A 144,179-nucleotide genomic window follows, 5' to 3' on the forward strand; every position below is an offset into this window, starting at 1 on the left:
TTGGGGATTGACTGTCCAAATTAGCAAACCACACTGATTGCTTTTAACAACTAATGAATCTACCAGAGAGTAAACTAGTGAATCTGAACAATAAATTACTGCAGACAGAGCATGATTTTGACACTGTACTAGGGGCGAGTTACACTGTAGTACTCTAAATCCTTAAAAAAAAAAACAAAAAAAAACTCTAATACAACCAGGAAACACGTGGCGATTTCACCCCCTCGCTATCTCACTTGTTTCAGCAGTGAGAACTATCAAATGTTTTACTCTAGCATGAACTACTTGTACTGTAACATACGTTTTCAAACCACTGCACGTTAAATACTTAGAAGCTAAACCTCATTTAAAGAGCAAATGAAAATGTTTGTCAGTTGTTTGGCGAGTGCTGTAACTTGCTACATTGTATAATGTTAACAAGCTGTCTGGCCACTTTTTAACGCCTCTAATTTGACTAGCAAATAACTGTGCCACACCAGGTGTTTCTCTTCTTTATGCATTCAGGTCAAACTGATGTCAGTTACTTGATTAATAATATTCCAAAACTTCTAGAAGGCTATTAAGCTGCCAGAATGTAGAGATCAAGTGAAATTTGCTTGCAAGCAACATGTTTCTGTTTATGCCCGGAGATGCTCAAGGGAAAGATTTTGTGGTTGTGGGCCAGCAGGTACTAGGCAAGTCAATGCATTCCAAGTCTTTCAAAAAGCAGATAGACGTGCTTGATGGTGATTACAAATCATGTGCATAACGTGAATTACAAGGCTTGTGATTACATGTATTTTCCATATCAGAATGGGCCTTTTATCTGAACTGTCTTACAATTAAGAGTTTTACAGTACTCCCATTCAAACTTTTTTTCAAATACAACAAAACACAGAAAAGCAACCGTTTTCTACATGCCTTATTTGACTCCCAGGTACAGGACTCCAATGCAGACTCCAGATGCATTTAGTCTGATGGTTGGCAGCTACAGTAGCTGCATGTTTTTGTTACTGCACATTTAACAGCAGACCATCTGCATCACATAAAGTGCAATGATCACTATGCTCCTGTTTTTCAAGTGTACTCGCATTCCAATTTAATCCATTTCATTCAAAATCTTTCCGAATATTTCAATAGCCCTCATCACAAACCAGGTGTCCGGTTTCTTTACATGGACAGACAATATAATTAAGGCTTCTTGCCTCCAGAGACAAGCAACACAAGGGACAGAAGTTACTGGGTCAAAGTACTAGGAAAGCTGCAAGTGGCAAGTTGTATTTCTAGTAGATTTTAATTTACTGTTTATTGAATTTGAGACACCCCAGGGTAGTGTTGTACAGTTTTACCTTGGTTTCTCTCGTTCATTTTTCGTCATGAGAATATTCCTCATTGGTTCCACATAACCGGTATATAAAAATTGCTTTGTACCCAGGCGGATTCTTGGAGCTAAAACATAAAACATAATCCTAATACAACAGGATCATTTTTATTAATATTTAAACGTTATTATGATTTTATTATAAAGCTGCCTAACAAAAGCCACAATAACAAAGTTTTTCTGTTCCCACAACACAACACAACACTAAATTCAATAACAGCACCAGCATCGTTGCAGGACGAAGCATGATACATGGAAATATTTAGAAGAAACAATCTTTCTACTGGTGAAAGTGCCTGGAATAAAAAATAAATAAATTCACTCCCTAGTTGATTTACCTATTATGTGTGGAATATATATATATATATATATATATATATATATATATATATATATATATAATAAATAAACTATTGGGAATATATTGGAAATAGATTCTGAAATATGGACAACACAGGCTACAGCAAAGGTAAAAGTAATGTGTTTCTTGTTAACACTGCACTGGGTTATGTAACAAACAGTCTTTGAAACTCAAATCCTTACAATATGCATTTCTACAGGTAAATTGTATACAGTAGTAAACTGAAGCTAAAAACATGGAGGAAAAAAAATGGAATTGAAGACCATATATCTTTTTGGGAGTTATTTTCATGTTGCGATGATGTCGTTAATCCAAAACATAACTTTAAGCATTCATTCCTAAACTTGAAGATAAAATTATAACAAAAGTCAACTGGAAACTGACACAAAAAAGACCTGCTTCTAGTTCAGTAAATCTGAACTGCCTTGACCACTAATGTCCAATACCCTAACAGCATGGAAGGAAAACACCAATAACAGAACAGCATGAAAGTGATTCGCTAGAGGGTGAAGAAACCCTGCCAGGTCTCCGACCCACAGAACAGGCGTGCAGAGTGACCGTGCATTAACACATGGCGCTTAAGCACATTGTTCCAACCTGCTGACTCAAAGCAAAGGCAACTCATTTTCGGAGATTCATATTTAAATGAAATGCAGCGTGAGCAAGAAGCACAACAGGGCTGCCCTCCATTGTCATTCCAATGCACCTTAAGCTAAACTTGTGTAAAACACAGGACACCAATTTTGAATTCATTAGAAGTCCTGTCACTAATTCTGACAGCAGTTTTCACAGTTTCTTATATTATGAGGCACGAACCCCCATTTGATAGGTCTGGATTTGACAAAAAAAAAGAAACTAGAAAAACAACATCTGTGATGTATCACATGTTTTTGTAAATGAGCACTCCCTTATGACTGATTCTTATTATGTAAAAAACACCCCCAACAGATAATATGTGATACACAAGATCCTACTAAAAGACTAAAAGTACTGTTGTTTCATTGACACGCACTTAGTTTTATTACCAACACTGTACAAATTGTAAATGATCATTTTCTGGGAACAGAGTGATGAAGTGTTGAATCTATGGGCCATCCCTGAAAATATACTTTATGCTAATCTCTGAAAATTCCAGAACACTTTAAACAGAATTCTGCCCTTAACGGACAATATTTTGACAGGATGTTTTTATCTTTCTAAATTCAACCCTAGTACATGGGAAAAACAGCTTGGCAAGAAACCATTCTGGCTTGCCCTAGCAAACTACAGTATACAATTAATTGAAAAAACAGTTACTAAGGAACATCAGTACACAATCACCAAAAACTGTGAGTACTGCTTTGCATATCAAGTGCCAACAACATATGAACTATTTAAGGGTTTTTATTAGGTGTGAGATGTATTGCAATTAGATTCTGCCACGCTCTTAAAGGATAAGCTATTAGTTTGTCACCAAAAACAGATTTTTAATCAAGTTATTATTTTAGCAAATGAATCCAAGTCATTTGTTACAAGGTTCTCCTGCTTGCAGATATACTGAAAAACAAAGATAACAGAAAAATCTGATAAACCACCACAGCACAGCCCAGATCAGAAATCGAGTTGCAGACACCAAAATAAAACACTTCTTGTTTCTATTTCTAACCAATGTGTGGTTTCCCTTCATTTTTTTTCTCACACTGTTTACAAATCCTACTGTCATTCACATCAATACAGTATACCAATTATTTAGGTTCTCTTTGTGGGGAGGATTACAGCCTAGATTGATTACTTAGTTTTAATCTTGTTAGAGGTCTCCTGTAGAAATTGTGAGGGGAAAAAAAAAATATCATGGTGTCTGTCTGATAAAAAGAATACTGCAATAGTATTGAAAATGCTTTGCCTTGTACACTGTTGGAACAACTCAAACATGTACATATAATTTAGCATTGAAGTAAACTACCTTACATTCTGTCGTGCATAAGTGCATATGGCATATAGGCTTTACATTTGCTAACGAACTAAACACAAATAACTACCATGTTTGCAAATAAAACCAAATGAAGGCACAATTTGCTGCAGAAATGGGGAACACACATTTGTTTACAAATATTTATAATTGGTCTTGTATACTATTTGTATTATAGTATTCTCTACACCGCATATTAGGAAAAGAAAAAAAGACAGTATTACCGTAACTTTTGCACATAGAACTACGTTTTAATGTAGCCTGTTCTGATGGGTAGGCAAAGCGACAGAGAGTGCTTCACGGACTCAAAGCTAATATTAAAATAACTTATGTTATTGTAAAATAAGTAAATAACAACTAATCTGATAAACGTAAATACTTATTTTTTTTTTTAGCATTTTTGTTAAAACACGTTCTTCTGTGGCGAATGCGTGTACTGTTGCTTTAACTAACTTAACACACGAATGCTCTCCTTTAACTAAGTTCATACACTTACCCAGCTTCTCGGCAGACGATAGCAGAGGCGCAGAAAGTCCGAAGAAAAAAGAAAGGAATCCGTAAAACTTGTCCCTTCCTATCATTTTGTTTGAGTTTTAATTCAAACATTTGTTGTGCTTCTTCCAATTACTATTCGGAGCTCGCGGTGCTCCTGTCTGTACTGTCTTGCTCCCAGCGACTTCAGACGGGTCCCTGAATGAACTCTTCCGGATTTCACACGAAGGCGGCACCCAGCGGTCACTCAGCTAGTTTGACAGCATCGTTTCAAACTAAGGGGGCTGGGAATCACAAAGCTACTGCCCACACACTGGACGGCAACAGTTGATTCATTTGGTTCAACCCCCCAGCCCCCCTCAACATTTTTGACACCCCCTCTTCCAACCATTGCAGAAATGTGTCCCGTTCAGAATACATACCCTCTTACTCCCTGCCATCCGAAACAAACTCACGCAGACACGTCAAAACAACAACAAAAAAGTTTCTTCATTCATTGATAAAAATAGACTTTTATGTGAGTTAAATGTGCATAAATTACACCACTGCCTTTTCTTTTCTACATTGTGTGTCAACCATAGTGAATATACTGTAACATGAGTTTGGTTAGCTATGAGTTAATAATTATTAGGAGGATATTAGATTCAGGGGCATTCTTCATACCTGAGGCATATTGTCTCTAATATTCAAAATAAATAAGCACGGAAAAAAAGAAATGCTTAGATATTCCTATAGCATTTTTGTTAAACGTGCATGATTATTTTTACAATCTGTATGCCTTACATAGTGCACTAACGTGGCACAAAATGTCGTTTATGAATGAGGCCACATTCAAACACTACCCTTTATGGACCATATTCCTTAACCCCATACCCCCATGGATTTATGAATCTAGCCTCAAGAAAACTGAACAACAAGCACATTTTACTGAAACACTGTTTGAATTATACAATCAATTAATGTTGCTTGTTTTCTAATAAGGTTGGTGGTCTGATTTGAGTATTTGAGTATTTGCAAACAACCTGAAACTAACTCAGGGAAGCCACAACTGAAACCAATTGTAGAACACTCTCTCTAGTTTCACACTGGATTCCATTCTATTGTCTCTGGGAATAGTCAACTGACAGGCTATTCAAGTAGCATTGACCCCACCAAGTCTTCATTAACATATCGTAGTTGAGATATTCAGGTGATAAGATTTCATGCTGGGGCGATACTTGTCACTTCTATGTGAAGTACATTAGAGGTCTTTTATTTGTTAGTAACCCATTTGTCTAGCAAAATACAAAGACCAATGTATAGTTTACCTGCCATAGACTGGAACTGCATTACTTCTGCTTTAAAAAAACGTATAAAATATGTTTCAATACAGTGACGAAAAATGTAATTGATGTCAGATAAACGATGCAGTTTATACAACAACATTGTAAAATATTGTAAATATGTAAATATTTGGTGACTAAGTCGCCCTGGATAAGGGCGTCTGCTAAGAAATAAATAAATAAATAAATAAATAAATAATAATAATAATAATAATAATAATAATAATAATAAACAAATATTACATTTTGGTATATTTTTAAAACAACACTAGCCTCACTAAAGGATCAGAAGAATTTATAGAGCACTGTGATTTCATTCTACAACAAACATACTTCAAATCAAAATCAATTACATTTTACTTGCCAACCTGCACCGAGTCACATGAGGATACTGAAAGATATATTAAAATATCTTGGAATGGTACAAATAGGCTTACTGTTAGGGTAATGTTTGGGGACATACACTACAATTACATCAATGCCAGTGCAATCGTTGCCACTGTATAAAGGCATATGGGAACCACAGATGATTTGATAGAAGTACAGTAGAACATCATGGTGCCACCTACTGACAGCAAAAAGGACTGCAGCTTTACAAAACTTGCCTGGAGAAGAAAATGTTTCACTGGGATTGTGGCTGCAGCATTTACTGAAAACAAAATCTGAAACACTGTTGTATCGTGATTCAGTTACCTGTCAGCACACACATTTGGCGTGGCATGTGTCATGCTCCTATTCTTTTATGTCTCAGATTATCTGTTACAGTTTAAGATTCAAATGAAATTTGAATAGTTTTTATTTATATTATCCCTACCTTTTATAGTGTTTGCATCATTTTGTGGGGCAAGCAGAGTTGAAAAATGTCATTGTCACGTGATTTAAATTGAACAAGGAAGTATGTTCATTAATGGAGTAACAGTGCCCATAACAACTGAGAGCAAACATCAAGTCAGGGAAATGTAAAAAAAATATTTAAAAAAAGAACTGACATTTGAAGCTACTTAATCTTTAATCTACTGGAGTCCCTTTCTCTGAAGCTTCATAAAATACAGATATGTCATGCCTTTAGCTTAGAAAACAGAAATAACCAATTATTGTTCTAATTAGGTAATTTATGGCACAGTTGGAACAAGAACCAGGAGGTACACCGGCCCTACAGTACCAGGATTGGACACCCCTAACAATTGGACCAGCCCCCCCACCCCTCACACCTACTTCACTTTAGGTATTCTGAGGCAAGTGAAGAACGTGGTGGCTGATGATCCTTACAGGAAAATGATTTAATAAACTGAGTGGATCTTGTTTCTAGAAGGCTTTTCACATCAAATGCACTGATGCTACAAGAAAAAAAAAACTACAACAAAAACAAAAACAAACAATGTACACAGGTTTAATTCAGAATTCAGTTGTTGGATCACAATATCTCATAACATAAAAAGGCAATTCAAGGGTTTTTAATATTACATCATTTGCATGTAAATTATGCAGACATTCATCCATGTTAGCGTGTCAGAGTGCTATGTCCTCTACCACCCATTATTAAGAAGGCGCACAATATCTGGATTTCAACATTCCCCCTGTGTGATGTGGGTTCTCCTAAAATCCCAGTCAAAGAAATAACAGCTGCAACATTCCACCACCAGGGGGTGCATGTGGAAAGTAAAAATCACCATAGCATTTAAATAGGCAATAAAACAAAACAACATGCAGTTATCCACACACGGTTACCTGGTATTGGGTTTAATTCCCCAGCCAACACCAAGATACAATATTATTACCCAAACATTTTTCTGATAATAATGCTGATTACAAAACGCTATGACAAGGTATGACTAGTGTTGACTTTAAACACAGAAAGGCTGATCAGTGAAATCAATTCTGAGCGAACAATTTAACACAATGCCCTAACAAATAAAACCAAACAGATGGTATCAATGTAATTATTTACTTACGTTTATCCCCGATTAGCCAGCCCTTGACTCTGCCTCAAATAGAGGCCTTTTGATCAGACTATGCACAGGAATTCAGGAACAAAATGAATTGTAAAACTTCAGATGACACTAAATCGATCTCTGCAGAACTGAAAATGTACATAATTTCTAATGAACTATGGTGGTATATTCTAGGTTTTCCTGTATACATTTTCATAGTTTTTTTTGCTACTGCAGTGAAGGACAAATAACAAATCTTGCAAAGTACTAAAAAATGACATTTTGTTTTAGAATGTTGTTACTTTTAAACTTTTGTAGGTGCTTGTGACAGGCCACCCAATGGTCGGGAAGGGCAATGCAGGCAGTTAAACATGAAAAAACAGACAATAAATAAACATATTGGCTTCAAATAGGTAAACCAGGCTCTGTTGTGGACGATACTGCTGACAGCACACTTTACTGCCAGTCCCCTCTGTCACTAGCTTTCTGCATCCCTTTTATATCCTACTGGTGGAATTATTAATCTCATAATTGATGGGAAACATGAACTTACTAACTTATTCTTTGAGCATGCTTCCATGTCATATTATTTACTGCTATTGAACATATATATTTTACCATGCTTTACCTTTTCTGTGATTTACCATGCTTGCTTGTGCTTTACTACACTTTGCTGTGCTTTTACCACAGTGTACCACAGGCGGTTTTAGGGAGCACTGTGCTGTTGGAGGTGCTGTCCAACAGACGAGACATTAAGTCCTGTCAAACATTAAAGATATCATGAGATTTATTTGAACTAGTTCAAAATCTGCCTGGTGTCTGGCTAAATCCAAGAAAAAAGAAATATAAACACCCACACCATACCACATACACATACTGTGTACTACAGTTTTCATACTTTTAAAACCTATTATATGATATTAAAAAAACATAGATCAAAGAACAAAACTAGGTGATAATCCTTAAACTTGTTTTAAACAACCTGTATCTACAATTGAGAATATAGTTACTCTGATAAAAACAGAATTGATTTGCCGGCTAAAATCAACACTGTCACAGTGACCTATTTCAAAGTTTCATTTGAACAAACTCTGAGTCACATTCTTAAACTACCTGTAATCACAGATTTCTTAGCCTCCTCTGTTTTATATCTACCAGCTTTTTTCCTGAACCCCCTAGCTGTGTGAATTCCCAGTCCCAGATTGTGGGTAATATCTCGTCATAACCTTTGCTTATGTTTAATAAGCAATATTTTTAAAGTAAGAAACTGGACTTTAGGCAGCGGATATTTTCTTTTTTTGGTTCCTAGACTTTTGAACTGAAAGCTGTGCAATTCAGCAACAGGTGTTATGCTGTAAAGATATAACAGGGAGTGGCTGATACTGGAGATCTGGTGGAAACAGTATAGATCAAAGTTTGTTTTATTACTGTTTGTTATTACAAACAGCAAATGTAACACTTTAATGTAGCTGTGCGATGAATTACAAGTGAGTTATCAAAATAAGTAGTGTTGAATGAATTCTAGGACAATGGAGAAGATACAAGCTAGAGTGTGGAATTACAGCAAGCTGCTTTGTCAGGTAGCCCTGCTCTTTGTGTTGCTGTTCAGCACAAAATGCAGTTGTGACGTGAGTGTCTGCCACAGTGTGTGCAGAAACAACCAGGTATGTTTAAGCTGTTTTCTTATTTCATTTGCTGGTTTCTTATTTTAAGCTCGGTTGTATCATTCAGTCCCAGTGAAAATGTAGTGGATGAATGCTACATTTTAAATAGCACAGTGCAGGAGGGTTCCGTTTGCTGGAGCTGCTCAATATTTCAATTGGTAACAAGTTAAATTTCAAGAAATATATTTATATTTGATTTTTTTCCCCTGTAAGTTCAGTAAAAAAAAATGAAACGTACTTATTCATGAAATGATTCATAGAAAAAATATTGCTAACTCTGTGACAGTACAACATATTTAAGTTTTAGTGCTATCTGGAAGGTGCCGGAGCACTTGATGTCCATATTAAGCTGTTAATTCAATACAACTTTAGGAGTCAGCTGCAGACCCTGTATGATCCATAGAATTGTATTGCCTATCACCTGCCATGTTTCACTACTGCATTGAAGTGACCACTGACCTTAGAGCTACCACTTCTTCCAGACACCATCTCATAATTCTTTAAATTAAATTAATTACACAATGCATAATACATCCAAACAATCTATTGTTAGGAATTTTGAAAAGAATCAGGAACATAAAGAATAATGATTTGTTATGCTGAAAAATGATGGATACCACCAAAATATGGAAAGGAAACATGCAAAATATAATAGTCCTTTTGTTATAGACAGTGTTGTGTGTCAAACTGCCTTTAACGATCCTTTGACACCTGGTGAGATAAGGTTCACAGCTCTGTAACTGCCTGTACAAACAATCCTTTGTGCAGGTCAAATGCTCTGTTGCAGTGTGGTCACCGGTTTGTGCACAGCCTTCATTCCACTGTGACTCGAATACTTAACAAATGGCTGCAGTTGTCTGGGGGAGGTTGAGTGTAATGGAGAGTATTGTGTAATGCATTGCCACTACAGATTCTGACTCCTGTTGGTAAAATGAGATTAAAAGCGCCATCATTGCTTGTGCATACAAGCCTGGTGGAGACACCTCAATAATTTATGAACTCCAGTTTTTTAGCATAATAATGTTAATATTAATGTCTAAAGTGCTGGTACTTTACTTTGTAGCATGAATACCTGTGTTTTTCCCCCTTTCTGGTCTTAGGATAAATGCTGGTTACTTAGCTTAGAAAAGGTTGAGATGAAACTGGATGTACATGACTTCATACGAAAGGAATATGACCAATGTCTTGCTCAGTTATTGAATACAAATTATACAAATGTTATGAATCTAACACCAACCTTGTTATATCTCCACATGTCTCCGATAGCCATTAATCTTTCTGAAACACTTTTTTTTTTAATAAGGAAGAGTCTGCTCTAATTAAAACCGTGATTTAGTCTTCATTTTGAATCTGTTGGCCACAGGATTTGGTATTCCAGATACAGGTAAGTTACTTTACTTGATGTAGTGTGTATGTGTGTGTTTGTGTTGGATGGTCCTGGGTGTTTATTTTTTTACCAGGTGACATTTTGAAATCTATTTTGCATTCATTCAAACTCATCGATATGTTATCATGAGACAATCAGACGAAATAATGATTGCATGAGGCAAAGTTTGGTAAATAAACGTGGTTGATAGATCGCGATTACACTTATAGTTAAAATTTTCGTACAAGACCGTACGTGGTCACCTGTCGGTTACCAGAGGCCCTGTCCACACTACATAACCGATCTCGAGAACCGCACTAATTAATCTAGCTCAAAGCATCCACACTAAAGGCCCTGTCCACACTACATAAACGATCTCGAGAACCGTACTCGAAACCGCTCTAATTAATCCAGCTCAAAGCGTCCACACTGAAGTACCGTTTCATGTTTAGTCAGGTTTATTGCGTCCACACACCATTAGAATAGTTCAGTTACAATTCCCAGCAGCGCAACGAACCGTGGAAATGAATACGACAGTGTTATGTGTTATGCCCCATATTAACAGAGGTCCATATTGCATAAATTAAATATTACAAGTATTGCGGAAAGAGTAAATCCGAACACATACACAAGTAGGGCTTGAAGTTTTCAGGTTTTATGTTTAATCAGGTGAAGTCCCTTTAAACAAATTGAGCTGATTCTGTTTTATAATTAAACTCAGAAAAAGCTGTTAATTACAAAACAATCTTTGTTTTTACCTTCATATCTTGCCTGAGCCTAATTCTGGTCCTCTTAATTTTATTTCAAACAGAGCTGACAAATTACGTTATTTGTTCATTCCCGATCCTACTTTTAACTCGCATTTCATTTTTGCAGTCGCCTAATTTAGCGCTGTGTTTCCGTTATTTATCTATCTATTTATTTATTTATTTATTCTTTCTTTCTTAGCAGCAGCCCTTATCCAGGGCGACTTACAGTCGTAAACAAAAATACATTTCAAGGATCACAGTACAAGTAATAATACGGTTAAGCGCAAGATAAATACAATGACTTTGGTTCTAGCAAGCACAAGTACGATTCCAGAAAAATAAGATTTTCTCCACTAGTTTAACAGAGATGTCCTGAAAGATTTTTTGAAGCATAAAAATGAATATCTAGTGCGCAGTGTACATTGATAGCAAATCCTTCGGGCGCCTGCACTGAGTATTTCGCCAAACATACCACAAAGCATTTTGGGATATTGGAGGATACACAAAACATGTAGTTTGGTATTACAGCGTCCACACTTCTGATAAACCGCACTACCTGATGCGATCTAATTAGAACCATTATTTTTACATACAGTTGCCCATTTATACAGTTGGGTTTTTACTGGAGCAATCTAGGTAAAGTACCTTGCTCAAGGGTACAGCAGCAGTGTCCCCCACTTGGGATTGAACCCACAACCCTCCGGTCAAGAGTCCAGAGCCCTAACCACTACTCCACACTGCTTAGCAGGCTTACTGCGTCCACACACTATTAGAATAGTTTGGTTACAATTTCTAGCAGCACATGAACTGGAAATTAATACAATAGTATCCCACTACGCACTGTATTTTATTTTAAAATAATGTGTTATGCTTCATATTAAAAGAGGTGTATTTTCAGGTTTTATTTTTAATCAGGTGAAGTCCCTAAGCAAATTGAGCTGATTCTGTTATAATTAAACTCAGAAAAAGCTGTTAATTACAAAACATTCTTTGTTTTACCTTCATGTCTTGCCTGCGCCTAATTCTGGTGCCCTTAATTTTATTTCAAACAGAGCTGATAAATTACGTGAATTGTACATCCCCAATCCTACTTTTAACATACATTTCATTTTTGCGATCGCTAATTTAACGTTGTGCTTTTGTTATTTTCACCAGTAGTTTAACAGAGATGTCCTAACAGTTTTTTTTAAGCATAAAAATGAATACCCATTGCGGAGTGTACAGTGATAGCACATCCTTCAGGCGCCAGGATTTCGCCAAACATACCACAAACCATTTTGGAATACTGGAGGATACACAAAAAATGTAGTACGGTAGGCCTATTACAGCGTCCACACTTCTCCGCACTACCTGATGCAATCTAATTAGAACCGGACTCGAGACTGTATGGCCCTGTCCACACTATGACTTTAAACCATAGTAGTTGCATTTAAGCTGGCTTAAAAGTGCTAAATACGGTTTGCGTCCACACTACGCAGCGTTTAACACCGTACTCAACAACTGGACTCGAGACCAACTCATGGGGTAGTCTCTTGATTAACGTCACCTGATTAACAATATAAACCGAAAACGTCAAGCCCTGCTTCTCTGTGTGTGTTCGCATTTACTTTCTTTCCAAAATACTTGTTTTATTTCTTTTTAGCAATATGCACCACTGTTAATATGAAGCATAACACGTTATTTTAAAATAAAATACAGTGCGTGGTGGGATAATATCGTATTAATTTCCACTGTTCATTGTGGTACTATGAACTGTAACCGAACTATATGAATAAGTGTGTGGACGCATTATGCCCGACTAAACATGAAAGTGTACTTCTGTGTGGACGCAGTTTGAGCTGAATTTAACCGTTTTTGAGTACGGTACTTGTTCTGTTATGTTGTGTGGACAGGGCCAAAAAAATGTATTGAGGCATGGTACGGTTTAATGGCATAGTGTGGACAGAGCCACAGTCTATATGGGTGTTGTTAACCCTCCTATTAGGTTTCGGGTCTATTTGACCCAACTCTAGTTTCCAATTAGCTTAAATGCTATTTTTCTTTTCATTTTCTGTATAATATTTGATGACTTTTCCTAAGTTGGGGTCATGAACTTATACACAGAAAACAGAACCTTTGAGATGTTTATTTTTTATTTAGAACAGGTCATGTATACAAATAAGATGTTTCGGGTCACTGTGACCCGTGGCATTTATCTATGTAGATTTGTGTGCAGGAATAAAACAAACTTCTTTAATTTGTTCGTTTATTATTATTATTATTATTATTATTATTATATTTGTATCATTATTTCTGGGAATGGCTACACCTGTCTGGAGATAGTTATCATCAAAAAAACAAACTATATATATATATATATATATATATATATATATATATATATATATATATATATATATATATATATATATATATAGAGCCTAATTTTCTCTGTCAGTATTGCAACAGCATCTTACTGGTAAAGACATTCCAAAATGAGGAGCGCCCAGGTTGGCAGTCAAATAAGTTTTATCACAGCTCCTGGACTAAAACAGCATAAAAGAGTAAAACCTTTGCAAATAAAAACATTTAATCAATTTAAAGCGGTTTTAAATCAGTTTGAAATTGCATCGGGTCAATATGACCCAAAACATAACAGATGTAGCTAAATTCTGAACAAAATAGGGGGGTTAAATTCACCCCTGCATGCACCGATGTAAAGCAGATTCACTAAACCGTTGTTAAATTCACCAGGAGTTGCTCAGCTGTTGTTAAATTCACCGGTGCGTCACAGCTGAAGCAGCAGATTCACAGGGGTTGAGAATCGGTGAACTGCAGCAAACCAAAATGGTCGCTCCCACCGTGGAAGTTTGTCTGCTGTACTGAGATACTATTATCAGCAGCAACCTTTCTGTTGTTATTATCAGCTGTGTTGATTCACCAAACTGTTAAATTTCCCGCGCCGATGCGCAAAAAGTGACGTCACTTCCGACTCAGCGATGCAGCGCGCCGATGAATTTTAAAACGCATCCTGTCGCTAGCCAATCACAGTTGTCCCGCAAACCTCGTGGTTGAAAGAACACGTTGGTTACGGTATAGACTGCGGTGGAATGAGACGCTGCAGGCTTGAGCAATAAAAGTCAAACACAGAGCGACGAGATATAAACGAGTATTAATTCTAGGCTTTTGGAATGCAAAAAAAACACGAGAATCAAAACTGGGAAGAAATTTTACTACAGGATTTTTGCATAATGTGTTTACCAACCATGTAAGTGGAATTTTATTAAAAACAATATATTTTCTTTGTAATTGGACAGTGCATTTTATGGTGGAAGTTGGTTTAACTCCTTGATAATATCATTTTTATTAGACTTATTTATGACGGGGATAACAGCATTTGTTTAAAGTAATTTCATTTTTTGTTTGCACGCGTTAGTTCTAAATAAAGTAAAACTCTATGAAACATATACCTCGTCGCGGTACAATGCTTCTGTAGTTAATGAAGTCCAGTTTAAAAGAGAACGCATGTAAAACAGTAAATAAATAGCCCATGCATTGCTATATGATTCTTTCCAAAAAGACCTGACCTAGGGTCTGTTAACACAGGGCAGGGGTGTGCAGTTTTTGAATAGATAAAACTTGTTGTCCAAGGGACAACGTGCCAGAAAGATCCACTTGACCACCTTACAAATCTGCTTGCACCCTCTCCGTCGCACAAAACACACACAAAAAGTAGAATATAACTTGCAGGATTTGGGTTTTATTTAACAGTGAACGCGATCAGTAAATTAGTCATTAACAGTGGCCTAAGCTTGACGGGTTCACTAAATTATTAAAGATAGACATAAGCTTCCCCGTGACCTCACCTCAACAAATATGTACCGTACTTAAGAAAATTATCATTTCAGTGAACACATTTGCTAGTCAATTTAAGTAACATACAGAAAGAGTAGAACGATAATTAGTAATACCTGCGAAATAACTTTTGCCTGTTTTTTTCTTTCTCTGTAAACTGAATCCAACTCCTCATGGACAGGTGTAGTTTGTTTCATTTCACAGACACGAAATCGTTGCCTATTACAACTGTTACTGCAGATGTGGAATTCTGAATTTTCTTCACCTTTCAGTTTTGTAACTGCTGAACCCCAGAGTCTTATTTTATTTTCTTGTGTGCATTTTTACTGTTTTTCTACCGAAATAGGCTCCATCAAATCATCAAGTTCTGCAGACATGTTTTTATTTGTTTACTTTTATTATATATATAGCTTCAATTTTTTTAAACCGCGTGCAACATTTTACAGCTATTCCTTATCTAACATTTTGTCCCATGATGGCTAATTGGAATACTGCTGCAGCAAGAGGGTGATCCTGGTTTCATACCCTGATTGCTTTAAAATAAATTTAAAAAAATAAATAAAATTGGGAGGGCATCATTCTTTCCCTGCACTACTCTCACTGAAATAAATACATCAATGAATTAATACATAAGCACATTGCCCTGTGATTTACAGTCTGTATTTTATTTTAAAATAAGTTATTCTATAGAATCTCGTATATAAGTATTTAAGTCTCTCAAACATATTGGTCAATCTTCATGTTTTAATAGTTTTGTGCATTTCCAATAAATAACTAATAGCGTTTAAAAACAAACAAATTTTAAATATGGTAAATGGCAAACTAGGTTAGCAACACTAAAATCGAAAGGGGAAAAAAAAATCATATTTTTTTGCCAGGGAAAGTTTATCTTGAAATGCTTCTAAACAATAAACTTCAAATTTATTATTATTATTTTTTAAACATCTCAACAAGTGTTAAATTACACAACATGTTTTTTTTTTTTTTCTAAACTAATACCTTGGCGACACTGGTGGTTGTTTTTGATGTAACTTTACTAGATTTGCTGCATTTAAATATCAGGTTCATGTATTAAGAAAGCAGTCTCACCTACTTGCTAATTTACAAAAAATGTAAATAACTTAAGTTTAAAAGATTAGTCTGTGCCTTGCCAGAGGCAGTGCTTACAAAGGTACCACAAAATGTTCCTGTCAGGCTGAGCACCTCCAGTCACTTTTTTCTAAAGTAACAAAAACGCTTATTCACTGCCAAACATGAACTACTTTAGATGTGTAATGGCTGCAGTATAGGATACTGACCTTAGGTTTAGGGGTTTGGTGTTGGGAGAGGATAATTCATTGTTTTATTAACAGGAACATTTGGTGGTACCTTTTGTAAGGACAGCTTGCCAGAGGCTCTCGGGCAGCCATTTCTGGGTTTCTTTGTAAGCAGCGTAAAGGAATATCTGCTAGAAAGTGTCCTGAGGGCATCGGATGATTCTAGGGTATTTGCCAAGCACTCTCACCTTTCACTTCCAGAGCTCAGCAACTCTATGAAACCAACCCATCCTGACCCTAACCCAACCCCAATCCTAACCTTAAGCAACCCCAGCCCTTAAACCTAACCCTAACCATTAAAAATCATCTGATGCCCTCAGGACCCTTTCTAGTGGATATTTCTTTGTGCTGCTGCTCCCTCACACAAATCTTGTTGCATCGGGTGATACGAATTGCACACCCCTGCAGGGGTTCCCAAACTGCATACAATCATAGATTTGATAGTTTCAAGCCATGTTTCTGCACATATACCACAATACGGGACTGCTCAGAAAATAGCAGTTTTACTTCAAATGTTTGATGCATTTTTTTAACATGGTGAAAATCTGCAAAATATGACCGCTCCATTTACTCTCAATACAAACATTTCTCCGGAGCAGGGCTATGGAAGGCCATCTGGGTCAAAACCACGTTTAGTACGCGTTTAAAATATTTAGGACTATTTTAATATGTAACTTTGAAGCTCTGACGGCCAAACAAAATCTTAGGAACTGTTTTGTGTTTTCTGTCACATAGGAAGAAAACAGATGACAGAGTAATGCGTCTTTGGGTTTGAAAGAATGCAAAATAGATTTAAAAAAATAAGTTATTTAACACTGTGAAATATATAGGTCACAGTGATCTACATTTTCATAACACTGAATAGAAGTGGGTCAGTGTATCACAGTATTGCTAATTCTGTATTAAAGGAACACTTGTATACTTATGATGGAACTGCTGGATGTTTGTTGTGAGTATTTTACATTGTGCTCTTTTTAATGCTGTTTTAGATCATTTTCAGGGGATATGTACAGTGACACCACAAATTCAGACAGTTACCATATATAGCAGTATCCATATTTTGCATGCCACGTGCTTAATTGTTAAAAAAAGGTTCAAATAAAGCAAACTGTCTCGTTTTCAGGTTGATTTTATAACTGCTTAGGAAATGTTAATGTCTATTTACTATATTGTAATTTATCACCCTATTTAAAATTATCAAACAAAATATAAACCCCCTTGTATTTTTATTTTTGATGTTAATATTTCTAAACTAAGCAAGAGATACAAAAATGTGATTGTTTTCAGTAGTTATTAAACAATAAAATAATCAATAACTTCAACTCTGAATATTTTATAAACCATATGAGATGACAAGTTCATATTTAAATTAATTGTAGCTAACAAAATAGTTGGATACATTTACTGCCATGCACATCCGTTCATTACGCAAGTCTCAAATTACTTTCAATTGGAGATTTATTTAACCCAGAATATTGCCAAATATCGACTTTTAAAATCAAAATACATATTTGTTAAAACATTTGTTTCTTTCAAAACTTTTGAAACTTTTATTCTGGGTTAAATAAATCTCCAATTGAAAGTCATACTTAGCCTGTCTCACTCCCTGGTTCATTTCATCTGGAGGGTCCTTTGGCCTGGAAGACTGCTGGGGTGAAATGACCAAGGAAGTAACACAGGAACTGAGGCTGAGGCTTAACCTGTCAACAGTGTAAATGGAGAACAATCCTAATCTTTTAATCTAAAACCACAGCTGTGTTTTAAATAGACGTTACTGAAAAGAGTATTGTAAAATTTTCAATTTACAATCGTGTATTTTAGTGTGTGTGTATATATATATATATATATATATATATATATATATATATATATATATATATATATATATATAAAAAAATTCTATATTTCTATTTTTTTTTTTACATCGGACAAGGTATACATGTTAGAATTAAAGTAAGCCTATTCCTGTTACGGTTGTTTAAAAGATACTGTTTATAAAAAAATAAAAAAAAATCTGTTTTGAACAGAAGCATGTTAAAAGAAAACACATTACATGCACACGTTAAATACATTAAATATATGTTTACTTTGCACAAATTCCAGTGCTCCCTCGCTATAACGCGGGTCTCGGGACACTCAATATGAGCGTTATAACCGAAGAGCATTATAAATGGGGGAGGGGGTCGGGGTCGCCGCGGGACACAACACGCATCTGACTAAAGTACAAAATAAAATAACTCCCTCTCTATAATGCATACAGTGAAACAAAAATGTAACTTTCCATGAATTAACCATGCATAAGCACCATGTAATCAATGCTGTGTTTTTTCCAAAAAAAAATAAGATAACCTTGCCATTTGTGGATCATTTTAATTAGCAGATTTTAAAATATAAATAGCCTGGCTAAACGGTGGTTGGGAGTTCAGTTCGAAGCGACAGACAATCAAACCAAGTGCGAGAAGGGAAGAGGGAATGGGCTCACCCCAGGTTCGGCTGCCGGAGCGGGGCTGAAGCGCCTCGTCTCCTGGAAAAAGCCGCAGCTCCTCTCGCAGCAAAAAAGTAAATGCATTAGCGCAGCTTTTCTTCAGTTCAGATACTGTATCAAAAGGGAGAGACAGAAACGGAAGTTAGACTGAGAAGCTTTTTACAGTTTGAACACCGGTACTGTATTTACTGTAGATAATTGCATTAATCACTAGTGTATGAAATTGGGGGTCCTGCTGTAGGAGCGTTATATCCGAGGCACGTTATCATCGAGAGCCTTGTAGCTAGGGAGCACTGTATTAAAATATTACTTTAAAAGGGGCTCCCGTGTGGCGCATCCAGTATAGTCTGGACGTCGTCTGTTCGAGTCCAGGCTATTCCTTTGCCGACAGAGGACAGACGCTCCCAGGGGGCGGCGCACAATTGGCCGAGTGCCGCCCGATGGAGGGAGGGAGGAAGGGAGGGTGGGTTCGGTTGGCCAGAGTGTTCTCGGCTCACTGCACCAGCAGCTCCTGTGGTCTGGCCCGGCACCTTCGGGCTTGCCTCTAAGCTGCCCAGAGCTGCATTGTCCTCTGACACTCTAGCTCTGGGTGGCTACATGGTGAGTCTGCAGTGTGGGGGGAAAAAAGCGGTCGGGTGATGGCACACGCTTCGGAGAACAGCGTGTGCTCGTCTTTGCCGCTCCCAAGTCAGCGCGGGGGTGGTAGCGGTGAGCTGAGCTAAACAAAAATAATTGGACACTACAAAAAAAAAAAAAGCAACAAAAAAGTAGTTGGCGACCTACTAAATTAAAAAAAAAAAAAATACATGAATAATTATATTTGTTCAAATCTTTAGCTGTGACCATTGTGTGATTGACTGCCGTGATTTTTACATATTTTTACTGTGACAATCGCTTTTGAATACTTCTTGGTGCAGCTGTGTTGCTAACATTTTTTTATTTTATTATTTTTTACTTTATTTCAGTAAGCTAACATTTGTATATTTATTTTTCAGAACTTGCAGAGGAAGAACCCCAATTTCTGGCAGCATTCAGCAAGCTTAAACTGTGTCTTTCTACGTTGTGGTGGCAATAAGCTGTTCAAGAGCTAAAGGGCTGTGATAAGTCAAGGAATTGGTAATGGATGTCAAAGTTACACACTCCTTGTCTGAGGACCGCACCACCTCAGGTGGTTCAGACCAGAATCCAACAATTGTAATGAAAGGACTGCTCCATGAAAACCAGAGCTTAAAACCTCGCAGTGGTTTCAGCACTGACTCTCTTAAAAGGAAACATGAAACTGATGATCATTTAGATGTTAAGAGACAGAGAGTCATAGAGCAAGATGAGCTACAGATGTCCAGCGTTGAAACTGAATTTGTAAATACTGTCTCCCAGGATTTGTTAAATTTTCACAGTTCATCTTTTGTCGAGGAATTAACTTGTACTTTTTATAAACAGCACCCTGTACCATCATGGGCCTACACGATTAAGGAAAATATAGATACAGATTTAGAGGGAATTGTTAGTGATGAAGAGGGCAGAGTGAACTTAACTGAACAGAACAGGGCCTCTGTTCCACTCAGTCTGAACTGGAGGCATGAGACACATCTTCCTGCACAGTTGGTGTCAACTGAACAGAAATCTACTCCCCCAAAAACACAAACTAGTAGTCAGGTCAACGAGAATATGTCTGAGGAAGTTAGTAATGTTACAGATGCAGGTTTCCCACATGTTAATGAAAACCTCTCTGGGAAAGGTAGTTCTGCCACAAATTCATCAGACAGTAGGGTTTTTTCTATAAATGCGCCACAAAAGAAACTGACATACAGAGATAAACTCAGCTTAACTGAACAGAACAAAACCTCTGCCGCACTTAATCTGAACAGGGGCCATGAGACACATCTTCCTTCACAGTTGGTGTCAACTGAACAGAAATCGACTCCCCCAAAAACACAAACTAGTAGTCAGGTCAACGAGAATATGTCTGAGGAAGTTAGTAATGTTCCAGATGCAGGTTTCCCACATGTTAATGAAAACCTCTCTGGGAAAGGTAGTTCTGCCACAAATTCATCAGACAGTAGGGTTTTTTCTATAAATGCTTCACAAAAGAAATTGACATATGGAGATGAGCTCACTATTCCCCACATAGAAAAGATTGACAGACCCATCTTTAGGAACTGTGAATTCCGTTGTCATTTTAAGTTTGAACATTTGGAGGATTTCGGTTCGTTTGCCAAAATCTATGACGTTATTCATCGGACACACAAGAGAGTGTTTGATATCATGGTTGAAGAACTGAATCCTGATGACTATGTGCAAATTGAGCTTAGGGCAGATGCACTTAACGAGCCGATTATAGTCAATCAGCGTGTTGATGAAATTGATGCTGATGAGTTTCTCAACAAAGCTGCAGATGCCCTTCAAGGTACAAAAGATATTTTGTCAAGTGATGCTTTATACTTTGTGATGAACACTGTTGGTAATCTAAGGGGAGGGATTCATAAACCAAGAAAGATAGGAACTGTCTATTCTGACGACTTTGTTCGTTCTAAAAGAAGATGTTTATTCATTATACCAAACAAGCACAGCAATCTCTGTTTTGCAGCCACCTTGTTGGGGTTAATGGATTTGGAAAATGCTAGATTTCCACAATTAATACAAGAAGCTGAGGAGCTTCATAGGAGACTTAATTTATCCCCGCAACACATGGTGAGCTTCTCGGACATTGCTACGTTTGAAAAGTTACTGGATGTGAAAGTTAGAGTGTACTACAGAGGAGCAAATCTCCAAGAGTTTGAAACTAGTACATCTTACCATCCCCGCAGTTACTTTATGTATTTACAGGATAACCACTATTATGGTATAACAAACCTGAAAATGTTCCTGGGTGTTCCATTCTTATGTGACCGCTGTCACAAATCGACTGGCACTAGAAACACTCACAAATGTGATACCATTTGCAAAGTTTGCCTCATTCCAGAGTGTCGGTTTGTGGGAAGTGAAAAGGTTGTGTGCAAGGACTGTTACCGAATCTGTAGATCGAGACTTTGCTATACTAATCACAAACTGCCACAAATGGATCCTCGGCTTCAAAAACAAAACCCCTCGCAGTGTGATTCTGTTAAACACTGCAGTGAGTGCTACGGCAGTGTACTCACTCGCTCTGGTAAAGCTCACCAGTGTCAAGGGGTTTCATGTCCAGGTTGTGGGGAGGTAAATAGAGCTGAAAAGCATCGATGCTGTCTTTCTAAACTGGCCTCGGAACCTCTAGCAAAGGAATACATATTTTACGATATTGAATGTTTGACAGATTGCGTTCCTAACTATATTTATTCTCTTGCCCTTGACAGCCAGCTAGAGAAAGAATTTTATGGTGACAATTGTGTGGCAGAGTTCTGCGAGTTCTTTATCAGAGGGCGATTTCAGGGTTATACTTTCCTTGCACACAATTGCAGAAACTACGATAGCGACCTCATTATGAGGTATCTGGCTCGCAAGTTTGTCATTGCTGAGCCCGTAAATCAGGGGAGCAAGGTGATAGGTTTTAACATGAAGGACTTGAAAATTCGGTTTGTTAATTCTTACACCTTTATACCCATTAAGCTGAGAGCTATCCCAAAAGCAATGGGTTTGGAAATGGCCAAAGGATATTTTCCACATTTCTTCAACACTTCCAAAAATCAGAGGTACGCAGGGTTGATGCCCCCTATCCATTACTTTGGAGAGCAAATTGTGACTGCAGTGGACAATAATACATTTTTAGGGTGGTACGAGGCACACAAAGACAGGAAATTTGTGTTAAGTGACGAACTTGAAGTCTACTGTAAAAACAACGTTCACATTCTGAGAGAAGCATTTTCGCAGTTCAGAGACGAGGTCTTTAAAGAAGGAGGGATTGATCCTTTCAAATACGCAACTCCTGGGCAGGCTTGCATGGCTGCATTTAGGACTAATTTTATTCCAAAGAATAAAATTGCTGTTGTGCCAAGGGACAACTACCGTGGAGAGTTTAAACGCAACCAGACAGCCAGCATCCAGTGGTTAGAATACTTATCAGTCTCGGAGGGGGTGATTATTCAACATGCCCTAAATTCTGGAGAAAAGCTTATAGGGCCCTATTTTGTAGATGGGTTTGCTACCAAAAGTGATGGAGATGTATGCTATGTGTTTTGTTGGTGCTCTTCTCATGGCTGTCCACAGTGTTTCCCGGTGGATGTTAAACGCAACAGAGAGGTACCATACAGCAGCAGGTATAAGGATCTGCAGAAGAAACTTTCATATCTAAAAGACCGTAACCTTCAGGTCCAAATAATTTGGGAGCACAAGTGGGCAGACATGAAAAAAGATCCAAAGGTGCGAGCCATCGTAAGAAAGAAGTGCCCTGAGCCCTTTGATCCTTGTCGGGCGTTGTATGGGGGTCAAACAAATGCAATTTGCTTGGCCTACAAAACACAGCCTGAGGAGAAGATCCATTATTATGCCTTAAATGGTCTGTATCCCTCGCTATATAAAACCCAAACATTTCCAGTAGGCCATCCTGTTGTTATTCGTGAAACCATTGCCGATATTAAGGAATACTTTGGTCTAGCTAAAGCCACTGTGTACCCACCAAGAAAGCTTTTGTTTCCGGTGTTGCCACTGCATATAGGTGGTAAGTTAATATTTACTCTTTGTAGAACTTGTGCAGAAACAACACAGCAAGCTACTGCCTGTACTCATGAAGATGAAAGTAGGGCCCTGACAGGCATATGGTGCACAGTTGAAATTGAAAAAGCTCTGGAGCAGGGCTATAGGATTGGGAAAGTGTTTGAGGTATGGCATTTTGCTAAAAGATCTAATGGTATATTCAAAAAGTACATCAACACCCAGTTAAAGCACAAACAAGAGGCTCTAGGTTACCCCAGCTGGTGTGATACTGATGAGAAGCAAGAAAAGTATGTAAGAGACTGTCATGAAAAAGGTGTCATGCTGGACAAAGATAAAATAAAGTTGAATCCAGTCAGGTCCCAGGTCTCAGAATTTTTTCTAAACTCTCTCTGGGGAGAATTTGGAAACAGACCATTAACGTCCAGAAGCACTGCGATTTCCAAACCAGAGGAGTTTGACAAGCTCCTTTTTTCAGAGCACTTCAAAGTGTTGAATTTGAACTTTGTGCAAGACAATCTTGCCTTTGTGAAGTGGTGTTATGACTCAGACCATCGCAAGTCTCCAGGAAATGTGTTCATAGCCGCGTTCGCCTCTGCTTATGCCCGCTTACAGCAGTATGGTCTTTTGAAGAGGCTGCAGGAAAGATGCCTCTATATTGATACAGACTTGGTTGTTTTTGTGAGTCGACCGGGTGATTGGGAACCTCCACTAGGTGATCAATTGGGGGAGTTCACTAGCAGACTATCGGCAGGTGATTATATAGTCGAGTTTGTTTCTGTTGCCCGTAAAACCTATGGTTACAAAACCTTTATGGGGAAAGCATGTATGAAAGTGAAAGGAATTGCCTTGAACGAAGCCAGTGCTGATGAAGTGGACATTGATTCCTTGAAGTACCTAGTTCGTAAAAAAGATGCAACACTGATCAACCAAGAGCCGGTTGTCACTGATTCATCAGCTGTCAAAGAGAATGGGCACGAAAGATTAAAAGACAACACCCCAAACTCCTCTCATTGCATCACTTACAACAGTCGAGTTTTAAATTCCGATTACACCACACTTCCATATGGATTTTGAGTTTTAAATTGCACTACTTGTGCTTTTAATGCTGAAATATTTGTGTATCTGTATATATATATAACCAATATGATTGAGGAAATTCTGTTTATGTGATTCTAATGTGATTCTAATGTGCCTTTGGCAAAGTGTACATGAGTCAAGCAAGTCTACTCATGACAAGTCTGTGTATGTATAAGTGAAGTATATGTTACATTTGTTGTATTGAATATTTGTGTTTTGTGTTGGTACCTCAACTGGAGAGGTCTGCATTTGTCTAGGTTTTTAAACAAATGTACATTCTACTGCATGTTGTGTTCCATGTGTTCTAAATTCCAATATTGTTTTATCTTACTTGTATTGTGTGAGAATAAACTCCTTAACTTTTTTTAAAACACTGTCTCTTGTTTTTATTTTGTAAGGTGACTTCTAGCACACCCACAACTACAAAATAAGCGAGACTGTAGGTGCTAATATTATCTAAGGCCATTCTTTAGCATCATTCGAAAGTACCGGAACTTGGTCTCATGTCTTTTATTTTTACAGGAGCTAGATGTCTCTAATGTTGGTATTTTACAACAGGTTTATTTGCTAAAACTGAATTATTTACACGTGTCGGTTTAGAGTTTAACTTTGGATATTACATTACATGCAATACAGAACAACTACAAGAAGAAACCTGATCAATTCCATTTCAACTGGAATTGTTTTCCATTGGTGGTGGCTATCGCTAAAGACTCCCGCTAATTGAGTTGTTTAGCCGACAATTGTGAACCACAGATTCATATTAAAAAATGCATTTGATCAAATTTCTATGTTGAGTTTTGGAGAAACATATTACTGTTTCAGCAGCTTCAGTGCACAATATAATGCTGATATGCTTCTCCTCTTAATTTCCCCTTAATCAGCAATGTGGAGTCTTTTTGAAGGCTTTTTTATTGGCGTGGTTAGTAACCGTGGCAAATATTGATCTAAGTAGAACAAACAGAATCAAGAGAACATACATAATGATATTAAATAGGTAAGAAATCAAAATTATAAAAATCTAAAGACTCTTAATATGTGTATTATTGCGTGTAAGTAAATCTATAATGGATAAATGACATCAGCCATCTGGATTTGCCTTTTGTCTTTCAGCCAAGCAGACATGGAGTGTATACATTTAAAGAGTACTTTCCAAAACCTTGGATTGTAAGCGCAATGATTCAAACCCCATATAAAGCCAGCACAAATTGACTAATTCAGATTGGTAACTGTTCCTATTTCGAATTAGTGGGTCTTCCTTAAGCAGGCATCTTTTTTATAGATTCATTCCAGGCAATATGTTTTATGCTGCTGCAGTAAGTTTTAGCAGAAAGTTGAAGTTCATATTATTTGTATGCAAACAGCATAATTATAAAACAATAGATTGTATTCCATTTATTTTTAATTTTTCACTATTCAATACAGCAATTACAAAATCACTATTGTGCAATGGTCTATATCCCTACCAGTATGAAACCGAAGTACAGTAGGTGGGCAGCCAGTTATTTTTTTGTAAGAAACATTTTGGTTTTAAAGCTTTTGTCTCTGGTATTGCCAGTGCACGTGGGAGTCGAATTCATATTGAAATAGACACAACAGCTTTGCTAAAGATTATGTAAGTTGCAAGTGTCAGTTTTCTTGTCTTGATTAATTGTATTTGTTCTGCCTGAAACAAAAGGATTAAGTTTGCTCCGTACTCTAACACCAAAATGACAACGTTAACTAAATTAGATTTTTTGAAACATTTTGATTTTTTATAAATGAACAAGTGTCCAGTATACTGGATGAACACACATTAATGTATTAAAAGCAAAAAAAAGAAAAAAATTCAAAGGAGGGATAAGCGATAATTTCTAATCAATAACCACATATTTTGACATTCTTGTTAACTGTGAAATACTAAATATACCCTGTCCATGAATTGCCCACTTTTAGGAAAGTGCAATTTTGATACATTCAATACAATACAGTAATAGAGGCTATTCCGCCTCTGTAGTAGAAAGTGTTTTAAAAGCACCCCTGCACTAAAAAAAAAAAAAAAAAGCAAATAATTTAGAAATATGTTAATTGTTTGAAAGAATTCTAGGTTGCTCCTATTGGAATTTTACAAAGCAACAAGAATGTTTCACAGAATGTGTAGGTTTTCTTTAAAAAAATATACTTTCTCATAATAAGCTGCTCATAGGAAATGCAAACAATATTATAATAACAGAATAATCAGGCTAGGTCAGACAATCCAATTATCAGGCTATTATTATTATTATTATTATTATTATTATTATTATTATTAATAAAGATGAATGTATACACTACCTAACAAGATTATATTTCTAAATAAATGTTATATTTTTTTTCCCCAACAGAACTTTACTCGTGGGAAACCATGTCTGGTAAGTAACTAACATGGAACTACTTGCTGGTTACAGAAACGAGAGCCCTATTTAATAACTGGCCCTTGTACAGTCTGCATATGTAAAATAGAATATACATCAGTTTGCATACAAGCCCAAATGCATCCAATCATAAATTAAGAGGTAAGTCTTCTGAGGTAGGTTCCTGCCATCCCTGGTCTTCTAGTCTGCACTGCTGTTTGTTCAACTGAGTTGAGGGAGATTGTGATTATGAAATTTTACATTTTGCACTACTGTATTCCAGTCATCCCAATAGGGAATAAGTAGTTCAAGAGTAATCTTTGAGAGCTGTCTGTGATATAGTTTTTGTAATCAGTATGAATACCAGTGGCAGTAAATAAGGCAGGATTTCCTGAAAGCAACAAATAAACACAAGAAATAAAAAGAAAAACATATTAGTAATGACATTCACAACTTCCTGTTTACTGCAAGCATTGCTTAGATGGTTATGGTTTTCATTTATTTCATTTATTTTCAGAAGGATTACTGTGATGATTCTGGATGCAGCGATGCAGAGGAAACTTGTGGTGCTGCTATACTTGGTATGTTTTAAGTGATTGCAGCAACTCCCCACAACAACTCAGGAGAAGTGAAAGTCTGTGCACATCCTCTGGCTGATGTGTGTGTGTTTTCAGTTGGTTTTGCAGTAGGTCTTAAACTAATTTAACTTTTTTTTACTTTCTTTTGAGTAAACCTTTTGTCTTTCCAGATGTATTTAATAGCCCTACAGCCCCATTTGCATCGGCTATCAGCAGTCATAATGTGACTCTTAAGTGGGGGCCAGCAAATGTCTCGGTTGTGCAGTATGTTCCTCAGTGGACATACTCAAACCAGCCACGAGCCTGGAGATCAACTGAGGTAAAAAAAACAAAAAAAAACAACAGTTGAAATAAGGACCCATACAGTTAAATGTACTGTCCATGTCATGAAATGTGAACTTAGGTCATTCACATTTCATGATAAAACTGTATGCTTGATGTCAATGTTTATAGGGATTCATCTAAAATACATGAGTTTTAATCTATGCTTTGGCCCACCAGAAATATCAGACTCAATTCTGTTTATTCTCTGGTTTGCTTTTTTTGGTGTTGCAGTGTGTGTGTGGCTTCTCGTACACTGTGAGTAACCTCCTGCCTGGCACAGAGTACCAGTTCAGAGTAGTTTGGATAATAACATCCCAACTAATGCTGTATTCCCCACAAAGCGCCACATACACAACTACTGCTTATGGAGGTAAAATTAATATCAATTATCCTTTTTTTTAATTTGTATGAGCATCGGTGTTCTTTAGAACATTTTCACTTTCTTCTTTTCTCAATTTCTACAGTTTTCATGTACAACAGTATCCAGTGCATTTCAAACCACACTGCTTGCATGCTCCTGACTCGGCAAGTACAGCAGCTCTCTGCTTGTTGCGTTCTCCACAGTACATAAGTAAAATCAAATGATTAACTTTACCATGCTTCAGAGTACAGTTTTAATTTTAGTTTCCCAAATAACATACAGTATCTCACCTGTTTATCCGTGTACATAAACTTAATAATGGTATGTGTTAATTGTGCATATAAAAAAAAAGAGAAAAGCTTAGTGAAGTCACTTGAATGTCTTCTAGAAAGAGAGTCCAGGAATAGATTCATGAATGTATACATTTTTTTTTAAAAGGAAAAATTCAGTGACATTAGTGAGTTTGCTTTCATATGACTAAAATACCAAAATAAAAGAATAAGAATGCTGGAAAGTGATTTCGAGTATGTAACATTTGAAAAATAAATAGAGTAGACCAAATGTAATTGGCTAACAAAAACTAAAACAATTAATTCTTCATTTTTCAACACTGATAATCATATCCTATTGATAAATGTGATATGATATATTCAATTCTTAGCGTGGAAACAAAATAAAACAAATAACTAAATAGAAGTAATTCCTTGATTTATTGTAGACTTTCTGTGCTAACATATTGGGTCTAATTCAATAAAGTGAATGCAATGTGGAAACTCGATGTGTGTCCAGCCTCATGCATGCAGCCATCTCTCACATATTGTGATTTTGACTAAACACTGGCATGATTTATCTAGCACTGGCCAATTCATGGAAAGTGGGAGAGAAAGAGTTAGCAAATCAAGGGAAACAGACTTTAATTTTAATGTGGAATACTTCTAGTGGGCATGAGTTGTCTGTGGTTTTTCAATAATAAAAAAAATATTATTTATTTCCATTATAGGAAACATTCCACCACGGCAGCTTATATTGGGTACAGTGCAGAAACTGTATACAGCAGGGAATGTAATGAACGTTATTGTTGCTGTATAAAAAAATAGATTTATATGAAACAAAAACATATTTTAGAAAAAAAAAACAAAACTTTAATCTGTAATTTGAAATGTACACTGTACTGTAAATGTGTGGAGCACAAGTGTGTGTTGTATCTGAAATATCATTTCAATATAGCAGTGAAGTGTTATACTGCTCATGCTACATTCAACTCTTTAACAAACTGTTTTAACATTGTATCCCTCACTAGCTGCTTTGTGTTGTTCAGTAGCTTCCCTCCAATAGCATTTGTTTGGATCGCAAAGGCAAACTTTGATCCCATCTTCAAAATTGCTTAGGTGAAAACTCCCCAAACTTTTGTCGGACACTTGGCAGTAGGGCAGGTGCAAACATTTAGGGCAACACAGTACCAAAATCACTTAACGTTAGTGCCTTGCCATGTGATCGAAATTGAGCCCATTGTGCTTCTGTTTAACAGTCACCAATTTAATTAAAATGCTAAAATATATAAATACGGAGATTAAAAACAAATATTTACACACATTATATGCAGTCAGAGAGAACAGGAAGCATCTCTCTAAAGAATATTTGCAAACATTATTTTCATAAATTTCATATTTAGAAGAAAGATTGCAAATATTTGCAACAGTTTTTTATGTTTGTTGTAAATATAACAGCAGGTGGTGTTATTGTGTTTTTTTTTTAATGTTACTTTTACAACTAAACATGCAATGCTTGAGTTAACATACTACAGTGTCAAGTTAAAACATCATCTGTTAATACAGTTATTACATTAAAAGTCCCTTATAAAGGGTAATGACAACTTACTCTTCCCTTCTGTTTCATTGCTGTTTGCAATCATTTTTAGTGGCTATGAGTTGTCAGTTGATATTTAATTTAGTGTCCAGATACCTTCAAGTTGGGAGGACGTTTGTGTGCCTGCAGCTGAAACAGCTGTAAGTAATGTAAACAAATTGGTAAGTCAACAGTGTTTTTGAAGATGCACTGTCCATGAACTATGGAAGGCTGTAGTAAACATTCACCCAAAAATAACATTTTAGTGTGAAATGGAGCATGATTGGGAGATGCTGCAACTTAGCAACTTAAATAGTTTAGCACCCTCCTTTTTTACAGTTCCTTCTAGTGCTCCTGTATTCTAGAATGTGGAGAGCTTGACCCCGGAGACTGTGGAAGTCAGCTGGTCTCCCCCTCCTTTCCCTGGAGGATCAATTGTTGGGTATAATTTAAAGCTCATTAGCGTAAAGCAGGAGTTACACCGGGCTGCAGGGAGCAATGAACTCCAAATGCTATTTTTCCCAACAACAGCCAACACCACTTACAGGTAATCTGTTTTAATATTCAATTGCAGATAACTTCCAGTAGAAGCAGATTTTTAAACAGATTTTTTTTATCATTATTTGTAACATTTCAACATCTCAATCTCATAGTATTTTGATGCATTTAAACAGTGTAGCTTGAAGAGCCAATATGTTCATTTAAACCCACTCCCTCTACGTCAACTGCCAATATCTCATAAACCATTTCAGATGCTGACTTCATATTTACAGTATTATGGAAATTCCTCAGTACAATTCACTTTGACCTGTGACCTAAGATGGTAGGAGTACTGACGTCCTATTCGCTGGGTTATATAAATCTTGCTTGCTAATTTACAGTATTTTCTTTGGGTCTCAATCCTCAATTTCTTTCGATCGCAAGAGGATATATCTTTCTTGGGTATGGAGAAAGTACACTCTTGAGTCTTACAATTTGGTACACCGTTGTATTATGATTCCCTCAGTAAAGTTTCAGTACAGGTGGTGTCCAGTAAAAATAACCATTTCACTGCTACAATATCTTAACCTGGACATAGATTTTAGTTAATATTTACAAACCGTTCAATCTGATGTGACATTCCACTTGCATCTCCGGGATCCTGTTCCTAGTTTTTATGCATCTCTACAGAATTGCTTGTGATTAACAGATGCTATTGACATTCTTTAGCAGGTTATTAAGAGTGTTATCGTCAGGACATACTGTTGGATTTTGACCCTAGTTATTTGTTTTCATGATACTGATAGCTATATATTATTTTTTTACAACAGTAGGTTACTGATTTTCTGATAGCCCAATGTCTTCCCATAGTGTTATTGCTTTCTCTCCATTCGACCTATCCGGGGTATCTATCTCTTTTACTCCAGTTATAGCAAAGGAGTCACTCAACATCTTTCATTTCCATTCATTTGATTTCATTAGTTATACTTTTTTTTCATACAATGTTTGCAAGAATGCTGGCTTGTGGCACTGTCAGCCCCCTGTACCTTATCTGTCCACTCCCATTTAGTTTCGGTGTACTTTAATACTGCATGAAGAACTCTAAAAGTTAGTTGGTGGTTGGGTTCCAGTTGGATGTTTTTTTGTAACTAATTAAAAAACAAAAAGTGTTGACCAAGTTAACTTCAGTTGCGCATGCTGTGTTAGTCAGCACATTTGAAGACTTTCTGGCTCATAATAACTGGGCATCTTTAATGTACTACATTTGAAATAAACAAGTTTCTGCTCCAGTTAAAAATATGCATTCACACAAATGGTTCCTAATGTTATTATCATTTTAAAATAAAAAACAAACTGTGCAATAGCTTGGTCAGTGAAACAAGCTCAAAGTCCTGCGGACACAAGCGAAACAGCAGCTTCACACATTTCTTTCTAATCCCAGGTTAACTATTGCGGCTGTGAATACAGAGGGGGAAGGGCCTGGCGCAGAAATGAACATCACAACGCCAGCATTGGAACGTAGGTAGTTCAATACTGGATTTCCCGAATTACTGAAGAAAATAATTGAAACTCTTCATGGGACATTCTAGTGCTAACCAAGCTTTTACAGTCAGAACTTTTTATTAAAGTATGGTACACTGTTGAAACTCTCCATGGGACATTCTAGTGCTAACCAAGCTTTTACAGTCAGAACTTTTTATTAGTTTTATTTACATTATTACTGATCCCCCTTTTTATTGTGCTAACAATATTTTGGTTTCTCACTTGTTTTCTGTATGTTATCAGGGTGCAGATATTTGAACTGCACCACTATAGACAGAATGCTGCATCCTGGTACCTTAGTTGCTATAAACTTCTTGCAGTAGTTTACATGGTCTGACTGTAGCTAGACCATTGGAGTGAATCTGAGTTACAATACATGAAGTGATTACCGAGAAGCTGCAGGAACATTTCATCTACAGCATTGTCTTTTGAAATATCTGCACATTACAAATTAAAGTATAAAATATAAGCAAAGAACTGAAAAAAATTCAACAGAATTGATTTTCAAATTTTAGTTAGATCTCCTTGATTTAAGGTTTCAATATGGTAAAATATGACAAATATAAAACAAAATATGCACAGATACAAGCATAGTAACAAGGGCCGATTGTCATTGGTCAGGAATAGACCACACTGTTTTAACTATTGTGGTTTATGTTGAGTTCAGTGTTATTTTAAAGGTGGAACAGCCAAGAAGCAAACATTTTCTTGCCTCACCCTCATTATTTTTCTGTAGACCCCGGATTTTCACGTTTACACTATTGAAGTCCATTTATCCTGCAACCACACCAGATTAACTTGCCAGGACCCCACCATAAGTCCTACTGTACATGCATCAAGGCGTGTGTGAAGGTCTTTTAAAATGTCTTCATTTAAAGCACTGGTTATACCCACATATTGTTTATATACACGTTTACACACATCTAGTTTTTTTTTTTTGTTCCAGCACAAGTTGAAGCGCAATGGCTGTTTCTGTCCCGAATGGATTCTTTGAGGAGTACGGTTGTAGAAGATTTGGTATCAGCAGCAGATTGCCTTCCAGCTAACTTAGTACAGAGCAATATAACGGGTACGTTAGATTAAAGTTATTGTAGCTAACAAAATAGTTCCATAAATCTTATGTCATTCACTTCCATTCACTATAATAATAATAATAATAATAATAATAATAATAATAATAATAATAATAATAATAATAATAATAATAATCTTTATTTTATAAAGCACCTACTTGAACTGACAAGAGCAGCCATTCGTTGTATTGTGTGTGTCATTTTAGCCACACATAATAAAAATCGATGTTTCACCATAATATCAGTTCACGTTGATCAAATCAATTTTGAACAACAACCACAGCAAAATGAAGTTGATTCAGAACGTGCCAAACATCCACATGCATGTTATCCCTCCCTTTGATTATTTGGAATGATTGATTTTCTTCAGTGCTCTCAAGCATTCTTTTAATATGGTGGTCATGTATAATATACAGTGTACAGTGAGTCTCCCCAAGAACGTGAACGTTTACTGTGCTCTGTTAACTAATCTGTAGTAGTATCAAGTATCAAGTGAGTGCATTTATTTTGTGACCTATTCATAAATATGATTTATTGTGTAAACTGTACCTGATGTTGGTTTACATAGAAATTATAGGCCCAAAAAAATGTCTTTTTACTTTAAATTATTATAGTTTTTTTTTTTTTTTTTTTTTTTTTTTTTTTTATAAAAAGGGTGTTAAGAGGCATCTGTCACAAACTATACCTTGTTGACTTGTATTCCAGGAATAGCTGTGAATTACTACTTCAAGCAAATTTATTTCACTGAGGGGAATCGTATTTGGGTCAAGGGAGCTCTCAAGTTGTCTAACACTGTTGATCTTAAAACGGTGTATGTTGGTTCTGAACAGATCACAGCAATATCAGTGGATTGGCTTTACCAGAAGTTATACTTTGTCATGGATCGAAAGGTACAGCCTTAAAATTCAAATGGCCTTTTGTAATATTGGACCCATTTCACAAAGAAAAAAAAAAAGATCTTAAATGAACTCCTTGGGTTGAAGCTTTCTGAATACGACTCATTACCGGTATTACCTCTGTTGTATGTCATTTTAGAAGAGGCCCGAATAGTCACTGTGTATCTGTGATGTTTCTGAAGTGCATTCAGCAACATTTTCTATTTTTTAATTATATAAATCGTGTATAAGAAAAGAATCATATGTTATCGAAATTCCAGTACATTATTAAGTTAATGTGCTGTGTGTAGGGTTTTTCTTGTTGTATAAGAGATGTTAACTTGAGCAGTTTGGGAGAACTACAAATGATATAGTAGAACATGCTTTTTTATTAAGAAAAAAAAGGTTTCTGACTATTTCTTTTTGTTGGTTTTGTGAATGTAGATGTTCCTCTGTACTTTAAAAAACTGTAGCAGCCCAGAAGATATCACTCCTTATCATAGAGGTTCTCCAAAAAGAATTATTGCAGATCCTTATAATGGGTGAGTATGTCCAATAACATGACATGCAGTAGACACTCAGTCATTCATTGAATATACCCATAATAAATGTATATCAAATCCATTTTATATTGCACTTTGATTGCAATATGACAATGTCTTTTTAGATCCTCATGTATAGTGAAAGTGTTCTACTTTATTATACCTTGCCTTCATTCCATTCTACAGTAGCATTGCTGATGTGACCTTCACTTACCCCAGATTATGTACATTTGGATCATTAATAGTGCTGGCGTCATTTAAGATAATAAATGTATATTGTCTTTCAGCCTTGTAATTGATTTACTTTATCTTTCTAATGGTATTATTAATTATAAACCAGGACGCAAACCTCTTTTATGATAGAAACAAATGTGTCTGTACACCAATAAATATTTGAAACATGAAAATGTCCATATATGGCTGCCTCTGAGTACTGTCATTTTTATGTAGAGCTGATGAAAGTTTTAAACAGTAGATTTTTTATTCACATCCACTTCTGCCTTAATTTCTAAACAAAACTTTTTTTAAAGGTATATCTTCTTACTTATGGATGAAGGGATTTACAAAATGAACCTCCCAGAGTCGTCTGCATTAAGTAAGAATATCACCCTCGTTGTGAGAAGTGACTCCATGCAAGACTTTGTTGTAGGCTACAGGTCAAAGAGATTGATATATTTTAATGACACTGACAGATCCATCTCATCTGTCTTTCTGGACGGGTCCTCGTTCTACACCATCCGACCTCCAGTGGGCAGTATAAACACAGTTGTAAGTCTTGCGTATGAAGCCGACCACTTCATGATCACAAACGCAGAGGAAGTGTTCCACGAGACGCAGTACAGTGGTTGTTTTTTTTATAATACATACATGGTGGGCTGTGATGAAACTCAAATAGAAAAATTTGGGTTTGATAACCTACAGTTTTTTAGTGAATCCAGTCAGCCGTATCCAGTTCCCTTGCGCCCTAAACAACTTAAGTCATTGTTTGGATCTGACATTGCTGCCCTGAACTGGGAAAAACCTGAACCTAGAATAAGAGCAAGTAAGTACAGTGTGCCCATTTTTAAACCATATGCAAAAATAAATATATATATATTTCAAAATTAACTCTTGTAAATTCTTGTTTTGATTTTTCTTGTTTCTATTCATATTTTAATCATACTACCTAGATGCCCTAACCATTTTTCAAAGTGTTTTTTTCTCTAAATGAGGGAAGTCACGTTCCCTATGTTAAGGTTCAGTGACAATCAAATACAATACTACAGTATAGGGTCATACCAAATGAAATAATCCAATGGTGGTTACACATGGAAAGCGGTTGCAATGATACATTTTCCTTCCTTGTTGGACAGTGACTTAAACAGGATGATGGCAGTCAGTTTTGGACGAAGATCTGCTAAATGTCCATACTTTTAATTGTACAGGGAAATCTTTCTTTTTTGACAACCAAAATAACTATGTAAATTACTATTTTATTGAGAGCTGAAGGAGATTATGGGACTAATTTAAAATGGTGAGCTGCTCATTAAATCTATATGGTCACAAGTAGTCTACAGCATATGCATTATTGATCTAGGCATTACGTCTGAAATGGTGTCCTTTCATAATCTTGCCCAAAGACTAAGTTAGTTTAATGTTCTCCAGGTCCTGCTGCTTGGCAGAATTGGACCTATACTGTGAGAGTTTCTGCAGAGCACTTCTCTGTAGACCATGAGTACAAGTCTGTAGTTGACACCATGTTCACAGTCAGGGGACTGAACACGTCCACTAAATACAGCTTTACAGTCCAGGCTGAGTCTCCAGGAGGAAGAAGCCCATGGTCAAAGGCCTTTGAGGGAACTACACTGAGAGAAGGTAGGGTGGATTTACAAAACAAAGTGTGTAAATACTGTATGAGTTCTATTTGATATACTATACATACTCATACTATTTCTCTGTAGAAAGAATGTCCAAGTGACTAAAGCTGAGGATAGAATTACAATTGGTAATGAATTATACTTTGGCCCTTGACCATGCTTTACAGTAAACTTTTATAAGGGGAAAACTACAATTGAAAAGCCAATGTACAGAATTTTAAGATTGAAACATAATAATAATTTAAAAAAACAACTATATGAACATAATTTAGATCTTTATTTAACATCATGTAATCAAAGAAACTATAAAATTATATCAGAAAAGCCTACCGGAAGCCATAATAGTAGTACAGTATTTCATGTTAGATTTAGGAATGTCACACTTTTCGATTTTTGTCAGTTTTTCGTTAAGTATATGGAAAAACTACAAAGAGGTATGTAATTCAATATGTTAATGTAACGTTATTCAGCAGGTTTCATTTGAGTTCTTGAAACTAAATTAGTTAATTCTAAGGGGTGATACAAAACTCTTGGCCATAGCTGTAAAGCGTAGTTTTTTGTGGTAGCCATGAGAGAGATATTTCTACAATTGGAACAATCAGCATTTCCAGTTCTTCACATGGAAAGATGCACTTGAGTAGTGTCTACTATTGAAGGCAGATACTATTGTTTTGACAGTGAAGGAAAAGCCATACATACTTGCTGCAGGGAAGGATGGCATTTGGAAACACCAAGTTGAACATTTTGATCCTGGAATTTTAATATTTCCTGATATTAAACAAGTAACACGTAAGTAAATGAGAACAAGCACACAAGGAAGCAGGGCTGCTCTTACTTGGGTCTGAGTTGACTGCAACACATTCCAACAAGAAAGCTAGTTCTGCCTAGAACCTCAATTCACTTGGGTTTTAATTTACATTTTTATTGTCAATTTTTCATGTAACCATACTGACATCAAGTAACGCATTAGATAATGTTATCCTAATTTATAACAAAATTGAACTGATAAAGTAACTGTAGTATATATAAACTACTAACATTTAAATCTGAATATATTAATCATTTAAAGAAAGTGTTAACTGAACTACAACACCCTCGAAATTCTACAAGCTCAAAATCATACATAGTCAGCCTGAATATTGTCTCTCTTGCATGTTTCAATCTGGACCAGAATTAACTGATCAAACTTTGGTAAAGGACAGTATATCTAACAAATACATTTGACATCTTTTAAAGATATTGACTGGTACAATAGCACCATCTTCTGGAGTAACTCAGCAGGACAAGTCCACATGATGCCACCAGACTTTAATGTTGTTCTGGTATCTGGTATACCTCAAGCCGGCTCTTTGGCTTTCGATTGGTTGGGACAACACTTGTATTGGGCAGGCCTTGCATCAAAAACGGTAGGTAGAAACTTGCAGTTTAAATAATGTTGTAGATTTTAAAAAATGTGACTTTTGAGACTCTCTACATTTTTTAGATCTACAGAACCCCACTAACCTCCATGCAAACAGAAGTGGTTGCTCAAGTCAGCCATCTGGTGATAGATTTGGTTGTTGATTCTGTTAATGCATTTCTATACTGGACTACCGCCCTTACTGTGGAATGTGCAAGAATGAACGGTGAAAAGCACCAAGTCTTCCAAGAACAACATCTTTTTTCCAATAAACAGGTAAACTGTAAAATACGCATTTTTGTTTTCTTCATAAACACTAGTAATTCTTTCTCCAGTGTTTGTGGACTCAGTATATTCATGGCTTCATCAGTGAAAAGTTTGTTTGTAATTTACCACTATGGTGCAGAGCATGTGAAGAATTTGGTTCTCCCTACAGAACATACTATAATAGTAACCTAAAATAAACTAAAACTCACTAAGTATCTGAGAAGTGAGGGCTATTTTAGAAATACAAAAAAGTCTTCAGGAAAAACACAGTTGCAACATCTGACATTGAATTTACAGTACAAGGGTTCTTTTAGTACTTCTAAATGTACCACTATTTAGTGTTTCATAGTTCTGCATCAAACTGAGACCTAAGGTTTCTTTGAATCCAGGCCTCCAGAGTTGATAGGCTAGTGCTTATTCCTGTTGCGACACCAAGCCCTTGTATTTTATAATGCTTTTTTTCTGTCTTATTTTAGATATTTGCGCTTGCATCAGACCTGTATCTAGGCCACTTGTACTGGATAGTGCAGGACGGCATGTATTTACACTTGTACAGAGCCAATCTCCTAAGAGAGGGGTGAGACTCTTTAAATGTTGTTTAAAATGGTTATTTTGAATCATTTACATATTTAAATATCCCACATATCTACCTACGACAAGAACAAACTAAAACTGTCTAAACTGTCAAGGTGACAACCCTAGTATAAGGTCTAATTAAACCATTATTTGAAAACACATTGAAATACAGTACAATTCAATTCTCTATATCAACAGGTTTGTGGACACCAGTGTTACAGAGTTTGCAGCATGGAGTTCTTTGCGAATATCCCATCATGCATTACAATTCTATAGTGGGCGGTTGTTCTGGTTGGATGGAAGCAATGCTCTTACTGTCCAGGAGGTAAACCAGAGCTGTAGTGTGCCTCTTTTTACAGCCACTGAACTGAGAGCATTCACACTTGTTCACGTGTCAGTGAAACCTCTCCCAGGTACTTGTTTGCATGCAGTTCACTTCAATTTGTCTTTAAATCTGAGGGATAAAAATTAAGGAAGAATATAATCCACTCTGTATAAATTGTGTCTGGGGGGTGGTTGGGAGTGGATAGTATCTTGGCAGTAATCCGAACCCTTGTGATGTTTGTTTGTTGAAACTGTATCATGTCCTGTTATCACAGGATACTGGAATCCTATTAAATTACATGTTTTGATCCTGTTTCAGATGGATATGTCTCCACTCCTGTTGTAATTCCACAGTCAGTACCAATGTCATCCATTAGGATTGAAGGGAATTATTCTATTGCAAGGGTAGTATGGAATGCTTCCAGGAATGTTGAATATGGTACTGTCTTCTATTGCGTGGAATCTGAAACTCTGCATCTGCATGAGGTACACATTACTTAATTGATACTGCAAATGTGTGAAATGAAGATTTATTGTCACACAGGCAATACAAGACACAACCATTAACAAGTTACAATCAGTGCATACTATATTGGAATCATTACAGGTTGAATAACACGTTCTGCCATAAAGCAGCTCAATTGATGTAAATTAGTGTGGGGGTTGTCCTCCTGTTAGATCTGTAAAAAGATAAGTTGAAATTTCTTCTTTGTTTTAGATAAATGCAGTCAGCACTCAGATATACAACACTCAGATACACGTCAATCGCATTTTACCATCCTTGTATTAAAAAACAAATCAATTCCCATTATATATATGTAACAAATTAAACTGCATAATTTCCTTGCATGCAAAAACATTGTTTTATACTGTAGATGGGTTTTGGATTTTATTGAATTTAAAAATTATTGTGGTGACCTTCGCGCCCCAGTGTTGTGTCCAGGACATATTTGAAAATGTATGCTTTGATTAACAGTTTTCAATTATTTTTGCTGTAGCTTGAAACCCATGAGGTACTGACATTTACATAATTATTCTTCACTGTATCAGTACATTTAACTTATCCGTTATTTATAATCTCTAGAATCATTCAAAGAAGCATTGTCTGCCTCCTAACGAGTTGTCAACACCAGTATTTGAAGTTATTGGCTTGCAACCTCACACCAAATTTGACATAAGTATTACACCGTATACCTACTGGGGAAAAGGCCAGACAACAATGACAATGTTACAGACACCAGAGGGAGGTAAGACAATTGTTTAAATATATTTTGTAAGTAGGGTTGCCACCTTTTCCACAGACCAAAGCATTAAACTATATATATATATATTATTTAATGTGAAATTAATGTTTTTTTTTTTAATGTTACTAATGGCTACTGCTAAATATGCAATGCATATTACACATACATGCACACATATATATGGTTTAATTACCATTATATATCGTAAGTAAACCATATTTTACTGTAAAGGTTATGTATTTAATCACATGCTGATCAATGTACTGTAAAGCATTATTCAAATGCTGGGGCACAGTAGAATGTACAGATCAGTGTTATGTACCATATAACTGGAAATTCTGGCTGGTATTACATTTGCAGATTTGCTACCTTGGTAGATTTTGACGGTTTTTGAATTGGCATGTGTCACTTATCAGGTTCACAAAGAAAAGTCAGTTTTGACATTCAAATACATGTTTACTTAATTAAATGTGTCTGCTAAAACAGCATCTAATTTACAATAACCAGATAAAGCATCTACAATGTCACTGCAGCAACAACAACAAAGAAGGCCTTCTAAAAATGAGTTACAATATTTATCGTTCTTAATGGCCCTTCAATTTTAAGATATCAGTAATTGGAAAGAGTTACTAACTGCAGTACACTTTAACGATAGCCATTTGCCAACTCTTAGTTTTAAAACTTAGCTATAGTTCATTAACATAACACAGTAGAATGATCACAGTATCATGTAGTAATTGTAGGACAGTATTGCACATGTGAAAACTTTAACAATAAACCCCAAACTAAAATGCTTTAAATTTAAAACTGGTTAATAGATTAGCAAGCACTGGCAAAATCAGACATAGCTACATACACACTAACCCGCTGACCAGACACGTGACACATTATAGCTCCACTTTGTTTTTAAAAATAAGCTTCTTCCATGTGGTGCCTATCAACACCTAGGAGTAAATGTGCCATACTATTTTACAGCGCAATCAAAACTTGAAATATTTTAGCTAAAGCATACTTACTGTGTGCTGTGACATCTTTTAGACCTGTGGTAATGAATCATAAACATCTAATTAGAACAGCTGTTCAAAATCGACGTGGTTAAAGCATGTTATCAATTTGGATCATTGTTACATTAATAATAGTTTTAATTAGTCCATGTAAGTCAAAGACAGACTGTCATGTAGCCATAATGCCTTGATATTCTATCTCTCTTAATACCTGATTTGAGTATTTTCCATTTCATAATTGTATCTATTGTATCTGTGATTTGCTGCTCTTTGAAAGTTCATTCCCTGTTTGTTTATGCACAGTGGCATCAGCCCCCAGAAGGCCCAGAATATTTGTATCTTCCCATGACAGTTTTGGGGATGCCAAGGATGTTCAAGTGGAATTTCGATGGGATGTTCCTCAATATAAAAACGGAGTTATTGTGAAATACAGTGTTCACTATTCTGTATGGAACAACAGTAAAGCCAACAGCACACACGTGCAATGGAAATCAGTTAATACCTCAGTAACATCACACAAACTCAATAGTGTGCCACATGGTTTCATGGTTTTATTTCAGGTATGGAAGGCTTCCGTATTTTATTGAATTTTATATAGATTAGTTATTATTCCTTCAAAAAAGCTTGTTTCCTTTGAATATTTTACATGGAGGCTGCACAATTAGCACAATGTACTTTAGAACCATCACATTAAGAATGTTAAAGGGAAAAAAAACCCCAAAACACTGTCAGTAGGGGGTAGGACCTTCATGCAGTAGGCACCCAGGAAAAAAAAGAACAATTGTAACCTATTGGGCTTTTCAATTGTCCAGGTTCAAGCCTTGACCTCAGTTGGTCCAGGAGAGATGTCAAACACATCTCAAGCTAACACTTCAGGTAGGCATTCCTTCACAATTAATGTGTATTGCCAATGAGAAACGCTTACCCTTTTCAAAAAGGTCTTGTAATTATTGTCATTGTTGATTTTGTTTATAGCTTGTGTATGAAGTCCCAGGCCTTGTTTTGGGCAATGCTTTTATCAATCAATTGAAGACCAGCAGTGTAAAATGATGACACTGGATCCCTACTTTTCCTTCAAAGCTTTTGAAATGCTTACTAATTTGCTTGCTTTGAATTCAATATTATTTGAGCATCAATTTTGAAATATCGTTAAAATTACTTTGTCGTTTTAACATTTCTTTGTTTTTGCTTAGTCCTCATACCTGTGCCAAGGATTGTGATTGCAACAGGACACTATATTTCCATCTTTGATGTTGACCTCAATAAGACTGTCCAGAATGTTCCAGCCAGAGTACACTCAGCACTAATGGCCTATACGGCTGACAGTGGTATGCTGTACTACATACAAGATGACATACTTTTTGCTGCAAAAATAATTGATGGCTCAAAGTTCCAGGTACTACTTTTTGCATTTGATTGTATTGAGACAATACAGTTAATAATAGCAAGCTGTACACTTTGTCAGTATAAGTTGTCACTCAAGGTTAGTAAGGTTTTTTTTTGTTTTTTTTTTAATCATTCCTAACCTTTTATTCTGCAGGCTATTTGTAATGCATATTTGTTTTTAATTCTCTTGTGTGTGTGAAGGTCCTGAAAGATAGCCAGCTCCTTAAAACAACATGTATGACAGTAGACTGGATTGGAAGGCGTATATTTATTGCACAGGACACAACAATGAATACAACCCTGCTGTTTGAAATTGATCTGGAGCTAAAAACTAACGTGCTGAAAAAAGTTGTCAACCTAAACAGTACTGTATTGGCACTTGCAATGTATCCCCTGCTGAGGTATGTAAATGGAATGCAGGTAGCTGCAGTTGTTATTGTGCCTTGTGTTGATTAAGGTAGTAATGGTGGTGGCAGTGAAATTAAATACTAACATACATGGGCTGATATACCATTCAGGCTATTCTAAGTAGTTACATATGTCTTGGATAGATTGATCTTGTGTCTATTTATACAGACTTCATTATTCATTAGAATGCAATTTCACAATCAGATTTTTAATTTATTTTTTTACAAATTGTATTTATTTATTTACTATTTCCCTTACAGTCGTCTTTATTGGATTGACAGTTCTGCTGCAGACACCACAATGGTTTACTATGATTTCACCAACAAAACTGTGCATCATGTTTTTAAAAGTCAGGTGGAAAGCAATGGTACACATTTGTCAATCAAGAAAAATGAGTGCAACTGTACAGAGACCAAAATTGAGTTAGGTGCAACAATGGCTTTAGATACAACAGCCCTACAAAGTGACACCGTTGTTTTCACTACTCAAATGGGTGAAATCTGGGTGACAGACCTGGAAGGTTGTTGGTGCAAAAGAGTTATTAGAGTCCCTTTGCAGTCGGGTAAGTTACAGCTGTATCTATTATTATTACCAATACTATATATTATATGGCTAGCCACTTAGCCAGTGGAATGTGGTACATTTGAAAACCACACCTGCTTTATTAGACTTAATGAACACAAGAATGTGCATTTGCTCATTTTTAGGCACTTTGGTTTTTTTTGCCAAATCTCGAGCCTCACTCTTGTGGTCACTAATGTAATCTGAAGCTACCCTAATGTGACCAAAAAATAGTGATGGTGTTATTTCTCTATATATTTCTCTACATATTTACATGCATAGTACTTTCTTTTGACCGCCGTTTACCATATGTGATAAAATACACACAAAGCAGTATATTGCATTGAAAGATTTAATCTTGGGGAAAATACAGTTGTTGGGGGCTATTATCTATACAATTACAGAAATAGAATACTACAAAATAAACCATTAATATCAGGTTGCCTAACTAAAAGTTGATCCCAGTTCACACAAATGTTTCTTAATCTGTAGACTAAAGAAAATCAAAATACATATTATGTCATTGTTTTCTGTTTCTACTTGTAAGCACAGCCTCACACTTGTATAATGTGTTTATATTTCTATTGGACAGGTGAAATCCTTGGCAGAGTAACTGTTGATAAGCAGTTTATTTATTGGACTACCTCTATTGATGAAAATGTGACAATCTATCAAGCAGAAAAAGAAAATGAAAACCAGATGGCCTTATTTACTGTGACAAAACCTGTTTCTGTTAAGGCCTACAGCCCACTCCTGCAGCCTCTCCCAGGTAACAGTATACGGGCATTTAAGCAATAACAACTGCAGGGTGCATTGAGCGCATGTAGATTATAGTCTTCACACTGCCATTTTTTAGAAATCAGTATGTCCATGTTAAAAACACAACGTATTATTGCCAAATTGGTCTTTGACCCCACCCAATTGCAATTAAAATGTCAAACATTTTGTTTGTTTTGAAAACACCTTGAACCATGACTTTTTCCTTTAATTGCTCTAAAGTACCACAACAAAGATGTGTGATGTGGTTCTGGTTTTATAGTTTAGTGTGCAGTATTTGGTAAATTAGATGAACATGTTCTTCATGAAAACCACTCTCTTCTTTTGCTTTTATTATATATGTGTGTTATTTGCAGATAAGAATTGTCTGATACCAGCTGCATACACAGAAAAACCCAGAATATTGAATGCTACAAACAGCAGTTTTTCTCTTGAGTTGCCCCCGTGCAGACCTCAGCTACACTGTCAGGGTGTCTCTGTTCCAACACCGACCTACCTGTTGCACTACGGGAATCTGGAGGATGGCAACAGCTCATTCAGCTGCTCACAGGGGCTGCAGTGCACAGTGCTGGTAATGTTTTTAATTGTTTGCTTTGGTTTCCATTACTCTTCACACTTGCTCTTTAATCCCTAAGCGCCTAGCCTGTTAACTACAGTGAAAAAACAAGGGTGTGTGAGATGACCCTCTCCTATTCCAGATTATTTCCTAGTAAGGACAGATCTGATTATATTGGCTGAACTGTTGACTCACCTTTTGAAGGGCAGCAGTGTGGAGTAGTGGTTAGGGCTCTGGACTCTTGACCAGAGGGTTGTGGGTTCAATCCCCAGTGGGGGACACTGCTGTTGTACCCTTGAGCAAGGTACTTTACCTAGACTGCTCGAGTAAAAACCCAACTGTATAAATGGCTAATTGTATGTAAGATAATGTAATATCTGTATAATGTGAAATAATGTATAATGTGATATCTTGTAACAATTGTAAGTCACTCTGGATAAGGGCGTCTGCTAAGAAATAAATAAATAATAATTTAGAGCTTCAAACACTGCATCATGAAATCTGAAGTTATATTTTCTAAAAGCAGAAAAAATACTGCTAGAAGTTAAAAAATGTATATTTCTTTCTTTTTTTGTGTGTGTTTAGATTCTAACATTTAGCATTGAATTTATTTTTTTGTAGTTCAGTAGCTGACCCTCTGAGCTTTCCAAAAGGTGGACTATACCACTTTCTGTAGGGGTGTTATCTCTCGGATGAGCTATGCATCAATATCCCTAAAAATTACATTTGCGCTCTGATAAACGGATATATTTTTACTGTGATTGTAGTTAGATACAACTGCCAAAATTCACTATAAATAAAATACAGTAAATGCCGGTGTCTGTTATCAGTGAGAGTGTAATAATGTGTTTGGAATGTCTGTTCCTTTTGATGTCTATTTTGAAGGTTAAATGCAGGGATGTAAAAATAAGCATTTGTGGGGTATCTTTTTTGTGAAAGAGAAAGTTGTGCATGGTTTTTAATAAAGGATATTTTAATTCCAAATTTGAATGATGTCACGTTCAAGAAATCACAATTTTGCTCAGTCTGTGAATTTTAAATGCATCTGTGCTTAGACCCTGCTATGTTAAATGTTTTAGAACCTGTCACTTCTGATCAATTGAAGGTATTTAATTAAAAATGCCATTAAAAGCATTACGTAATATGACAATATATACTATATGATATATTAAACACAAAAGACCTTAATATTGAAACGTACACATTGACCATAGGGTCACAAAGTGTATTTTTAATTTGATATTCTTGAAACATATTGCTCCATAGACATTTTATTTTTCACAATAATATATACATATTCATCTGTAAAATCTAATTTCACAATGAATCCAGTTTAATTATAATTGAATCCCCAAGCCTCACAAACCAGTCGTGGCGACTGAATCAATAATTGTTTGTGACACTGAACATTGTATATCTATCTTGCTTTTTAAACAGGAGTTCCACCAAAATATTGTCCATCTTAAAGGGCTCCAACCTTACTCCTTCTATGTGGTACAAACAGCTGTGAAGAATTACTATGGTGGCTTTCCAGAATTCCTTGGAGAAGCCAATGTTGGCAAAACACTATATGGAAGTAAGATACATATTTTTATATTGGTTTTTAACTCTCCCAGATAATTATCTTGGATAGGTAAGAATATTAATTATTCATATTTTCCAGCACCTGAGGCAGTCACGAACTTTACCATCTCTGTGTTCTCGGACACTGCTGTCAACATATCATGGACTGAACCTTCTCAACCCAATGGTCCTGTTGATAAGATTAGATATCAAGCCATTATTAACATATTGGAGCATTATCCTCCAACACCATTGATGAAAACTGAATTTCCACAACAGAGGCTAGCCTGGTCAGTCAGTTGTCTCAAAGGCGGAACATCTAATAATTTTGTGGTAAGGAAATATATTGCAATATACATTACAAACTTAGTCTTCACAGGTGACTTGATACATGAAAAGTGGGTGGACAGTATGTGTCATGTTCAATTTTAATCTGACAAAGTAGGCAAGTAAAATTGGAATCCTAATTAAAGGTCACAATTTAAGTTAAGATTTGACTGCATCTGTGAGAAACCAGTGTTTGAAGTTTGGAATGAGGCCTAAAGTAATAATGGAATGTAGAAGTAGCCTTTCACATTCTCTGTCTTTAGCAAATACCTAATTGTCAAACATTATCTTAACGAGTGCTGAAAGCGTGCCAACTTGAAATATACCTGCAGCCAAATATGTGTCTTTTGTCTAAAAAGTTCCACAATATAACTTCAAAATTTGATTATAAAACATACTGTTGAACACTCGTACTGCTGAGGGTAATGGAAATACAGTAGCTAGATAGTTTACTTAGCAGATTGATTCACTGAATGTATATTTTATTTATTGTGTACCCTCCAGCCTATCTCTAGTGAGTAGTACAAAGACATGTCTGTGTTTTTGAAAGCAATGCATCTAGCCGCTCTGTTTTAATTTTTCTCAAGGGAGTGTTAACGGGATGGGAAATGTCTGCCTCAGGCTGCTTTTAGGATTGAGTGGCTCTGAAACTGGATAAAGCTCCTGCCTATCAGTATAAAGCACTTCATTAGAAATATGTAACTGATAGCAAATCAAGCAACTTATCTCTCAGTAAATTAATCCTGCATGTCACAAAAATATGGCTTTATTGTGTGTGAAGTGGACCACAACACCTTGAAGCAAATAGTTGTATTAATAAGTCTAATATCAGTTTAGTTTCCTGATTCAGTAGGCAATCAAGGGCTGATACTGTATTGTCCTCAATGATCTTATGACTAGCCCCACAGTTGACCACAGTATTTTAAACACTTTTTTATTTGAACATATTTCATGTATTTATATTTTGAAATTACTGTATATCCAAATGATTTGCATGATACCACACACACACACAGAAACATAACCTGATGATAACACTTTAAGGATGTATTTTCAAATCCTTGAAGGGCTTTCCCTTGTCTTGTGTAATGAAAAGTAATAGAAGAGATGTAAGATAAAATACAGGTACTATATATGTGACTTGCATTCTGTACAGGTACTCTATAGCCCCTTTTACACTGGCACTCCTACTCAGGTCACAATCCTGTGTAGTGTGAAACCTGGGTTGTGCCCGTGTTGACCCGGGTCCCTGCGACCCACCTCAGGATGTGGGTCGACACGCTTTGACCCGGATTGAGCGAGACAAAATGCACGATGGCCGACGAAATAACAAACAGCCATGTCTGGGTGAAGGTTTCACTTTCGCAAGGAATGTTTTCATTTATTCTGTTTAGCCATATTTTTGTTGCTTGAGACACACCATGAGCCAGATTGCAGAAACATCTGCTCTAATCAACATTTGGGCCGACGGTTCAATCCCGAGAAGCTTGGATGGAAGCGTCCGTAACAAACTGCTTCCGGGGCATTGATATGTGCATTGTTTACTTGCGTCTGTTACCCAGGTCAACCCTGCTTTATCAAAAGCAGTGTGAAATCACATAGCCAACCCGCATGACACCAGGTCCTGATCCACGTAGGTTCTGACCCGGGAGAGCATGCCAGTGTGAAAGGGGCTTAAGTGTGACTTACATGTTGTTATGAAATACCTAAAGGTGAGGTCAAATTAAACAGACATTTTGGCTTCTGTGTTTATTATAGCTTTTCCTCCAGATTTATGCTTGAGTGTTGGAAGTTTATTTTTTTTATGTTTTGTGCTTTTTAATATGTACTTCCTTTACTGAACTATATACTGTATGATAATTGTTTTGTCAAATAAAGGTTCTGTCTTTTCACCCTGATGAAGACTGGTTTACTGCTAGTGTTGCTCTCCGTGCTACAACCTTTCAGTCTCCTTTGGGACCATACAATATCATACCTAGGAACACCAGTGTAAAACTGCAGTGGAGAGCCCCCATTGACAACAACACAAGGAGCTTCACATTTGAACTGAGTGAGGTACAGTAATAGAGCAGCCGCAATGGAAGCTGAAGCTCTTAATACAGTACATTGACGTGGTGGGAGGCTGTTGAAAATGTATTGTCCTTTTTCTGAAAATATGTTGTAGCTGTCATCTGAAAATAAGTGGTGTTGTGTTCCTGGTTCAAATTGAGCCTCATGGAGCATCCAGTAAAGGTGCTCCGCGTGGAATGCAGGATGCGCCCTATACCCTGGAGTTCGCAGGTTCGAATCCAGGTTGTGTCATTGCCGACCGTGACCGTGAGTTCCCAGGGGGCGGCGCACAATTGGCCAAGCGCCGCCCAGGTAGGGAGGGATTAGGTCGGCAGGGCAATCCATGGTTCACCGCGCACCAGCGACCCCTGTGGCTGATAGGGCGCCTGCGGATCTGCAGTGGAGCCATTCAGATCTGTGTTGTCCTCCGGCACTATCGGCCTGATGGCTTCGCTCTGGATCCGCAGCGCGAAAAAAGACGGTTTGGCAGGGACACGTTTCGGAGGACGCATGTGTCAGCCGCCATTTCCTGAGTTGCCAGGGGGTTGCAGCGGTGAACCGGGATTAATAATAACACAATTGGCAATTCTAAATTGGGGAGAAAAATTGGGTAAAAATCATTGGCAAATTAATAAAAAAAGAATTGAGACTCATCCATTAAAAATGGGTGTAGAACTTCATACTCTTCATCTCCCTGGTCCTCTGATCCAATCTATGCGTAATAAACAGGACAGCTCAGTTAACTCGATGCCAAGTCTCATTCAGTCTGTAGAGAAACAAAGCTAACAACACAAAGACACAATCTTGGCCGATTTTTAAATGCCACAGAAGAGTCTTATTTCAAAACACCTTTTTTTTTTTTTTTTTTTTTTAAACAATTTTTCAGATACCGTCAAAGGGCAAGTGGTTTCAGCCAAAAACAACCAAATGTAATAATGGATCCAGTAACATCTGTGAACTGCTTGGACTTGATCCAAACAAGAATTACTATGTACGTGTTAAAGTGACTTATAAAACTGATGCAGTTGGATTTTCACCACCAAAAGATTTCACAACAACTGGTAAGAAATGGACGACAGCCTTTTAAAATTGTGTGTGTCTTTATTGGCTCTTGGACAGTCCATAATATATTCTAACGTAAAACAATAAGAAATTTTAAGTAGACACCAAAGCAACTAATCCACATCATTAATTATCTGTGACAGCTGGCGTTCCCGGGAAGCCTGGAGCCCCCAGTCTCTGGATGGATGAGACGATGATAGGATGGGATAAGGCTGCAGACAATGGATGCAACATCACCTATTACATACTGGAGAGCAGGTACATTACATATGTAATCTTAAGTATTGTTATTATCCCTTAGGCTATTGAAGCTAACTGAAACATCAAAATACTTAACTTGTCTCTGAACCCTACTAAACTACTTCAACATATTGATATAGATCATCAGCTTTAAAAAAAAAAAATCTATGTGAATGTGTTATATCAAAACATTTAACATGTAATACGACTTCCATATTTGTCTTTTTGTTCACATCACAAGCAAAGTGGCACAGTTTTCAACTTGGATCAAATGAGCTAGACAGCCTACTTTGGAAAATCATCACACAATTTGAATTGATAAGCACTGGACACCTTTCCTTTCATTGTCTCTAAATTCTGAATACAACCTTACTGAGTAACTGCAGCTATTTTGCAGATAGCTTTTTTCAAAGTACATTTTGCAATATTTGAGCACAGAATTGCATGGAAACGGAAGGGCTGATAATACTTATTTTTTTGCCTTGCCTTGCAGGAAATTGCAAACAGAAAGTCTTTTACTGAACCAGAGTGTCGCCGTGACCTGGGAGGTTGTGCACAATGACTCATGCAGCTCCAATTTTTGCACCTGGAAGGTCAAAAACCTCCTGGGGACATTTCAGTTCCGAGCAGCAGCAGCAAATTTAGTGGGACTTGGGGAGTACAGTGATGTCAGCAGGAGTATAATGTTGAACGGTAAAGCAAAACAGGAATAGTATAGTCTAGTGCAATTCAAGCTCAAGGTTAACACTTCACAGTAAGAGAACAAAGCCAAGAAAGCCATTCTGCTTTAAATATAGTATAACATCATGAACTTAGCAAAGGATGTCTTGTACAAATGAAGCAGTCACAGGAAAAGACTTCATTTGACTAAGTTTTTTGTTTTAACTAATTTAAAAAATATACAAACCAATTATACTTGGTCTTAATACAGTAGTAAGTGTAGAATCTAAGTCTAATTGATTGTATATTCAGGTGCTTTCTATAGAGGCCATAATGAAGTGACTTATTAGTCGTAGTATATTATTTTATGAGTTTTCAGATTTCTTGCAAACATTACAAATATATTAAAATGTTTAAATTGGTTTAAATTTATTAAAATAAATTTAAACCAATTTAAACGAAACCCAACACAGGACAGAAGGTGGTAATCTCAGCCTGATGCGGAAATTTCACATGCAGACTCATATGTTTCACAGTGGTTTCAAGTTCTGTTGTGAAAGAAATTGTTTGCAATAGGAAGGCTTAGAGGACAATCTGTTAAGGCACTCCTACTAGGGACCTGCAGGAGGTCACGAAATTAGTCCTGTCCAGGGATCTAGCACACCAAAAACACTGTCTTCCAACAAAGCAGCATTGCATTTAAAAAAAAATGTTTACTGGACACTGGAGACCCAAGGGTGTTGCTATTGACTGAACTAGATCAAAGGCCCTGATCAACCAACCTGTCGTTTTTGTAGAAATACTGTAGCAGTGCAATATGAAGGACTATCCTATAAGTTAATAAATGTAGTTCAGGGGCTCCCGAGTGGTGCATCCAGTAAAGGTGCTCCGAGTGGAGTGCAGAATGTGCCCTATAGCCTGGAGATCCCAGGTTCGAATCCAGACTATGTAATTGCCAACCATGACCGGGGGTTCCTAGGGTGCAGCGCACAATTGGCCGAGCGCCGCCTGGGTAGGGAGGGATTAGGTCAGCAAGGCAATCCACGGTTCACCGTGCACCAGTGATCCCTGTGGCTGATAGGGCGCCTGCGGGTCTGCAGTGGAGCCATTCAGATCTGTGTTGTCCTCTGGCAGTATAGGTCTGGTGGCTTCGCTGTGGATCTGAAGTGCGAAAAATGACGAATTGTCAGGAGCATGTTTCGGAGGATGCGTGTTTCAGCCTCCATTTCCCGAGTAGACGGGGGGTTGCAGGGGTGAACCAGGATAAAAATAATAACTGGGCATTCCAAATTGGGGAGAAAAACGAGGTAAAAACCATTGGCGACGACTACATTTAAAAAAATAAATAAATAAAGAAAGAAAGAATAAATGTAGTTCACCTGTTTTGTCATGGTATAAGATAAAACGGGTTCCTTCCAGTGTTATGCATTTAGTTGTTTTGTTTTTTGTTTAATTTTAGATCATACACCTAGCAGTGGAGCAGTCTTAGCTGTGACAGTGGTGATTGCAGCGCTTATTGTCCTGATGGGTGTATTTGGCTTTGGTAGGCTGCTTTCAATGGTTGCACATTTACATTTTGCTGCAGATGGATTACCTGATTAACATAAACTTAAATGTAAAATATATTTTATACTGTATATAAAAATTAATCTAGATTCTTCTTTGCGTGTACAAGAAAAGTCTACTTAAAATAACGTACTTAAGTAATCTATTAAAGTCCTGTGACACTTCTTCTGTTAGGCTGGTATCGAAGACGGAAAATAAAGCTGTCCCGATCTGACAGATTGACGGTTTGCTTTAAGCCGGATGCAGAACTCGCTGAAATCAGAGGATTGGCTTCATCAGTTGGACTGGTTAATGCCTGCTATGCTATAAGGTGTGATATAATCTGCATGTTTTTTAATAAGGTGCACATGGAGAAATAAATCAACAGTTCATCTAAAATGTAGTCTTTATATCAATGTATAAAACACCTCGATTATGAAGCTTTGTTAAGATGAACTCTCTTGTATTACGTTTTTATTTACATTTTTGTAGGTGTAGTAAAGACCTATATTACACGCGTTTCACTTCTTGAGCCTTGGGTTCAAATTAGGGTCAATCCATCCCGCAGTTGACACAGGTCCACACCACAAAACCACCACCAACAGGCTCAGGACTGAATGGCAGTATTTAGGTCTGGGTGCTCTGCTCTACCGTTAAAAAGCTTGCATGCAACCTTTTGACCTTCTGCCTGACTGAAGCCTGCCCATTGTCCTTCACGTTGCATGAGAAGGCTTTACGGAAGAATGTATATTATTTATGCTGTTTTTTTTATATATCGGACATCCTGTATATTTATGTAATTTTCATATTACATGCAGCTTCCTTCCAACTGAGAACGAAAGAAATAGTTTGCCAGGGTTTCCACGGGAGAGGCTGAGGCTGTGCTACCTCTTGGGGAGTGGGGCGTTCGGTGAGGTCTATGAGGGGATTGCTGTTGACATTTTGGGAAAAGGAAGTGGTGAAACCAAAGTAGCTGTGAAGGTAAACAAGTGTAATCTAAACTACTTATCAATCTGCAATCTTGTAGAAAGAAATGTTATAATTATTGAACTGTTATGTTATGATCGCCTTCTCTTAACTGGTGGGTGCGATCACTGTTCAAAGACATACAGTATGTCCATCAGTTTGGCCAATAGAGCCTGCTTTTGTCATGGAAGAGGACTACTCAGACAGGAGATGTAAATGAAATAAAGAAGATAATTTATTTGTACAGCAACACAGAACCATGACAGTAATTCATTAAGCAAGACATGTATTGCATGAACATTTTACACACAGTCGAGAATTAAAAGCTCTGAAAAATTGTTCTGAATTGTGGAACACTGTGCTGTAATCAAATAAAAAAGTATGTATATAAAAACATTTGCAGGTATAACCATATTACATTATTAAACATGAAAAAATATAAAGTTCTAAATGCAAACATTTTTTTTTTTTTATATATATGGTTGAATTTGGGATTACAAAACTGAAAAAAGAAGATTAAACAGTTACCTCCTTAAGAAAAAAATAAGAAGTGGCATTGAGTCTTTTTGGTACCTAATGTAACATGACACTCAAATAGTGTTTTCATGTACTGAAGCTGATGGGGATAGCCGACAGCATACAATAGAGCCCATGTCAAAACAACAGGCTAGAAAGCCAGTTTGCATGCTTGTGCCTGGCAGGTCTTAGCCCCTGGCAGCCTCTTGCTTACTGAACCGAGATGTTCTAGCTTCAGGTGCGTGTGTGTGGAAAAGGCCCCTGTTAGATCGGTGTGTCTGTATCGTGCCAGCAGAGGAAACGCTGACAGTGACGAATCTGCGCATAATGTTTATTTTGTCTTTGTTTTGAGCAGACCCTGAAAAATGTTGCTACAGACCATGAAAAAGCTGAATTCCTAAAGGAGGCACACTTGATGAGGTAAGAACAATTCCATTACCAGCAGCTCTGTGTTCTTGACACATGAGGGTTGTGTCCCAGGCAAGCAAGTTTCTGTCCTCTGGGATCTCTTAGTAACTTTTGGCAGCTTTTCTTCTTTATGAATGAGGGTTTACAGAAAATAAAGTTCACATTATTACATGACCTTATTTCAGTTAAAGATTGACATCATTTGTTTGGATGAATGACTATAAAAAAACAGTAAGATACAGTATTCATGCTGTACAAATTCAAGTTATCTGGGTAGACATCAATTATCTTACTGACAACAATACGATTGGCCCTTGCCCCAGCTTTCCTCAACTGTATCCCAATGCCTGCAATGTAAATACCAGCAGTTGCATGGGTACATATTTAATCATGAATAGTAGAATGTGGAGACCATTCCAATAGGCCCATTGGAAAAGCGTAGCTGAGTAAATACTGATTCAGACCTAATGAGTTCCCAGTACTCTACATGTTTGTAACTTTATCACACTATAAGCAGGGTTTTGCCATAAGGGAAGTTTATGTAACAAGCACTTAAGAAAGGGGAAATATTTTCATTTCCACTCAAGTGTTCATAAATGTTTATAATTTGCTGACACATATGAGTTGCAATGAAGATCAGATTAAATAAATTGCTGGATGTTGTTTTGATACGTAATTCAAGTTAATGAAAACTGCTGTGACTAAAGTAGTGATACTCCTTTAGATAACAGGTTTTAATGAACATATAAAACACATGTTAGTAGTGCTTGTCATAGTTTTAAAATCCATGTTCCTACCTAGCACTCCAGTAGGAATATTATTGCTGGTTCCCATTGTATTGACAATCTTTGCTAGTATTTTATACGTAATTTTGGGCTGATATTTCAGACAACGCTATACTGTACGTCATGTGTTGTACTTCATACTTATTACAATGGCCTTGTTGCAATCAGCCCATATTATAGTGTTGTATTTGAAAGATTTGTCTATCTTAAATTAAGATTAAAAAAAAAAAAAGAAGAACCAAAATACTGTATATTTAATACAAATTCAGGATTGTTTCTGTCTTCATCTGACCCTCGTGCCTCCTATTATTTCTTGTATATGTCACATTTTTATACTCTGGATTCTTTTTGTACTAATTTTTGTTGTGGTTTTTTTTTTTTTTTTCCTTCATCACCCATCAACTTGTTTGTTTCTAACTATCTTCATAGCCAGTTTGATCATCCTCACATCCTGAAGTTGCTTGGTGTCTGTCTGATGAATGAACCCCACTTCATCATTCTGGAGTTGATGAAGGGAGGGGATCTGCGCACCTACCTAAGAGAGGCCCGAGCAACCGAGGTAAGTACCCACGCACAAACCCAGGGGCTGAAGCATCGCACTGTGTGTGCTCTGCGGAGCCTAACCAACAGGAGGCTCCTTATCGCTGGTTTAATGGGGCTCAGCAGAAAACCTGAGTATTTTCAATCTTGTGTGTGCTTTCCACATATTGTTTACAGTATATAGCTGGGTATTCCAAAAGTGATGCAATTCGAGAGGGCTGATTGGCTGTTTTTTGTTTACGTATGCACTGTATTGTAATTAGCAACCTGATTCTTGTGGTGATAATTTCGTGTAAAAATCCATACACTCCTTTTAATAAATAGGTTCTTCTTTTCTTTATTTCTTCAGAAGCGAGGGTCTTTGCTCAGTGATTTAGACCTTCTTGATGTATGTGTCGATGTCTCTAAGGGCTGTGCCTACTTGGAGAAAATGCACTTTGTTCACAGGTATGAGAAACTGTTTCACTCGGATGCAGATACTGTAGACAAATATATGGCCTTCTAGTTACTTGAGTTTGATATAAGTTATTTAACATAAACAGTTTTTTTTTACTGTTTAGGATTATGGATTGGTACTAAGGTATACACAAAGAAAATGCAGTAAATTATTCCTCCATTACTTTATTTTTGTCTGTCATTGACAAAGAAGTTTTATATAGTGGGTCAAGTATTTAATTCCAATAAAATGTGTATTTCATGGTGAATTAAAGCAAAATAAATAATTAAAAAAACTTTTTAAAGAAGAATGTATTGTATTAAAACTGTTAATATTTAACAGTACACCACAACGCGTAGTGGTAATAAGCGATTGCAGTGGTATAAAACTTACAAGGTACAACTCAGTTACAGGAAGGAGCTGGCTAGTTTTATACTGTTAAAAATGTTGTATTCCTCTCTGATGTCTAAATGTGTTATTCAAAATGAGGCCATGCAAAATGAAATTCACTAAACAACTTGAAATAATTTAAAATTAGTACTTCTTCGCTTTAAAACATAGGGACTTGGCAGCTAGAAACTGCTTGGTGTCTGTAAAAGAATACGATACTCCTGGAAGGTCAGTGAAGATTGGGGACTTTGGATTGGCAAGAGATGTGTACAAAAATGATTACTACAGGAAAAGAGGGGAGGGGCTCCTTCCTGTCCGTTGGATGGCACCTGAGAGTCTAATTGATGGGGTCTTCACCAAGTACTCTGATGTGTGGTAAGTCACAGACTTCACTGAATAAAGAACTGTGTATGTGTGTCAGCTCTACTTGAAGGGTTTTTATCATCAGTGAATATAACCCCCTTACATTTTCTTCCATTCCTAATAAGTTTTGCCATTGAAATATTTTTTGACAACCTCAGTGTTCTTATAAAAAATATTGAAAACACGATTATGAGAAGCAACCAATTTCAATACATTTTTGAAAAATCACATTAAACACTATCCAGACATTTTTAAAACAGATGACGTTTTACCGCTGAATCCACCAAGGCCTCTAAACACCCTGTCCATTCTAAAATAGGATGCTCAAGAACAGCTGTAATTCCTTTCTTACAAACAACTCTGCGTATTGTACTTTTATATATGAAAGTCATCACGCATTGACGTAGTTGTGTAAGCACCTAACATGTTTTGCTTTGAACAAAATTCTTGCCATTCTCCTGAATTTCTGTGGATTATCTGCAGGGATTGTTTTGTATTGACACATTTTTCCTTGTCACCCAGGAAAAAAACAGGCACTGCTTCTGAATTGCTTTGATGCAGAGAATGACATTCTTGATAGTGAGTCGACTGACATACTGCTGGCATTACCTGAATCTTCAATAAAATCAGTCTGATATTAACCCAGCATTCTTAAAAGTGGGATCTAGATATAAACCCTGTGGAAACACAGAGCCAATTCCACTTCACTGTTAGGACTGTTATAAACTATTGTGCATTATACACAAGTATTTAAAAATGGACACTATTAATTACGTTTTTAAGGAAAATCACTATTTTTTTCGTGAAATCTAATAAGGGCTGTTGATAAAAACCCACCTCACTTAGATTGTGTTGACATTTTAAATGCTTCATTTACACAGATTCCATGTACACAGTAGTACCCGTAAAACCACCATTAGTCATCAAAAAAAAGTTAAGATGAATTTAATAATTTAGAGTGATCTGTCCATTGATTGTAATAAATCAATACATTTTTTTGCCCCAGGTCCTTTGGGGTTCTACTGTGGGAGATTGTAACTTTAGGAAAGCAGCCGTACCCAGCGTATTCAAACCTTGAAGTTTTGCACTTAGTACGGTCTGGAGGGAGACTGCCGTCCCCTACCAACTGCCCAGATGATATGTAAGTATTTGCTATGTATTCAAGTACTTTTGTATTTGAATGCGTAGTTTTATCAGTTTTCCTTTCATTACACTGAAAACCTGAATTGGATAATCAAGACCAAAGCTTTTATCCATACAGACTTCACATTGGTTAATCATCTGTATTGATTTCCTACCTCTAGTGGTGCACCTTGAGGGCTTCAGATGTATTTGAATCTAAACAGATCTAAATACTGCCCCCCTACATTTTCTAAATGTGTTTTTTCTCTGACTCTTGCCCTGTTTTTTTAATGTATTTTTACACATCTCAGACACCATTTGATATGCAGTCTCATATGTACGCTGCTATATAAATACTTTAGCTATGTGACTGTTTTGTTTTAAGATGATAAGAGATCATATGTGTATCAGTGTTCAACATGAATGACATTCACCTTCTGAGAAAAAGTTTAACTTATGTTGAAGTCAGTGGTACGCACATTTCATTAACTCAACATATATACATTTTAGTGCTCATAAGGTTAAGGGTCTGCCGCTGCCTACAGTTTCCAGCACGCTCCATGCAAGCGTCCCTTCATTTGCAACTGCAACTCAGTCCTGACCCGAACTGAATAAAAATTTAGTTGTTGAATTATGAAAGTGAGAATTGAAGAAAGGTTTTCCATTGAAGTCCTTGTGGCATTCTTATAGAGATGCTGCTGCCTTTCTGAAATGACTCCTTACAGTGGTTTATGATGGATTTATATATTGTTTAGAATATGTGGATGCTGTTCTTTTTATGCATATAATCTACATCAACACAATAACTATACACATTTCTTGTCTGCTGGAGTAAATGTTTCCTTCTAGAATCTTTCCCTTGCTTTGTGTTCTTATCCCATTACGCCAAAACTCCACTTCATTCACTCTCTCAGTACACCAAATTATTCTTTATTGCTCTACTCATTTGGTAAAGGAATGCCTGCATGCTTGGCATTCCAAATGTTGTAAACATGCTTCTGAGCCTGCATGGTACAGACAGTTATTAATAGTCTGTGATGATCTACAGTTTTCTTATTGTTGTTAAGCTAAATTACATAGCATTGATGGGAAGGAAGAAGTCAAAGGGGGGAATAGCTGGACTGATTAGTTCTGTGACAGCACACTGCTGCTTTCTTATGGAGGGCTAAAAAGGTGATAATGACATAAAGTTTTAAATCCAAAAGCCTAAGAGATTCCGGCAAATAGATTTCTGCATTTGGACAGACACGTATGTATATTCTATTCTATGTATGTAGAATCTTATATATTATTATTACGTTCTTGCCATGTTTTCTATTTAAAAGTGACCGGAAACGTTCCTGTTAAACTGCTTTAGGATCCAAGGAGATACATTACATGTTATGCAAAATATTTAGCAGTCATCATGTGCCTTTAAATGTTGGCATGTACAGTATTTGTTTTAAAATCCTGTCTTTTTGCATCTTGTTATCGTTTGAAATCCACTTCCATATTCCCACAAGCCAACCACAATGAGCACTGTGTCGTTTCAGAAAACAAACCCCTTTCTGTTTGTTTGCAACATTTTGTCAAAATGGTTTTTATCTCAGAAACCATTTGAGGTAGTCACTTAACATTGCAGGGTTATATTAACCCTTCATACTAGATGTGTGACCTCTGACCTAATATGGCTCCCATATTGAGGTTATGTGAATTGTGAAGTAACAGCAGCATAGAGTACACTTCAATTTATTGTCTTAATGAATCACAGCTGAATCCCTTGATTTTCTTACTTAAGTTCCATTGCCTGTATTGTCCAGGAAAAATGTACTGTTTCAATGCAACATTGTTTTTAACCTCTGGAAATATCAATGACACAATCTTATAAACATGTCCATACCCCATAGATTATGCTACCAGGGGTGCTTTGTTTTTCTTCACAAAAAAAGCAGGTGTTTAAAAAACAACACATAGATACAAAATGCTGGAGCTTCCTGGTACATACATGTAATAATGTCATGTGTTGTAGTTCAAGTCACTCCAGTTGTCTTGCTGCAATCACACCTTGTGACCTACAGCAAAGGTACAACTTAGGTTTGTAAGTCTTGCAGCAAGTGGTTGTTAAGCCCTGTATTTATCTTTTTGAACAAATTCGTGGAACCATTAGTTTTCTTTTTCCTGTTTTCGTTCTTCTAAAACAAATCTTGCTCAATGAATTAGGTTTTAGAAATTTTACTTCAGCTCTATAGGTGGTCGCTCAAGCCTGGTGCTGTCGGTAGCATTAATACAGCTATGCCAATTTTAGCATTTTGGGGTACAAATGTCTTTTTTTGTCTTTGGTAGGTACCCATGATAGATGCTACTTAAGGCTAGTGTACAGTGAATTGCATCTTATTGCTAAGGGACAGAAAAGTCTAGGCTTAAAGCAATCAGCTATCTGATATCCAAACACGAAGATAACAAAAGTGTAAAGGATGAAAATAAATCTTTTTGTGCTTTGCAATGGGCTCCATTATTTATTTATTTATTTATTTATTTATTTATTTATTTATTTATTTATTGCAAAGGTCTACATTTTTTATATTTGTAGTAGCTTTGGTATTTGTTATAACCTTGCTTATAAAACAACTAAACTATAAAGCCAAATGGCAATAATTTGAAACGTTGAGTAAATGGTGTCACATAAAAAAATAATAATGTAGCGGTCTCTAAACCCCTCGTACTGTATGCTTATTTTGTTCCTATTTGGTCAAAGCGCTGTACCAGCCCTTTGACGGCTGAAGCTGGAAAAGATTAAGACACTCCTGTCAAACAAATCACAGTTTTGATTGTTTCTACCAGCTTGGCCTCCCATGAGACTTATCTGAAGAGTAGAGATTTCCTGATTGCAGCTGTCTGTGATGTAAGAGAATAAAGAGCTGTACTATTATTTACATTGACCTTCTCTAAAATAACAGCAGCACATGTTTCCATTTTTTATTTGTTTCTTTTTATTTTTGCTGTGCCAAAAAAAATATTTTAAATATTTAAAAGTATTAAAAAATGTCAAATTAAAAATAAAACAAAATGAAAAAGGGTCATCTTGCACTGTGGTACGATGAACAAATCTAATATTTTACACAATTACTGTCATTGATGTACTTAAAAAAAATAAAAAAAAAATAAAGATGGTTTCCTCTGATCCCCAATGTTTTTTTTAAAGTAAACATGTTTGTTTTCGATCGCAAATATGAACTATAGTCGCTGTACTGGCACCTTTGTTTAAACTTTTCTTTAGCTTTTTGGATTGCTTGAATACTTCTGGTTACTAGGGGGCACTGTTCATCCAGTTTGGCCAAGGCTTTTGAAATCACACAAGAGAATTGTACAATTTCATTTCAATGGAAATATATGTGCATCAATTAGAAAAAAAGTGGTTTGATGTACTTGCCCTTGTTTTTCATTAGGTGTAAAGGAATAGTAATGCTGTTCTATTCTAATTTAACTGTTGATTCTCAATTGGAATTAAATACATTAACGGCATGTGTTAAAAAAACAAACAAACACGAAAAAACAGTATGGGTACATTCAAACATGTTAAAACTGGTTCAGTTTGTGTAGTAAATAAATGGTGTAGAACCATATCAAATGCTGAACAAATGGCAACATTGAATGCATAGCAATATAGCTAGATAGAGCCTGTTAACAAATTGTAATAGATCAGTATTCATTCAAACATTTTATTGAAGGGTTTCAGGCTATGGTGACCTGTAATGCATGAGTTCTAGATTGTGATTGGTGAGTTGAGGAAATGCTACTGTATCTTTGAATAATCCTCCACACTATAAACATTGTTTACAGCAGTCTTGCTTTGCAATTGAATCGTTGAACCTCTGTGGTGCTGTAAGTCCTGGCAGTGCTGTCAATGTTCTATTGTGCTGCAGGTGCAAAACACCAAGCTACCTTTCACTTCGTTTTGACGCCTTTTCAACAAGTGAATGGCCGTTTTTACTTTTTTGACAATTGTTATTATTACTGGAGCCTTTGAAAATGTACAAGAACAGTTATTTAAAAATATTACACCTATTGTAAAAAAATTTTAAAAAAAAATTATTTAATATTACAAATTATTAAATATTAGAAATATAGATGTAGTCAAGTGCAATGCTGGAAAGAGTGACTTTTAATGTAAATAACCATTTATTTAGAAAGTTTAAAGAGTACTAATAATACAAATAAATTATAGTAAAATAAAACGGTAACACTTTAGTTTAGGGATCCGTTATAAGTGGTTATAAACACTAGCAAAAACAAAACAATGGCAAAAGTGTATAATAACTGTATTGCAAAAACAAAGCGAACCCCATGCAATTGGTGAGACAGACATATAAAAACAGACAGAAAGACAGACAAACAGACAGGGCTAGAACAGACCTGAAAAGACTATATCCGTTATAAGCGATTATAAATAATAGCGCAACAAACAATGACACAAGTGTATAATAATACTCATTATTTCTAATCATATTTTAGAATTGTTAATACCATAATCAATAACATGTTTATATATTGTTTATAATCACTTATATCAGATCCCTAAACTAAAGTGTTACCAATAAAGCTAGATATACATTGAAGAATTTGAAAATACATCGTACAAAGAAAGTTGTTTTATAGGCATCACCATATGAAAAAAAAAGTTTTTTAATGGTGCAAAACTTTCAGACCCCATAAAAATGTAACCTTTATTAACAGAACACATAATTAATATGCTACACACACAAGCCATTAATTCCTCATAAAAGAGACTATAAATAGGAGAGTATAAAAACAATTACTAAACAATTTAAACACCCTGGGTTACTTTATCAAATGTACAGCATTTTTTTAGTGTGTTGTTTAAAATACATACCAACATATTTTTTTATGTGCATTGAACCAACCAACACAGGTGTCTAAGCAACTCAAGTATGAGCAGGAGATATATATATATATATACTGTATATATATATTTTTTTTATCAGTGAAATTTAATCTGTCACTTTCCACCATTTACTTAAGCAGAAACGGTGGATCCTTGGCTAAGGCACTCAGCACACCTTAACTTTACACCTCACCAATCAGGCACCTATCATCTCTGTGCTTTCTTCTTCTGGGCTGTTTCCTCTTTTCTCACTGAGTGTGCTTTCTCAGGTAGTTAATGCTGTTCTGCTTCATTAAGCTTCCTCTGAGGGGCCTCTGTAGAGTTGTACAGTCCTTAAGCCTGAGGCTGATCCTTAATGGCAGGGGTGGGTGAGTCTTAGCTCTTCAGTGTCACAGCAGCAGGAAGTGTCAGCATATCAGCTTACTGGCCAGGTAAGATGCTATTTATTTACTAGTTTTAGTATTGATCCTGGGTCTTAGGGCTAAAAAAAAAATTAGGCTGAGTGAGAAGAAAGCTTGACATTTCTAAAATAGCAGACACTTAATCCTGCTATGGTTTCTATTTTGTCAACTAAATGACAGACTTACTAAGATTTGGAACTTTTTAAATTATTTGTTCTACTAAAAGTAAAAACAATCTTCTAACGTTAAGAAATTACACAGGTGCACATAGCAGCTCTTTAATTGGCATTGTGAGTTGTCTGTTGTTAATTTGTTTATTTCTTTAAAGTAGAAATAGGCCTTATCAGTTTTATTGTGTTAAAGTAGTATAGACTTGGCATTGAAACAAATGCTTAATAAATCTGACAGTTGAATTAGAATTGTTTTGTTTGAGTGTAATGGTTCCATTTCTATGTACAGTGGTAAATGATTCAAATTCTGCATTAAAATAAACTTTTTGTCTTGCTGCAGTGTACAGCTATGGCCAAAAGTTTTGCATCACCTAGAATTGTAGGATTGAGATAATTAAAAAAGAAAAACTATGTGAACATAATTTTGATCTTTTATTTAACATCATGTAATCAAAGAAAATACAAAATGATATCACAAAACTTTACCGGAAGCCATAATAGCAGTACTGTACAGTATTTCATAATAGATTTTGAAATGTCACATTTTTCAATTTTTGTCAGTTTTTTCGTAAAGTATACGAAAAACTATAAAATGGTATATAATTCAATATGTTAACGTAACATTATTTAGCAGGTTTCATTCGACTTTATGCAGCAAAATTAGTTAATTTCTATAGGGTGATGTAAAACTATTGGCGATAGCTGTACACTACCTTAATACTGCTAAAACTTGCCTTACAAACAGTAAGATAATGTGATTACCCTTGTGTCATACATAATTAGTCATGTGTAGAAACAAATATTGTAAAATTTAAGAATGTTGACACTATTTTAGGTATGCCATCTCAAGTCAGACACATTTTTCGTTTCTCAAAGCAAATTGTATAGATTGTGTAACATTTTTTTTATCATCCTCATTATTGCCCATAATTGTATGTTTTTTTTTGTTTTTTGTTTTTTTTTCTTACTTTGTTCATGGCTTTACTGGATACTGGATTTTTTTTAATTTTTTTTTTTTACACAATATAACTTTTATATACAGAACAAAAAACGATTTTATATCTACTTTATGTGCATGCTGTTTATGGATGTATTTTTGTCAGTATACAGAACACTCCCTCAAATACACATATCATGTAAACCACTCTGTGAAAATCAGTTGGCTGCAGCCATGGCCAGCTCTTGTTGTATTTGTGTTTGGGATTGACAATGCATTTATGGGTCTGACAATGAAACACAAACAAAGCTCTGTTAAACAAAAAAGGATAACAGCATAATAACTGTTTGTTTATTGGGGACTCTGTCCCAGCCTCTCTCAGATTTTTCATTAAAAGGAGACCATCAGCACTACATTTATCAGCAGCATCCAAGTGTCATTTAAAAACACCCCATAGTTCACTCCATGGTGTTGCGAGTTTTATCTGTTTCAGCCAGAAGACAATACTTGTAGCTACACAATACAGCACATTTTAATACTGATTTTCACCCCCATTTGGAATGTCCAATCATTTTTTCCCCTCACTGCAGGAATTCCACACACAGCTCAGGAGGTCTTCCGATCCCATGACCGAGCTAGCTTACTCTTTTACACCCAGGAACTTGAGAGTGGATGACAGCGAGCTTCCGACCTCTGCAGGACAAAGTCCAGCCCTGCAGGTGTCTGCTTTTGAGCTCGCTGGGCTTCTTGCCAGCAGGGTTTGCTGTAGCGCGATGAGGAGAAACATTCCATGCCGGTTTTGCCTCCCTAACCCATGGGAGTGCCAGAACCAATGTGACTCTCTCTTCGGAATCCCCCACAAAGACTGACTTTGCACAGCCAGGACGCGACCCTATGCTGTACGACTTACCCTGAACCCCACACGGCTGTGCTTTTACTAGGTGAGGCTCTCAGGGAACCCCTCACAATACATAATTTTATAATTCTTGTTTTGTATTCTGTAGATATGATTTGATGCAAAAATGCTGGCACAAAGAGCCCAACATGAGACCAAGCTTTCGGTACATTCAAGACCGCGTGGAACAGCTGAGGAAGTCGCCACTGAGCTGCAGCCACAGTTACGATGACAGCATCTTCCCCAATGGGGTCATAAATCATGCCTTCGAAGGTGGGTGTCTGTCAGGCCATGGAAAAAATGCTGTTCCTTTGTTTATCAGAAATATTGTGATGATTTTCTTCTTTGGTGGTTTTTTTTTTATTTATTCATGAACAAACTGCAACATTTCCTGCGTAGAAATGACCATACAACTTACTGTGGTTTACTGAAATTAAAAATAACATTATTAAATGCCAATAATTTCATGTTTACTAGAATTTACATGCTTTAATGTTAACAGAGTAACTGAGCAGTAGGTTGTATTAAACAGCTTGGTTTGAGCAAGTCTCTAGATGGCTCAGTTCAATAATTAAAGACATGGTTGGCACAAGGTCATGGACTGGAATTGATTGAAAAAGCTACAGGTTAATTCCACTGGTCTAGATTATAGAAAACATATCAATTTTATGTAGCATTGCTACCTTCATGCAGTGCACCACTGTAGAAAGAAAATGACTGTGTCATAGACCCCATTCATACTACAGGGCTGGCCCAGGGCCGCTTCAGATTTAGGTCTGCAACCCCGTTCACATTTGCTGTTTAAGGCGCATTCACATATGTGAGGGAAAAGCAGGCCTAAAATGTGGGGAAGTGTTGTTTTTTTTAATGGAACAATAGCCTACGCTCACAATGGAAGAGCTACCGGGATACAGTCATCCTTGATTTGTAGCAGATGTTTCTTACTAATATATCTTTATGAATATAAGATTGAGAAGAGGGGGAAATGTTCCTGAGCAGCTTCATGCACTGGCAGTACCAGGATGAGCATCCTAATGTTCCTGTACACATCTGCCGGTCTTTACAGCAATTGTTTTTGTGAGAAAGCGATTGACCCTACCCATAAAATTGCACTTACCAAAGGACGTTCTTTTGCTGATGTATTCGCGTGAAAACATCACGCGACCGTAGAGTCGATTATCACGTGCATGTAAACCCAGCCATTGGGATATTTTATTAATGGATTGTAGCTAAGGCCATTACAGTAATAAAGGACGCACCTTTTATTTTATACACTGCTGATTTTAGTGGAATGCTTTCCAGACTATCATCTGTACAATTTTGTGGCAGGTAGAATTGCTTTTAATAGTTGTCAGCATCCCGCACTCTTACTATTTGTCGTCAAATATTACTGATCTAAAGTCAAAATAATACATTTATTTCTAATAATTTAGGTTATCAAAGAATTTACTGACCCTCAAGTTGCACTGACTTGCCTTGTTTGAACAATGTTCATTGTTTGTGTTTCTCTGGAATAATTTGGTATTTTAGAAATTACATGCAGCTCAATGAAAGTCATGACATGTGTTGCATGCCTAACTGGCAGGCAAGTGAACAAAATTATTGCATAGTGATGCAATGATAAAGTGAATTAGCAAATTCACCCGTTTCAGTTTTCTAGGTACAAATATTTAATGCAGTAAACTTTCCATCTGGAAAGCACACTTCACTACAAATATTGGATACTGTTCTTTTATCAACATGTATTTGTTTTACTAGGCAGGCCCTTATGCATCCCCTAATGCCTATCACATAGTTTCTGTCAACAGTTTGTCTTGGTGGGTTTTATAGTACACTACTTAAAGATTCTTCTTTATCCTCTTGTGTTTTTTTGTCAGTCATCCGCAACCACAGGCTTTGTACCTTCCACAATAAAAACTGTAGCAAAGAGGCTCAGTTATGCAGAGTATTCTGAAAACAAAGACACACTCCCTTCACTGACAGATGTGTAAAAAGACAAATTGGGTTAAATTGAGCTGTATTTATATGCTTTAAGGGCATTTTCATTCTCTAAATAACATTAACTGGAAGTCTTCTCACTGTCTTTAACTTGACTTTAAAGCCGACATCATAACTTCATCTTGCTTTCCAGGTCGTCTTTTAAAATTTTTAAATAGTTTCACAGTTCAGGACTTTACTTGAAACAGCAGCCTCCCTTGGCACACCTAATTTAAAATTCATTGTTGAATTATTTTTGCAGTTCTGTAGTTTTAATAATACTAATTCCAAGGGTTATTTTAAAGACATACTGTATTTATTATGTATTTTATAAAAGTCTATGGCAACTAGTTTTACATATTCTTATACTTGAAACCTGTAGAATGAGTGCAGTATCTGCCTGTTAATCAAACATTAATCAATGTTTTAGTTTTTTCAGTGCTCAGGGTAATTTGGGGTTTAAAGGAAGGACTAGCACATTACTGATGATTGTAGTGCAGAGAGATGTATGATAGGCGTTGTTTGATTGTGTGGAGCTGCTGATGCGTTAAATAGTGTCAGCGAGGGTTTGAAAGATAATGTATCATCCCATCCAACCAAAGAGAATTTATCATTATTGCGTTTTGTAACAAATTCTGACTCTTGGTCGAGCATTTTAATCTGATTTCTGGAGCCACTGTAAGAAAGCTCAAATTTAGCACTTTGACTTTAATTTAGTGGTTTTTAACTTTGGTCTTCAAGGACTCCCTCAGTCCCATTCTTCCAACATTAACACTTATACATGTATAAAACACACATTGGAAATCATCTTTCTTACAATGCATTTTTTTTTATTTTTTATATATATGTAGTCAGGATTTGACATTGCTGTTTCTGAAACTGAACACACATGCAGAAGTAACCACCAATTTCTCAATTCCCTTTCAAACCAATATTATTACTCTTAGATTATATTAAAAAAGATGATCTGTGTTTGTAAAGCATTTAAACAAAGATTTTAATTGAACAAAGTAAAATGCCTTTTTTCTTTTTTTTAACCTTGGCACAGCTGCAAGCGTTCTGTTTTCAGGGTAGTGAGAAGGCTAAATCCTCAGAGGCTGTCTAAGTCCTGTTTTATTTGCACAGGAAAGCAGTGCATGTTTAAAGGACTACTGTGGATACATGAGGACCATGTTTAAATTTCATAGCTGATATACATGTTAGGAGGTACCAGGGAAAAATGCTTTAGCCAATCATGTCGCACCCAAGTAAATCCTAAACCAAGCAAAACCTGAACACCAGGACAAAAAAACAGATTGTGTAAATACAGTGCCTTGCAAAAGTATTCAGACCCCTGACCAATTCTCTCATATTACTGAATTACAAATGGTACATTGAAATTTCATTCAGTTTGATACTTTATTTTAAAACACTGAAACTCAAAATCAATTATTGTAAGGTGACATTGGTTTTATGTTGGGAAATATTTTTAAGAAAAATAAAAAACTGAAATATCTTGCTTGCATAAGTATTCAACCCCCACACATTAATATTTGGTAGAGCCACCTTTCGCTGCAGTAACAGCTTTAAGTCTTTTGGGGTAAGTATGTACCAGCTTTGCACACAGTGTCGGAGTGATTTTGGCCCATTCTTCTTGGCAGATTTGCTCCAGGTTGTTCAGGTTGGTTGGACGACGCTTGTGGACCACAATTTTCAAATAGTGCCACAGATTCTCAATGGGATTGAGATCAGGACTTTGACTGGGCCACTGTAGGACATTCACCTTTTTGTTCTTGAGCCACTCCAATGTTGCTTTGGCCTTGTGCTTGGGATCATTGTCCTGCTGAAAGGTGAATTTCCTCCCAAGCTTCAGTTTTTTAGCGGACTGAAGCAGGTTCTCTTGCAGTATTTCCCCGTATTTTGCTCCATCCATTCTTCCTTCAATTTTAACAAGATGCCCAGTCCCTGATGATGAGAAGCATCCCCACAGCATGATGCTGCCACCACCATACTTCACTGTAGGGATGGTGTGTCTTGAGGCATGGGCAGTGTTAGGTTTGCGCCACACATAGCGCTTTGAGTTTTGGCCAAAAAGCTCTATCTTGGTCTCATCTAACCACAAAACCTTTTCCCACATCGCAGCTGGGTCACTCATGCTTTCTGGCAAACTCCAGATGTGCTTTTAGATGGTACTTTTTGAGTACCGGCTTCTTTCTCGCCACCCTCCCATACAGGCCAGTGTTATGCAGAGCTCTTGATATGGTTGACTGGTGCACCATTACTCCACTTCCAGCCACTGAACTCTGTAGCTCCTTCAAAGTGATTGTTGGCCTCTCAGTGGCTTCTCTCACAAGTCTCCTTCTTGTTTGAGCGCTGAGTTTTGAGGGACGGCCTTTTCTTGGCACTTGGATATTATTTTGTACCCTTTCCCTAATCTATGCATTTGTATTACTTTATCTCTAACTTCTGTAAAATGCTCGTTGGTCTTCATTTTCCTTCAGATTCACAGCCTGACCAATGATCCTTCAACAGTGGGGTTTTTATCCAGAAAATGTGATAGCAACTTTAATGGTTCACAGGTGGAGGCCAATGGTATGGTAATTGTGTCCTCGTTAGGGCAATTTCTTTCATCGGTGTAAACTGGGAGCTTCCACAGTACAGGGGTTGAATACTTATGCAAGCAAGATATTTCAGTTTTTTTATTTTGCTTAAAAATATTTCCCAACATAAAACCAATGTCACCTTACAATAATTGATTTTGAGTTTCAGTGTTTTAAACTAAAATATCAAACAGAACGAAATTTCAATGTACCATCTGTAATTCAGTAAATGAGAGAATTGGTCAGGGGGTCTGAATACTTTTGCAAGGCACTGTATATGATCAACAGTCTTTCATTTTTGTAGACACAGAAGAAGACCATATTGAAGTGGACAGAGATGGTGTTCCAATGGCAGGTTTAACTCCAACCCAGAACAATGAAGGACTAAACTACCTGATGTTTCAACCAGATAACGCTGAATCTGAAGAGAGGAACAAGCAGCAGTCTCTGTGTATTGTTTCAACACCGGATTCCCAAATGAAAGCTTGTAAGGAACCTAATGAAGAAACTTGTAACTGCTGTGATGCAACCTCAGAGAACACAGTTCTAAACTATGCCTCCATTGCTGTGCCAAGTGAAGGAGAATCCGTATCATGCTGACCTAGTATTAAACAGGCCCATCTCCTTTACCAGTCTTTTACACAGCAGGACTAGTCTAGAGACTGACTGACATTTACATTTTTTCTTTTCTATTCATCTACCCGTTTGACTGAAACAAGTAAGCGGTAAACTGTGATGCTAATTGTCTGCAATGCATTGCCGTAGCAACTACAAAATAATATTGCAAAAGTCTACTGGAAGCCATAATAGTAGTATTCGTGTTAGATTTCGAAATGTCACATTTTTTCAGTTTTTGGTTAAGTATATGGAAAAACTACAAAGCGGTATGTAGTTCAGTATGTTAACGTAACATTATTCAGCAGGTTTCATTTGACTTTTTATGAATCAAAATTAGTTGTTTCTATAGGGTGAATCAAAACTGACATAGCTGTATACCCTAATATTAAACTCCTGAGAAGCAGTCATAAAATTGAAATTACATGCAACTACCGCACTATATGCTATTATTAACAACTGACAGTGTGCTTCTCTCCTTCTATGCCTATATTTGTTACCATGGAAACAGAGTACTGAAAAAAAAATATCCTTGTGTGATAATACATTCTGACCCACAGATTATTGTATTTGTCTAGAAATATTTGTTTTGCCAGATAACATAAAGTGAAAAAAAAGACAATTTGAGAATTTATAATCTTACAGTTCCCAGGGGAAAGTTTTCACTAATCGTGTATTGACATTTAAAAAAAGAATACTGTATAAGTTTGCACTGTTTGCACAATTCCATATAAAATGTTTATATTAGTTGTGGTTGATTGTGAAATGAAATGTGTGTACCACTATGAAACTGTTGGCGACAATAAATTATTATTAATTAACTTAAATCCAAGAAAAAACCTTTTGAAATAACCTTTTGCAGCCCATTTTTAAGTTTTTAATTAGCTATACATTCCTGATGTTTAATATAGTGTGTATATTTATGTTCTATCAGAAGTGAATTATTGACCCTTATATTAACATTACAAAAGACAAGATTGAGGTGATACAACCTCCACATTAAATTAATATAAAAATATACTGTTACCCACCAGTGTAAACTGTTGTGCAGTAATATGAATACATTAACAGTAGCTGGTGTAATTTGTATCTTTATTGTGTGTGGGTTTTTTGGGGAGTGGGTGAGATAAAAGCTAAAAACGTCATCATACTCAGCAAATCGAATCCTAGGATAAAATGAAAACGCTTTACAAGTGACCATTGGGTTAAGTAAACACTTTATGCATGGAATACATTTCAACTGTATGTTTCAGCTCTTGGTTCCAAGTTAGCATTTATAGTGCCTATGTTGACTAATGTGAAAAATGCCAGGGCTGGTGGTGTGAAAATTGTCAGCCATGTGGGACATGTGGACTGTCTGAATGTCATATAGAGCTGCTTAACAACTACAGAATTAGCATTATTAGCATTCCATTTCAGCTAGAGAGTAATGCTATGAGGGAAACTTGAATCGTTCCTCTTAACCGGCTAATGTACTGGAAACCTAATATAATTCATTCACTTTGTTATATACTACTGATTGCAACTTGCCTATTATACAGCAATACCGATCCATGTTTTAAATGGCTAGGTGACACATTTTGTGTATTTTTCTGGTTATTGAGTATCCAGTTGCTAAGACATTTTTTGGCACATGATAACTAATTAATGATTTGATGGAATGTAATACCCTTTGCACAGCTATGGCCAAAAGTTTTGCATCACCTAAAATTTTACATTGTTCAATGTAACATTATTCAGCAGGTTTCATTCAACTTTATGAAGCAAAATTGGTTAATTCTATAGGGTGATGCAAAACTTTGGCAATATAGCTGTAGGTCTATAGAGTTACTCAATGCATTAACAATGTTTGACATTTAGCAGCATAGTCATTTTCGGTCAGTAGGGGGTGATGAAGAATTGACCAATGACTGCTTGTATGCAAGAGCTGTTGAGTTTAAAAGCAATTTCCAACGTTTGAGTGTTTTCATACACTAGAATGTGTTCCAATCCCTCTAGAAATATATGATTATGGTTTCATGAATCCCAAACCTAATTTATTTGGTCAAAAAACAACATGTGTTAAAGATTTCTAAATAGGGTGCATAAGCAGCTTGTGGTGTTCATATTGGAATGTTGCTGAAGGCTGAGCATTAGCCATGAATATTGCAAGTGTTACTTAAAGTGATTTCAATCAAAGTGCACAAAACAGGTTTTTCAGGATGGGCCACAACTATTGTAAATGGTTTATACATGCACCTGAGGGGGTATAAGCCAAAAAAAGTCAATAGTACTCCAAGTTGTAAGTGAATTTGGGAATTTTGATGCAAGTCACTCCAGAATAAGTGTGACTCTATTGCTGACAGTTTGTCTCTTAAAATAAAATATTTCAGAAGGTGTTCATGGTAGTGGGCAGAAATGTCTTAACATTATTTGTACACCTACAAAACTGGTGCTAGTATTTAAAATCAATGTATATTCTTCTTTACCAAACACCTAACATAACATGTAGTTATCTCTTGACTGCCTTGTGACTGTTCCATATTCACAGGGATAATCCTTGATTCAGAAAATAAGATATTTGAGTGCTATCAAATGATACCTATTTCTAATAATACAAATACTACGGTATTATTGCAATAGTCTGTATCAGTTGTCAGAAATTGATTTCACCAATAAAGGTCCCTGCTATGGTTATTTGCCCAGTGACTGGTTGTAAAATGACACTTCATGTTTCTCTGGTTGGAGAGTGTAAAACCTCATTCACACTTGTAATTTGAGGTGGCCCAGGGCTGCCTCAGGGTCACCTTTTCTCATATGTGAACGCTCCATTAGGGTTAGAGGGTGATTTATTCATCTTCAAAATATAAACAAAATGTCCTTTACCATTCAACTGTAATATGTTTTACAGTTCAGCTTCAGCTGATGAAATACATGCCAAGATCAAACTGAAAATGAAATAGCTTTCATTAGGTTTAAGCCAATAAAAACTGTTATTCTTCAAATTGACACATAGCAAAGTAGAAAGAAAAAAAAAAGATTTTTAAAATCCTGTTAAGAAATGTCCCAATATTTTGGAGATAACTGGAGATGAAAATCATGCAATTATAATTATCCATTATGTGAATACTGCACCTGTTGTTTTTTTAAGCTCACAAAATACAATTGTAAATACATTGCCAAGGACTTCTGTGGGCAATATAACACTTGCCAAGGTCCCTGTCTTATTTTGAACTGATAGAAGTGCTCTGCAGGTGAGAGAACAATGAAGGTTTCTAAGATGATTCACAGCAGCAGATGCACCCTCTGAAAGAGGATGATGAACACCGCCAATACATTTTAATACAAAGGTGCAGACTAATATTATAATGCAGAATGATACAGTAAAAAATCAAGTTTTCCTTTAAACAGAGCAAATGCTGTTTAACAGCTGTCCAGTTCATTTCCAAAAATACAAATAGCAATAGAAATGTATTAAAAAAATACTGAAATGTGCCAACTGTCCATAATACAGATTTTGATAATGTTGACCTAAATACTATGTGAGTTTAACTGAGGATCTCGTCTCATTTACTGCAACTCTACAGTTAGGATATTAGCACATAAGTATATTACTTATTGATTTCATTTGAATTTATACATTATATACTTGTTCCCATGTAATTACATTTGATTTAAAGAAGCATTATAAAGTGTTAGTGTATTGTTGCACAAGTGGTATATATTGAGATCTTCAAAGGGGAAAACCCACAGACCTAATTTAAATCTATATGTACTGTTACATAAACAAGACATTAAAAATAAAATAAACACAGCAGTTTTAGTAAGGTTTAGATTAATCTAGTAACCAAACAGTAGATACATTAAAATAGATCGCTACTACAATCCTCTGTTCAGATCAATCACTGTAACTTTTGGAAATGTATTTCAGTCACATACAGTAAGAGAATTTGACAGTACAAACCCATTTTACTTTCTGAACTCCCTAGTGCTTATCACACTTTAAATCAAAATGTAATTTATGAAAAAAAAGCCTACACAACTTCCATTATCATTCACAGAATGGGAGTTGGTTGCAGTCTCAATTCTGTAACTGCAGTGAAGGGCACACATAGTGACAACTGCTTTCTGTTCTCTGAGTCTCTCTTTCCTTTTTAGGTTATAAGGGTGTTTAGGATAGTGTCATTGACAGCTCCACTCCAGCTCCAATTAGCACCCTATAATTTATTAGCTTCTGCTTTCAGATTATGCGTTAACTTCACAAATATTCCAGCCACAGAAACAGCAGCTATCAAGTGTCCTCTCACTGATCCAGTCTGCTGGAGCTGCAGTTCCACCTTCAAAACCCAGTGGGAGCTCTGTGCCACATCTCTGAAGCGTCACATAATAATTATTTACTTGCAAAATTAAAACAAACGTAAACCAAGCTGTTTTTCCCATATCTATGTTATGGGAAGCTGTTTATATAAATTGCTTTTTGACTCAATTCATGAGTTGGGGTGAACGCCCCAAAATATGTTTTATTCAACGTTATTTATTTCACGTGTTACCACAGATAGTTTTAGGACCTTGAATACTTTTTTCTTTTTAATGGAGAGTATATTATTGATCCCAAAATAAATGTCTTACTAAGCTTTCTTTAAAACCCCAGCTGTCTGTTATAATATATATCCACCCCCCCACTTCCAAGACCAAATCCGAACCCTGTATCATTTTTTTTTCTATTCCGAAGTTCAGAAAAACAAGACTTGTTCTTTCCAGTTGTTTTCACTTGTCCTTAGTCTAGTTTATAGTATTTTTAATCACCATTAATCAACAAATGCCATACATTCCAGCATGAAATTAAAAACATACAATGGCAGAAAACACAGGTTCTATACGTTGGCTGCATGTTCTATACGTTGTATATTTTGTTTCTTTAGGTTGTGTTGTGACTGCTGGGTTAAGTACATAGGGCTTACTAGTATATTACTTTGTTTTCAGTCCATGAAAAAGTCAAAGCATAGCCTGTCTCAATATTCTACAATGTTACACAGAATAGTCCACAGTTATAGAATGTTGGATATTTAAGACATTTTATTGGAAAAAAAACAAACCCATAGATTTAAAATCTCCATTACTGGTCCAATAATTTTATTAATATTAATTTATTGAACTCATATTTTTCTCATTATATTACATCACACCACTGAAATGTTAAAACCTAACATTAAAATCTAATTACAGTGGGTCCAATTTCATTATATGATAACATTATTATCAGGAAGCATAAATCAAATCATTGACGTTTCTTGCCAGTTCTAGAAAACAAATGCTGTTTTCTTGCCTTTCTGAGGAAAAAATTATAATTTGAGTTCATTGTAAATAGAATTGCAGGTAGTGTTTTATCTTTTCTGGGGGCGGGGTGAGAGAAAATTGGCAGGTGAAAACCTCTGTAGACAATGAATTAGATATAATCAATATTATGGCTGAGATTACAAATACAATAACGTTGTCGTTCACACCATGTGAAATAATTAGCCACTGGTTCATACCCACAAATTGGTAAGGTCTGCTCAAGGCCCTTCAGTTTTAAAACACATTGTGATCAATCTGGCAACACAAGTAAGATTTGAAAGCTGCAAACACTGCACAAAGGAATGGAAAAAAAATCTTGTAGGTACATTTTCTCCTTTGAAAAGTGAACAGTAACCTACTTCTTTATTATAAAATGGAACCCACATACAGCTTCAGCCAGCATTAATAAACTGTTATACAGATTTGTGATGTCAGGGTTATTCCAAACGATCACTGCATTTTCTACATCTTAAAACTCACATTTACAACTGACTATAGAAGGCACAATACAGTTCTATCTTATTTGTTATACTCAAAATACCCAAGAACTAACAAGCAGTTTTAAACAGCTGAACTATATCAAATTTGTTTCTGTTGACATCCACAACTTGCTTTAAAGGAAAAAAATAATAATTAACATTTATACCATATTTGTATTATGAAAATAAATACTTTAATGGGAATATATTAATGTATTCACATGTAAAGGCCTATCTTATGTTTAGCTTTTGACATCTTGCACCAACATTAACTCAAACACTGAAGACCTTTGTAATAAAGATCTTTAATGTAACTCTCTTACAGTTACAAATGCCTATTCTTTCAATCTTTAAAAATACTGGTAACTAAAGTGGCAGAAAGACAGCGACACACACAGTAATTTCTGAGCCACTGAGATCATGTGTTGACAATGTGCTCTTTGCTGCTGTTTTGTCCAGTTGTTCCCTATGAAGGCTGTTTTATTTTCTGTTGGGGGAGGGTCCAGATTTCATAAAATGCTCCTTGTAAGAAGACCAAAGCACTTGTTTGGTCAAACTCAGAGAGGGACCCCCTTGATTATCTGTTAAGTTTGAACAGTTGCTCCTGACAGCTGCAGTAGAGCAATATTAAGTCAGGTGGCTTCAAATAGCCACTAACCAGTTCAAATCAAAATGATATGTCTGTCTTTTTCTGATGTCAGGTATTTGTTATAAACTGCAGCATGGTTTCATGAATGGTGAAGTTAGTGTTAAAGCAAAACCCTTGCCGGAATTGATGTCAGTTGATAAAACAAAAGAAAATATTCAAAAACAAAACGTTCTTGTGGTTTATAAGAAATCTGTTTTTTCAGACGTTTCCTGTTGAAAGTTAAAACCTTCATTTAAATTAAAAAAAGAAGTCACTGTACATTCAAACACTCTTCTCGAGTTATCTAGAAATACAATTTGAGTCCGTTGTTTCCACTTTGTCTTTACTCCACTCAAGAAAATCAGGTGGTTGATCAGTTTGATTGATCAGTTTGATCTTCTTTTTTTTCTCAAGTGTTTACTTCTTAGGGCTTATCAGCTCAGGAGAGGTCCACCGCAAAGGGAATAACGTCGAGCTGAAACCAAGATTAGAAAGAAACTGTCTTTAAATTTCAAAATTTCTACAAGGTAGATTTACAGGGCAGCCAAGGCAGGTTGATTTGGGGGTGCTTTAAAACCAGTATAGGTCCTTGCTTTTATCCTGAGGCTGCAGACCTAAGAAGGGAAAATAAGAAAAAAGGGCAAGAAAAGAAGATTAGGGACAGGGAGAAAAATAGCCGAATTCTAGAAGACTCCCAGAGCTCTGGAATATGAAAGTAGAAACCACCCAAAGCAAAGTGAAGCGTATGGAAGCAGAAATGTGAAGAATAAGGTAGACATCTGGCACAAACAATTGCAACACCTTAATTTGAACTGCATGCAAGTTTAAAAGCGTCAATCATAAAATACAAGTTGGAATAACTGATCAACCAAATCCTTGAAAAATATATATTTCCACTTGTGTTTTTTATTTTTAATGTGTTTAAGTTTTATAATTACCTCTTGTAGCAGAATTTTATTTTAAGCAACTTACACTTACCACATTCTTTTCCAAAAGTGCCCCACAAAATGCATGAAGTACAATGGGCTGGGTTTTTCAGTTTACACCACTTATTTAAAAAAAGGAATACAAACCTGTTAATTCTTCAGTTCTACAATTAAACAGTTTGGAATGGTTAGTTATTTAGTTCTTACTATTTATGTAACGTTACAGTGGAGAAGCAGGTTACCATATCACTCCCTACACTGTAAAACCAAGAATCAGGAAATAAACATGAATCTTATGCCACAGATATATTTGTGTTTTAATAATTCCAGAATACACAAATAAACACCAATGAAACATGTATGCTAAAACGTATATTACATTTGTTGCATAAGATGTATGTTCTAAACACTTGGTTTACAGTGTAAAAGGCCCTGCATCAGTATATCATGATAGTCAACAAATCTGAAATGAGATTTTAATTAATTATTTTGCTGTTATGGAACTGGTGTGTGATTGCATGACTTGCACTCTTTCTCAATTTACCTGCATCCACATTTAGACTCAGGCTCTGACCCATGTCTGCCCCTGGTCCGGAGAAGGCCCCTGGGGTTGTCCACGCAGAGGTGGCTGCTTCACTTTTCCCAATGTCACATTGTGGGGTACCAGGAGTGGGGACAGTGGTGGGGGTCAACCGATGTGGACGTACTGAGGGCACTAACAAAGAGCTGTAGCGGGGGTCAAAGTGCGTTCCGTAGACATCGTGCATGCTGGGTCGTGGGTAGGCAGAGCTCTGTGTGCTGATTGCCCCACTGAGGGAGTACGGGTGATGATGGTGGTGTGCGTGATGCCACGGCTCAGGGGGAGCATGGTGCAAGTGGCTGTGTAAAGAGGCAGTGGAGTAAGGTTCTGTGGGGAATGGGATTTCTGTGTGAGGGGCACCCAGGGAGCTGCTGCTTAAGGTGGCTGTCACTGAAGGCTGGTAGGTGCTGTTCCAGAATGATGGAGGGAAACTTCTCTGGCTCATTGGGAATGATCCATCTGAAACAGAAATAGATAGTATATAAGCAACCCCAGCTTTAGTTTTCTTTATCAAAACTGTTCAAGTAAAACACTGGATCCAAATTCAGTTTAGCTTGGAAAAAAGCTGAGGTGGAGAAATATTTATTTTAATTTGAGTAACACATTATTGATGAAGAATATAATTATGTCAAAATAAATGGTGTTAGACATTCAGTGAGTTTACTGAAAACAATAACTATGTTTCTAAAATGCTTTTTCAATGCCAAAAAAAAAATTAAAATAATAAATGGCCTTTATTTCACATTGCTTAGCTTTCTTATGTTAGGAACAACTATACTATTGTAATAACAACAACAGAACAAATATCCTGTGATACAGTTCCCTGTTTTACAATGTGCTTCAATGATAAGAAATTACTTACTTAGTAAGGTAAAAAAAAGAGCTAGATATATTCTAGTGTATAACATTGTATGTTCATATTTTATATTTTCCTATGTATCATAAATGAACAAAGTCTAGTATCTGATCGAAATTTAGCACTTCAAATCCACTTTAAAAAAATGAACAAAAATCTTTGGCTGATTTAATATTATTTTTTGTAAAAAGCACACATTACATGTTTGAAATAAGAATGCATTCCTGCTTCACTGTATTAATATACTTTGAATAGCCTATACTGAACCCTAATTTCCCTAGTTATCAGAAAATGACTTTAAAAACCCATACATTCATCAATGCAACATATATTTATTTAGGTATTTATTTATTTATTTAAAACACTATCATCATATTGCCTTAAGCGAAGGTCTATACAGAAGACAAATTATGAATCATGATAAACATTTTTAAGTACTGCTATAAATACTGATCAAACAAGCATAACGGATGTAGTTTCTCTTGAATGTTCAGCTTCATTTTTTATCATGATTTGCATTCCACAAGAAATACACCCAGCCTTGCAGATAGTATTTGTGAAGGAAAGTGTCTATAATGTTGCTTAAATCAGTTAATTCCTTGTGCTTTTTGTATTTTTTAAGCGAATACATCGTGGAACTTTGCCAAATAACTAGCAACTATAACTGACACAGATGTCAAGAAGGTCACACCAATGTACATTAATCAAACCCTGGCACACATCATTCACATTACAAAGTGGTCTGTACAGATTTACATTTATTTATTCTGTCTATACACAAAGCTATCAAAACGTCATGGTCTTACAATATGTTTGACTTTTCTCCTATTCCAAATCAATGGTAGAATTAAATTAAATGTTATATATATATATATATATATATATATATATATATATATATATATATATATATATATATATATATCAATTAGAGCAAATTTATGGGCAACAGCCAGACAGTCTCAAACTAAGAAATACGATAGCAAAGTAATTGCTTCCACAATGGTGTGTAATTAAATTATATGTCCTCCTTTTTGAAGAAATAATGAATTTGAGTGTCAAATAATTTCACTGCGATCTATTTTGATGTGTTCACTACTACGACTACTACTACTAATACAACTTCCGTATAACCATGTTTATTTGATAAATTTAGCCATGCATATTTCAAGTGAAGAATTGAAAGAAGAACTCTGAATATGCAAGAACTTTGAATAAGCATAAGAACTTTGAAAAAGCAAAGTGTTCCCCAGTACCAAATGGTTATTTTGTGTGTTTTCGATTTAAAGCCAAACGTTTAGTATTTAACTTGAATTGAGAACTGACTACTTGATGGGCAGAAGAAACGCAAGTGTTACCAAAATAAACAGTACCGTGTATAATATATAAACATTAATACTGGAAAATGTTTACAATCGGTTACATTTGATTTATGTTTAATTATTAAACACTTGGTGTACAGTGCACATATTTAAAAATGCCCAAACTTTAACTATTACAATGTGCACACTGTCATATTAATAAAACAAATGCATCGTTAAAAAATGCGGGTGCATACCGTTTTGGAAAAGCATACATACATGCGCTACTAAGCATCTCGGTTTCAATATGGTTGAACGTTCTACGAAACGTATTTGCTTTGTTCAATTTTCAAATTCTTAGACATGCTCACCTCTCCAGGAGGACGTGTTTCTTGCTGACTTGGTAGCTGCCGTGCTGGGCGCGTAACTGCCGGGCTGGCTTAAAGCTCTGCTAAAATGTTCATCTACAACAGAGCTGATGTCCCCTTGAAAATAGGTGAAGAGAACGCATCTTGAGTTGATGTATTCCGCTTCGGGAGGACACTCTTTCTCGCGGCCGCAATCCTCTTCTTTTACAGTGGGAGCAGAATGGCTGGAAAACGAGCTCGCGCCGCTGCTGCTTTCTGGAGCTTCTTGCATTTTTGAATAAAAGGCTAGCTTCTGTAACAAAGATGACAATCAATAAATCAAAAAGACGAAAAGAGAATGAAACAAAATTAACATCCCAGTTCACCTGTTGCATAGTTAAGCCGATTTTAAGATGTGTTAATTTTCTCTGGAAACCAAAGTCCAATTTTTATTTGGAATAATTATGTAAATTGACTCACTGCCATGAGACTTAATTTCATGCTTTCTTAATCTCAGTTTAGTTATCATGCCAGGTAACCAATTACACGACGGAATTCTATGTGTGCATGCCTGTGCTTCTCAAACAGATTAATGTTACAATTAGCGCAATTAAAACACTCATCCTCACAAACTATACGTGTAAAATAATCCCCGTTACAACTGTCTACGAGGATCTATCATACATCTTAGAAACTTCAACTCAGAGGAAATCCTGTCCAATTCAGATAAACACAAATGCAATACGCCCCTAATCATCAACAAAAGACCGTGTTGAGCCTCTATAGCCTATATCCATCAATCATATACGAGATAGTAAAATAGAGCATAGCTAATGTGTTCTGTAATATACTTAGGCTTCTTGGTGTGTTTATTATTTAAATTTGCCTCGCATCCTAAATATAGCCTGCTTTTTATATAGGGTAGGAATTCCTAGCTCAAATCATGGCTCATTTTAAGAAGTCACACTATTTAAAATATGAAGACCTTCTAGCTGTTCAAACGAAGATCCAATTTTGGATATTGACCGTGAGGTTCAAAGAAAGTGGCAAAAGTTCTCCGGGAGAAGGAAAGGGAAACTAAATAAGTCCTTTCAAGTACAGAAAAAGCTACTAAATATTTCATACTTCATAATTGTAGTCTTTATGTTATAATAACATGTTCAGCCTTTGTTTTAGAACTGTAGAATACGTTAGCCACACTGTGCTGTAGACATTCTTGCCATTGAATTTGTATTTTATCGGTGTTTTTTTTTAAATCTAAATGTTTAATAATTAAACATATGCAACAGATTTTAATCATATTGTAGTATTCATATGGTTTACACGGTAATGTTTATTTTGGTAACACTTGTGTTATTTGTGCATCTAAAGTACATTGTCAAAAACATTAAAATGTGTTTAAAACTATTGCATAAGATTTATGTAATACTTAAACAATTCATTTAATTGTATGCCTATAAATATACAGATAGTAAAGTTATATCAATGTGGTCCAGCCGAAACTGTGCATAACGGTTCACTTTACAAACATTCCTGTAGCCTAAATATAAACACAACATATACAATATTTAATTAAAAAAATACTAATAATAATTAAAAAAAAAACAAAAAAAAAACCTGCACATGAATAGATATTGGTTTGGTGTATTTTTCACTTTTTTATTTTTTATTATTTTTTTTTTTTTAAATAAAACTCTCTTCCACTGCATTCACATTTTCGTTTGGCTCGCTGGGTACAGATAGAACACCTGTTTTTGTTTCTATACAGCCTACCCAGTCAGAATTGCATTTTCAAAGAAAACGAGCATACATGAAGATGTAAAACACACACACACACACACACACACACACACACACACACACACACACACACACACACACACACACACACACACACACACAGCATCTTTTAACAAAGATTGATGCCTGTTAATATGTCGTTTGTTTATGTTGATTCAATTACTAAGTTAATAAATGCGTCTCAAATACCTGCCTCACCATTTGCAATTAAATGATTTACAGTTACATAGCCATGTAGGCTTAAGCTACAGGTGAAGATGCTAACAAAAGCTTTTTGGATCAAATTGTCAACAACAATCATCGTGAAATTGCACAAATAATTAACAAAATCCAAAAAGTGTTTTTTTTTTTTTTTTTTTTTTTACCGCACATTATTAACATGACACAGTGTAGCTGTCACACTCTCAATGCCCATAGCCATAAAGCTTCTGCAAAACGTACCTGATGGTGATACGGGCTGTATGCTGCTGCAAAATACGGCTGTGGAGGACCATAAACTTGATACATAACATCCAAGCAACTCATGACTGAATTTTATGGACTATCATTCAACAGAGTAAAGTGATGCTTCATTGGAGAAGGTAGACCCGTAATTCCCTGAAAATTGTGTGAAATAAAGTTGAAAAGTGTAGTTGATTCTTCTCCAATATGCTCCCTATAGCGAGCACGGCTTTCTGTCTCGAGTCGGTCTCAGCAGCAGGAGGTATATAGCAAACTAAACTGAAGACATTTTCCACTCACGCAAAGCGTATTGACGTCTGTGAGTCGGGTTTAACACCAGCCAATCTGAGGGCATGCTTCTTTATCCTAGGTAGCACGAGCTGCTTCGTTGACAGCGCTCTATGTGCAAAGGTACTGCTTTGGGTGTGTTAGGTAATTGCTATTGTTTGTTTACTGTAGGTATTATAATTATTTAACCTGTTTAACAACAGGGATATGTCATCATTTAGAAAAGTCAATTCGTTTATCGAAGACCTGGAAACGCGATGCCGATGTTGTATTCTATATGCACATTTGTTTCATGTTATATAGCAGGCTACCGCCCTTTGTCTTCCACAGGTATTAACTGTTATTGCTTTTTGTTTTGTTTTGTTTTTGTTTATCGTACCTTAATTTTTATTGAATATGACTCATCATTTATGTTTAATTTTGTGGTTGGTTGGATTTCTGCTCAATACTAGCGCAAAATCAGTTCGTCAGCAACGAATATCGTGACCCAGTCAAAAAATAGGACCTAATGAAGTGTCATGCCCATGTTATATGCTATTTAAAATAAAAAAATAAACAAAAAAAAAAAAAGAAACAAACGTGAATCATACGTATTCTTACAGCATGAGGTACATGTTACAGGTGTGTGTTGGTTTACTGTGTACAGTATTTAACATATAGCATCTTCTCGCTTTCGTTGTCAAATTTAATCTACCAACTGAAGCATTCGCACTGTCTTACGCCGTGCATCCTTCGTATTTTTTTTATTTATTTTTTATTAAACATTATTAATTTATCAAATACTCTTTTTTTGGATAAGATGACGGACACATACTCTGCAGTACTTGTATGTATGTATGCCATGTTTATTTTGCTAACTTTGATGCGTGTTGTATATTCCCAAATTGTAAATTCAATTACAAACACGATTTAAAATATGAAGTGTGCATGTTTCAAAAACTGCTCAGAAATATTGATATTTGTTTCTCAATAAATAATTTCTTGTTTATTTTTTGGTATTTCTCGCCTATCGCCTGTTTTATAAACGTTCGATAAAGAATACATTTTTTACATTTAAGAGAAATCTATCTCCAGATAATAATTTTAATTAAGAACATTTGAATCCTTGAGCTATTTTGCATAACCCGAAAAACATCGTTAATAAGCTTTAGGAATTGCTACTATTTGCATGGCCCGCACCACGGTTGCATAAATCACGCTATAAGGACACTGAAATTGTAAGATAACATATACATATAGTTTATCTTGCTGGTTATGTGCAGCAATTATTTCTAAATATTTTCTAGGCCTTAGTTAATCATATACAAATGAAACACTATAATAATAAAAAAAAACGTATTTTTTGAAAAACATTTGTATGGCTAACGACTTTAAATGGTTCTAACTTCTGCTACTGTAAATAGAATTTCTAAAAACTGCCGCCTGTAAATTGATCCCATACGGAAACTGAGGTCTGCTTTTTCAAGCTCAGTTGACCTGCTCTCGTTTAAGCTCATTTATCCTCTAAAGTTAAGTCGGATGTGAAAAACCTTTAGTTTGCATCTTTAGTTTGTCTGGTTTAACGTTAGCTGTCAACAAAAGAAAAAAAAAATCCAACCAAACCAAATACAAACCATATAATTAAAATGATGTAATAGCGAGCTTCATAAAAGTGAGAATACAATTATTCCTTTAAAATGTAAACGCCTGTGGGAGAAAATCTTAAAAGCCTAAAGAAAATATTTGTCTGTGTTTATTTTTCTTTTATTTGAATTATTAGGTTTTTATTGCTATGTTACACTGTATGCATTTACATTTAAACATGTATAGTATGTATAGTTTGCAAAATCATAATAATAAAAAAATAGAACCAATTTAAGAAATCGTGTATTCCTTTTAAGGCTTATAAAGCATTTACACTAAACACTAATGGTAAATATTAATTACTGTTTTTATTAAAATGTATAGAACTTTACATATCTTTCGATGACAGAACAAAATTACATATTTTTCCTTAATGAGAATCTATAAATAGCATAAACTAGAAGGTAAATAGCCAACTGGTATAGGGCTAATTCTTCTTATGTTTTGGAATTACAAACCAGATTTTTTTTTGTTCCAGTGAATTTAGTAAGTAAAACATACTGCCTACAAATCAGTGCCAAAATGTATCCCAAATATTAGAAAAAATAAGGAACCTTACTATGTAGCCCATTGTTGTGTATACAAATGTAACTGCCAACATATTCAACAGCTAAAATAACCGTGTAGTTTTCTTTGTTTACATTCCATCCTAGCTGAGTTTGTTTCCCAAGTACAAAATATTTAAAATGCTTTAAGATTGTATCATATAATGATAAGTTTGCTGTTATATCACCCAGATAAACACTTCCAGAGCTGCTACAAATAGAGTAAAATACACTTGAAATATATTGTAACTTTTGAAAAAATGGGTATAAAATTGCTTCTGTGCTCAAGCATGAAATCGATAAGGTGTTATTGTAAAGTATCAATAATATCCATGGCCAAATATATCAGTAATAAGTGGCTATATGAGTTTGATTTTGCTATAGCCCCCACCCCCCCCAAAAAAAGAAAAAAATGTGTAGATGTGTACAACTAGCCTAAAGCCAGCTCCAGTGTTCGCACAGAAATAATCATTGCAGAGAATTAAAGACAAAGTGAATTGATGGTGTGTTACGATGTCTCAATGAGATGTTGGCAATTCACAAACAACACAGACAAATATACAAGTGATATATAAGTAGAAGAAATACATACATACATACATACATACATACATACATACATACATACATACATACATACATACATACATACAATGCATATATGTTCCAGGGTTTTTTTTAAAGGATTTGATGGTATTTTGATATCGACCTCGGTCCTAACAAATGGCATTCCTGCCAAATCCATGACCTTAGAATTCCAAGACCAAAGGTCAGACTCCTAGCAGACTCTGGAGGGTCAAGCTGATCAACTTATGTTTGTACTCACTATTCCAAAGTGCTACCAAAAAGCAACACTGCTATAAAACAAACACCCTGTGGCTACTAGAATTTGTGTGGCCGTTGCAGTTCAAAGAGCTGGGGTAGGAATGAGGGCGATAAACCAACCACCTACATAGAGAGCTCTATGCAATAGTTTTTTCCTTCTTACCAGAATCTTAGAAATGATAAGTAGAGGTGGCAACTGTGCTTAAGGAGTTGTAATAATTTAAAATTTGTAAATTTGAAAAGCCCATTTTTTTCAGTTGTAGTTGTTGGAAACAATCAATTTTCTGTCAAAATTAAAGGCCATGCCATCCGTTTATATCTGTAAGGTCGACACTAAACTGGTTCCATTAGTGCTCAAATAATAATAAAGAGTTACTTTACACTATATATGACTCAAAATCCACTTAAACGTCACTCACATGATTTGACCCTGAAAGCTACATGTTATGTTATCTTGATGTTTTGTTGTTGTACATTTTAGCCTTCAACTTTGTGCCATAATGCTACCTGGTTTCTATAGTTATATCTGTAAATATGGCTAAAACAAAGTTGCCATTTAAATGATGAAATAATAAACACACTGAGAAATGTACAGTTTGCTTTTATAACATGCTTCTTCTTATATAACATGCTTCTTTTATAACATGCTTCTTCTTTTATAACATGCTTCTTATAACATGCTTCTTTTATAACATGCTTCTTTTATAACATGCTTCTTTTATAGCATGCTTCTTTTATAACATTCTTCTTAGAACATAAGAACATAAGAAAGTTTACAAATGAGAGGAGGCCATTCGGCCCATCTTGCTCGTTTGGTAGTTAGTAGCTTATTGATCCCAGAATCTCATCAAGCAGCGTCTTGAAGGATCCCAGGGTGTTCTTCTTTTATAACATGCTTCTTTTATAACATGCTTCTTCTTTTATAACATGCTTCTTCTTTTATAGCATGCTTCTTTTATAACACGCTTCTTCTTTTATAACATGCTTCTTATAACATGCTTCTTTTATAACACACTTCTTTTATAACATGCTTTTATAGCATGCTTCTTTTATAACACACTTCTTCTTTTATAACATGCTTCTTTTATAACATGCTTTTATAACATGCTTCTTTTATAACACGCTTCTTTTATAACATGCTTCTTATAACATGCTTCTTTTATAACACGCTTCTTTTATAACACACTTCTTTTATAGCATGCTTCTTTTATAACATGATTCTTCTTTTATAACATGATTCTTCTTTTATAACATGCTTCTTTTATAACATGCTTCTTTTATAACATGATTCTTCTTTTATAACATGCTTCTTTTGTTTTGCTGGCAATACACTGCTGTGCGCCAGATAAAGCTGCTACTTAGTAAAATAAAGGCACTCATCTAGCTAAGGTGACATTTATCTAAGACAGGCAACTAGAACGGAAGAACAGCTCCTAAACTTATACTTAAAGCACCGAACAAAAACCACTTGAGCAATAATAATAACCAAACCATGCAAATATACTCTTAAATAGTTTTATTTGACTTCTCTAACTTATATATATATGAGAATATCAAATAACCATAGATACTTCTCAATTTGTTACAATAGTTAGAAGTCTGAGACCCTCTGCTCTACATTGAGAAGCGTGCTTGACTGAGCATGAATAGAAAGCAGTGCTCTTCACGGCTTTCTATGTTAGGTTGCTGGAAGCCGACACTGTAGCATTGTCTTTGTGACAGTTGGAAACAAATTCATGGGAAGACATTATCTAGTCAAACTGGTCGACTTGTGAAGTTTGCTCGTTAACAGGTAATGTTACATGTCAATAAGCTTCCAAATTAGGTGTGAACCATTAATGGAAGATGCCAGTATATACAGAACCAAGCAGTTGTTTGAGAATGAATAATACACACACAAAGCATATGTACTTTTTATTTATTTATTGCATCAATAAAAATCTTTTTTTTCTAAGTGAGATTTTCACATGGGCACAAATTCATGTTAGTAAATTCAGGATTATTGCTACAATAGAGGCTTCTGTCTTTACCCTCATTTATTTTCAAGGTATCTCTTAATCATGCTTTCTCCTGTTTGGGTATAGGTGTTGTCCAATCCTACCTGTTCTTATACAAATAAGTTAATCAGGCGTTTTACTGTTATGAAAATTGGTCCAGATAAATTATGGACTATTATTGTTTTATTTTACTGTTTTATCTAGCTATGCAGAAAAATGTAGACAAAATAGCAGTACTTCAATATATGTTTGATAGATAGATAAATAAATAGATGTATACAGCTATGGCCAAACATTTTGCATCACCTAGAATGCAGAAGTCTACCGGAAGCCATAATAGTAGTACAATTTGTCATTAAGTATATGGAAAACTACAAAGCAGTATGTAATTCAATATGCTAACGTAACATTATTCAGCAGGTTTCATTCGGCTTTATGAAGCAAAACTAGTTAATTTTATAGGGTGATGCAAAACCTTTAGTAGATAGTTACAATACTATTGGCTAATTTGCCATTTTTGGACTGCATTGAGTATAATATTATCGGCAAAAACCACTTTTTGATAACACTAGTTGCTGTGTTGCTGTTTAAGGTGGTTATAAACTGCTTTTACTGTACTCTTATACATTGAAAAATCTATTTGACAGTTTCCCACAGATGCCAATTAGGATGTTATTATTATTATTATTATTATTATTATTATTATTATTATTATTATTATTATTATTATTATTATTTATTTCTTAGCAGACGCCCTTATCCAGGGCGACTTACAATCGCAAGCAAATACATTTCAAGAACAGGAAAGACACGCACTAATCAAAACAGTTTTAGTTAAAAAGTAAACAAAGGTTTAACTAAAAGATCCCTCTTTCCCCCAAGTGTATTTATTAAAAGTGTAGTCCTTCCACACCTGCTGAAAGATAATATTACCAGTTGCAGTACCTCTCTATTTCTGCTCCAACAGTTACGAAACAATGAGGGTTTTTAGACATTGTAACTTGACATGGATTCCATTTCTACATAAACAGCTTTAAGTCAAGAAATCTCAGTGTTAACACCCAACCAATAGCAACCAACCCACTAAAAACAACAGCACCTTCAAAAGACCTAATGGAGAAGAAAAGAATCTTGAAAGAAGGAGGCATCTCCTGGATTCTTTTTCTAGTCACAGGATTTTAAACAGTGCCTACTTCCCCAGGTCTCCCATTTAAAATAAGTGGGTCTGACAGCTTTGTGTCATCAACAGATCAAAAGGACCCTTGCCCTTAGCTTTCCATTTACAGTTAATCTACCTTTCCAGAGCTGTACTGTGAGTTGTAGAGAGAAGATGAAAGGTGTGCTGAACAAAGGCATAGTCAAGGCAAGTTTAAAACAAGCCAAGAATGCAAACACGTACTTTGTTAAAGGGAAACTAAATATTTAATGCAAAAATATAAAACGGTCTGCAGTGGGGTGGGGTATGTGCAATGAAGATACACAGGGTCCTGAATTCAGTGAAAAACAATAATCATTTTACTGGTGATACATACACACATGTATATACAAATGACACAGTGCTGTTTCCAATTCCCACTGCGTCTCTTGCTGTCTTTTCTTGCCTACTTGGCTTTCCCTTCCAGGTCTGCAGCTGAAAGCTTGGTCTTAACTAGCAGGAAACTCAGTATACCTGTATAGCCGACCTCCCCAAGATGGCCACCGTAAGTGGGCTTTATACCTACTGTATCTTGAGATCACGTTTATCAGCCTAGCGTCTCCGTCTGTCAGGAGACCAGTTTTTCCACCCTTCATCTTCCTTCACCCTGTGCAACTGACCCGGCCAATGTTCAACTTGAAAGGTGTAGGGTTAAAGAGAGAGGTACCAGCGAGTCACTCGGGCATTAGTGTCCATTGTGTTTAACCACCTGAGCGTAACTATTCACTGTTCTATCACGGAATAGTTACGTTCCTGCTCTAGCAATGATCCGTCTATAATAACTCGCTAGTCCCAACACTGACCAAATCTGATGCTTTGTTTTGGGCACTGACATATCCAAAAGTGCCTAGACCTTGTTTATAATCAGCCTTCTTTTGCCATTACCCAAAATATATCCCAAATTTTTTGCCTACTTTTTTGTTTGCCGTCGGCCCCGGCATCCTGATCAACATCATGTCTGCTGCCATCCTCTCCAGGTGTTGTTGCCACGATGAACTATAGATGATACCCTCTGTGAGGCTGTAGTAGTTTGTCCATGAGGCGCTGGAACATTGCTGGTGCCCCATGCAAGCCAAAAGGCATAGTGCAAAACTGGAAAAGTTCCTGAGGCGTTGAGAACGCTGATTTCTCACGTGAACTTGGGGTTAATGGGATTTGCCAATAACCCTTAGTCAGATCGAGGGTGGATATGAACCGAGCCAAGCGCAGCTGATCCAACAGGTCATCTATCCATGGCATTTGGGTATGAGTTAAACTTGGAGTGGGAGTTCACCTGTCTAAAATCGACACAAAAGCGATTGGTTCCGTCCGGCTCAGTGACCAAAACCACCGGACTGCCCCATTCGCTCCGTGGTGGTTCAATCATTCCAAGCTCTAACATTACCTCCACCTCGGCGCGGACAGTCTCCCTTCTTCTCTCTGGTATCCGGTTCACTTGTTCTCTCATCCTCACCTCCTGCTTTGTGATTCTGGCATGCTCCATCAAATTTGTTCTACCTGGTTTGGACAAAAAAATGCCAGCAAATTAATTTATTACAATCTTTAGATCCTTTTGCTGCCCCAGACTTAATTCATCCCCCGTCTGAATGTCCATTGTTTGCTGAGTGGACACACAGGGACCCCAGTCTTCATCCAACTGTAGAGGAGACAAAAACGTGGTCTCTCTATCTCTAGGGTTTTAACAAATTTATGTGATAGATTTGGTCAGCGCTCCAGATAAGGTTTTGGGTCTGGGAGTAACTTACCCTCTAATTTGAACAGAGAGTAAAATGTATTTTCAGGGGGTAAAATGCAACATTACCTTGAAGTCATGAGTAATCTTGATAAATACTGTACAATCTTTAATGGTAATGGGGTAGGCATTAAAAAATAGCCTTCCATTTTAACTGCAATGTTACTTTGAACTACTGTACAACCACGTGTGTGTTCTACAAGGTTCAGCAAATTTTTTTCGAGGTATCTGCAAATTAATTACATTACTTATATTTTACCATTAAATTCTTAAACTCAGTGAACATGTGAAAACTTCAGTATAAAGCCATACAGATAAATACAATAAGGAAATGCATTAATAAGTTATAAAACAGTTAGTTTAATATTGTAGGCACCTTTTTTTCAGCAGTTGCCTCTGACGATGGTTCCTGTTGGATTTGTAGCTGGACTGGGGTGTTTACGCTTCAACCTGTGTAGCTTCTAAATGTTCTTATTCTTACTGTGATCGGCTGCAAAGACAGCAGGGCTAGCCAGAGATTGGATAATGTTTGTTGGTTGTTTTTTCTTGTGTACAGTTTTGTATTCTAGGAGATGTAGTTGTTAGTGAAAGTGTTAAATCGGTAAGAAAATAATCCACAGTTTCTTGTGCCTAATTATTTTTACAGATTTAACACTAATCATTGCTTATCCCTCAATTAAAGCCAGGCAATAACCAAATACAGTGGTGTGCATATCTCAAGTGACCACAGCAACTGTTTGGAACCAGGATGTTCCCACTCAGAAGCTGAACACAGATCATGTCTGTTTCTGGAGGGCTTTGCTGCTGTCACCTGTCTCAGCCACACAGGCCACAGCGCATGAAAAAAACATTACACAACAAGGAAACTTCTAGATGTTTCACCAGGGAATATAGTGACACAAGTGAAATATTTCTATTAGATCCACAGCATAATTCTTCTAAACCAAACTCCACAACTTTGAATTGAGGGGAAATGTTTATGAATGAGTGAAACAAGAAAGCGCAAGTCTATCCCATTAGTGCACAAAAAGACCATTCAAAAGATACATAATGTTTAAAGGGTACATAAGGACCTTTTTATTTAATTGTGTTACATGTTCCCATGTGTTGCTACAACTGTTTTTTTGACCACTTATTTAAACTTTTAAATTGCATTCCCTGCCTCAAGATGGCTTCCCATGTACCCGCATGGACCTCTCAGAATTACATTTCTCATCATCCTCCTGCTCACTGGTAAATCCATCTCAGTTACATATGTTATCAGGAGGATGATGGGAAATGTAGTTCTGAGAGGTCCATGCGGGTCCAGCAGCATGTGTCTGGATTGGGTGCTCGTGAGAGTGTCCAGCAGCATGTGTCTGGATTGGGTGCTCGTGAGAGTGTCCAGCAGCATGTGTCTGGATTGGGTGCTCGTGAGAGTGTCCAGCAGCTTGTGTCTGGATTGGGTGCTCGTGAGAGTGTCCAGCAGCATGTGTCTGGCTTGGGTGCTCGTGAGAGTGTCCAGCAGCGTGTGTCTGGTTTGGGTGCTCATGAGAGTGTCCAGCAGCTTGTGTCTGGATTGGGTGCTCATGAGAGTGTCCAGCAGCTTGTGTCTGGTTTGGGTGCTCTTGAGAGTGTCCAGCAGCTTGTGTCTGGTTTGGGTGCTCTTGAGAGTGTCCAGCAGCATGTGTCTGGATTGGGTGCTCGTGAGAGTGTCCAGCAGCATGTGTCTGGTTTGGGTGCTCTTGAGAGTGTCCAGCAGCGTGTGTCTGGCTTGGGTGCTCGTGAGAGTGTCCAGCAGCATGTGTCTGGTTTGGGTGCTCGTGAGAGTGTCCGCTAGTGGTGTGTGCTTAAATAAAAAGGATTTGAAGAACAGGAACCAAGCGTGTTGTCTCCATCCTTTCTGCCTGCCTGTGAAACGCTACAATATTTTCCCTAACACAAATGAAAGCAAATGATGTAAATGAATTAAAATTAAGCCACAAGAGTAAAGTAAACATAAATAAACATAGAAAGTTAATAAAAGAAACGTTATATCATTTAATTGTTTGTTTACTATATGACACTGAAAAAATGTCTTAGCTAAACCTAGTAGTGTTATTTAATTTAATATGCATGATCATGAATGTAGCAATTTCACACATTCATATCTGATTTATCTAAAATATACCGTTGGTTATATACAATTTTACATTTTCTGAAAGTAAGTAAATAATATTGTTTATTTGTCACAGACACATAAACAACAGTACTTTGATTATATAGAAAGGAATTTATTAAAACACTGTTCCTAATCTTAACTAATAATTTACACATTTTCATTTACTGTTGCTTTTGAAAAGATTCTATATAAGAAAGCAGAAACTGCATTATGACAGTGCTTTGACCTTTACTTCAAGCATAGCTGTTGAGAGTGCACAGCATTAGGGCAGATGGCACTTCAAATAAGTGCCAGAAAAAAAGGATCATGAACTGAAGAAATGAAACACTGTGTCTCTATGTCAAATTCATTTTTCCCAGCATGAATATATGACACAGGGCTATAGTGTTATTTCAGCTCTAGGACTGGTGGCACCTGTTACTGGTATTAGCTTGTGGTGATGTTATGCCTCCAGTTCTGGCCCTAACCGGGAAATCTAGAAATCTGAACACAGAAAGACTTTTCTTTACATAATACAGCAAGACCAGGGTGTCAGCTGTGCGTCAATCATCGATATGCATTTTGGACGGATATGCATAATAACACATTTGTTATTATCAAATTTGATTAACTTTTAGGTGTGAAAAAGGAACATACCATTTGTATGCTGTAAATTCAATACATGTGAAGAAATATTTCACTTTCATCCCTAAATGAATATAATTAAATATTAGGCCACACAATTTCCCCAAATGTTACGTCTCCTAGATAATCACAATGGCAAGCAAGCCCTGTTCAAGCCCTGTTCAAAGGACAGTTCATAATAGAATTGAGATTGATGCGTATCACGATCCATTGTCACATAAAATAGTAAGACAATAGCAACCAAATTGTTTGCCCTGTGAGACATCATTCCACACCCAGTAATAGATGGTTTCTGGATGGCAATGCTCCTGTACACACTGCCAAAGATGTTGCTGACTGGTTATAAAAGCATAACAAGCTATCTTCATCCCCCTGCCCAGTCACTATATCTGATTATTATTACTTTTTTAAATGGCCATTATGGAGAATATACTTTGATGTAGAATTTCCACAGCCCAACTTCCTTGAAGATGTTTTCATTACATGAGAGTAGCTGTTATTTACTTCATGATAATATTGGACTCGGCTTTCAGCAAGCTAAAATGAGATAGTAGTGATGGGGAGTGTGGCAGGGTAGAAAAGAGCCCTGCACATAATTAGGGGCCATGTAAATAATGGATTGTGTTGTGTTTATTTAGCACGGGTGAATGTATTGGAAATACTGTATTGTTTTTGTTTAGAATGAGTGATTTGAAGGTGGTGGTTTGTTGTTATTGTTGTATAGTTTAAGAGTGGTCTGGCAGAGGCGGTGTTAGCAGCTCGTGAGAATGCGTGGTCTGCAGTCAGTGATTATTGACAAAAGTGCCCGTCGATCACGCAGATATAAAAACCCTGTGCAGAATGTGACCATCTCCAGATGTATGAATTAATCCTGTTCCTTTAGCTGGAGCATTTACAATGGGAAAAATCAGTTTCACCACAAGGGTGTTCCCTTAGGCGAAGTGTTCTCTTAGGAGGTGTTCCTATACGCGGAGACTACAATATTGTCGTAACATGACTGGTGGTCAAGGCTGGCCAGCGGAAGAAATTGCAATATGGGCAGCAGTGTGGAGTAGTGGTTAGGACTCTGGACTCTTGACTGGAGGGTCGTGGGTTCAATCCCCGATGGGGGACACTGCTGCTGTACTTTTGAGCAAGGTACTTCACCTAGATTGCTCCAGTAAAAAAACAACTGTATAAATGGGTAATTGTATGTAAAAAATAATGTGATATCTTGTAACAATTGTAAGTTGCCCTGGATAAGGGTGTCTGCTAAGAAATAAATAAATAATAGCACTCACCCTGAGACAGTACCGTAGTTTAGCGTCTTGGTGCACTTTTATTAACACAAAATAAATAAAACACAGGAACAAAGTAAAGGTTTAAACCAAAACACTACAAACTCTTAAACACACAAAACAAAACAAAAGTCTATCTTCACTTGAAGATACTATGTAGAACCGGATGGCTAAGCCATTTGCTGGTTGCAAAACATTTTTCACACAGTACTTTACGTCCGACCAAACAGGTCTCAGCCTTCACACACGTCTCCATCCAGGTCTCAGCATTCACATAATTCCACAACAAACATTTCGACCTGCTTTTATACACCTGCTTCACTTACCAGCAGCTATGATGTCGTGTTTCAGGTTCTATTGCAGTTCTAAGGATTCTAAGGATTCTATTGCTCTAAGGATGAATGGTCATGTTGGAATGGTATTGAAGAGGAGATTTTAAAACTAGATATGTGCTAATCCCCTTCCAGTGCAATGTTGTAACCTGAAATGCCAGATCCAGAGAAACAACTGAAAGTAGTAAATTCTTCAGATCTATTAACCCTGTGCAAGAATTTTAATGGCTGTCCACTCTACATATTTGGCAGTTATCAATGAAATAACACATCAAGGTGAATCACATTAAAATATTTCCTATGCGATTCAAGATATCTTGGGCTGAGTTGGCAGGGGTTTGGCAAGTCACAACCATTTGATGCCGGTGTGCTTGGGAGACACATCCTCCTTGTTAGTTTCAAGTGACATCTGAGCCGTAGTAGAGTGATCTCCACTTGTGAATATGGTGGGAGGGGGGCCATGAGTAAGCGAGGAGGAAGATATTAGCACTGCATTTTCACAGTGGCAAGAAATTCCATCCGGCTCAAATGTGTTTTGGCCTCTTGCCCGGTTCCTTGTCAAACACATGACTGTATCTCTGCCTCCTATTTCTGGCTGGGAGCTGAATCCCACAAACATGAGTGAGCCCATTAGCAGTTAAAATTAGGATGGCCAAGTTGTAACAACACATGCTTACTTCCAACAAAGGCTAGACATATCATAAACCGGGTAGATGTAGGAGCAGCAGAGTTCAGTGTCACGGTCATATTCAAGTCATCAGTTCAGGGTCCTGTGATTCAAATGGCAGCTGAGGAGTGTATATCTCCAATATGTTTAGCCAGGGGTGTCAAACTCAGTTCCTGGAGGGCCGAAGTGTCTTCTGGCTTTCATTACACCAGAGCTCTCAATTACTTAATTGGTCTAATTATTTGATTAACTGGACACATTTAACACTTCTCTTCAGGCCTCAAAATGCTTCATAGGTAGTGTACCTTGAATCAAGTGCATTTTAAAACCATCAGCTGTAAAAGACCTATTAAATATGTAAATATTAAATATTAAATAAATATTAAATATGTCAAATTGAACAAATAATTAGATCAATTTTGTTAATTGAGAGCTTAAGTTGGAATGAAAACCAGAAGACCCTATGGCCCTCGAGGACTGGACCTGTGTTAAGCTAAGTAAAAAAAAAAAAAAATGTAATAAAATAAATAAATTAAAAAAGCGTACGGTTGAATCCACTCACTTGCAATGCGTGTTTGTGATTGTTCCAACAACATCTCATGCCTTACTTTAAAAGTGTAGATAGAAAGATGGAAAAGGGACAAACTCAGAGGTAACAGGGTGATGACTTGTGTAGCGGTCTCCCTATAAAGAGGAATGCTGGAACCAGATAACTTTGCACCATTTATTTAAAACTCTGTTTCTACCTCGCAGGCAGGGCAAATTTAAACACTGCCCAGAGGAAAGCTTGGTGTTAATTTAGTTCCTACATACTTCTCAGCTATATTCCCTGGGAATGCAGATGGTAGGAAAGCCAGTTTAAAAGGGGTTTGGCCAAGTTACTGAGGCTAAAAGAGGCTGAACTAAAAATTACAATAAATGTCAGTTGAAGCCATCACTACCTTGATAAGTCTTTGCACTTAAAGTTTCTGATATACTGTATTAGGTTTCATAAAAAACGACTTGGTGGGGTTTGGTACTTTGGCACATGAAATTCCGTTTTTTGCTATTGCTTATTGCTTGTTGATGTCAATATGGAAAAGTCTTGTGCATTGTGTGGCTTGAGAGGTGTGGAGTACAGAAACTTGACTTTTGACTTTTGCCTTTTCTTCACCCAAGGCAACTACCCTTCTTTAATAAGGGAGATAATTCTCTGCTCATTTTACTTGAGATGAAGCGTGATTCAAGACCCTAACCATTAACCCATTATTCCCTCCAAAACTCAGTGTCAAGCCACTTATTCTCTGAAATAAATACCATTATGTCATGTTATTTTTTTTATTTATTTTTTTTTACCTCCAAAAGGTTTCTTTATATCTTCAGTCAGCAGAAGGCATATGCCTCTTAACAGCGGTGTTGCCAAGCACAGAGAACTGTAACACAGTGATCTTAATGTGTGCTAGAGACACATTTGAAAGACTTTTGATGTCTAATGCTAACTGAAAAAGCAATGTCGTTAGTTGACTTTTTAAACTTTTCTGCATTGAACCAGATTGGACCATATGCAATAAAGCACAGAAAATGTATAAATATGAAGGACAGCTGTTGACAGTGAAATCAGATTAACAGAGAAGCAAGTGTAAGGGACATGGTGGTTGAACTCACAGTGGACCCCTTTCATACTGCTCAGCCAGTGGTGGTGACAGAACCAGCTGTCCTGTCTTTTTTGCCCTTCTCTGTCTGCCATTAATTTTCGACAAAGGCCCAGAGTGACAGCTCCTTCATAGTGACCATACTTGGAAACAAGGTGCATGACAGACATCGGGAGAATGGAATACACTGCTTTACAACTGTGGCAAAATAAGGACAGGCAACATACACTGCTTAGAAGACAGAGATAGCATTTGTTTATTTGCTTTTATATTTATTCAGATAACTTTACAGTGATAAAGTGTTAAGGAAACATGTGTTGAATATATGGAACACATGTATCTTATTACACCTTAATACACTGTTAAATAATGCACTCTAAATTGGTCCACCCCCCCTGGATTAATTACATTTTAAGCACGCCTATTGTTAAAAATAAAAAAATAAATACAAAAAGTCTGGAACTTGGCCTGGAACAGAAAGATGTTTTTACAGGTGTTGATATATCAATGTAAGATGTAATACTAATAGTCTACTTGATGCAAGAGGAGACCGAGCTTGTACTTGTATAAAGTTCAGTTAATGGCTGCTTTTACAATTCTTATCGCATGCCCTGGGTGCGTTGTGCCTTCAATCACCCAGGAAGTGAAATAAAAATTGTCTTGCCGCTCGCCCTGGAGTGGGTTATTTCGCTTATAAAATGGCTACATTTTTTTTTTTAATAATTACACAAACTGGCTTTTTAAAGAAAAAAATAAGAAATATATTATGTATCCTTCCACTGAGAAAAAATAGTCCCTGAAGACTGTTTGATTGTAACATATATTTTGTACTTTTTTTATTTGCCATAAACATTACATTACGAGATGAAATGACATTTAGGAATTGAAAGCAGACTGATTTCCCACATCTGAGGGAGGATTTATGGAACAGCCAAACACTGCACTGCACTGGCACTCGAGGGAGGGGCTTCCGAGTATTTTTTTTTGTAGGAAATGATCCTACTCAGGCTTTGCGGTCTTCAAGAGAAGCTGACCAATAATTTCTGAGGCTGTTTTCACACAGATGCCGGTAACAGGCATAATTTCCCTAGATTGTAAACCAGCATTAGATGATATGTGGACTAAATGACTTCTGTGTCAGTTTGCGCAGTGACTCAGTCCTTCCCTTCCGCGGCGAGCACAATAATTCTATGCCGAACCCAACCTTGTTTAAAAGCCCAACGGCTGTGTCAGAAGAGAGCAGGAGAGATTTTAATTTTGTTTTAAATATGTTTCTGAAATCAGAGGGTAGTGGTGAGATGTATCTGTTGTGTCGAGTTTAAATATTCCATACTTGCTAGTCAGTTTTATAAGGCGCTATTTAGTTTAATAAGTAGATGCCGCTGCTACATATACAGTATACATGCTGAGTGAGAATTGCGTGGTGATTTCTCAGATGGCTTTTGAATAGTGTTACTGCTACTGCTTGCCTCAGAGTTTTCTTTGTTCTGTGCCCTGACTAAATAAATACCACAGTATATTTGCCAGTTTTTCTGCAATTCTTAATGACAGAGATGAAAAAAAAAGAATTGTTGATTTAAAAGTGATTTAAATGCTGTTTCGGTTGTATGTTGACATTTTTACCTACAGAAACACTGTTTTGTTAATTGTTACTATTTAGCCGTAGTAATATTAATAGATCAGGTAAGTAAGTTGGTCTATGATGTCATAGCCGTGCGGTAAGACAATTATTACCGCACAGTCGTGATCTTGTTCAGCCAATCACAGCACTTAATTTATCCAAGCCATTTTATAAATATTTATAGTCAACTGGTTATTTAAAGTTTGCAACAACAACATCAACAACAACAACAATACTAGTACTACTACTACTACTACTAATAATAATAATTTGTTTGTTACCTGAATGTGTTGGGTAGTGAGTCTTATCCCACAAACATCGTTTAATTTACTTTAAAGAGGTGCAGTCTCCCAAAACGTAAAGTCTGGGTTGTTTGTTAACGGCTCTCTGCTCTTCTAGTGAACCACACAACAACGATGCCGAATACAAAATGTTTACCTACGTTAATATGTTTGTGTGGGGCGCGACCCAGCGGGATAATTCCTTAAAGCGACAGTAGCCTAATGCACATACACAACTTTGACAGTGGTGCGGTGCGAGTGAGCATCCACATTCAAGACCAAGGAAAGCAATATGTGATGCCCTTTTGTCAAAAAGTGAGGGGGCATGGCCCCTGTGGCCTCCCCAGCTCTGGCATCCGTGGCTGGAATAGACCCCCTTGTCTTCTATTGTTTTCTCATTGAGGAAATATCTTTACATTTGGTACATAGCTGTCCTCTATGCTTCTCACTGGCATCTTTGATTATTAGTGTTGTTTAATATAAAAAATTGTGTTTAGTGGTAACTTTTTTTTTACCATCTCACCATAGTTCAATAACTGTTAACGATAAATACGTCACTTTACAACCTTCCTACTGTGTGTGTGTGTGTGTGTCTTTACAAACCATTCCATAGGAGATGTTATCCCCTCCCCTCGTTCACATAAACACTGCTATTTATTGATGTAAATGTGTGCAATCTATCATCCCTAATGTTGAATATCTGATTACAAGCCCTCAATGCACCTTGTTCTTTTAAACAGTTCTTGTTATACAGTTATTTACTGCAAACACCATAAAAAGGTAAGGGGGCAATAAAAAAAGAAAACATAATTTGAAGCTACTTACTTTGACTTATTACCATGACGACTGAACATTTGATTATACAAATCGAGTATACTGGATTTATATGGGCCCATTATATAGTTGGGATTAGAACCCGTGTTACACAAGTAGCCAGTTGCAAAAAGGACAAGTAGCAGAGATGTTGAGGTTAGTGATCTTATTTCAAACACATAATTTGTTCTGAATGTTAATAATACTTGTTTTTAGAACCTAAACTAAATACATTTTCCACAGAAAACCAAAAGGAACCATATGTTATTTTTAAGCCTATTTTCTGAGACGTTACTCCAGGCTGGTCTGTTATACACTGTTATTCAGCTTAAAGAGTAAAAATCGGTCTCTCTTGTGGCGAACAGAGGTCACAGTGTCACACTCAGGCAGCCAGTTAGCATCCAGAAACGGTATGTCAACGGAAAGCAACAGCACTGATTAAAAATACTGTACTGTACATGTATGTGTTCAGGCATGTCTTGTGTATCTGTTAAATTAATTTAAGACAACATACCTGTTTCTTTGAAACGTTTCTTGAAGTAGAATAGTAAAACATTATGTTATTTAATCTGTACAGTTAGTTCTTCAGAAGCTTATCATATTAAGGATATTCAATAGCTATTTAGGGTTGCATTAAACATGCCTAGGATATTTTTTTCTAGAAATTTGTTCTTGGCTAGAAAAAAGTTGTTGGCTCCTCCGCCGCAGTAATTACCTCCAGTTATTTCAATTAGAAATGTTCGTTAATAATTTCTTTCAGCACTCTTAGTGAAAACCAATAATTCCATCTATTTCTACCTAGGCCTCTGTTTACGATTTGAGTGTGCCAAGCATTCAGACTAAATGAAAATATACACTACACTAACCATGCATGGCATCCCTCATAACAAGCTGCAGAAACGATCCGAAGCATTGCTGCTATGTTGTGGGGAATCTTGAGAATCTTAAGCTTAAACCGCCATGCCTTCAAGCCTTTAGCAGGACTGGAGAGCTACAGGGATCATCTCTGTTGCATATTATTGTAACAATTACATCTGTCAATTCTGAAAACGAGATGGCTTGCAAATAAGTTGTTAGTTGGTAAAAAGATCTGGCACCAAGTGATTTGCCATCAATACTTTTCAGCAAACTCAAAGACACTAGTGCATTCCAAGATACAATCTATTTATTATACCACATGTGTGGTCTCATTCCCAGCAGGATTAATCTTTTTCTTTAATTTGGTTCTGGATAACTTTTCCCATGTTATACCGTACAAGCTCAGCAGTTCAACACCTTTCTAATGACATCATGAAGACGACACATTAAAGCTAGTAACTAAAGGAAAGAATGTACTTCTTGCTATGTTTGGTGTAACACATAGGGCAGCAGTGTGGAGTAGAGGGCAGCAGTGTGGAGTAGTGGTTAGGGCTCTGGACTCTTGACCGGAGGGTTGTGGGTTCAATCCCTGGTGGGGGGACACTGCTGCTGTACCCTTGAGCAAGGTACTTTACCTAGATTGCTCCAGTAAAAAAACCCCAACTGTATAAATGGGTAATTGTATGTAAAAATAATGTGATATCTTGTAATAGTTGTAAGTCGCCCTGGGTAAGGGCGTCTGCTAAGAAATAAATAATAATAATAATAACACAAATAAGGAATCTGATTACTCTAACTAGATTAATATGTTTACCCTATTAAGCAAAATGAGATTCTGTTTGGAACATTTTACTTTGTACTTTGTCATTGTAAAAGTTTACCATAGCAAACATCCATGTCAATTTTGCACTTTTCCATGTTTTCCCATGCTTGCATTATCCATTTACTGAGCTTTACCATGTTTAGTCATTGTTGTTAATATGCAATTCTTGCCTGTGCTTTACTGTGCTTTCTCTATGCTTTTAATATGACTTACTACACTTTGCTTTGCTATTATAATGGTATACCACAGTACATTTTTATTGCAGAGTATATGTATTCAGGTGGAACGGATTGCTGATTTCAGTTTTGGTTGTATCTCAATAAAATTAGAAGACTTTGCTCATGAGTCAAGGGCAGAAAGTAGCTGCTTAAACAAGAAAACCTCATGTGGGAAGCAGCAGGATTCTTTACCCTTTGACTGGGATCTGCAATGGCTTTTTTATTTTTTAGCACCGCATCATTTTTTATTACATATAGTTAGAGAATAGATAAAGGGGGTATTCACAAAGCCGTTTACCTAAAAGCAGGCCCACCGAGAGGACGGGGAGGACAGGGAAATTTCCCCGGGGCCCAACGCCTCGAAGGGGGGCCCTGATGAAGGGGGAACTTTTTATTTATTTTTTAATATACATAAAATATTTTAAAACAACTAGCCCTGCACAAGACCTTTTGCGTTCCCACCACCACATTAAAAAGAAAAACTCCCGTACTGCACACCGAGCCGATGTGCTTTTGTTGTGTAATGATTGTGTATCCAGGTGCTGTCAAACACTTCCTTTCACACAATGACTTTCGCATTTCTTATTTTACTACACTAAAAAGCTGAAAAAAAGGCATAGCAATTTTATGTATTTTAAAACTTTAAAAGAACCCTAAGGTTGCACAATATATACCACAGTATGAATTATTCTATTATTAAGATCTATAATTTGCTCAAAACAATGCGGTGCAGCAGTTTGTTTACAACATTAAAAAAAGCCAGAGATATCGCATTGCTTCTACACTGAGCTGCAGTAAAGTCCAGAAAGTCTACAAGGAATTCACTAATAACTTGTATCTTCTTGCCACATCCAGTACAGTTTACTGCACAAAATAAAATGGATTATCTATAACTCAGAGATTATTGGTTTATGGACTAATCTGTTCCTCTGCAAACGTTCACAGTGTCCAAAGGTATAACATTTGGACACATCATAAACTGTTAAAGGGTGTAACTGAATAATTTTTTTTAAATGGGTCATTGATTTCATAATCATTTACTGCAATCTCTTCTCACACTTTCAGGGCCATTTGAACCAAACTAATTTCCACTAATTTAGTCCCTGTATTTTGAATTTGTACATTCACAGTTTTGTTTACTGTGGTATACCAGCCTTGTAAAATCATGGCTAAGTGTATTAAAAGTATATTGAAAGCCTGATTAAAAAAAAAAAAAGCATGGTAAATGCATATAATAATCACTGGGCCTATGTAGCTAATAGCAGTGCAAACAGATTGATGGAATTATTCTGTTCACTACACTTACTTTAAGTGTGCAATTGTGAATTGTAAAAATCAGATTTTTTTTTCCTGCTTTAGGAGTAACAATGCATTAACCACACTTGCAAAACTTTACACATTTAGGAGGTATGCTTTCTATACTGTGCAGTACTCTTGGGATTTAGCAACACTGAGTGATCTATATTTGTTAACAAGACCCCACTGACCAAATAAACAAGGAGTCCCTTTTAACCACAGCATATTTAACTCAGTCTGTTACAAGAAGTTATTTTTATGCACCTGCAAATGTCAGCCTTACCAAAATGCTTCTTCACATATGTACAGTATGTTCAAAGATAACATGCTGTTGTAAATAGATGTAAGATGGCTCACACTGATACATACATTGATTTCTCTACTTTTTTCTACGTTTTGCCTCTTACAAGTTTTCCCACTGTAAAATGGCTGTTGAAATAGCGATGCAATTGAGTACTTTTATTTAACCAAAACAAAGCAAAAATAATTCTTTTTTAACAAATAATTAGTTTTTACTTTTGGCTGCTTTTTACAGCAGCCCCACTAGCTCCTTCTTAAGCCCCATAACCCTGAAAATGCAGCTTAGTTGCAGCCTTTTATACATTTGCATTATTGAAAACAAATTGAATAATTAATGAATTCCTTGGACCACCAATCAAGGTCCACAGCTATTTAGTTCCAGCCACATTGTTGCATGGCAAACAAGAATTTAAATCAAGGCACAAACTTAACCCTTTCCTGGGTTCAGTTAATACACACATTTAACAACAAAACTAGCACTATTAAAAATGTATACAAGGAAAGTAAACCCATTTAAATAGGACGATAAAGATAATACTGTTATTGATGTAGCTGGTGGAAGAATTAGGCACATTTGCACTGTAGAATGTTAGAGTGAATGAAAACAACTGCCGGTACAAAATAAATACGCTATTTACAGTAAATAAAAATAAAAATTATATTACATATGAGGGTTTTTCACCCTGTCACACCCACTCACCTATTAAAATGTTAGCTTCCCAAAGATTCCAGTGAATTATTATTATTATTATTATTATTATTATTATTATTATTATTATTATTATTATTATTATTATTATTATTATTATTTAATTAGAAACAAATATTAATTACACATGCCCTATGTGAAATAGTCTTTGTTCTGTGCTTAAGTTTGAGTATTTGACTACCGAAGCCAATTGTATCATCAGATTAGGTGAGACAAGCTTCCTCCTCCCTTAAAATCTGCTTGCCACTACATGACTCTGTTTGTCAAGGCATGCTCCTTCTGCCAAATTAATTAAAGCAATAGGTGTTATTTCCTGACGTCGTCAAGCCGCCTTGTTTTGTAAAACTGTTCAAGTTTTACATGAAATACCGATAGATATGCTGTTTTCCAACTTGGTTTTTAAAGGTTACAACCTTATAAAACATTTTAAAATAAGGCTATTACGTCTCTAAGTCATAATTTTATGGTCTGTTTGTTTTTCATGAATGAGAACGTCAACCATCACTTTCTGAAGGCATATTTCCCTGTGTTTTTTACCTTTCAGAGCTGACATCACTTCAATATTTAGAAAAGCCCATTTATGTCGATACCTTCTGTCCTGTGATCATGACAGCCCTCATCTTGCAATATTTCAGGGTGAGGTCAGAATCTTTTTCTTTGCTCAGGCTGTCTGCCAGTTTCTCAACACCTGCCTTGAAAGTGACAGCTCTATGGGTGTCCTCATAAATTTCAAATCATGTGGCTCTGCCTTGATGGTCCAGGACAGGCACAAAGTTAGTAACTGCCCTGTAACTCTAGAAGTGTGGCAGCTGAAAAAGAAAATGAAAAACCACATCACACTGCAAGGGGACCCTGTTAGGCTACCCCAGCCTTTCATAAAGGAAGCTACCCCAGCCTTTCATAAAGGAAGCTACCCCAGTCTTTCATAAAGGAAGCTGCCCCAGCCTTTCATAAAGGAACCAAAGAGTGCTGTGGATCACCTATTGATTTGCCCCATTGCCGCTATACTTTATGCATCCAGGGCAGGTCGAACTCACAAATTGTGCGTCCATTCTTGCAATTTCATCAGGCAGTGTTTGATGCCCGCTTGCAAAGATTTTTTTGCAACGTGACCTCCATGGAGATGCAACGATCGCATTGGGCAGTGTGTTCCAGGCTTTATTTAAAAAGTGTAGAAAAAATAGCTAGGTAGAAAAATTGACTTCATTTTATTAAAACATCAGCTTGATGTTCATATGCTAAATTTCGAACTTTAACAAAACAGATATATAATTACAAGAAATGTTGGCAACACTTTACATTAAGTGCCTCTATCTACACTCTAATTGCACTGTAACACTTGCACTGTAACTGTAAGTGTTACTGTATTTACACAATTACATGTGTAAAAACCATGTAAATACAAAAGACTGCCAACATTTTTCATTTTGTAATTAAACACGTTTGCATTGTAATTACACAAATTGTAGCCTTTTCGAATACAATTTTTCAAAACTAAAGTCAATTTTTGTTTTCATAATGGTTGAACATATTTTAGTTCTCATCTATATGATCAATGATACACATAAATCATATTGTACTGAGCTGCTCAGAGCACTTGGGTTTACTGTATGTCTATCTGTAACATATGTAGAAATCCAGTTTTAATCATTTACACAATCTGATCTGCCTTCATTTCTTTTAATTAGATATTTTACATAGTGCTAATAAGTGCCTGTAAAATTCTATTTATGCCCCAATGCACCTCTTGTAGCTCTGATGTCACTGAAACAGGAGAAAAAAAAGAAGAAAGTATTTCTTTCCTACCTAATACAAATTCAGTGGCCATTGAAAGGGCTGGAAATGATCATTAATTAGGAGTGCTGGCAAAATGTTTAATTAAGGAGAAGCTAGCGAAACAATATTGACAGGCTGGATAACAAATGCTCCAGTAAATCAGAGGGACATTAACTAAAATGTAAGAAATGTTTTTCAAATGCTCTGTTTAGTCTTGTAAAAATACACATTTTGTAGAAGCCCAATGAATGACATGAATGACGTTCCTGGTGGATCCTAAGCAACTGAGATTTATTCCCCATCTAGGGTTCAACGCTGTGCCTCAGCAGCAGATGATCTATTTGACAGCCTCTTTTGTTGGTTATGGTCCTTTTATAACCAAGGCAGACATATAAACTATGTAACTGTGCATATATACAGCATGCATCGTATAAATTAAGGAAATTATGAAAACACCTGCTTGCAAGCCAAAGGACACATTAGTCAAAAGAATAAATCTGCCAATTAATTTGTGCATATTTCACAAGTAGTGCAAATGATCGAATGTGTCTGAAAAGAAATGTGTTTGATGCTTTACATGACTTTTAGTGAAATGGACCCTGGGAGTTCAAGCCTGTATCTGCTGACTTCATGTTGTGTATACAGTCTTTGTGTTTCTGACTGTGTGTGTATATATGTGGTGCTATTGGGTGATGGTGCTCAAATCTGACACCAGATATGGTAGCTGGCTTCCGAACTGCATTATACTTATCATATGTATTATCCTTTCCCTCAGATTCTACTTTTTGTACAGAGATGTTCTTGTGCATTGCAATATGGATCATAATTTCAACCCATAACAGTCTCGCTCACACGGAAAATGGAGAAAGTCTTTTAATACTGAGAATGAAGAGGACCTTCAAGAAACTGAAAAAACTCAGGAAGAGATAATGAGCAGCAAAAGCTAAAACTGTTACATATCACCTGTCTTGAAAATAATCTATCATCAAAAAAAAAACTGTGAAACTATAGGTTTTGTCACCTGCATGCTTATTAAATAAACAGAAAACAAGTTAAAAACAGACCCCAAGGAAGTTCTAATGACCACATGAACATATAAGAATTAGCATGTCTGTCATACTTCCTGTATCAGTGTTACTGGTATTTGAGACACAAAAAAATGTGGCATTTTTATCACCAATTAGAATGAGATGTTAAGTAGCAAATATGAAGCAAATATTACGTGCAGTGAAGAAGCTGACTTATTTCTGAAGTTAAATACAGTTTTAAGCCATACTTGTCTTTTGAAGTACAAACATTTGCATAGAAACAAACAAGTCAAAAATGTCTTAGTCTGTAGTCTAAAGTATCCTTTCATATTACTAAATTAGACAATAATAAACATTTTGTGTTTATTACCTGTTGGTCAGGTTCAAGTGGTGTTTACTTCTCACCAGGGATGCTAGAAATCTGTCTGCTGCAGTGGGTTTTCTATCTTACTTTTTGCCCCATAATTCGAGCACAATAAATTGAAAAATGACACAATAAATTACCTTTACCTTGCTTCCAAGCACAATCCTGTCTGCCACAGGAATCTAGAGAAATCCTTTCTAAAGTGGAATGCTTTCTATTTAGCTATCATTATCACTGATTTCAGTAAGATCTGTTATTTGTATACATTTTTACCCTCCTCATTCTGTCCTTCCGCAAGGACTGCTTATAACCATTTATTTCTAGTATTTCTCAAAATAATTCCTCTGCAGTGCACTCATCACTTTTAACTGGTATGCACAGCTTCTTACACACCTAAAACTGATACTCACTTCTTTCATGAATGAGAAACAATTTAGAAGTCAAATGCATGCAGGGAAACGTTATAATGAATGGGTGCTACATTATTTCAGATTGTAAGTTTGTTATACACTGACTTATATAACAGTTGATGAATGCAGCAATTGAACTTGGCCTGATTATTGCTTTTGAATTTTCCTGTATAATTAGAGGTATGTGGGATTGCTGCAATTTGCCTTTGCTTGATTCGTTTTGCAGAGAAATTCATTTGGAGTTTATTATAATGCCCCAGAGTATGTTACTTTTTATACATAATACTGTAATGCAATTAAAATGTATGCTACAATTTAAACTTGCACACATTTTTACACAGAGAGTAGTGAGGGAATGGAATGGATTACTGAGGCCACATTGTTGATGCTGAACCATTAGGATTGACAAAGCATCGATGAGCCGTATAGTCTCCTCTCGTTCGTAAATTGTCTTATGTTCCCCCCAAAAAATGTCATGCAAATTACAAGTCTATTTCTGGCAAAGCTTTTCCTGACATCCATATATAGCAATATCTTCCAAAAGGAAACCAGTTACATTTCTTAAAGGTATATCAAGTCAATCTAAATATGTTCCTTGGGGAACTGCAATGTTATCTACATTATTACATTTGTAACAAACCTCATTAAGATTTTACTGCAAAGTTTTTACAGTGTAATCTTAAAATATCAACCCTAACATATGGTTCTCTCCTCTAAAAATGATTTTGAAAATAATTTTACTGTGCAAATTAATTCATATAACATGTTTCAAAACAGCGAACAAAGACAGTTTCAATCTTTCTTTCTGTATCTTCACAATGTATTGAACAAGGACACTTTGATTTTAAAACATTGAAAAGGAAGGAAAAGGAAGGTCTTCTTAATGAAGATGAACAGGAGTGGGAAGTAGCTTGTGTGATATAAAAGCTAGGAAGAGACAAAGAGAACGTGTCAAAAATAAGCACCTTGATCTGTTTCTAAGCAGTCTCTAAGCAGCTTTTAATAGAAGGCCAGGCCCAGACAAGGTAAAGGGATGGATGATGAAATAAGACAGCCTTTTGATACAGTGAAAGGGATGGTGAAAGCTGCCAGTCGCACAGAAAATGCTTTGCTGGCCTTATAGCTTTTTTACTCTTTAAAGCACAAAAGACAGTGCTACATAAAATATACCATCAATTTTGAGTGTGCTTTAACTCAAAAACCTTTTTTTTTTCTTAATTTTGATAGCTCAAGGACAAGAGCCAAGAAAATAGGAACATTTTATTAAAAAAAAAAAAAAAAATGTACAATAATTTTGCTCTAACAGAGTAAACAGTATTACTAATGTTACTGAATAAGAATAAGACCTTGGTCGTAGCTTAATGTAATTCTATTAAATAAATAGAGTACTGTACTGTACTTTAAAAAATAAAATTAATTGTGAAAATAGGAAGATAGGTTGTTTGCTGTATTTGCTTTTATTTCTCTGGTATTTTATGCTTTGCTTTATTTCATGTACTTTATTTGAAGTAGCATCAAAATAAATTATTGTTTGCTTAATGTAATACACCAAAGGCTGGCTCATAGGCCCCAACTAGTTAGTCCAAGATTAGTGCTAATTGGGGTCTGTGAAAGCAGCTGTAAAATACTTAACAGAATTGTTCATCTATGTGCTTTTTGTAAAGCACAAAACACTTAACCACAATCAGAACAAAAACAAAAAACAAACAAAGATAAAGACATTAAACAAAATGTACATTAGTGTTGATTATTGCAGCATTGTAAATTACACCCTTTATCGTTTCAGTCTTATTTCATGAATTAGTGTTTACATTTAAATTGACAATGTAAAGTAAACCCATACTTAGAGGTACAACATTGAACAATGGCTACATATACAACTAAAATAGAGGTAGCACACTATGACTGTCACACTATTATTCCAGAAAAAAAAAATTCACCCTGTACTGTTTTTATGGTTTACAACAAACTTCTAAGTGTTGTGCTATAATTAAGGAGGGGCTGTGTTAATATTTCATATAGATTCACACATCATAAGAATGTATCACTAATGCAACGTACAATGTATTAACCCTTTCATGCATGAAATATTGAAAAGAGCTGAAAAAAGTAGTTTTGCACAGATAATAAATATATTTTTCCAAGGCTTTATATGGGGCTATCATGCATTTCACTCTTCCATGTGTCTCCATATAAGACTAGATAAGACTTTTTTTTATCTATCCACATGTGAATTTTAGAATGATGTTACAGAAACGTTGCAATTTTACTTACCTAATCATGGCCATCCAGCCTTACAGCAGATGTAACTGGAACATCCTACTGGTCATCTCTGTTTTTTCTATCTCTTATTATTTGTTAAATGTTTCCATTAAGATTCCCACATAGCACAAATGGGATTCCTTACTGTGCTATGCTAAAGTTGTGCCAATGTGCTACCGCTACTACTAAATCAGTGGTGTAAGTTAACATGTGGTTACTCAGCATTGCGACCATCAGAAGCGTTACACTGTAATATGAACTTTATAAAATAAAGTGTCTGGTAAAAGATGTACAATTTTTTACTTCAAATCAATACAAAGAAAGGCTATAACTACTATAAATATTATAAGGGAAGTACTTTGCATTAAAATGTTTTTCAAAACCAGAATTCGATGCTATGATCTTAGGGGCTTTAAACTAAGGGTTTATTGATTGATGCAAACAAAGAGCTCAGCTCGCTGAGATTTCTGTGATTTATTAGCCACAGTCTGGAGGTATGTATATCAACTTGAATATTGAATTTGTAATTTATACAGTCGCAGACAAAATAATTTGCACCCTACACTTAATATAAGTTAATTCAAGATTTGAGTTTGGAAAATAAGCATTTAGTGAACATTAACCACAAATTAATACGACAAAGATCAACATACACAATTTCTGGCAGTTTAACAAACATGTTTTATAAAACAAAAGCACTTAAGCAATATCAAATATTTGTTCATGAAAAAGTATTGGCACCCCTGCTTTAGTGTTTTGTGTGTCCTCCTTTTTCATTACAGATGTTTATGATCATTCCTAAGCAGTATGTTTCATCTTGTTGGTGAAATCAGAGCCCATTTTGTCTTGCATATTTCCTTCATCTCAGACAGATTGCATACAAAATGCTTGGCTACAGCTTTTTTCAGATCAGTCCAAATTATTTCTATTGCATTGAGATCTGGTGATTGTGACGGCCATTCCAAAACTTGTATCTTCGTTTTCTTCAAGAATTCCAGAGATGACTTCACTGTATGCTTTATGTCATTGTTGTGTTGGAAGATCAACTGTCTGCCAATCAGTCTACGAGCAGATGATATCATTGTACTTGGTAGAATGTTTTGGTACATGGCTGCATTCTTTCGATCACATCAATATCTCCTGTCCCTGAGCTGCTAAAACACCCCCATATCATGATTGAACCACCTCCATGTTTAATTGGTACAAGGTTTTCTTCATTGAAGGCTTTGTCAGGGGGTATGTTTGCGTGACTTTACAGGTAAGTATATTTTTTGCAATAACCTTCTCTTCTGTACCGGACAACCCCAGGAGCGCACAGGAACCACACAGACAGTAGATAAAATGGTTGTTCTTTATTATGGCAAACAAAAATCACAGCTTTTACACAAAGAAATGTCAATAAGAATAACACTTATACTCCCTAAAATAACAAGGGTTTTCCCAGGGGTACTATCATTTAATATCCCCACAGTAAGTATTCAGGTAAGTAAAAAGTATAGTTCTGTTCCACTGGAGGATTCCAAAATGTCCCACACTGCCTAGGAGGTAGAATATTTACATCCACAATACCATTAGAGTGTCACCTGGCCTTCAATGGCCGCAAAGTGTCTCGCTCCTCAAAGGACAAAAGGCAAACTTCTCCAAAGTGGTCTTCACCATAATACAGGCACTTCAATTTGTCCACAAAAGTCCAACTGGCTCCTTGCCAATACTTTGCATCCAGATACCACGCCCGCCTCCAGGGGTTGCTTCCTCCCTCCGTGACGTCAATCCTGGAAAAACAGTGAAAACAATCCATCCTTAATACACGCTCTCCCTCCCTGTCTCACTCTCTGAGGAGGGCTAATTCACACACCCCGCATTCGGCCCCTCCCTACAAGAGCATTAGTCTTCCGACCCAACCACTGATGCTTAACTCTAGTAGGTGAGAGCCTTGCTTATCAGGGTGTCTGCAGGTAATACAGCAGTCCGTTTTCTCTGCAATACTTCTTCTGGAATGGAGGGAAAGAGAAGGCAAGCCCTGGAGACAGACAAACTACAATGCATTAGCACTCATAATACAATAAAGATACTTGCAGTCCAACAGTATACTTATTCCATTCACAGTCCCTATGTTCTGTAGTCGTGTAACAGTTAACAATAACTAGAACACCAGCATCGTCAGACGGGACTCTTGCCTAAACAATACGAGTTATACTTACAGTCTGTTGTGAAACAGTATTCTCTTAATCTCAACAATGCAAAGAGTACTTAACTTTATTTTCTGTGACATAGAGTCTTCTCTGCATTTAGTTGTGGTTTTTTGTTTCCTTCTGCTTCTCTTCAATGTATTTGTTGTTTATGCTCCAGTGCTGCTTCTCTTCCTTCTGTGTCCAAAATGGCCCCGGTCTGGTTCCAGTGTGTTCCCCCCGTTATCTCTCGTCCTGTTCTTTTGGTTCTGGTTGTACAGGGGAACTAATTAAGTGGTGCTGATGGCTTGCACCTGACTACAATTGAGGTCCCAATCGCTTGTGACCATGCCCATGATAAAATAATGAAAAGGATATAAACACATCCATAAAACTCCTTATTGGGGTCTCCCTTTGGGTACATAAAACATAAATGTAACCCATTATTGGGGCCTCCATTTGGGTAAAATAACACACAGTGTAAAAATACAATAAATAGTGCGACTAAAACAGTGTACAAATAAAACCACCAGTGAATAAAGCAATTAAAACTTTGGTCATTTGTGACAGCTTTCAAATTTTTTTCTTCAAACATGGGAAAAGTGATATTTTAGACTCATTGAACCAGAGAATTTTGTTGAATGCTTCAGATTCCTGTTCAAGATAGTTCATTTTATGAAATTTCTTTAAAGCTGGTTTGCAGTGAGATCTATGTGTATACAACTCCTTTGTATTCTGTGTCTTTTGTACAGTTCTTTCATACACTATTATGCCTGATGCTTCTAAAGTCCTTGGCTTTTAATCATGGATTTTTTTTTAGCTGCTTGGACGATTTCAGTTGAATTTGTTCTGTGGTACTTCTTGGTTATTGCTCCGATTGTGGATTTTGGATACTGTTCTGTAGCCATTTCCTTTGTTGTAGCTTGCTATGAGTGCTTTTCTCAAATGTGAATCCAACTCCTTTGTCTTGACCATCATCTGCTGTGTTGCCAAAACATTCTTATTGTAAATAATTACACAGTAATTAAACTAAAGAAGCTTAGTTACTGTGCAATGGTTTTCAATCATTGTATATATTGAATTTTACATTATAAACAGATTAGCCTGTTTTTACATTATTTAGAGATGTGTATTTTGAAATTCCAGAGAATGTACTTTTGACAATTGTGGGGAAGAACCGATGTAGCTTTTGTGGTCCTCCCTGTTGAAGAAGGTGCAATTTAGGCCAGTTGAATATCTTTTGTCCTTGGAATGCAAAGTCAATTCCAAACAGTGACATCTCAATCAGCCATGTATTTAAACCACTTAATGATATTTTCTTCATCTGAATTTTCCCTTGTCTTTTAGCCATGGTCCTTGGTCGTTTTTTTTTAACCCTATAATGAAAAACCCTGGTTTATTACTGAGACGGTGGAAAGGGCTACCGGACACACAGTATGTGCTCCCTTTAAATACAGCTCACTCCCCAATCCCCGCTCATATGCTGAACGTGAAAAAAAAAGAATAAAACACTCAATGTTCAAATAATGGAGCAAAGGGCAACAGTTTGAAACCAGGGAGCCAGGATCAGGTTTAACTGATTTATTTTAATTTAACAGAAGCACAGAATGAAAACACATACAAGAAAATCAAGTTTTAGACGATAAGAAGTATAAGCTGACTCCAATTACCTTTTTTTTTTTTTTGGTGCCCAGTAATGTAATGCTGACACGCTGCTGTTGGAAAAGCAGAGGCAACTTCCCCCTTTTCCTTGTTTAGTCGATGCCAATTTCCCCCTAGGAGGTGCTACAAGCACTTATGCTGAGCACAATACCTGGAGTCAGTAACATTTACTAGCCACTGGAGAATCCAATTAAAACCCAATTAAATATATTCTAAAAACAAGAAAAGATAAAAAAAAATTCTAATCTATCAGTGGCGGCTCGTCATAACAGGCTATGGAGGCTAAGCCTACGTGTAATTTTGTAAAAGTAAAAAAAAAAAACCTTGCCTTACGTCATGCTTTCAAAGGTCTACTGTATTGCTATTGGCCAATGTAGCCTCAAAATGGGTGGGATTATGTGTGCCTTCCACCTGCAATCACCCTCTGTCTGTCAAGTTTTAATGTATCTGTATTGGCTACATGATGCAAGCTTGCGGCTAGCCTCTACCACTCATAATTAGACTTAATATTGACGTGTCTGTTGCCAGGCAGGTTATGGTTCACGTGTGGCTATGCACTTAAATTTCGATTTCCATACAATACGTTGTAGATTCCTTTTTATTCATACGCCATTCAATTGAGGAAAAAATAACAATAAAAAATAACAATAAATGCCTAAATTGGACCTTTTTCAACAGGGAGGACCAAAACAAAATTGCCTTTTTAATTGCTCATGGTACGATAAAACAAAATGGTTGACTGCGAGTATTCGCAGTTTGGTTTTTCAAACTGGCTCTTCATCTTCCCAGTGAATTTCTGTGGGATACAGTGATTTTAAAAATCTTCCACAGGCTGTAAAAAAATCTTTCTACAAATGACATCACTCAAAATTCATCAATCAAGTAAGTCTACAATGTTTTCGTTATATTCAGTTGCTTGCCTTATGTGCTGCGTATACTATATCTAAGAGGCAAGAAAACAAGGAAAGGAAGGAATAAAGAACATTGATATTGTCCAAGCAACTTTTCCAGGCCACGGATCTCTTTACTCTGGTCTTGGCCAGTGTCAGTGTGCAGTCTCAAACAGATCTTGATACCAGAGCTAACACTCTTCCATCAACACACTCTTTCCTGAGCTGGCTGTATCTCTGGTTGTCATTGTTGTTCTCATGGAATCTTCCAGCCACTCAGTCCAGAACAATATATATTTTCTCTCCTCTCCCAGCTCACTTTACTTCCCACTTTCGTTTCTAGCCGAATACACGTTCTAGTTTCATTGTATGTTCACCTCTGTTCCCAGTAATCTTCCTTGACGGTCTTACTGTTCAGTCCGTCTGCTCTCTTTTATATTCGTGCTTCTTCCCCCCCCCCCAGATACAATTTCAATCAAGGTAGGTACACCTGCACAGGTGTTCCTGGGGGAGCCTGAATACCTGTACAAGGGGGCACTTGAAACAGAAGAAGACAGCAATGACTAAAAATAGCATTTAATACATACCCCAGCTATAAAATGCAATATAAAATTGTTGACAGCGAAATCCCATTGAATAGTCACCCCCATGCCATTACTCTAAAATTGAATAGTTTATTACAGTGGTTTACGCACTCCTCAAAAGAAAAGGAACTCTAAACAAATCACAAACAATTTTATTTCTGAGGTTCCACAATGCAGATTCTCCACAAAAGCATTACAAATAACATATTGTAATCCTACGATCAGTGTCTGCAAAAATACTAAACACTTCATGTTGATGGGACATAGTTGTTGTTTCCTGGCAGCCCAAATAGCAAGGAAGAGACCATGAATTGAATCAGCAAGGCCATAAACAACAACAAAAAACACCTGCCACTATTCAGCTAAGACCTTCCTCTTTAAATCCACTGCAATATTTCAATAGGTTCTACCGTGCCTCCATTGTTGTATTTTTCTCATTATATTCTACAAAGTTGGCAGGTAATACCCAAAGTGCTAATCCCTATTAACTAAAACAGATGGCAAAAACAAATGTAGCCAAGTATATGCAGTATATATTTTATTTGTTTAAATATCCTTTATAAATGTTTATTGTGATATACCAGAGTGTCATAGTATATGCATAGCAAAGTGAAGTAAGACAGGTGGAAGGAACACTTTAATAGCCTGCTTGGGGGCACACCTATAGAAAATCTACCCGTCATTGAAGAAGGAGAGGAACTGAACATCAATTTAGGACCCTTCACTGAGGAAGAGGTCATACAGGCAATCCAGAAGATCAAAAGTGGTAAAGCCCCGGGCCCAGACAACATCCCACCAGAAGCCTTGAAGGCAGATGCCGGAGCTACAGCAGCCATCATGACTGATCTACTACAAGAGGTATGGGACAAGAAAAAGGTGCCACAGGAGTGGAGGAAAGGCTTCATCATAAAACTTCCCAAGGAAGGAGATCTCAGAAACTGCCAGAACTCCTATCGCTATCGAGCAAAATCTTCAAAGTTGAGAGAAGAACAAGTAGGATTTCAGGCTGGGAGGTTGTGCACAGACCAAATAGCAACACTTCGCATTATCATCGAGCAATCACTGGAATGGCAGTCACCCCTGTATGTAAACTTCATAGATTCAAGAAAGTATTCAATACACTGGACAGAACAACTATATGGAAAACCCTGAGGCACTACGGCATTCCAGCTAAGATTGTCAGAGTTATCAAGAGTCTATATGAAGACACGACCTGCCATATCATCCACAATGCAGACTTATCTCCACTTTTTATTGTTGACGCCGGAATCAGGCAAGGATGCATACTTTCACCGATGATCTCGATGGTGATAGACGGGTGATGAGGACAGCAATGGACCAGCCACGAGGAATCCAGTGGACCCTGACACAAAAGCTGGAAGACTTGGACTTCGCGGACAACATTGGACTGATTTCACACACGCTCCAACAAATGAAAGCGAAGACAGAAAATCTTCAAACTGCATAAGTATTCTCCCCCCTGAATCAATACTTGATAGAAGCACCTCTGGCAGCAATTACAGCTGTGAGTCTTTTTGGGTAAGTTTTACCAGCTTTGCACATCTGGATCCTGCAATTTTTGCCCATTCTTCTTGGCAAAATTGCTCAAGCTCTGTCAAGTTGGATGGGGACCGGTGGTGAACAGCAATTTTCAAGTCTTACCACAGATTCTCAATCGGATTGAGGTCTGGGCTTTGACTGGGCCATTCTAAGACATTCAGGTTCTTGTTTTTAAACCACTCCAGTGTAGCTTTGGCTGTGTGTTTAGGGTCATTGTCCTGCTGGAAGGTGAAGCTCCGCCCCAGTCCCAGGTCTCTTGCAGACTGAAACAGGTTTTCCTCTAGAATTTCCCTGTATTTGGCTCCATCCATCTTGTCCTCAATCCTGACCAGTTTCCCAGTCCCTGCCGATGAAAAGCATCCCAATAACATTATGCTGCCACCACCATGCTTCACCGTGGGGATGGTGTTCTCAGGGTGATGAGTAGTGTTGGCTTTGCGCCACACATAGCATTTTGTGCTAAGGCCAAAAAGTTCAATTTTGGTCTCATCAGACCAGAGAACCTTTTTCCACATGTTTGCTGTGTCTCCCACATGCCTTTTGGCAAAATCCAAACGGGATTTGATATGGGTTTTTTCAGCAATGGCTTTCTTCTTGCCACTCTTCCATAAAGCCCAGCTTTGTGGAGCGTCCAGGTTATAGTTGTCCCATGGACAGTTTCTCCCATCTCAGCTGTGGAACTCTCCAGTTCCTTCAGAGTTACCATTGGCCTCTTGGTTGCTTCTCTGACTAATGCCCTCCTTACCTGGTCACTGAGTTTTGGTGGACAGCCTTCTCTGCCATTTTTTAATAATGGATTTAACGGTGCTCCGGGGGATGTTCAAAGTTTGGGATTTTTTTTATAACCCAACCCTGATTGGTGCTTCTCCAGAACTTTATCCCAGACTTGTTTTGATAGCACCTTGGTCTTCATGATGCTGTTTGTTTAGATATGCTCTCTAACAAACTCTGGGGTCTTTCAGAAACAGGTGTATTTAATCTGAGATCATGTGACACTTTAATTGCACACAGGTGGACTCAACTAATTATGTGACTTCTGAAGGCAATTGGTTGCACCAGAGCTTATTTAGGGGTGTCACAGCAAAGGGGGTGAATACTTATGCAATCAAGACTTTTCAGTGTTTTATTTGTAAATAATTTTGAAAAATATGTAGATTTTATTCCCCACTTCGATATTATGCACTATTTTGTGTAGATCAGTGACAAAAAATCCTAATTAAATCCATTTTAATTCCAGTTTGTAACACTACAAAATGTGGAAAAGTCCAAGGGGGGTGAATACTTATGCAAGGCACTGTAAGAACATTCACTTAAAAACAAAGCTGAGACTGTTCAACTCCAACATCAAGTCAGTGTTACTGTATGGGGCAGAGACCTGGAAACACACAAAGAGTCTCTACCACAGATTGCAGGTCTTTGTCAACACTTGTCTTTGACATAGATGGCCAGATCGAATCTCTAACCAAGAGCTGTGGCGAAGAATGCAACAAAAGCCCATCTCTGATACCATCAAGGAGCGCAAATGGAGATGGATTGGACACACCCTGCAGAAAGACCAGCCCAACATCACTCGCCATGCCCTTGACTGGAACCCTCAAGGTAAACGAAAGACAGGAAGACCAGCCATAACATGGCGAAGAACACTGGAAGCCGAGCTCAAGTCCATTGGCTTGTCCTGGGGGGAGACAAAGCATACAGCTCAAGACAGAGAAAAATTGAGAAATGTAATAAAGGCCCTATGTTCCAACTGGAACGAAGAGAACTAAGTAAGTAAGTAAGAATTTGCAGCAATGAACATGAACAAACAATTTGGCATAACACCTACTTGGATCGAAGATCCCCTACCTGGCCGTAGGACGAGGCAGGAGACCCCCAAAAAATGATCCAAGCAGGTCTCAATGCCGCAAGTATAAATGGAGATGGTGACTGTAGGAATAAAATACAGGGAATTATGATTGACTCCAGCTCAGATTGGGATCTGCTGCCTGGCCATTGGATGAGGCAGTGACCCCCCCCCCCCCAAAAAAAATGAGCGGGCTCAATGCATGAAAGGTGAATTTAAAGTGCACACTTGGATTGTCAAAGAAACATTTAGCACACAGGCGAGGAAAACAAAAACCCTAATTATTCAGGGGAAATAATCCCCTGGGAATCCATGACTAAGTGAATTGCCTTTCCTCCAGGCAGACAATCTGGGAACTAAAGTGAGGGTTGTGAACAGAGAGAGTTAAGTACATTCAGGAACAGCGGTGCTGAGAGAAAACCTGAAGGAAGCCGTGGGAGGGAGCAGGGGGTGAGAAGAGAAAGATTGAAGGACTGGATTTAAAGATTTAAGGACTGAGTAAGGCTGTTGAACAGAGGATGGAAAAGCAGGAGAGGGGGCTACGGGGGCCTGTTGGACACCTGCAGTGGACAGAACAGGACAGAATGAAGTGGGGGCCTGTTGGACGTCCACAGAGGATAGGAAAGAAGGGAGATGGGCTGTGGGGGCCAATAGGATGCCCACAGAGGACAGACAAGATGGAAGGAGCATGGTGGGGGCCTGTTGGACGCCCACAGAGGACAGACAACATGAGAACATAAGAAAGTTTACAAACGAGAGGAGGCCATTCAGCCCATCTTGTTTGTTTGGTTGTTAGTAGCTTTTTGATCCCAGAATCTCATCAAGCAGCTTCTTGAAGGATCCCAGGCTGTCAGCTTCAACAACATTACGGGGGGAGTTGGTTCCAGACCCTCACAATTCTCTGTGTAAAAAAAGTGCCTCCTATTTTCTGTTCTGATTGCCCTTTTATCTAATCTCCATCTGTGACCCCAGGTCATTTTGAATAACGTTTGCTGCTGCAACGGTGTTTGCCACTCCTCCTATTTTTGTGTCGTCTGCAAATTTAACAAGTTTGCTTACTATACCAGAATCTAAGTCATTAATGTAGATTAGGAATAGCAGAGGACCTAATACTGATCCCTGTGGTACTCCACTGGTTACCTCACTCCATTTTAAGGTTTCTACTCTAATCAGTACTTTCTGTTTTCTACATGTTAACCACTCCCTAATCCATGTGCATGCATTTCCTTCAATCCGTACTTCGTTCAGTCTGAGAATTAATCTTTTATCCAGGACTTTATCAAAAGCTTTCTGGAAATCTAAATAAACCATTGCATATGCTTTGCAGTTATCCATTGTTGATGTTGCATCATCAAAAAAATCAAGCAAGTTAGTTAGACACGATCTCCCTTTCCTAAAACCATGCTGACTGTCTCCCAGGATACTGTTACCATATTGGTAATTTTCCATTTTGGATCTTATTATAGTTTCCATAAGTTTACATATAATAGAAGTCAGGCTTATTGGTCTGTAGTTACCTGGTTCGGTTTTGTATCCCTTTTTGTGGATCGGTATTACGTTTGAAATTCTCCAGTCTGTCGGTACAACCCATGTGTCAAGAGACTGTTGCATGATCTTGGTTAGCGGTTTGTAAATAACTTCTTTAATTTCTTTGAGTACTATTGGGAGGATCTCATCGGTCCCAGGGGATTTGTTTAATTTAAGAGCTCCTAGTCCCTTTAACACTTTGTCTCTGTTATGCTCTGTTATTTAAAAATTGATAGTTGCCTGTATCCTCCTTTGTAAAAAACTTGTGAAAAGTAATCATTTAATATATTTGGTATTTTTTTTTCTTCGTCTATGATTTTGCCATTTGTATCTCTTAAACATTTTACCTACTCTTTGAATGTTCTCTTGCTGTTATAATATTGGAAAAACTTTTTGGAATTGGTTTTAGCTCCCTTAGAAATGCTGATCTCTATCTCTCTCTTGGCCTTTCTAACTTCCTTTTTGACTTGTGTTTGCAGTTCCAAGTACTTTTTTTGTGTACGTGTTGGACGTTCACAGAGGACAGACAAGAGAGAGGGAGCATGGTGGGGGTGTGTTGGATGTTCACAGAGGACAGACAAGAGGGAGGTAGCGTGGTGTGGGCCTGTTGGATGCCCACAGAAGACAGAAAGGAGGGATGAATTGCTGCTGGGGGACAGTAACAGGGGGCACTACAGGGGCCTGTTGGACACCCACTGAGGACAGACAAGAGGGAAGGAGTGTAAGAACTCGATATGGAGGGTAAGACACCTGTTCAACAGGGGCCAAAAACTGTTTCCTACTGAGATCCACAGGGGCCAATACAACTACAGGGGCCTGTTGGACGTCTGTGGCTAAAGCAGGTAGTTGAGCTGATGTGGGTTGCTGAAATGTGTCTTGATTGATTGAAGTGGAGGCAGCGGGAGTTAAAACAGCAGGGTTACGTATCCCAAGATGTCTTTGCCCACAGTGGCTGAGAGCAGTGAAAGCTGTATGGCAGGAAGCTTCCTGGGAGGCGGCGATCATAACTGATGTCATAGTGGGAGCGACTGGGACTTGATTGCAGAGAGGTGAGGTCAATATTGAATATCTGGTCTTTGCTGGCTGAAGCACTGAAAGGGATGTTGCTGGAGTTTTAGAACTGTCCATTTCTTGATGCCTGGAGATGAAGAGCGGGTAGCAAGTTGAGTGCTGTGGTGAACTGGAGAGAGCTCCAGTATACCTCCATGGTGAACGCGAAAGAACGAATGCGAAAGGATGAGCGAGTAAACAGGTTATTTATGCTAGTGGTAATTATTCAGTTTGGATTAATTAGATGATATGATTCAATTAGATGAAGTGATAATTGTGTGGGGGTTTGTCCATCTTCCCGAATTAAAGCTGTAAACTAAATAAAGCAAAGTGAAAACATGGTAAACAACGTTCAATTAAGAACATAAGAAATTCTAGAATGAAAAAAGGCCATTCGGCCCACCTGTGCTCGCTCACTTTGATGTCAGCGTGCTCCGTTAGCACTCAGGAGAGGAAAAACCAAAAAAAAACCTCTGGGAATCCATGGCTAAACGGACTTCCGTTCCTCCAGGCGGCTATCTAAAGGTCTTATCATGGTCACAGAGAGAGTTACACAGTATTGTTCATGACAGCATTCAGTCTATTCTTTAAGAATCTGATGGTCTCTGCTTCAACAACCCTGTCCGGCAGCCTGTTCCAATGGTTCAGCACCCTTTCTGTGAAAAAGCTTCTTCTCCCCTCGGTTCTGAAAATGCCCTGCTTCAGCTTCCACTGGTTCTGTTCTCTGTGACCTGTGAAATGTAATTATCAGCAGTTACTTTGTTAAACCCTGTGACAATTTTAAATACCTCTATTAAGTCACCTCTGGCTCGCCTTCTTTCTAAGCTATACAGATTCAGCTCTTTTAGTCTATCTTCATATGGCATAACCTTCAGTCCTGGAATTAATCGTGTTGCTCTCCTCTGTACTCTTTCCAATGCCTCAATGTGTTTCTTGTGATATGGGGACCAGAACTGTACACAGTATTCTAGGTGTGGTCGTATCAGTGCATTGGATAATTTTAATATAACTTATCTTTTTTTATAGCTTCTCCGCACTGTCTAGTCTTAAGAGATTCATCCACTACTACCCCCAAGTCCTTTTCATATCTAGCTTCCTCTATTTCGTTACTATTCATGTTGTACTTGCCTGTAATGCTTTTGTGCCCTATGTGCAAGACTTTACATGTATTCACATTACATTTGATCTGCCATGTGTCCCAACCCAAGCTTCAATCTCATCTAAATCTCTTTGATTATTAAAGTTGCTGATTGGGAGTTGGCTACCCCACCCAGTTTAGTGTCATCTGAAAATTTGCATAGTTTACTGATTATGTCTTGGTCCAAGTCATTTATATAGATTAAGAATAGCAGTGGCCCCAATATTGATCCCTGTGGTATCCCACTTGTTACCTTACTCCAATTTTGATGCCTGGCCTCTAGTTATAACTCTCTGCTTTCTATCTTGTAACCAGTTATGAATCCACGCTGTTATTTTACCATTTATTCCTAAGGATTTAATCTTTAGGTATAGTCTTTCGTGCGGTACTTTGTCAAATGCTTTTTGATTATGTCATACACACTATCCATGTCCATTCTAGTAGTCACTTCCTGAAAGAAATCTAGTAAATTAGTTAAACGAGATCTACCCTGGCTGACTCCTATAATGTTGTTACTATATAAATATTCCTCCATTTTGGTCCTTATTATAGTTTCCATGATTTTACATATGATTGATGTTAAACTTATAGCCTGTGAAAAACACAGGTCACCATAGTAGCTCACAGTCAATCAATAGTATACGCATGTAAAAAGCATGGTAAAATTACTGTGCACATTTACCCTAGCAAATTGTGACTGCAAGTTTTCTAGGAGATGTTAAATTTGTCCATCGTCCAAGCCTATAAGAAATGACCAGCATAAATAAACATGTGGTTGTAATTTGCATTTATTTCTTGTTTCCTGGTCATAATTTCATTATTTGGGATTTCCATGTGTGTTTTGCAAAGGACAAGAGCCCACTATCATTTTTGACCCAGATGTGTTTGCTTGCTCAAGCCCTTTCCTCTCTGGACCTGTCCCGGTTCAGCAGGTGTTGATCACACAGATTTGTTTCCAGTGAGTAAGTAAAGTGTGTTAAAACCAGAATGCCTGTGGTACGGAGCATTTACTACTTGTCAAAGTTTAAGAACTAAAAAACATGTAAGTTTAAAGGCTGGGAAATGAGACCATTAGTTATATACAGCTGATGCCATCATCATCTTAACCTTGCAGGGTCCGCCCAATGTTAAATATCCTGCCGGCGACCTGGACCTTTAACTCTTCTTACTCAGGCACTGTGAGACTGAGAGCTTAAAAGATCTTTAAAACGAGGTCCTACTTGTGTATTTCCGGTAGATGACCATATTAGGATAGCCTTTAATGCGAGTGTGTTTATATATATATATATATATATATATATATATATATATATATATATATATATATATATATATATATATATATATATATGCTGGCTAATCAAGCCACAGTGAATAGCCCCATCTTGTGCCACATGATCAGGGTGCCTGGGATGAATAATTTGAATGTTTTTTTTTCTTTTTGTTTTCTTTTGCACATTTTCAATGAATCCGTTTTTTTTATTGCTTTTAGTTCCTTTTGTATATATGAGCAGAATTCCTTTATTTTGTATCCAATTTGTTCAAAAAAATAATTACATGCTCCCTACATGTTGAAGTTTCGTTGTGCACTGTCAGATTTGAGTTGGCCATGCTAAAATATTTTTAACAAACAATAAATAATGTTTTTCTTTCTAAAAAGCATCTCTCTTTTTCTGTGGTTTTTGTTATCTGTATTGAACAGGGTGAGGTTCAGACTATTTCTCTTTTTTTAATGAAAGCCTAGTGTTTGCACATTCATTTCATGTATGACATGTACCTGTAGCATTTATAGTTAGGGAGTTATAGCCACACATCTAACAACAGTAAAAAACAGGCAAAAATAGCTCAGACCCTATTAAGCCTCCTAGAATTGCAGGGACGGTAAATTCTATTTCAGACCACCTTTATAGAAGGGATTGATCTGATGAATCTGTGTAGACCATGTGAAATCACCTATAAATAATTACCTCATATTAATAAAGACCACCTTTTTAATAGTTCCTTAACTGTATATTCAAAACTAACATAGCTGGTAGCGTAAATGCATAATCTATTTTTCCCCCACCTAAATTTTGATGTGAGCAAGCAACTTTGTTAACCACTCACCAAAGGAACTGATCATTAGTGGCTGCTTAAGACAAGTGATTGATTATCAAAAGGACCCCAGGAATTCACTTGCAATGAAAAATAAATGTTCTGTGGTTTACTGGCTGCGTTATGACCAGGTGAAGGCTTAGTTATGTATTTTAAGAAATCTCTCAAATCTAAATCTCTGCAGTCATAGAGAATTTTTGGATCAAGGCTACTAATTCCTAGACATTATTTAATACTTAAACCTGTAATACTTTAACCCATTATTGTGCTTGCTAATAGGAACCACCTGGCATATATAAGTATATGTAAGTCTTCTTTAGGTGTCATCCATTCAGTCCTGGTAATGCCATACCTTCTCAGTAGACAAAACAATGTATTTGGCAGTGGTCGCTTTTTTGTACCGCACATCTATGCTTAAGGCACAGAGATTTGGTTCAAACTAGTAGCTTTTGTTAATACACTAATCCATGCATAGCTGGAAAGGGGACCTCAAAACACATCACTCATTTCACAGCATAAAGGATAACGTTTTCCATTTGTTATATTACTTAAAACTCTCCAGTTCTTTGTGCCAAGTTAATGAATCACATTGTATACTGATGATGAACCAGCATCTGAATAAGTGACCTCTTATGTAGTTCTCTAGTTGGAGTTTAAGTGTACCTTAATCCTTTTAAAATACAGTATCACCTGAGACAGAAGGGAAGATCGGTTTCTTTTATATAAATGTCAATGACAAGTATTAAAATGACCATCTACTGTATGACATATGCAAATGCACACCCCCTCTCTCCTCCTCATCCCCCATCTGCAAAAACACAGTTGCAATCAACATGCCACAGGCAGCAGGTTCCATTGTGGATTGTTGGACAATGGGAAGTTGGCTAAGGTCAGAGCAAAGTATACAAACAAAAGGAGGTTATGTTGATCGTATAATCTACCAGTTTCAATGAGTTGAAAAACAAGAGCAGCCACCCATCCACTGAGCTCAGGCGATCCCAGACAAACTGAAAAACGACAGTGGTGAGTGTATGGAATAAGGCCGAAACACTTGGGCCCTTTAAGAGCCTATCTATAGCAAATTGGTGCACAACAGGGAGAATATATTGAATTATTTTGTTAGCGCCAACCACTTTACCTACATGGAGACAGAGTATCCAAGGACATATTTAATTTAAAATCCTGACCAGGGGATGGAACAAAAGGGTATCCTCCTACTGTACAATACATCTTGTGGACAATATACAGTAACATGACTTACAGTTTAAAGCTCACTAACAAACACATCACTGGGATAGTGTCTTACAGTACTGTCTTATTAGTTATCTAATAAATTAAACAGCGTTCATTTTCAGGTTTGCAATTTACTGAAATTGATTTAGCTTTAAATGAATAACCTACTGATATTATGCATTACATAAATGTTTACCTTTTGTGTGGCTCATCCAGAACTCTGCTGCCCGCCTGGTGTTCTCTCTGCCTCGCTTCGCCCACGCTACTCCACTACTCCGCTCGCTCCACTGGCTCCCGATCACCGCTCGCATCCAGTTCAAGACTCTTGTACTAGCCTACAGATGCCTTGACCAGACTGCACCCAGCTACCTCCAGACCCTCATCTCTCCCTACACCCCCACTCGACCTCTCCGCTCCGCCTGCACTAGAAGACTGGCTCTACCTCCGCTACGCTCCCCTGCCTCCAGAGCCCGCTCCTTCTCCACCCTTGCTCCGCAGTGGTAGAATGACCTTCCTGCAGATGTCAGGACTGCCCAGTCCCTGACCACATTCCGGCGCCTCCTTAAGACTCACCTCTTCAAACAGCACCTGTAGAACTCCTCTGTTTGTATCCTGGGACACTATCACCCTTCATTTAAATGTGCTTTATTTTGCTCTTATCTGCCCCCTATTTTACTGCATTTAATCCTGTACTTCAGAATACTGTAATCTGCCAAGTGTTTAACCTGTAGTATTTTGTATTTAATCATATCCTGATTTTTGTATTTAATCATATCCTGATGTAACTATCACTATTTAATCATATCCTGATGTAACTATCACTATTATCTGCTGTATTATTGAATTGTGGTTTGTCACACTTGAACAAAAGCTATTGTATTTCTTGCTCTTATTGTATTACTTGTATTGTAACACTTGAAATGTATTTGCTTACGATTGTAAGTCGCCCTGGATAAGGACGTCTGCTAAGAAATAAATAATAATAATAATAAAGTGGGCTCTATAGACAAAGGGATTGATCAAAGATTGTGGGTATGGTACCTCTATTGAATTTCTATGCGCTTGTGTGCTTGCATCCCTTTTTTATGAAACCGAAGCACTTTGACACAAACTATAGCTGGAGGATTTCAATGGCACTCTAGCTTAGTGAATGATGAATATCTTTCCTCAAGGATATATTTTAGAATAGATAGAATGGATTCATAGAGCACAAGCTATACAAGCAGGAAAAGCTAAGCTGTTGCTGTACAAAAACATTTAGAAAGAAAATATTAAGTGAAGCCAGTGTACATTTTTCAATAAAAGTGTAAATAGTGATTACAAAGGTTTAGGGAAATTACATTGCAATATGCGTAACTGAAGTTATTTTATATTGAAGTATATTGAAGTATAATCATATACAATGCTATTTTAGATCAGGATTGCTCCATAGTCATTCTGATAGCATGAATTTTACAAAAACATTTGTTCCAAATTAATTGATTTGTGCTTTGTCTTTCTAAGTCTGCTTGTACAGTTTAAATTGTTCTCAATGCCATAGTAGAGCTAATAATTGCAATCTGGCAGCTGTCTCAGTCTGTAAGGCAACAGGTGCAATTTGATCCATTTGGTTTCTATTGCTACTCTGTTCTTTCTCCTAGTGATACATATTTTGTCTTAAACATCTGCAATTTGCAGCCTTTGGTGACACTGCACTATAATTGTGCAATAGTAATAATAATAATAATAATATTATTATTCAATACTGTGCCTATTTCATGATTAGATACAGTCATTGACAAATTCTGTTAATTGACTTTTAGGCCATTTTGATAGTAAATTGTAACCCCACATTCCTCTATACATTTACTCTATACTAATTCACTGTTTTCAATCGAAATATGTGAATAATATATTTATTTATTTATTTATTTATGTGTAATATGCAACAATAAATGTATAGCGTTTACGCTAAGGCAGCAATTCGATAAAAAAAAATTCTGATCAGTCACTGCTGTACCTTCAGAGGAGGCAGATGTGCTGTTGTCTCCACTGTAGTTATGACTCTATTAGATAGTCTTCCATTTCTTCAGATGGCTTCCGTTGAACACTGAGTAAAGCCATCTAAAAAATAGCCAAGGGTGCAATGCCTCCCCTCCCCTTTTGCCTGTTTTAGCCAATCACTGGACATGTGCCCTCCCACATTGATGACCTTGAATTCTGATACTGACGAGGGTTAAAGGACCCAAGCGTGGTTTAGAAGGATGCAGCGAATGCATGTAGATTGATTCATTTAAATTGTAATCTTTTTTTTCCAAATTATAATTAAGAGTACTGTTTCTGTTTGTTTCTTCAAATTACTTGTGGGAGAGGGTTTTCCATCAGCTACCTTTCTATTAAATAGATACGTGTCATATGTACAGAACGGTATATCATTATTTTGTTGGTCATTTATTAAGTTTAGCGATTAAGTTGATAGGATGTGCTTGATTTGTGTCTGCGTTTAATAATAGCCTTGAATTGGGTTAAAACATTAAGACGATAGGGGGTTCAGAACCAGAAGGGCGTAAGTGACATTTTCATAATTTCACTGGACAACAAAAAGAACATTTTGGATGGCTGTATTTATTTACCATTTATCACAGCATACAATGTTATTTTCAACTAAATTAAATGGTTTACAATAGGCTAAAAAACCTAACAGCGGCTTTATTACTAACTTTCTGTCCTCTTTACCTGACCTACACTCTCACCATCTCATTCTAGGGGGGACTTCAACTGGGTCCTGAACCCAGCCATGGATTGTTCTTAACCAAAATCTCTTTTACCATCTAGTTCTGCTAATGCCATCCGTACTTTTCTAGACTCGTATGGAACAATGAAATAAAGAATACTCATTCTTCTCTCCTGTACGTCACTGTTTTTCTCCTATTGACTACTTCTTCAACAAATTACTGTCCTCTGTTCCATCCTGTTCTTATAACAGCATCATTATATCTGATCATGCCCCCTTGTTACTAGAGATTGTACTTCCCGACCAAATTACGCCCCGTCAACCTTGGTGCTTTAACCCTCTGTTGCTTTCTGATAAAGAGTTTGTTGAATTAATCTCTGCAGTTTTGTCTTTATGCTCCTCTGATTCTGAGCCCTCGATATGAAAAGTGTTGTCAGTCAGAATACAATATTAATAAGATTCTTCTGCTGCTGGAGGCTTAAGGGGACCCCAAGCTCTCTGCCTTTTTTATGCCTCCCCATTTATTCTGGCCACAAGTTGCCACTGGTTTAGATGAAGAAAGCTGGGCCTTTTGTGTTCCAAGGTGCCATTTTTTTTTATTTAAGTTGCAACAGTATTAGTCAACTACTGCTTAGATCAAGTGAAAAGATCCCTTTATTTGGCAGTATCAATTCACCATGGAGTGATTATAGTTAGCAAGAAGTCTGCAAAATCACAGTTTATTTTCATATATTTATATAGAGAATAATAGATGTCAGGTAGTGTATTATAAGTAAGTAATAACACACACAAAGGTGTACAACTACAACCCACTCCTGAGGTGCTCAGTTGCTTGTCATTGGCTGTTCTGCATTACCTAAAACCTGTGGCGCTGCTATAAACGTTCTTTGACAAACAAAGAAAAAAAGTACAGACCGTGATAAAGCTTGTTAGTAGTAAAAAACAGTCAGCTATGGCTCCCTCTTCAAACTCCACCTGACCTGTTATCAACTGCAGGTTAATTAAATCATTTAAACACATTAAAACAATACTTTTAAAAACGTTACTCTTGTTACCTTTGCTTGTGAGCTTTTTTTAATGTATAAATTGGTCACTGTATCATAACTGTCCATGAACAAAAAAGAATTCTTCTTGCACATTTCAGTGCAGCCCAGTCAGAGACAGCAGCTGCAGCAGGAGCAGAGAGGCGCGCGGGGTGTTCTTATTGATTATGTTATATCTGCATCTATTTGGTCTGTTTCCTGTGCCTATTCACATAAATGTATTTCTTTATTTATTGTTTTATGTCTGGTTGTCCCCAACGAGGTTCATCTGAGCTGTATATAAGAGAGTGGTGTTCTGGTTGGGGCTGTAGTGTGTCGTCAGTTCCTGACTTGTGTGCATTCCGAATAAAAGTGCCTGTTCATTTTTTACACACTGACTCCTCAGTCTTTCCTCCACTGCCATAATCTGTTACAATATGTTAGCAAACCTGTTGCCTTTCGCAGTGCCCAGTAAAATTAAATAGGAACTTCATTAATCATTCCCAATAAAGTAATCACTACGATATTTCTCCATTTTCTGAGCTATAAGGTTAAAGCCTCAATGATTCTATACACAAACAAGCGCATTCATGTATTAAAAAAAAAAAATAGTGTTTATTTTTAGAGTAAAACATGGTCAAATAAATGAAAAGCTTGTAAAGCTATTCACCTGTTGAATCGTTTTTTGTTGTGTTATCAGCTTCTATGAAAGCAAACAGACGGATTAGGGAAACAATCAACATTTGCTCAAAGTGAGCTTGCAAGCAAACACAAAATAGCATCACAAGTGCCTGGAGGTGTGAGCTAGACAGCAACACAGTCTGTATAAATTGCTACATTAGAGGCTCACTACTTCCTCTCTGATCGCTGTCAAAGATAAAGAATGAAACTTGAGATGCTGATTCCTACAGCCTGTGAAAAATGATGGGAACGTCATCCCTGAACATGTCTGATAAGTTTTACCTTTGGCAGGTACTGGTAGAATGATTTGTTTAAGGAAGGCCTTCAAAGATACAGGTAGTAGGAGTGTTTTCTTCAAGAGGTTTTAATTGGGTTGCTTATTGAATTCCTGATTTATTTACTTTGATTTTCATTCTGATTAAGTAGGTGTTGAAATGTTCTAACTTTAAAATAGTAAAAAGTCTTCTGGTTATGTCATGGTTTGTTTTGTAACATATATTGTCAACAAAAGTTAAATTGCTCTTATTTTGCAGGTACTGAACCTAGATTGGCAATGTAATGCTGAACATATTTTAGCAATGGAATTGTGTAGCTTCTGTAAAAAGAAAAAGAAACAGTTGTAACATGAATTATATCTATCTATCTATCTATCTATCTATCTATCTCTCTCTCTCTCTCTCTCTCTCTCTCTCTCTCTCTCTCTCTCTCTCTCTCTCTCTCTCTCTCTCTCTCTATATATATATATATATATATATATATATATATATATATATTTAGCTCAAAGAGCCAGCTGCCCAATGTTTCGATATGCTGTACATATCTTCTCAAGGGAGCCTGTGTTTGTTTCAAAACATTGGAGCTATTTATAGGTTTTTGACGGCATGACAGCTACTTGTTATTGTTTATATTAAAATCCATGATTTATTCTTACATGATGTAATGGTATTCTATATATTGTGACACCATTTTTACTTCTATCTTTAAATCTGTATTAATTCTAATTATATATATTATTATAGAGTTGTAAACACGAATTATATATAGTGTGTGGATATATATATAATCAATAAGAAAAAAGAAAAAAGAAAAGGCTAATTCAGGTACTTAAAAAGGTAGAATAATTGATTACAAATCAATTATTCTACCTTTTTAAGTACCTGAAATATCCTTTTCTTTTTTCTTTTTTCTTACTGATCATTTTGGTACACAGCAGTTTTCCTTTTTCTCAAATCTTAAATATATATATATATATATATATATATATATATATATATATATATATATATATATATATATAAGAAATGAGTCATGCCTGTTTAGAACTAAAGAACATAAGAAAGTTTACAAACGAGAGGCGGCCATTCAGCCCATCTTCCTCGTTTGGTTGTTAGTAGCTTATTGATCCCAGAATCTCATCAAGCAGCTTCTTGAAGGATCCCAGGGTGTCAGCTTCAACAACATTACTGGGGAGTTGGTTCCAGACCCTCATAATTCTCTGTGTAAAAAGGTGCCTCCTATTTTCTGTTCTGAATGCCCCTTTATCTAATCTCCATTTGTGACCCCTGGTCCTTGTTTCTTTTTTTAGATAACAACTATAAGCAACTCACATTTAATAAAGATATATGTAAGTACAAACAACATACAACACCCTGCAGATAACACAAGAGACATCCATAATTATAGACCACTAGGTGTATGAAGCCCCCTGTCATGCCTGTTAGGCTGTTAGTGGGATGTCCTCAGTACATTACTTACATATATCTTTATTAAATGTGAGTTGCTTATAGTTGTTATCTCATTTGTGGAGCAGTATATTTCCACAATTTTTTAATGTGATGTTTTCTCAGTTTTTGTACCATGTTTACTCAGGCCCACTTGGAACTGAAACCCTGTATTTCCATTACAAATGACATTCCAAGATTATTACTGCACTGCAGAGACAGATAGAGAAGTAAACAGCTACCCCGTAATGTTCCACACTATTATGATACTGTGCTTTGACTTTCAAAACGCTGTGAATGTAGAAGCCTTTAGGTGACTTTCATGTGTATATATATATATATATATATATATATATATGTGTGTGTGTGTGTGTATGTCTGTGCGTGGGGTGGTTAGTCCACGCCACAATTGAATTATATTTCCTGTGAATTCCAGTTTCCACTCTGCATCTATAGAAAATCAGAATTACTTTGAAGATATTTAGCCTTTGGCAAAGTGCAAAGCTTTAAGAACAGTAACACACTTTACCCAGGTACTCCATTTTGTAAGCATCCACAGAAGATGTCATACAAATGGACCAGATCAAACACACTATGATGGAGCAAAATATTGATGGATAGATGCCTTTAAACACTAACCTAGAGGATGCTTTTGTCAAGAATAAACCATGTTATTTGAAATGGGTTTAAATAAAGCAGCGAGAAAACATGTAAGCAATGCACTTTGGCATATGGGTTGTCAGTCCATGACATTTAAATTTAAACAAATAAATACCTTTTCAAACTCCTGCCAGAGTGCAATAGGGACAATATACTCCTTAGCTGATATATCTACTACAACTAGGCCTCAAGATATTTTGTATTGTAAAACATCTTCATTTTACTGTATTACTGTGTTATTGCTGCTCCTTAAAGAAGGATTTATATATTAAAACTGGGAACATATAAGTATACCTTCACTGTTCTCAAAAACACACTCCATTCAAAAAGGTATGTTAACCATATTGAAACTTTGACAAGTTGAGAAGCTAAGCAAAATAATAATTAAATGTAAGGATAGCATATACAATTCCTTTTAAATTGACTTAGTTGTAGTGACTAGTAACACGCTTTTATCTGCATCTCAAAACCCTGGTAATGGCCAGGAACTTAACTATAGGGATCTACAGCTAGTTAAGACATTAATCTCTGTATTACTGTCCTTAAATCTTTAAGAAAAGCAACAATAGCTAATTTTATGAATGGAAACTAGACTCCCTTTCTAGGTTGTTTCTCTTGAGCTAAGTTTATGAAAACTTAAGCCACTGTTCCTGTTTTAAAGAGTTGTGATTAACATGTTTTGATGGTGACTTCCTTTTTTGTGTGATTCAAAATGCTTAAATATAAAAATACAGTTTTCCCCAAATGCTGGGTTTTACAGATGCTGCACCACTTTGCCTACTAGTGACAAAAGTAGCTGCAAACAAATGTATCTGTTACTTATTTTACATCTTAGTTAGTCCTCATATAAAATAAATTAAAGTTTATTAAGATTAAATCATCTTTTTTTTTTTTTTTTTTTAAACAAATCATTGAGGCTTCAAATGAACATCCCAAGAGGTTAATTAAAAAACATGCAAACTTCGCAGGGTGATAAATGTTTTGTGAATGCGGCTGTTAAATGTAATACATCTAATTATAAATATTCTTAAATACTTTTTTTTATATCATTCTACTGTATTTATGTATTTATGTATTTATTTATTGTGCTTTTTATACATTTATATAGCGCTTTTTATACAAAAGTATTGCAAAGCACTGTACAGTACATAGCAGAAATAAAGAACAAACCACAATACATTTTTTATAGCTTGTCACACATACAACTGCCACAATCAGACCATTTAAATAACAGATTTAAATAACAGTATACATATAATTAAAAAGCAGCCATTTTAAAGTTGCATTAAACCCACTAAGATAAGAAAGCCATTGTATAAAAGTGCGTTTTTAGTCTTGACTTGAAAACTGTAACGGTCCCAGCATCCCTGACAAACGAAGGCAGAGCATTCCATAATTTAGGAGCTCTACAAGAAAAAAGCCTTATCTCCCATGTTGCTTTTGTTGACCCTAGGAATAACCAGCCGCCCCGCATCCTGTGATCTCAGAGTCCGATTTAGATGATACGGGGTCAGTAACTCCTGCAAATAACTAGGTGCTAATCCTAATAGAATTTATTTTAAGATTTTGCTGATAACTTACAAATTAACAGCAAAATCTTAAAATAAATTCTATACTGCACAGGGAGCCAGTGTAAAGAGGCCAAAACAGGGGTAATATGTTCACTTTTTCTGGTTTTAGTCAGATTTCTAGCAGCGGTATTCTGAACAAGCTGCAAGCGGGATACCACACGTCTTGGAACACCAGAAAGTAGGTGCATTACAATAATCAATTCTGGATGAAACAAAGGCATGCATTAGTCTCTTGGCATCAGATACAGAAATAATTGGTCTAAGTTTGGCTATATTTCTCAAATAGTAAAAAGATACTTTAATAACTTCCCTAATGTGAGTCTCAAATGACAGATCAGGATCAAAGATGACCCCCAAACTCTTAATTTCTAGTTTAAGTTTTGATGAGACTGCAAGGGTTGAGCTCATGTAGTCCTACATTTCCTTTTAGTTGGTTCTGTGAGCCCACTAGCATAACCTCTGTTTTATCTGAATTCAACATTAGAAAATTATGTGACATCCAATGCCTGATGTCTGTAAGGGAAGTAGCTAATAACACCCAGGTAGAAGAAACTCCTGGCTTTAGCGACAAATATAGCTGGGTATGATCAGCATAGCAATGGAAGTTCACTCTTTGTCTGCAGATAATGTCACCTAACGGTAGAATATATAATGAAAACAACAAGGGACCTAGAATGGAGCCCTGAAGAACACGACAGACAACTTCTGATAATGCCGATTTTACCTCCCCAGTAGAGACGAACTGAAACCTATCAGAAAGATAAGATTTGAACCAGGATAGGACAAGGCCAGACAGTCCTACTGTGCTTTCAAGATGATTCAGTGGGATGGAATGGTCTACAGTATCAAAGGCAGCACTTAGATCTAGAAGAATTAAAACTGATGGAAAGCCAGAGTCAGAGTTTATCAGCAGAATATTCATATTCATTCATGTGCAGCACGAAATCCAGACTGAAACTTCTCAAATATACCATTAAGAGTTCGAATTTTTTGTAACTGAATTGCAACAACTCTCTCTAGAACCTTATCTAAGAATGCTAGGTAGGAGATTGGCCTATAGTTATTGAGGACTTTAGGGTCTAAATTGTGTTTCTTAAGCATAGGCTTTACCACAGCGACCTTAAGTGCTGAGGGAACTATACCGGAGGAAAGTGAACCATTTATAATCTTTAAAATGTGTGTAATAGCTCTCATATGTTGAACTCGCTCTGTCAGTTCCTGTAAGGTAATCAGAGAAAAAGCCCACATAGTAGCCTTAATAGGTGTAGTTTGTAAAATTGTAAAATTGTGCTGGAGTCCTCCTTAATAGAAGGTGTCTGTGGAATCTCATTTCTGATGTCTAGTATTTTATTTTTAAAGAAATGTAAGAAATCATTGCAGATGTGAGAGGAGCCAATGTCAAGGGTAGGACTATTAGGGGAAGGATTAATTAATTTATCTAGGGTAGCAAAAAGAAATCTAGGATTATGTTTATTTGTTAAAATTAAATTAGAATAATATGATAATCTAGCCAACGCCAGAGCCTTCCTACATTTAACCAGGTGGCCCTTCCATGAGATGTAATGAATGTGCAGTTTATGACCCTCATATTTCATATTACGAGTTGTAACATTAAACCACGGTGAGCTTTTTTTAAAAGACACTCTCCGCGTTTTGATTGGCGCTACAGTATCTTAGATACCAGTCAAGGTGGTGTTGTAGGTATTAACCAGCTCATCTGCTAATAAGGACTCAGAGAGCTCAATACATCAGAAAGCTTAACAGCAGCTGAAGAATTAATTAGCAGGGATTTAAATGTACAGTCCACAGTCTTTGTAGAAACTGGCAGACTCACCTCAAAAAGAATGGCAAGATGATCAGAAATAGTAAGATCTAGGGTTGTGACGTTCTTAATAGCTAAATCGTGGAATTACCAGATCTATGGCCACGATTATGCGTAGGACTTTGGAGATGCAGGATATAATCTAAGGAATCCAGTAGCCTCAAAAATTCCAAGGAGTTAGAATCAGAATCAGTGTCAACATGACGATTAAAATCACCCAATAAAAGAATCCTATCATATTTGACTATTAATATAGATAGCAGATCCCCAAATTTAGTCAGAAATAACGGGTTTGACATAGGTGGTCGATAAATAATTATTATATGTACAGGTAATGGATTGTTTAATGTCAAGGTTAAAACATTGTCATTTGGTCCAAGCCAAGTTTCAGTTAAAGAGAGAATATCAATGTTGTAATCCTGAATAAAATCACTAATTAACAGAGCCTTATTAGACAGAGACCTGACATTAAATAAACCTAAGCGTAAATGTATATCACACATGTCATTATTTAATGGATAACGTTTTTTGGTTGTTTTTTTTCAGGAACTATTAATTCAATCCTCCAAGCAGATCCACAAGTCAATCCTGAATGCTAACATGGATGACAATGTTTTGAACATTTTTAATCTGACCTTGAAGCTATTTTCACTTTCTTCTTCTTCTTCTTCTTCTTCTTCTTCTTCTTCTTCTTCTTCTTTTTCTTCTTCTTCTAATAATAATAATAATAATAATAATAATAATAATACACCAGCCATTAATACATTATAGTCTGTTTAACATAAATAAATAAATTCAGCACATTCATCCATAATTTCAAAAACAGTCAACCACAGATAAACTAATAAGAACCCCTGCTGGGAGAAGCCACAACTGGATTTTAGAGCATTTTATAGCAGCAGGGAATTAACCACTTATTTTTATGGTAATAAAGACAACAAAGGACAGGTGATTGCTGTAATCCTGGGGGATTCCCAGTGCTGTAAAATGTGTGTCCAGCTGTAGCTAGAGTATTGGTTGATCAAATCAATCTGGTAGGCCATGCTGCAGACAAACTTAGAGCCAAAGGAGAAAAATGGCAGTTTTAAATACAGTAGTTAAAAAATGGATATTGCTTAATTAAGTAAATTACATCTGGATTTAAATAAATGAAACAGTCAATCAATTAACACTTTTCAACATTGGAAATTATTGAAATTTGCTTTTACTTTTGGTACAGATTGTTTGCCAGTGTGTCTCCTTTACATCACTAAGCCTTGCCGCAGGTTTTTTTTAAAAGTCTGATGTTCTATATACAGTATGAGGAAATCAGGAATAATTCAAGCCAAGAAAACCTCCCTGGAAATGCAAGCAATAAACACAGCGAATGTGATGTACTAGCAATGGACCAAATTAACACGTCATTGAATTGGCATTAAAGTTTGTTGACATTAAGCACAGTTGGCATTAACAAGAGTAACATTAACGGTTTCCATTAGCGTGAAGGGGTGAGAAACTAATCTCCCCATGTGACGGGGGGAGGGGTATTCAACTCTTTAAAGAGACTAGTATTATTAAGTACTTCATACACGACAGAGGCAGGACCATAAAGCACTGTGTTCCAATACACTGCCAATGTGAAAACATCACAATAGAAGTGTGCTGAGGCAGTCGTAAAGCAGAGTGCTTTCCATTCTCCTTCTGTTTCTATTATGTTACTTTTTCAATAGTAACTAGGATGGCTGCAATGACAACTGTATTATACTATCTTTCTATGATCGCAAAGACCAATTTAGCACCTCCAAGCTGGAAGCCTGAACAAATGTTTTACCCATGCACCATTATATACCATTATCTGAGCTGAAGGCTAAAGGTAGTTAAGTGATGGGGGAAGCTTAATATACAAAACAGTTTAATTAAAAGCAGTACTTACAAATCTTGGTGATTTAATAAATGCTAAACCTATCAAGGACAATACATTATAGCTGTATATGTGAGCAATATTCAACCAATGCAATAACATGTGCCATGATTATTACTTATTCTAAATGTTGCAGGGATAGTTAGCTGAACCAAAATGTTCAAAATCATGCCCCTTGTACTACATTTATTATTGTAATGTTACAAAACTATTATTGGTTAATACAAATAATTAAGGCACGCTTAAAGTAGCTCTCTGAGTGGCTTGTTATCACAGTCTTCCAGTTTTGTAACATCTTGCAGCAACTGTATTTTTCACAAAAATGTTGCAAATTTCGCTTTTAAGTAACCACCTTGATAAATGTTTCTTAATATGTCAATATATCAAGACAGTTACTTAAAATTCAACATAACTGGTCACATGCATGCCTTTCTTTTATTCTGATGCCCATTCTGTATTTAATTATTGGTAGCCCTATTCAGTCATTTGATGTGGTAGGAGTAAATACCAAACCATTACATTTTTATATTCTTGCTGTTGTTGTCCACTGTGTGGTTAGTGGACTAAATGAATCTTGTTTCCTTAATACAGAGGCATAATTAAACAGATGTACTGTGCCACAAAATGCACTGTTTACCCAGATATTTACCACCAATGAGAGAAATGCCTACAATGTCTTCCACAGCTCTTCACACACGTATACAGTGACCTGTTGCTCACTCTAGGTTAAGAGACATACACTTGCGGAATTCTATGGCTTGACGTTAGTCAAAGTCCATAAACTGATAGACAACCTCTCTCTCTCTTTCCTACATTAGAGCTGGTTTCAACTTATGGTTCTACATATTTCAAATCTCACGCAACAAACTATACGCAGCTATGGCCACATTTTTTTGCACCACCTAGAATTTTAGAATTAAAAAAACATAATTTATATCAACAGTCTACCGGAAGCCATAATAGTAGTACAGTATTTCATGTTAGATCTCAAAATGTCACAATTTGTTCCACTTTTGTGAGTTTTCTGTTTTACGTATATGGAAAACTACAAAGTGGTATGTAATTCAGTATGTTAACGTAACAATATTCAGCAGGTTTCATTCGACTTTATTAGTTAATTATATAGGGTGATGCTAAACTTTTGGCCGTAGCGGTACAGTATTTTTTTTTATTGGACATAGTGAGATAACGTTTATTGTTTTACAGTTCTAATTGAGAACTATCTTAACCCTTAACCTTAAATGTCTGAGGTATATGTGAAAAACATACTTTTATGTTAAAATATTATCAGAATTTTCATTGTTGATTTTTCCCAACAAAGAAATAATAATAATAATAATAATAATAATAATAATAATAATAATAATAATAATAATAATAATAAGGCTTTTTTTTACTTTAGAATTTGTTACCATGGTTCCCTGGGATTATCCAGCTAAGGCACAACAGCATGTGTAGAGTGAGCTTGCTGGTTAAAATCCTGTTGGTGCTGAGATGCTGATCTGCATTTGCCTTTGTGCTCCCATGAACTGGAGAGGTAAATCAGCAGAGGATATTGCCAAGTCCCTCATGAGTCCAGACAGAGTCTTGCCAGGCTGACATGACTGCAGGAATGGAGGTTGCCTGTTCAGTGGTGATGCGACACTGGACATTTCAAATTATGCAAAAAATTATATCTATAAAACATTGACAAAAAATACATACAGTATTGGAACCCAAAATGAGGAAATGCTGTGACTATACTAATTATCAATCGTCACGTTGTCTGTTTATCTTTCGACAGAGATAGAAGAAGTAGTGGAAACGCATCCCCCAATAAGACTGTCAAGCCTGCCCTGAGGTATAAAGCTACCACAGCCTCCATTCTCTAGTTTTTTACATAAATATGTCCTAATTATCATACCTGTTTATGTAAGCACTTTTCTTTCATTGTCTTTGAGCTGAAATCTTTAAAGCTTCTGTAACACCCCCTTCTGAATTTAGAGGAGCCCAGGTGTGAGACATTTGGTGCATCATTCAGTTATAGATATTATAAAACATGTGCTTCAGTGTCATTTTTAAGGTCCTGGATTTTAATTTCAATAAAGTTATGTTCTACTTCTGTTTTGAGTGACTTGAACAGAATCAGTCATTTTCTGGAAGGCGGTTTGCTGTTCTGTGAATGGGAGCCTTTGTGACATTTGTAATTAGTAGAAACTACTGTGTCCAGAGGGATTCTACTTGTTATACAAGTGATATATGTACTATATCCCAGATGTTGTTTTCTGTTGTGATCACATCAGTTATGTTGCAAAAATCTACTTCTGTATTAAATTGTACCTGTAAACTATATAAAAAATACATTGATCCAATGTGTGGAAGAATCCAATGAAGCTGGCAATAGGAATGTGCAAATTCTCTTTTGAATTAGTGAAGTTCATTGTTGAGTAATCCTTGTATACTTCTATTAAAGCCAATAGCTGCCAAAGGTTAAATTCCAGCAAGTACCTGTAACTTTCATATGAATTAATAAAGTGCTGAGGAGATGCAGGATAGAAACATGTCAATGTAAACCTTGTTACTGTTGCTTCTCATGGCTTAAACTGGACACAGCTCAGGGCTTTAGAACCTGCCACATGCAAGGTGAGAGCTGTGGTTTAACAATCAAAAGCTGTGCTAAACTGAGCTGTCTTCTGTTTTGTAGCTGACTTTGAAGTGCGTCTTATTTTGCCTGAAGGGTGACAGTTAAAAGTACTAATATCTTTCACAGGTAAATGCTATTTAAAGATCACTATCTCATATTTCCCTGTGACATTTCTGTAGTCATTACATACCTGAGAATTCAAATATTTACTGTAATGAAGCTTTAGATGATTGACTATTATAACACAGGGAACTATGAAAAAGACCTAGGAGTTTATGTTGACTCAGAAATGTCTTCATCTAGACAATGTGGGGAAGCTATCAAAAAGGCCAACAAGATGCTTGGATATATTGTGAGAAGTGTTGAATTTAAATCAAGGGAAGTAATGTTAAAACTTTACAATGCATTAGTAAGACTTCACCTAGAATATTGTGTTCAGTTCTGGTCACCTCGTTACAAAAAGAATATTGCTGCTCTAGAAAGAGTGCAAAGAAGAGCACCCAGAATTATCCCGGGTTTAAAAAGCATGTCGCATGCAGACAGGCTAAAATAATTGAATCAATTCAGTCTTTAACAAAGAAGACTACGTGGCGATCTGATTCCAACATTCAAAATCCTAAAAGGTATAGACAATGTCGACCCAGGGGACTTTTTTGACCTGAAAAAAGAAACAAGGACCAGGGGTCACAAATGGAGATAAGATAAAGGGGCATTCAGAACAGAAAATAGGAGGCACTTTTTTACACAGAGAATTGTGAGGGTCTGGAACCAACTCCCCAGTAATGTTGTTGAAGCTGACACCCTGGGATCCTTCAAGAAGCTGCTTGATGAGATTCTAGGATCAATAAGCTACTAACAACCAAAACGAGCAAGATGGGATGAATGGCCTCCTCTCGTTTGTAAACTTTCTTATGTTCTTATGTTCTTCTTATATTCTTAATTATACATACATTTTAATAGGGTTGAGTTGTCAATTGTCCTCCTCATCAAGAAGTTTTATGGGTAAAGTGATTGTATTTATGAAAGTGAATGTTGGCTTGCCATTAATAATTGTCATAAAAGTTCATTTTGTAGGCATAATTATAGCTTGATTTACATTTACTGTATTAGCGAAACCATTGCTTTCTATTTCCACCATCACACAGTAGCACACTTACTAAATAATACAGGAACACAATTCCTTTTTGCTACAATTTCCTAAACTATACAAACATTGTTCTCCTTTTAACTGGATTATTAATACATCATATTTACTCTATACATCAAAATTGCTTACATTGAGATGCTTATACTTTGCTGCCCCCATGTGGGTGTTTTTAATTAGTTATTTCTAAGAGTTAAAAGTAATGTTAGTATGAACTGAGTAATAGACCCGCAAAGAGTTCTATAAGTCACACATAAAAAAAGAAGCTTTTAATAAAACAGCCACCATTTTAATCAAAAGGTATTTTTCAAGAACCATATTTTTACATGCCACTGTGCTGTTGTTTGTTGAAGTATATGAGCTGGAATTGTTCAAAATCAATTGAAGTGTGTACTGAGTGTTAGGGTCATAATCTGAAGAAACTGCATGTTTCACACCCAGTGGCTAAAACATATATGAATGATCATTTTGCTCACATACAGCTATGGCCAACAGGTCACCCTATAGAATTAACACATTGTTAACACAAGGTCGAATGAAACTTGCTGAATAATGTTACGATAAAATTTGAATTACATACCGCTTTGTAGTTTTCCATATACTTAACGAAAAACTGACAAATATTGAAAAAATGTTTCTTTGATGATATTTGGAAATCAGGAGCAACAGAAGAAAATGTTTAAAAATAATGACTTTTTACAAATTTGATAGCAATATTAGTAAGTTACAAGCAAATTGATCCTCTTTTTTAGATTTCTCAAAAGCATATGAACATCAAGGTCTGAAATTGGCAGATTTCATGAGTATGGCAAAGTATACAAACACTGAATAGGGGGCAGACCACAGCTTCACAACAGGCCACTTACGCTGCTATCATTTTCACAGATTGTAGCATACTGTACATCTCTGGCGATATTTCAGACAAATTACATTGTCTGGTTAAAGATTTATTAAAAAAAAAACAAAAAAAAACAAAACACTGTGGGTCAGGGACAGACACTGTTAACTATGCGTTTCTCTAAATAATAAAAATAATAATAATAATAAACAATAATGAATTATGTTCTACAGCAACACATTATTGGAATACTCTCAACACCTTTTTTTTGTGAAACTTATAAAAAATGAGAAACAGACACCCAAAAATCAGTTAGTTTGCCAATAAAAGACAAATATTAGTGGTATGCTTTGTGGCCACTATGGGGAGCTTCGGTTTTGGGCCTATCTAAAAACAATCAGTAGGCCCAAATGTACAGTGACACAGAAATGCATTAAACTGCACCTGCTTGGGGATAGGACTTTTGCTTCTGTTTTAACCAGCTACATATAATATCTTGCTATAACCATGATCACCCCTTTATCAAATATGTGCAAATGATTTCCATTTCACAAGAGCATTTTCTAGGTATGGAGAAAGTCTGGAGGTAGGACATGTGTTGCTCACTGCCCCCTCAGACTGCTTGTTTACTAAATATGCAAATACATTTGTATCCTTAAATAGATAAATACATAATAAGTGACACACCAAATTGCATGCATTTACTACCAATGAAGTACAACTGGGTGGGATAGTCTTCATTTGACCTTTTTAAACCATTTCTACAACAGTCATTCCTAAGACAGGCATCCCAATGTTATACCAGTCTTGGCAGCTAAGATTACAGAAACCATTTGTTGTGCATCGGCAGGAAACAACAGCGATGTCTGGCTGGGATGGAACCAACAAACAAGAGGCAAAGGTTTCAATTGCCAAGCCAGTTGCCTTGAAGGTTTCAATTAATTAAAATAAGTCTTTTTTATTTTATGAAATCATTAAAAGATTGCAATGAAAGGGTTTCCAGTGAGGCCTTTACTGATATTATTATTATTATTATTATTATTATTATTATTATTACCACATACATATTAGCCCAAATCCTACTACATTATATTTTCCAATATATTTTTTCATG

General features: G+C 36.5%; 4 protein-coding genes across 9 annotated transcripts in view; 2 read left to right on the forward strand and 2 right to left on the reverse strand.

Moving 5' to 3' along the window:
• LOC117403268 (discoidin, CUB and LCCL domain-containing protein 1-like) overlaps window positions 1-4,481 on the reverse strand; it is a 29,157-nt gene extending 24,676 nt beyond the window's left edge. The window contains exon 1 of the mRNA XM_034005293.3: window positions 4,166-4,481. Within this exon, the coding sequence (XP_033861184.3) occupies window positions 4,166-4,250 (85 nt within the window). The 5' untranslated portion in view covers window positions 4,251-4,481. The remainder of the gene's footprint in view (window positions 1-4,165) is intronic.
• Window positions 4,482-14,147: 9,666 nt separating this feature from the next.
• Window positions 14,148-24,905, forward strand: LOC117402631 (uncharacterized). Its single transcript, XM_034003968.3, has 2 exons — window positions 14,148-14,440; window positions 19,824-24,905. The coding sequence occupies exon 2, from the start codon at window positions 19,948-19,950 to the stop codon at window positions 24,529-24,531; it is 4,584 nt and encodes a 1,527-aa protein (XP_033859859.3). The 5' UTR covers window positions 14,148-14,440; window positions 19,824-19,947; the 3' UTR covers window positions 24,532-24,905.
• Window positions 24,906-26,917: 2,012 nt separating this feature from the next.
• Window positions 26,918-71,255, forward strand: ros1 (c-ros oncogene 1, receptor tyrosine kinase). Its single transcript, XM_059024792.1, is given in 40 exon segments — window positions 26,918-26,924; window positions 27,655-27,803; window positions 28,040-28,178; window positions 30,354-30,561; window positions 31,936-32,012; window positions 32,983-33,105; window positions 33,815-33,999; window positions 34,429-34,526; window positions 35,057-35,568; window positions 36,171-36,380; window positions 37,619-37,788; window positions 37,866-38,057; window positions 38,525-38,625; window positions 38,823-39,037; window positions 39,268-39,434; window positions 40,033-40,195; window positions 41,500-41,642; window positions 42,009-42,072; window positions 42,390-42,592; window positions 42,784-42,983; window positions 43,272-43,552; window positions 44,144-44,320; window positions 44,685-44,899; window positions 46,322-46,460; window positions 46,548-46,780; window positions 48,653-48,829; window positions 49,710-49,884; window positions 50,029-50,143; window positions 50,619-50,823; window positions 51,925-51,937; window positions 52,275-52,322; window positions 52,490-52,661; window positions 53,149-53,311; window positions 54,168-54,232; window positions 55,435-55,564; window positions 55,895-55,992; window positions 56,543-56,746; window positions 57,741-57,875; window positions 65,251-65,414; window positions 70,002-71,255. Coding segments are annotated over 40 exon segments (6,531 nt in total). The 3' UTR covers window positions 70,298-71,255.
• A 4,094-nt stretch (window positions 71,256-75,349) lies between these two features.
• On the reverse strand, window positions 75,350-83,298 carry vgll2a (vestigial-like family member 2a). 6 transcript variants are annotated; one of them, XM_059024522.1, is made up of 4 exons: window positions 82,987-83,296; window positions 80,770-81,055; window positions 78,206-78,700; window positions 75,350-77,210 (listed from the first exon to the last, which is right to left on the reverse strand). In XM_059024522.1, the coding sequence occupies exons 1-4, from the start codon at window positions 83,068-83,070 to the stop codon at window positions 77,170-77,172; spliced, it is 906 nt and encodes a 301-aa protein (XP_058880505.1). In that variant the 5' UTR covers window positions 83,071-83,296; the 3' UTR covers window positions 75,350-77,169. The 6 variants fall into 6 exon arrangements, with proteins under 6 accessions (XP_058880505.1, XP_033860157.3, XP_058880504.1 ...); XM_034004266.3 differs by having other exon boundaries at window positions 80,770-81,058; window positions 82,987-83,295; XM_059024521.1 differs by having other exon boundaries at window positions 75,350-77,349; window positions 80,770-81,058; window positions 82,987-83,295.
• Window positions 83,299-144,179: the final 60,881 nt, after the last annotated feature.

This window comes from Acipenser ruthenus, chromosome 5, assembly GCF_902713425.1.
Source record: "Acipenser ruthenus chromosome 5, fAciRut3.2 maternal haplotype, whole genome shotgun sequence".
NCBI lineage: Eukaryota > Metazoa > Chordata > Actinopteri > Acipenseriformes > Acipenseridae > Acipenser > Acipenser ruthenus.

What these genes read in the sequence shown, in the direction of transcription:
- LOC117402631 (XM_034003968.3), top strand. Translation starts at nt 19,948, where the DNA reads ATGGATGTCAAAGTTACACACTCCTTGTCTGAGGACCGCACCACCTCA.
- vgll2a (XM_059024519.1), bottom strand. Translation starts at nt 83,070, where the DNA reads ATGAGTTGCTTGGATGTTATGTATCAAGTTTATGGTCCTCCACAGCCG. An exon ending in ACAGCCCGTATCACCATCAG is followed by an intron (nt 81,059 to 82,986) that starts GTACGTTTTGCA and finishes TCTTTGTTACAG; the next exon opens with AAGCTAGCCTTTTATTCAAA. An exon ending in AAACACGTCCTCCTGGAGAG is followed by an intron (nt 78,701 to 80,769) that starts GTGAGCATGTCT and finishes TTTCTGTTTCAG; the next exon opens with ATGGATCATTCCCAATGAGC.